This window comes from Hippoglossus stenolepis, chromosome 20 (assembly GCF_022539355.2).
Source record: "Hippoglossus stenolepis isolate QCI-W04-F060 chromosome 20, HSTE1.2, whole genome shotgun sequence".
In the NCBI taxonomy this organism is placed as follows: Eukaryota; Metazoa; Chordata; class Actinopteri; order Pleuronectiformes; family Pleuronectidae; genus Hippoglossus; species Hippoglossus stenolepis.
Genome location: NC_061502.1, coordinates 6,731,503 through 6,844,048, shown reverse-complemented (window position 1 = coordinate 6,844,048; position 112,546 = coordinate 6,731,503). Strand labels below are relative to the sequence as shown.

Below are 112,546 nucleotides of genomic sequence, written 5' to 3'. Positions count from 1 at the left end.
GCTCGTAGGTATCAGTACCTGACATCATCATCTCACATAATTAGCACAGTGTCCACATCCTTCTCCAGTGACCGTGGATTATTTCATGTGGTTCGCGACTGGAACCGAAACCCGAGCCAGTAAATCTAACCGAGAGCATAAATACCCCCGGGCTCTGCCGTCTGCAGACACGGTTGCTCGTTTCCAACCGACTCCTCTCCAAAAGGCCAATCAGATATGTTTATTGTTATCTTATGCTTAAATTTGGGCCTGATTATTTAAATACACCGAACAAAAATGTCTTGATCAACCATCCAAGCTCAAACCGTGGGGCCTGCAGGCTCTCAGGCCACGACAGGCCCGTCCCTGCAGCCGACACATGGCTCCTCCGCCGCCGCTCCGAGACACGGGTCCGCGGTGCCAAGAACCCTCCCTGGTGAGGTCGTCAGTCTTACGCCGAAACCGCAGGCGTGCGCCAGGCAGATCAATAATCCCCCATCAGGCCTCACCACAAGTCACTCAAGCCTCCGAGGGCAGGCGAGCAGAGGGGGCCTGGTTGGAGGGGGGGGGCTGCAGAGAAAGTGATACTCTCCGAGATGCTCTGTGTCTCCGAGTGGAAGAGACGAGGACTCGTCTTCTGCTCGGCCCTGTCTCCGCTTTGAAACCGATCTCCTGTTATGACACGGTCCCTGTGCTCTGATTAGACGCTTCCTTCATCGGGCCTGTCGGCCCTCAGCCGTCACCTCGCCATGTGGATGCCACACGTCAGTCAGTCCCGCAGCGGTTATGAGGATGGAAGGAGGATTTCTGCTCAAATTATTTGTGCCTCAGATGCAGTTAAATTTCTAAGCTCTCGTTATACCTGGCGAGCTTTAGAAACCCAGAGAGCTGTTGAACCGATTTGTCCTTAAAGACTTTTCCAACTTGAATACCCTCAGGTAGCCAGAGCTGACATATGTTCTTACTCATTTTCTACGACATGAGAAAAAAATACAGCAGCATTAATTTCAAAAGAAAATATAATATTATAGTTTTAGTAAAAGTAAATGGACTTTATTTATGGAGAGCTTTTCTAGACTTATCGACCATTTAAACAGTTTACAGAACAGGTCCCATTCACCCATTCACACACAATTATATGCAGCACCTCAGGGGCAATTTGACTTTCAGCATCTTGCTCAAGATAACTTCAACAAGCAGATCAGTGGAGCCAGGAATCGAACCGCCAACCCTTCTAGTTAGTGAACGACCAGTCGACACAGCCACCCGATAGTTATTATGATGGACATTTTTTAAAATAATCATACATGAGGCACAGACTGAGGTTTTATATATTTATATATATATATATATATATATATAGTCTACCCAAACTAAGAGTCGGGTCCCACTGGGGGGGTCGCAACATGCTTTCAAGAAATTAGATACACCTCCTGTGATATTATATCTATACATATATTTATACATTCATCTATATATAATTATACACCATATAATATACTGCCATTAAGTATACTACAGTGAATTTATTTTGTATACCATACATGCTTATATACTTATAACAATATATATATGTATACGTCTATTTCAACATTATATTTTCCCAAATACAGTCCTCGTGAAATCCTTCTGTGCCACTGCACTTTCCTCAAGTTCCTCTCTATACAGACACTTTTTACGTAGTGAGTGTTGATATGTACATAATCTCAGTATTTTTTTATTTAACTTGTTGGTTTTATTCTTTTCTATTCTCTTGTCTCATTCATTCTGACAATCTGCTGCTGTACCAAGTGAAATTCCCCAGAGAGGGATCAATGAATCTTCTCTTCTCCTCTTTCATCTCATCTCATCTCATCTCATCTCATCTCATCTCATCTCATCTCATCTCATCTCATCTCATCTCATTTTATCTCATCTTAAATCCAGAGTCTGTGGCACCTTTACTTTGGTGTTCAGGGGTTGAAAAGTTCAGGACGCCCTGGTTTCATTTATGATCAGAATCTGAAGAAAAGAAAGGGGATTATATGATGCTATAAGATGTGGATAAAAAAGTCTCTGCTAAAACACATTCAGCAGTGAAGAAACATCACCTCAGGCTGAACCGTGTGTGTGTGTGTGTGTGTGTGTGTGTGTGTGTGTGTGTGTGTGTGTGTGTGTGTGTGTGTGTGTGTGTGTGTGTGTGTGTGTGTGTGTGTGTGTGTGTGTCTCCTGGGTACAATATCTAAGGTAAGCAGCCGCTGAGTTTGACTTGTTCTTGCTGAGGGGCACCGGGGCCTAACATGGCAGTATATCTCAAACTATGGGTCTGGCCCCTAATTGGATCACAGGTCTGTTTCTGGTGGGTCCTCACACGTCAAACGCACCAGTTTGTTTTAATCAGCTTGGCTCTCAAAGCGAGACTCAATTAACACAATTTATGCCCGAGCTGAAAAGGTTTAGTAAACCTGGCTTTAAAAAGTGCGGCGAGTGTGAGTCCCTGTCAGCCTATACACAGACTCCCCGTGCTGCGGTGGCCGAGCCAAGGCCAGCGACTGCTAGCTCCACTGGGAGTGTAATAACAGATTAATGTGGCGTGCCAGACCCCGTGACCAGACGTGTTTGACGTTAATGCTCCACTGTATATTATCCAGCTCGCAGAAATGTTGGATGTGAGCGATGGGATCCAAGGACAGGGATGTTTAGGTACTAATTACCAAACAGCAAGGCACAAGTCTCGCTCCATATTTCCTTACTCCTGTGGAAACACTAGGCAGGCTCCATTTATTTTCTTTGACTGTTGTTTCTGGCAAGGCCGCGTCTCAGTAAACACCACTCGCCCACCATTGTAAATCCGACAGGCGCAGATCTTTCAAGTTAGACTCCTTTGAGGAAAAATGGAGACAGATCGGATGGCGGTGCTCGGGTTTTCCGTCTTAATGAGAGAGTGGAGAAGAGGGATGGCGTTTGATCCCTGGCATGGAAGCCTCTATTTAAGCCTGTCAACGGTCATCACTCTAACTCTCTCTCCTTCCCTCTCCCTCGCTCTCTGTCATGGATGGAGAAACAGACCTGCACCACTGGATTTGATCAACTCTAGTCAGACACACTTAACCCTTTTTCGGGACTTCCAGGCCACGGCAGCGCCATCGCTATCGCCGAGACGCGCCGCTCACCCCACCGTCCCTCCCTCCTTGACGGCCTATAAGTATCAGTGTTGATTGATCACCTCGCTGGAAAAGAAAAGAAAAGGCAGAAGCAGATCTGTGAAAATATTATTTTATTTGTGGAGCTTCGCAATGAGCAAGCCCCTCAGTCATCATGCTCCAATTTCATTTCATATGTTTGTCCAAACCACACAAGAGCCTTATGGTTCTTCAAGGAAGTCTCGCTGTAGTTGCAGCCTGACACCACGCCAAAGACGATAAGCCCCCGAAAAACAAATTTCCATCCTCCTCTGACAATCCGTCCTGCTCCTAATGAAACTTTTGAACTTGAACTCTTGGGCTGTGGAAGTTGATGGACTCCCCTACGAGCAGAGGAAACGTGTCTGTGTGATGAGGAGCTGGAGGGCAGGGCTCCTGACCACGGTGGACCTGGCCTGGGAGATGCTTTTCATCGCTGCGCTAATGGCTCTCCAGCTAATCAGGCCTGATTGGGGCTGCTGAATAAATACACTCTCCATTCATAATGTCATCTGTAACTGGAGACGGAATCAATACCTTAGACCCAACACTAACAGCTCGAGGCAAAACCAAACCTCTCGGCTCCGGCTGCGATACAGTTTTTCTTTTGTCAGAATGAGTCCATCAGTGACGTTGGCGTGGACTTTCGATACTTCCAAATAAAGGCACATAGTTGACGATTTTTCATATCTTATAAAGATCAGGTTAAAACTATTACAATTTAATAAAACAGATTCGCGCAAGCAATTCGGAAACAAGCTTTTTTTTTGTTACGGACGCTCTCATCAGCAAGTTCTTCTTCGATTGTACTAGTGTCATCGAGCATTTTTGTAAGTTAATTAACAAGAACATTTTCCATTTTCACAAGATTAAAATGGATTAACAAGATAATTTTCTGTTTTAATGAGGACAAAATTCTGCTCTGTTTTTGAGGAATTAACAAGACATCTCAAAAGACAGACAGCGTTGAAGAAGACTTTTGAAACTTGAAATCATGCGGCTCCATTTTCCTTCTTGAAAACAGAAAATGTTCTCCTTGATTCAGAAAAACAGAGCAGATTGGTTTTTTTCTATTTGCTCCCTTATTTTTCAAATCAATCCTTCTTAAAAAACCAACCTCTTGGAAGCAGGAGTGAATTTATGAGCATAAACACCCAGAGTGATGTGAGACAGTCAGAGAGAATCTGCAGATCGCAACAGTCATATTCAGCAAACGATTAAGAGCATGAATCATAACGTTAATTTAAAAGGTGTCTACACAGGAGCCAGAACGTGACAATAAACACTGACTAGTCGTCTGTGGGTTTAGGAATAAATAAAGCGAACGAGCCTGACATCAGCAGCTAGTAAAACGTTTGGCCGCGTGGACCAGCGACGGAGTACGTATGAAAGAGAGCCTTGTGTTATGAACGCGGACAGACATGATCACGTTATGTCAGAAGTTTCACGGCAGCAAAATCTCAATCCGGTTTGAAAACTTGTGAATTGAAGTCGTAGATTTAGATATTCTGCTCCATTTCCGATTTGTAGTGTCTGTTCCTGCGTTTGCATCCATCACATCCGGACCTGCTAAAGACATCTGTAACATCTGCTCACTATCACGGACAGAAAACACAGCTACTTAGATAAATGTCGCTGAAGTAAAGGACAGTCACGTGTATTTGAAAGTGGTATTTTTTGGTGTGTTGTGCTTGGTAGTTTGTTTTCGCTCGGGCTCGATTGGCGAGTTACTTGGCCAGTCTCCTCGCCACGTCTTTGTAGGCCGTCTCGATCTCAGCGTCAGCGGCGCAGGTGTTGGTGAACTCGTCGTGCGAGTAGGCGTTCTTCAGATACCGCCACACGCCCGTCATGTCTGAGGGGATGTCGTAGTTGCGGTACTTCTTAGCGACGACCTGCAGCGGGGAAAAGAAGGCAAAGCTGTAACTCTAACGTAAACCTGAATGAAAAACTTCCATTATAATATCCGACATTTTTAAATCCCCCCCTCTCTCAGTTGGGAGTCAACCTGTAGCTTCAATTTGTCATTTCCATTTGTTTCCTGCTTTCTGTCAACCGGCCTCATTTCCTGCTCCGTCAGTTAATAAATGTAAGAATATATGAGTTTAAACAACCTCCCGGGTGTTTTCTGTGAAAGTGAGTGAGCACTAACAGCATGAGGACGTCTTTCAGAGGAACAGGGAGGAGATGTCAGAGGAGAATAATGCTCTGAGTCGCTGCACTTATTCGAATGCTTTCAAATGATATATATATAATTGTTGGGATCTGCAGTTCTCCTCCCTCCTTTTTCTCTCGTTTCTTGTTTTCCCTTCCCCCTGTGTGTCTGTCTCTCCCCCTGTGTGTCCTGTCTGTCTCTCCCCCTGTCGTGTCTGTCTCTCCCCTTGTCTGTCTGTCTCTCCACCTGTGTGTCCTGTCTGTCTCTTTTCCTGTCTGTCTCTCCCCTGTCTGTCCTGTCTGTCTCTCCCCTGTCGTGTCTGTCTCTCCCCCTGTGTGTCCTGTTCTGTCTCTCCACTGTGTGTCTGTCTCTCCCCTGTCGTGTCTGTCTCTCCCCCTGTGTGTCCTGTCTGTCTCTCCCCCTGTGTGTCCTGTCTGTCTCTCCCCCTGTCTGTGAGTGTGTGTGCTGCTACAGGTCGTACTCGATCCCGCCTCCTCCTCACCTGATCACACCTATTGTCAATCATCATGCAGTCAAGACCCTCCATATTTAAGCCTGCACCCGGTATTTATCAAATTGTCTGTTTCACCCAGAGGTAACGACTGTCCTGCCTTTTCGATCACGTTATGCTGCTATCGTGAGTCTGTTGGATTCTTCTGTTGCACGTTCTAATATTCATTAAATCTCTGTTAAACTTTCACTGGACCTCTGTGTCTGAGTTTAGCGTCTGGGTCCAGTTCTTGAGTTAAACTTAACGATGCTAATATGCTAATGTGTAGGAGGTATAATCTTTAGTGTTAGTTAATATTTGCTAAATGGTACAAAGTTCAGCTGAGGCTGATGGGAATGTCATTTAGGTTTATAGGTGTTTGGTCAACGTGAATTTTTAACTGTCTTCTAATGTTGTGAGCTGAAAAGTAAATGGGAGAGTGACTAAGAGTTAGTGCAGTTAAATCACCAGGGAAACATGAACCTCTGCAATCTATGAAATAGTTACTGATATTTCAGTCTGGTCCAAAGAGTTGAAATGACAGGACGCAGGTATAGAGGGTGTTGTACATCATATAACTTGCAAATACTGCAAAGACCTGCAAGCTATGCCAGTACAGTAATATGTACAATCAGAGCTAGTGTCAATCAGTGGCAGGATGTCACAAAGTACATTTACTTTGTTTTCAGATACTTTTCACGTTTACTCCATTTCATAATATCTGTACTTTCTGCTCCACTACATTTTTACAGAGCATCGTGTTGAATGTTCATATTATTTTTTTATATCTTTAAAGGTCTTTAATAACCAGAGGGAAACGGGTCCACTGATCCAATCAGGGTGGACAGGTAACATTAGACCCCGCCTCCTGTAGCAGCAGCACTCACTGCTGAAGAAGAAACACCTGATATGGATTCAGAAGAGAACTCAGTCATAATGATGTAGTCGAGAGCTGCATTACTCGGCAAGTACCTTTACTTTTAATACTTAAAGTATATTTTAAAGCAAGTACTTTTACAGAAGTAGACAAGTTAATGTATTTAACTTCATTTACTTGAGTACATTTTTGTCTATTTTACTTGTGTAAAGTATTTGAGGACTTCCTCCACTCGTGTAAATTGTCAACTCAGTCATGCTTTTTTAAATTTTCCTCCTTCATGACCAAAGAAACAACTTCTCTTTGATTCTGTGGGACTGAGACCAAAATGTACTTTTACTGGTCACATAAATACTGGAACTATCTCACACTGCCACCATCAGGATGATGTTTAGCCATCATAGCTCAACAACAATCACTTTTGTGAGGAGGATGTTTATTTGATGATTCTTTTGAACTGTTTTATTATGAAATATAGCTTCATGTTGTTTCTATTGGTGGTTTTATTATGTCTGTGTTTACTTCCTGTGTTTTTGTGATCATGGGAGGCACTGTGGTGCGGTGGGTAGCACCTCACAGCAGGAAGGCTGTCGGTTTGGATCCCAGTTCAGCCGAGGTCTTTGTGTTTGCATTCTCTCCCTGTGCCAGCAATTGGAGAATTTAAATGGACAATAGGTGTGGAATGTGATTTAAGATGTGCCAGCGACCTGACCCGGGTGTACCACGCCTCTCGCCCAGTGTCAGCTGGCCCCAGGCCCCACATGACCCTGAAAGGATAAGCTGTATATAGATAATGGATGGATCTTTTAGCAATTGGCAGTGGTTTGTTGTCGATGAATAAATTGAATATTTGACCTTTGGAACAACAAAAAAACAATTTCAACTTCAATTGACTGTATTTGTAACACTGTGTTCACCTTGACTATGTGCAGTTTAGGCAGCAGGTTGCAATCTGCCAGAGTGAGCTCGTTCCCGTCCAGGAAGCACCGGCTGGAGCCCTTCTCCTCCTCCATGCTGTCTGCATCGATCTCATCTGGCAGGGGGCTGTTCAGGTAGTCGTCCAGCTTCTTCAGGGCCCTGGACAAACCCTTCTCTAGAACTAATCACACACACAAACACACACAGGAATAAATACAGTTTGACATAACCTGTGTGGTGATAACCTCACTAGGTGGCAGCAAAGCAAACGCTCTGAGTTCCAAACACTGGACTCTGCTACAGCCTAGTGGAGGAATGAGATCATGGCTGTCACATGTATTTTTTCCATCTTGTTCTGTGTGAGTGTGTAAAAGACAGAGTGAGCAGCCCACCAGCATTGGCCTCCAGTTTGGTGTTCTTGATGTAGGCTGAGAACTTGGCAAAGATGTCATTTCCAGCTGTGTTGGACTCTCTCTGCTTGGCGGCCAGTTTGGGATACCTGAGCAGACGGAGGGGGGGACGGAGACGCAGTCAGGAGAGAACATCTGGAGAGCATTAACACCTGGGCTGGAGCTCAGCTCAGACTAAAAACGTGTTACACACTCAAAACCATGTTGGCCGCCCGCCTCCTTGAGTTTCTCACAGTAAGGTCCATTTATAATGTAAAAAACTTTACAGGCCATAAAGAGAGATTTAGTTAATCTGACGTTTCGCTCCCACACACTGACTCAGACTTTTTTCTTTGTTAATTTACAATAACAAAACACAAGAAATAAAATATGTCTCGCTTTTGCTGAAATTACACAAAGGTTGTCAATGAGGCAAATATATTTGGATTTGTTACGTTTTGTATCTGGGACACACACACACACACACACACACACACACACACACACACACACACACACACACACACACAACATCATTCAGCAAGGATTTACAGCAGCCATAAACAACAAACAGTTGTATCAGTTAACATCAGTCCTCATCAAATGCAGCTCTCTTTTACTAGGCCAAAATGTTTCCTGTCCTTTCAACAGTGCTGCTGTAGTGAAATAAATCTAGCTCAAAGTAGTGTGTGTGTGTGTGTATGTTTGTGTTCAGTCTGTAATATAATCTTGATACTGTAAACTACATGTCGTAAAACCTTCCAGCGGAATTACTTTGGGGGACTGAGCATTTCCTCCAGAAACTCCTCGATCTTGTTGATATCGGTCTTGACCTCCCCGTTGAAGGTCAGGAAGGGAGGGTGCGTCCCCGGGGCCAGGTTGTGCAGATCTGCCGGCTTCCTGCAGAGCACACATTGGAGAGAAGTGTGTCGTCAAGAGGAAGCTGTGTAGGTGTGCTATCAGGTTGGGACTTTTCTGTGTAACTGACCTCTTGAGGTCGACGGTAGTGACGTTGAACACGACTCCTTTGAGCCAGAGGATCATGAAGAGGCGCTGGGAGAAGGGACAGTTTCCGATGCTCTCTCCATCATTGCCGGCCTGCACACGCACACAACGTGACAATACATGAGTCAGGGCGAGGAAATACGACACATAGTGGAAATGTTACATGCAAACACACGACTCATAATAAAACCTGTGACTGTGATGCTATGGTCACAAGGTTACAACCTTCCTGCTAATAATTAAATCCATATTTGTATTGGTGATCGTTATCTTGACTGTTATCTTGTTATCTTGTTATTTGACTAGTGAGGTTGTTAAGAGACGTGTCAGAGGTTGTGTAAATGTGATTCAACGCATAAACACATCACATCAGCTTACATGAGGACGAAGGAGTCAAACCAAAACTACACTCTGGGAATCTTCTCACTCGTACTGATCGTGGATACAGAGACTGACTGAGTGTTGCAACTTATAAATACTTATCTACAAGTAATGTGCTGCATACAAAATGTCACTTGTCACTCAAGTTGTATGCGTCCACCAGCCAGTGCAGTTTCTATGAACATATTCCTAGATAGTTTTTTTTCATATAAGTGTCACTGTAACCTTTACCTTTGACAACTGAAACACCATAACATGAGGTCATTGTGACCTTTACCTTTGACCTCCAGGCACCAGAATCCTATTTTCAAAGTTCATCTTTGAATTCAAAGGTTGGACCTCATTTGAAGACATTCCCTCAAGTTGATCTTAAGATATCATGTTGAAGAAAAAACATGAACATACTTTGTGAGGCCACCGTGACCTTGACCTCTGACCTTTGACAACCAAAGTCCATTCATCCTTGAGTACAAGTGAATATGAAGTTTATAATAATGCATCATATTTTTTAAACCGCTTCATATGTCTTGTACATCTCACTAAAGCTGTCAGATGAATGGAGTACAATATAATATTCATATAACAGCATGAAATAGAAAAACACAAATAAAGAAGTAGCTCAAATTAGTACAGAAGTTTACAGCAGAGGCTCCAAACTTTTCTGCCCACAACCCCCAAAATAACTGCGCCAGAGACCTGCGACCCACATAATCCCAAAGGACATTGATTGGATAAAAGAATTCACCTACGTGCACATGTAAAGAAAATCAGAGGGCAGATGATTATTTGCCTGGTTATATCTTCATTTTAATAGTACTTTTGGAATGATAATGGCTAAAATAAGATATCGAGAAATTGTTTTTGTTCCTAAAGATTTGGCAAATGGCAGCAGCACAATCTTGCTGTCAGGTAAAAGCATTCGACCAAACAGAACTTTTATATTTTTACAGATGGTTTAGCAATGAATTCATCAAGTTCTTTGGCATTTTAAATTTGAACCATCATCTGAAGATAGAAATAAATAAAAGAATAAGAGTTGTGACAGTGACGCTGCTAAAAGAATCACTTCCTCTCCACCGAATGGTTTCTTCCCCACGTGTTGATATCGTGTGTCAGCGAGTATAGATGCTCAGCAGAGCCCCAACACTGACAGCTGATCCACTGGCCCAGCTGAATTATACATAGCCATTCCATCAGCTGGTTCACTGGCCACTGGGCCACAGAACGCAGGGTCAGAGCTGTCGGCCTGCACACACAGCACATGTCAGAGCGAGAGCAATGACCTCGAGGTCAGCCAGGGGAGCAGGGATTTAACAAGTGGAGTAATTCTTCCCTCATTTCATGCATTCATGATTTGGAAATTCAAACTCTCTTTAGCCAATGAGTTTCATTATGTGCAATTTAATTATTAATCATTAAGGTAGATGCCATTAAAGTACCAGCAGTCACAAAAAGATATGTCAGTCAGTGCATGTTCCGACCAGCAGACTGCAGCTCCGAGCAAACACCAGAAAATACAGAGCTGCCAGCCTGAAAGTAGCTGAGCCGACTGTATGCACAGCAGCCACCGCTGTCATGCATGTGATGCTTCTGTCTGTGCATTGTTATGGCTGCGCTCAGCAGCACGGCCGTAACACAATACACAACCGCTTATAATAGCCAATCAACATCTAGAACATGGAGGACAAAAGCTGTCTCATACACAGACACACACACACTGGGCCCTGTGGGCACCAATAACGTGAGTGACTGGAGCCACTGAGTGATGTGATGATGAGCAGGGACCACTGGAGGCAGCGTCACTTCATATGATCCATCACATACATATTCATGTATATTACACTGTAACTGGAGTTTTGTTTCCTTAGTCTGTCACACATGTTAACCAGAAAGAAGAGAGCATTCCTCCTCCGAGACCCAACATTCTGCTTATGAAACCACATTTAAATTCACTGGATCTGCGCCTAATTGCACAAACTCACAAACCTCAGTCCCCTAAACATGCCTGATTTTTTCCATCAAGATCCATAAATTATTCTCTGGGAAATCAAGGAAAGTATTAAAAACTGTTAAAGAAAGGGAAAAGAAATTCCTGGATCCGTCCCCTGATCCGGATCCACACCAAAATGTAATGGGTTCTTATTTGGGCCGTTTCCCACTCATTCACAAAATAAATTCAAGTTGTTGTAATAAGAGATCAGAGTAATAATTTGAGGAAAAGATATTATATGTTGCAGTTGCAATTCCTGTATGTAGTTTTCTTTTCTCAGGTAGTTGGCAGTAAAACTTTATAGAGAATTATGCTTCTAAAGAGGAGAAGACGCACATCCTAACTTTTACTCTTTTATGAATTGGCCAAACCTCAAACACACTGCATCCTACTGCACCCATTCATTCTTGTACCCATGGGTGCCCAACACTGCCCAGTAAACACACAAATGTTTCAGACTCCACATCTAAGAATAGATCCTCACTCTCCTTAAGTAGAGTTCAAATAAGAAGATTAAACTGTGCAGTCAATCATATTGTGTTGTGCTGTGTTGAATAGAGTGTACAGTCTAAATGCAGAGCGGAGCTAAGGGGATAAAACGATGTGCAGCTATGCTGGATGGTCGTCAGTCCATGTAGGTCACATGTCAGACGGCAGCATGAGGGGAAAAGTAATCTCAGGGTTGCAGCTGCCATGGAAACCACTCGGTATACATGTACGTCCTGCTCTGTACGACAGTTTACACAGAGTCAACAGTGAGTTTCATTAACCACGACATGTAATGAGAAGGTGACGGCTTTGAAACTAAATGCGAGACGGAACACAAATAACACAGGTGGAAGGTGAATCTAAAGGCTGATGTCAGTGTGTGTGAACTTTACGTCACCTAGCTGACTGGTTTCCTAGGAGGTGGATGAGCTGAAGGGAACCAGGATGCTAATTGGGTCAATGCATGCAGGCACCAACATCAGCGTTCCCACCTGCTTCCACCTCACCTGCCTCAGGTACATTCATCTGCCTCTAACCTTCCTCTAGGGGCCCGATATGTGCATCTAAGAGCAAAACAACACTTGTACATCTGCTGAGTGAGACGCTTCCATGCTGGTATTCTTTTCTGTTTCGCTCTAGTTGAGGTGACACTTTTATTTTCATTTGAATTAGGCCAACGGTGCAGTGCAAAAGTCTAATGACAACATCTCAGTTGATTTTCTTTTAGTTTATCATCGTTATGATCTTATCAACAATCTAAATCATGTTCTAATCTTTTTTTACTCTTTTCTCATCTTTTCTCATATTTATATTGTATTTGTGCTGCTTTGCTGTGTGGTCTTCAATTAGCTTTTAATTGTGTTTTGAATGGTACAATATAAATTAAGTTTATTATAATTAGTAGTAGCAGTAGTATTGTTGTTGTTATTGTTATATCCTATCACCAACTTAACCAACAAATGAATTAAGTTTGTTCAATGTAAAGTTAACAAGTTATGTAAACACAATTGCAAACTTAAATTCGAAACAACCTGATCCATTGGTGTTTTACCAATTGCCGTTATTTTTTAAGTTGTTCCAACAACCATCAAGACGCAGCTTCAGTATCACTGTCGCAACAATCCCGGGTCAACATGGAGCACAGTGTGCCGCTGTAACTGAACCTGCACTATTGAGTTACATGAGCTTTCCACAGCACACACTGATGCTGCAGGTAAAAAACTCTCCTGACACACCGCTTTCATCTGCCATCTAAAACTTAGAAATACTGTAAATAACATCTCTGTCTCTGTCTTACCTTGACAAACAGTTCGATATCGGGATCTCTATCTTGACCTTTTGCGGACATGACGTCTAATTCTGGCTGTAACCTTCTTTCTTTAGTGTTTGTTTTATCTGCAGTCCTTTGTTTTTCCTTGGAGATCTACATCCTCCAGAAAATAAGGAAAAAACCCAGATATCCTCTCTGATGATGAGGGATCCTCTCTTGTGACACCTCTGTTTCTCTCTAGGTTTCAAAATGTCCACCTCTGTCTGGTCGCGTGAAGTCTTTTCCTCCCTGGTGTCTGTCCTGCAGGTGAGGCTGAGAGTCGGTCCAGGTGGCAGATGCAGCCCTGAGCTCTGATTTAGACACAGATGCAGAGCAGAGCTGCAGCTCTCACTGACACACAGTGGGAAACAGGTGTCGGTGTGTCATCTATACCAGGGGGTGGAGCCCCATCTCTCTTCCCACCACGGCAACCAAACAACCCATTCACACATATCACTACTCTATCTGTCCCTTCTTTCACAAACTGCTCACCTCACACTTTTATTTTTCATTATTTCCCATCATAACATGTGGTTTATTTGCTTCTTTTGGTCAGGCTAGGTTGTGGAAACTTTCTCAAGCACATCTTAAACTATCAAGATGTGTGTGGTCTGTATTTACATAGAACTTTTCTAGTCTTGATAGCCACTCAAAGTTTTTTACAGTACAGTTTGCCATTCTTCCATTTACACACAAATTCATACACTGCATCTATGTGCAGCACTTTCTCTATGACACGCATACACTGCCAGCACAGCCGTCAGGGGAAACTGGAATCAAAATGCTGACCCTCTGATTAGTGGACGACCCGCTCTACCTCCTGAGCCACAGCCACCCCTAATATATCAAACACTATCATAACATGGCCTGAGGAACATTAGTGTTGCTTTTTTGTTTCTGTGGTTGCCTCTCTGTCAGTATGCATGAACAGCAGCGTTCATAGTTAATGTGCGTTCACACAAGAGAACAGCACAGGTTATATTTGATCACCAGTTAGAGACCTGGAGAAGATTCCTATTTGAATCATTGATGCTTGGCTTTGGTTTTAAGGCAGGAATTGGCGTTCGTTTACAGCCCTATGTAGGGCAACACAAATAAAAAGGCAGGTCTGTCTGGAAAAGTCTTCATCTGGACTTAGTGAGTAAATTGGGTGGCGCTCACTGTTTGGCTTACTGTGTCAGGTACACCCAAGAAAAAAAGACTCATCAGCTGTCAATGTGACAGTTAGATAAAAGCACAGAGAGAAAAAAGAGGCTTTTCAAAGCTGGTTCTATTTATAGAGCAGCCCCCTCTCCTGGCAGACAGAGCAACATGCAGCAGGAACCAGTTACTGGGCCACTGTGCAGGGAAGAGCTCATTATCAGCGTTAATGAGGGAAAAGTTACGTTTCTAAATGTTTTATTTTAGGTTTGGCTTCTCAACACACACTAATGACTTTTTTTCAGATCTAGATCTCATTCCATTGTCTTTCAGCTACTAAATGTGGCATCAAAAAACAGGAACGCTCATGTAAATGTATATCATTTCCTTGCATTTTGAAGATACTACTCTCAAGTGTGTCCACATAGCTACATGACCTCCTGTACACGGCCCCTTGTAAAACTGCAACTCCTTTTGTCATGATTCTATGTGTTACGGCCTGTGTGTGTGTGTTGTGTTGTTGTTGTTGTGTGTATGTGTGTGTGTCCTGTCTTATGTTGCAGGCTCCTGTTTTGGTGGCAGTTGGAGGACATCAGTGAAGTGGAGGCAGCTGACCAATGCCTCTCAGAGAGAATATAAAAGACCAGTTCCTGCCAGTCCTACTAGATGAATTTGCCATTTTTGTTAAATAAAATCTCTTTGTTTTAGTCGAAGCATCATGTGTCTTCCATTATTGGCTGTGGTCTCAGAGCTGGGCCGTAACCTCTCTTCAACCTTTGAGGAGACTTGAAAACTTTGGACGTTCTTTGTTTGGAACTTTTTATGAACCTTTAGATTTAATCTTCTTTAGAACCAATGTTGTGTTTGTGAAATTGTTGTCATCCTTGCGTTCAGTATTTGGATTTGTGTCTCAAGTTATTTGTACCTTAAGATTATCACTACCTGTTGTATGTTGTACTTCCTGTTTGAGAGCACTTCACTTCCTGTCTTTGTTGAATACCTTCCTTGCTTTGATTAGTGTCACCTGTGTGTTTTCCTTGGTTCTCTGTCAGGTTTCTGTGAGCGTACCAGCATCTTCCCAGTGTTGTTTTTTCTCGGTACCTAGCTACGTTTATCGACTGTGCTTTTTGCGTTTTGGACACATCTGCCTGATCTGACTGCTCACCCAACTCGTAAGTCTGCCTAAACACAATGAATTGGAACTGTCCTTGTGGGAAGTCCTGCATTTGGTTCAACACATATTATCAGTCTTGACAACATATTTCAAAAATCCTCACATCGTTAGATAATAAACAAGATTTAACAACATAATTAATAATTTTTTCTACCCTTTGCTGGCTCTGTTGTGATACTGAGAATACAGAGCTAACTTTCTTACGGCTAGCTGCTAGCTCCAGCTCTGGTTGTCGGTGTGTGTGTGTGTGTGTGACGCTTTTTGTAAAGCATGTTGCTGCAGTTATGTGGTGCAATTCCAGATGTTCTGTGAGAGCTGTGGTGATTCTCCCTTTTGAAATTTGTGTCCCATCAAAACTTTATTAGAGCCGTTATTTTTTTATGTTAATAAATACATTGTGTTGCTTTAATTGTGAGCTGTAGAGATGCTTGCAGGCAGATTGTTGCTACCTTACACCAAGCTACCTTAGACAAGGCTCCTTCCTGTTGATGCTAGATTCCCCTTTTACCCTTCATTCATTCTTTACGCTAAGTTTTATTCTGTTATGTTGTCTCTTTATTTCACTGTTTTTCATATTCACTTTGATGATAAGTTATTATTCTTTATTCCGTGTGCTGTGGTTGTGAGTTCTGCACATTGAGTATGAGCTGTTTTTGGAATCCTGACATAAACCAGCAAGATTTGTTGATCAATGATCTTAAGAGGTTGAATTTTGTCACCTTCTCACTGAACCATGCTGCTTTTTCACCTTGGTTCCAGTCTTTGTGCTAATCCTTTGCTGACTATATCTTTATAATCACCATACAGAGGTAAGAGTGAGATTGTTTTTTTCTCTTTATCAAACCAGTGATTAATCATATCCCCAAATGTTCCTGTAAGATTTTCTTAATACTTAATGACTGTCAAAACAACAACGGTTTAGCGCTTCTCTTTTTTGTCCTCTTGGGACAAAGGGAAGCACAAATCACTGACTTGTTGGGTTTAATCATTCACTCGAACATTTTGTACCTTTTGTGCTAAGGTGGAGGGGAGTGTTTGAACTCTCCAACAATACACACTTCCAAAATGTGACAGTCTCATCAATATGTGCATTGTCTTGTGTTTTTTAAACTGACATGAACCATCAGTGACGTCATGTATATGATGTTATGTCCATCCTAACTTTGACTAAAGTTTTTCTACCGTACAGTATGAAAACTGGCTGCCCACTGTGAGAGTGTTTGTTATTGTTAATGGTGATAACCTATCCTGTGGTGGCCTGCTTCATCAAAGACAGCAGGGGAGGAGTCGTATAAACTTTTAGCTCAGATAGATGATCTCCTAACTGCCTTTCCTGCATTTATAGCACCGACTGGTCTGGTTTATGGTGAGCGTTGAAGATTAAACAGTTGGGAAATCCACCCACAAATGGGACTCGCTCAGATAGGAAGGCCAGATAGGGAGTAGAGGACGGCGTGGTATGTGGAGTAGGGGCCATGTGTGTCGTCACTTCCCTGGTGAATGACTGTTTTTATCATAATGGTGATATAACAGCGTGAAGATAAGCATATCTGCTGCATGTGCGGACTTGTCCTTTGTAATGTGTTAACATTAACATCTGCACTGAGGGAAACGTTACACCTGGGTTAACGCACCAACTTGGCAAGACAGCGAAGTGAGAGAGCGCCTTAGTTGCTGGTGCGTCTGTGACGTCCAGCATGACGCACCGGGGGGAAAACAGAGAGCCAAACTTCTCTACTATGGGAAAAAAGTCAATAAACTTTTTTGGTCTGTTTACCTGCATCTAATTCTGTTGTAATAGCTGTGAGAATCAGCAGCCAGGACAAATATGCAGTGATCAGCCGCCACATAAACTCATTGCCTGTTTTAATAGTACTTACTGCCTGGCTTGATTTGTTAAAGCTGATCGATGTATGATACGCGAGGAATAAAATGTCTGTACAACTCAACATAAGATTCTTATTCCGTATTCTTACTGAGAATGTTCAAACTCACAACATTGGGCATTCAATATGTTGTTCTTGGGATTCTTCTCAAAAACAACAGCTAAAAGACCATTACTCTTTCTGGAGTTCAGCCCAGAGTTTTGATCATTTCAAGAAAATCGCTTTCAGGTCACATTGTTGCAATTTGTACATATTTTATATAACCATGTTTTTTGCTGATACCATTCACAGACGATTTTAAAGCTCAGCATGAATTACTGCTGTCGTTTCCTTTGCCGAGCTCCTTGATTCCAGTCCACTGACTCAATCAGCAAAGTGACCCCTGCCTGCGTTGATAGTAAACCTCGCAGATCAGCTCTATCACAAAAGCAGCAAAACACACACAGTCAGATTTGCTCAGCCATGGAGTTCACCCCTGGTTTATATGGCCCTTGAGAAAACGAGTTAATTATTACATCAGGTTGCCACCAGATAAAGTCCCTGACAATGGCTGTGTCACACACAGATTCCTGCTTCGGACATTTCTTACTGAAATCACTGGTGTTGTCATAGATATTTCGGAATAAACTTCTCTTATGGTTAAACATTAGTCACTAGTCACTAATGTTAATTTTATTCAACTTAAAAGACCTCTAGTTAAGCCTCAATAGTGTACGCTCTGGCAATGTTTAATTGACAAATCTTTTCACACAGTATTTAAATATTATTATTGTTATTATTATTCAACATTACTAGTTCTGATGTGTTTTCATTTGATTTTAATAGAGTACGTTTTGCTTTTATCTAATAATTACCTTCACCAAAGAGGTTTTCATTGGCCTTTGTTTGTCTGTTTGTCAGCAGGATTACTCATAAACTACTGAACGGATTTCCGTGAAATGTGGTGGAAGGTTGTGTTGTGTGTCAGGGAAGAATCCAGTGAACGTTGGTGCTGATCAAAAACAGGGGGCTGATCCAGGATTTGACCAATTTCCCAATTCTTTGATCTTGATGAAAACAAATCAGGCATATTTAAGGGAATGACATAAGTGTGTAAAATTTGATGCAGCTTGATTGAATTATAAGAGACAGTTCGGCCTTGGGGAGGTGTGCACATGTTTTCCCTTTTTTAAAAAAAATGTTTTTAATATGACCTACAAAATTAAACCAGAGGGTCATATTTCTTCAGTGTGGACATAACAAATTAAATGTATTCAGATTTGCATCGTGACTGTGAAATACCGTTTATTCAATTACAGTGGCACTTCAGATTATTTGATATGATTATCGTATTGTGACCTCGTAGATTAATGTACTGTATATTTTTGGCTAGGTAGTTTCATGATTTCATAATTTCATAGTTATTACGCTGTTTGATGGTGTTTCTGAACATATATGCACCAATCTTATACATGCAACACATATGACAGGTAACCCAATACTGTGGAAATCAACTTCAGTTTCAAGCATGCATGTGTGCAGGAGAAAAGGATGTGAACTGTTTTATTGTCGTCTTATCCGCTCATTACGTTGTAATATAACACATAATCAATTTTCTTTATCTGCAAACACATAATGTGCCAATTGGCTGATAGGATGATAACTAAAGACTACACCTTACAGTGTCGGTGCTCCGTCAAGAACCAACACTAACGCCAGAGAGACATGAAAGTTCCCAGCACAGTGAGGACTAGACGGTACAAGACTTTAGACAAACGTTCCACAACACAAACATTAGTGAAAAGACGACTTCACTGCAGGTGCCTTCTTGTCTAATACCCAGAGCCGACCTTTCCTAAAAGCCAATTTAGCAGCTGCTTGAGGCCCCACAGCCACCTGTGAAAGTGAACTTAATCTACACAGTGTGTTCAACAATAAGTAAAAAATACATAGATTACATTGCATAAAAATGTTGACAAGATTGACTTTATGTATGATTTAACTGTAACATGTACATCTTTTAAGACCGGTGCTACGTCTGAGTGCTTCTCCCTTTAAAGTCGGATGAGACATGTACGTCTAATACACAATATCAGCGTTTTCAAGACATATGACCGATGAAATACACTGAGATTCACTGTCCTACTCTGAGAAAGGCAAAATGCATTGTGGGAAATGTAGTTCTTTTGTTCATACTCTCAGCCATTTCAGTCAGCTCTTCAGAAAGCCCTCAGGTTTTAGGGGATCGTTTTCAAACAGCACTTAGGTTTTCCAGTGTGTTCTTAGTGCCTTAGGTCTTCATAGGTTAATAAGGGTTGTAAGTGTATACTTTAGCTTGTTCTATAATTACTTTACTGTATCACAGCAAGGCAGGGCCTGATATCCTCCATCAGGGCCCTATGAACAGCTCCAATATCTCACTAAAGGTGACCTGGCCTTTGCTATCAGGTCCCACAACTTTGGAACTCCCTGCCTGGAGATCTCAGGCAGGCAACATCAGTATCTTCTTTTAAATCTCTTCTTAAGACTCACTTTTATCGTATGGCTTATGTTTAACTATTGCTATTCATCTTTAATTTCAAATGGTCTTATCTTGCTTGTTTTGTAAAAAAATATTTTGATTCTTACAATTCAGTTTTATTGTAAAGCACTTTGTAATTTTGTTTTTGAAAAGTGCTATATAAATAAAGGTATTATTCTGCTCATGGCCCCCAGATGAGACCTTGCCGGCCGAGCAGGTTTCTCATTGACACTTACAGAAGATGGACCTGGGTCACCACGCTTCACTATGTCCTGCTGACCTGTGTGTGGTTCTTACCCTGACGAACAGAGCGATGTCCGGCTGGCCGGGGTCAGCCGGGGCCGCGCTGCTCTCATCCAGGCTGACGCTCTCCAGGGTTTTCAGGCTGTAGTCGACGGACTCCTCCGGCTTGGTGTCGGTGTCGGGGTGGGTGTAGGCCATCAGCATCCCGTCCTCTGCGGTATCCTTCTCCTCAGTCTTCGGTTGGATCGGCGGGTCCTCGCACGGGTCTCCGGGGGAGGCGGAGGAGGCCGAGGAGGCCGAGGAAGAGGCCGATGAGCGCCTTGACGCGTCGTGCGCCTCGCCGTTCACCTGCTCCACCACCGTCACCTCCGGCTCCACCGCCACCGTCGGCCGGCCCATCGTCACCGCCACCTCCGGCTCCACTGCCGGCTCCATCGTCACCGCCACCTCCGGCTCCACTGCCGGCTCCATCGTCACCGCCACCTCCGGCTCCACCGTCGGCTCCATCGTCACCGCCACCTCCGGCTCCACCTTTGGCTCCACCGTCACCGCCACCTCCGGCTCCACCGTCGGCTCCACCGTCACCTCCACCACCTTTGGCTCTGCAGCTCCCTTGTCTTTCCCCTCATCCTCGTCGTCGCTGGATGAAGAGGACGAGCTGCTGTGTCTGTCCCCGTCCCTGATCTCCAGGTAGTCCGAGGAGCAGCTCTCTCCCTCGGCAGGGGCGTGGACCTGCACCGCGCTGAGCAGCTGCGCCTTCGCCTCACCTGAGCCCTCAGACTTGGTCTCCGAGTCAGGACTGTCTGCTCCATCCCGACGCTCCTCATGCACATGTCCCTCAGCCACTGTGTTCTCCATGATTGGGTTTGTTTAAATGTTGTTTCTAAGACCAGAGCGGAGGTTTTAGTGAGGAGGGGAAGAGCTGCAGTGGTGGTACACGGTCCGCCTGCCTCTGACTGACTGAGCACAGGAGCAAATTCCAGCGTTAACTCATAAAAGACCTTTGGTCCTGCGAGTTAACATGTGATCAGAGGCCTGTGCTTTCAAGGACATCTGAGCCTGACCTCAGGTAGAGTCTGATGCCTTGTTAGTGCAGCACAAATTCACTTTGTACTTGTATTTCAGTTTCATTTCAAAATCGAAAATGCCAGTGTTTGTCCAACTTTAATTTCAAGTTTTGGAAAGTTAGTGTCTTGTTTTGTAGTAAACACAAACTACAGATTTCAAGTCATCATGGACACTTTTGTTGAAGTAATAAATTAGCTTGATTTGTTGATACAACTAAAAATTTTACCTTAAATCCAAATAATCAATATTTTTGAAGGGACTGTGCAAAAATGATTAGGAGCAACTAAGGGGTGTTGTGTATTTATTCTTTTTTGCTGAGATCACATGAACACCTGTTTATTTAGAGGCCCTTTGCTCAGCTATGAAGTGGCGCCCTCTAATGTGCACACATGGGGATTATGATCTGTTTCTTATTTTGTTTGTCAGCAGGATTATGCAGAAAACTATCTCGGAGCCCATCGGCTATCATCTGGACAAATTGGCCTTTGGGGGCAACAACCAATATTTTATGGAACAGAAAATAACTGCCTTTCATTCGCCTTCCAAATATTTTTGGCTAATCTCATATTGATCTCCCCACGGACTGTTTACCTGCGTACAGCCAAATCCTGCTCAAACTAGAGAGGGAAACCAGAAGGCTTCCTCCCCCCGAATCTTGTCCCTCGCCCACAGATTCTGCGTATTCATATACTCAATGTGTTTATGATGCAAAATCATCATTTTGGTGCCAATCCAAATAGGGGGATCCAAGATTTTGTTTTCACTGTTGCCATCTTTTTGAAACAGGGCATTGTTTGACATTTTTACAGATTTCCCAGGGAGATTTTGATGAAAAAAAATCTGACATATTTAGGGGACTGATATCTTTGATTGTGTGCAATTTGTTGTGCATCCAATTTAAATGTGGTCATAGGGAGGTAAGCTTTAATGTTAATCTTATGCAGCGGAGATCCACCGGCCTCATACACAAACACATACACATGCATGAAATAAAGAGAAATGCAATCCATTCAGTTTCTCATAGACTGTTTAATTGCATTAACATGGCAAAGATAGTTAATTTGTAAATCATATTAAATATCCATATTTCAAATCCAAGGTAATAATAAAACATATATTAACTTGATCTAATATTGAATCTAACCATTTCAAATTAATCTTTTAAATATAGTATGGATATATTTCCTTTCTCTGTAGGGGAAAAATCATCAGACAACACTGCTTTCATAAAACCTCATCAGAAAATTTATATTTTCCATATAAATGCTTTCAATTTATTTAAATTTAGTAAAAAGTAATTTCTCACAGTGATGTCTGTCATCTTTTGGGCACAGTTATTAGTCAATGCATCTAAAAGCATGAGAAGAAAATTTAACCAATTCTTTCTTAAAATAGGCTGAAAAAAAAGTAATTTACTGACAGATTTGGATTCTACTCAACTTTCAATGCTTACACTGATCAAAGCTTTTTGGCAAGAGGCTCCTAATGTTTTCTATTGTTTCAAATAGCAACTACGAACAAGGAGTGCAAAGTTTACATGAGCTAAAAAAAAAAGCATCCGACCGCTGCCCCTTCGCTGTGTTTCAGTTCTGTACTGTAGTGCAAATCAGGGGCCAAAAGAAGTCTTCTCAACCCAGCAACACCGAAACCCTTATTATCCCAACGACAAAATACTGACCAATAGCAATTGCACTTCACATTTCACCAACAAATGGCCGTGGTTATGACAGTCGACACGTGAGGATGAGTGGAGTACACACTTGTCTATACAGAAAAATATCTTCCCAACAAAAACGCTACACACATACAAATAAGACCAACTTACACACAAATGATTGCACACCTAAAGAAAGATGTTCTCCACTTAAGTTAAAAGGCAAATGGTAGCTGACTACTAAAAGAGCAAGGTCGTGACATGGTCGGCTCGTGGAATGACCTACGCGTGTGAGCAGTAGCCTGGCACATTGGTCGAGCCTTCACTGGAACACGTGCGTCCAGCTAACATTCAGAAGTAACACTGAGCCCAGCCTGAGACGAGTTGAGTTTTTAATACTTCAGCTAAATCACAGCATTTATAATCACAAGGTAGCTTCTAATTCAGCACAAGCGGAGGAATTGGTGGAAAAAACTCTGACAAGGCCTCGAATTCTCCCTTCCTGTGTTCACACAAACAGGAAGCAAATTTCACCCCCAATTTGACTACATAAGTCAACGCAAAGATGTGAACGGACTCAAATTCGCGATGTGAATGGCACAAAAGAAAGCCAGTCAAACCCACCAGACTATGGTCCTTGCACCATCCTGAGCGAGCAGATGACCAAACCAGCCACTGGTCAGCCTCAGGAAGGGCGGCCAGTAGTCCTCCTGTCTTTTCCCGAGGAGAACGGGCGAATATTCGTGGGTTGTGTTACCTCGCGTAAACACAAATAGTCCCGCAGCCAAACTTGCGTGAGTAGTACAACGCGAAAGTTCTCTTCTCGTTTGGTGTGAATGCCCCAGTAGAATATACGAAAATACTTTCAGTAAACCATATCGACTGCCGGCCATTTCACTGTTACTACCTGAAGTTAAGGTGTCAGTATGCTTCAAAAGATAAAATACTTCACTTAAACTGACTCAGACACGCACTGAAGTCCGGACATTTTCTTGAGATTTTCCAGAGGGGCTGTATGTGAGAAATGTCAGTCAGTCGCTCAGGACATTTTCTGGGACTTGTTCCTGCCAGCCCCCTCGTAAAATGTCTGAGCCATGGAGTGAGCCCATGTGAGAATACAGAAGGAACATTGTTGGAAAAATCCCCACGAGAAAGTGGTTTCAAACAAGCGACGCGTAACTGGAAGAATACAATATCTCAGGATCAAAAAGATGTGTCATACACCTAGAACACGACGACAGAGATGTCAACATGGAAAGACGACAAGATTCCAGAGCTTTTGGCGAGAAGGGTCCACCGGTGTCGATGTGCTGTAAACAAAAACAGTGATTTCTACAGTGGAATTTACGCGTCATGTCCCGCCTTTTGAATATTCTACCCACACACACCACTCCTTGTCTGACTGTTCCACAAAATCTCCTGTTTTGTCTGACCTAAAAAATCTATAGCTTCCTTTCTTCTTTTGAAAGAAAAACTCCGGAAAACATCCCTTCATGTCTTCACGCATTTCCTGCAGCACACAAGAGTGCCGCACTATGAAAGCCATCAAGGAAAGATTGTCTAAAAGTGTGCGCAGTTATATTATTGCTTCCATCCCTTTCTATGATGGCAAGCTTTTCACCCTGCCTTTTGAGTGCAGCTGTTCCTAACAGCTGCTAATTCATTTCAAGCATACCGACACCGTAATCCTATCCAAGTCAAAGTTTTGGCCACCAAAGCTTCCTACTTGCCAGAATCACAGGTTAAAATCTCAGCTTTTAATTGATTTTTTTACTTTGTACGCGACAATGAAAACAATGAGATGATATTAGGTAAAATTCACAATCAAAGCAAAGCCACTATAAAGCCCATGTAAAGGTTTATTATTTAGATCCTACACCAGAAGCAAACCCTTCACATCCCCCTCACACTTTGGGCAAAGCTCTCGACATGATTGCGAGGTCACATTCAGTTCTCTTGCTCTCCATCTAATAAAGGAGCAGCACAATGGCAAATTACTCGTGTAGAGTAGGTGTTCAGGGGATGCTTCTGGGCAGAGCAGACTACCTTGGGGAGCGATACCTCCTCTTCTTTTTACGTCTGCTATCCTTTCTGTCTCGTCGGCTACAGGTGCAAGTCCTCTTGCAGCAAGGGCTGCGACATCTCCCTGCGTCTGTGCTTCAGCGAGGGTAGCTGCTTGAGCGTCAGTTGTCTGATGTAGAACATGAGAAAGCCCAGCACCATCACCACGCTGATGAAAGTGCCCACCACGGGGGCGTAGGAGTACTCGTCGACCCTGGGAGGGGCACTGGGCGTGGGGGGAGCCTCCTCAGGGTACAGCAGGTCCCGAACGTTCGAGAGGGAGCCGTTGTTCGGCAGAGGGCGCACAGAGAGGATGTGGCACATGAGAGGGTAGAGATCGACGGAGCGCATGGAGGGTTTCAGGTAATTCTGGCGAAAGGCTGGACCGCGAGCCACGAACACAGGCTGCATGCTGCGGAGGGTGTTGTCGTAGCCATGGTTTCCCACTGGAGAGAGGGAAAAGAAACAAGAAAAAGTGTGCATAAGGAAATGTAATGCTTTGATTTTCATTATTCCTTCATTCTTAATCTATACGTCTCCAGTTTCCACATCCCATGAGTCACACACAGCACTTTTCAGTTTAAAGATTTATGGGATCAGATGTGGTGATTCACGACGATCGCTGCTCGGCCCGGCCGACAGGTTCCTGCTTTATCAGTCACACGGCAGAACTGAAGATTGGATCAAAACACACAAGCACAAAGAGCTGATGGAGGCTAAGAGTGGCTAACTGCTGCTGCCAACATTTATCAGTGCCATTAGCTCCCTGACAGGATTCACTGTGAGTAAAATCAATACAGTTATTCAATGATGGCAGCAACCATCCAATCAGATACAGTATCTCAGACTTTCCTTAAAGGTACTCTGTGTATTTTTTGACCTGTAGTAACATTATATAGTAATGGCTTTTATGATTCTTACAAATTTTTCTATATATCTATATACACACGCAAAAGAAGGCAAATGTATGAGTATATGGGCGTCTGATATTTGGAGGTAACATAAACGTAAAAAAAAACAAAAAACATAGGCAGCGAAGAAGAAGAAGGTCAGAACATCATCAGCTTGCTCGCTGTGAATTTTCAGGAGATTTTTCTGATTCATTCTCACTGACATTTTCAGAGGGTGCTGGCAGGAAAGGTTAGGCAACTCAGACATTTGTGCTCTCACATATAGCCCCTTTGAAAAGTTTTGGGAAAATGTCTGGAATTCTTTCTGAAAGCAGTTTCAGAACCAAATAATGACACTTAAACCTCTTTTACACCAAAGGTATTAAACCCACAAAAAAAGGTGATATACTCCTTTCCCATTGCCAGAAGAGAAGTTTGCCTCTCCCTATTTTCCTTCGATGCATCATGTTCAACGTCACAAATGCACTGTTAAACTGAGAAGCTCTCACTTCGTTTTTTTTGCCAAATAGGCGAGTTCACTCAGTTTATCACTGCCATTTAGAGCCAGAACAGATCAAATCCAATGTCTACTGCAGAGTCATTTGACCCTGATGTGACTGATGATTGAATCCATTCATAGAAGATAAAAGCCAGATATTGATTAGTGTTGTTTTTTTGTGGAAAAGTGGCTTTTCAATAAAACATAAGGAAACATCACAAGCATTTGGTTAAAAGGAACTTGCCACATTCACAATCGTGACGTGTGTACTTAATAAACACTGAGTAGAGGCATCACAGTAGATGGCGCTAATGCACCCGCCAATAAACCGAACAGAAGAAGAAGAAGGCGTCACATAGTTTAAACAGACTGGGAGAATGATGCTGCAGATTGTATTTGTGTGGTGTAACGTGATGAAACAACAATAAGAATGTCTGCATTATCACTGTTAATTCAGCCAGCTGCTGAAACAACAGGACGGTACAAACATCTCCTGACATGCAGCAGCAGAGCATCACATTACACAAATGTAGCTGCACAGTCTCGCACACAGTCGTCACAGAACAGAGTCAGCAGGTTCTTCTTCCTGCCACAGGGTCATTTTACTGATTAACAGCCCTTCTGCTAAAGAGGAAGAAGGAAGTGGTGAAATTAGCTGCTGCTGTGCCCGCGATACGCGCTCTCCAATCTAAAGAGGAGAAATACTTGCTTGATTTGAATTGGATTAAGAGGAAAAGCATAATGGCACAAGGGAGAACATCCACACCCACTCACACATCCCTGCTGCTTCCAAGACACAAAAGTGGCTTCCTTTGTTAATTACAGCTAATAAAACATGAGTTTCAGTGAGTGAAGAAAAAAATACTGTGGAGCTATTAATAGGAGCTGAAAAACCTGTTTGATGTGTAAAGCAGAATATTGTGTCAGCACAGAGTTATCGGGCTTGTGAACGTACACATGAAGGACCCGGTCCGGTTCTGCAGGATGGTCCAGCCCTCTTTGGCCTCCAGGATGATGGGCATGATCCTCCTGTTGTGCTGGTAATGGAAGCGCTCGGGAATATCTTCTTTCTTGTAGACCGCCATGTTTGGGTTGGCGTCCACCAGCTTGTCATACACCTCGTCCAGTTTCCCTGGAAGAGAAGCAAATATACAAAAATGGAATTTCTGAATGAGTGGACACTAAATAAGAAATTCACCTAATATCTATGTTTAGCTAAAGAAAGGATCCTGGATTAAAAGTAAATGCACATACATAGGTTGTAAGAGATCAGCACAGTGTAACTAAATGGCAGATTAAATTTGGTTAAGACAACATTTTTCAGCATATTTGATCCTGCATTGAAAATGTATTCCTCCTAACTCTTTCACTTTGAATGGGGTGATGTCATGCATTGCTGAACTGCATTGTGGTAAACTTCACATAAAACCTAAACATTTTGAAGGAATTCAACTTATTTTATCAGTTACTACTTAGTTCTATTTTTCCCTCTTTAGTCTAACTTACTTTTATTTGTATATACAAAACAAAAAAGAAACAAATCAAAGTAAAATTTACAACTAACAGTTTATATTTTACGTTTTTTTGTGTATTTCAGGATTTCTATCCAATAATTGATATTGATAATGTTGTAAGACTGGAGTCCATTTCCTTAAGTGTCACTATTGATTGTTTGAAAGTGATACCTTCGTTGGGCAGTATCCCCACCACCGGACTCTTATCCACCCAGGTGTACAGGTCTCTGGTCACGTACTCATCCAGTTCAATGATGTTATCAGTGAAAAGCTGCGTCATCCCGTGATCACTGGTCACTATGAGATTCACTTTCTCAAACAGCCCGGCCTTCTTCAGCTCGTTGATGAGGAAGCCGAGTTTCTCGTCGATTCCGGCGATGATTGCGTCCATGAGGGGGCTCTGAGGCCCCAGTTGGTGCCCGCTCTCGTCTGGCTCCTCCCAGTACAGGACTCCAAAATCCACCGCGTCCTCTTTAGGCGCAGAGAACCACCCTATGATCCGCTCCACTCTGGCTTCAAAGGAGACTGAGGCGTTGTAGTGGAGGAACTGGGAGGGGAACATGCCGTGGATCTTCACGTCAGACCCAGGCCACATCGCAGCCCCGCTCCGCCCTCCGGCTTTCTGGATGGTTACCCAGAGGGGCACCGCCTCCTCCCACCACCTTGAATCATAAATACTGTCCGTCTCCATGGAGAAGGAGCGGTTGAGGACGGGGTCGTACATCTCGTTGGCCACGATGCCGTGCGTCTCCGTATACAGACCCGTCACCAGGCTGTAGTGGTTGGGGAAGGTCTTGGTGATGTAGGTGTTCTCCACCTTCTCCACCATCACGCCCTGGTCCATGATGCTGTGGAAGTTGGGCGTCGGGACCCGGTCGACGTAGTCCCAGCGAAAGCCATCAAAGGACACGAGCAGCAGCTTGGGCCGGTTGCTCGCACCGAGGCCCCTGCTCCCGCGCTGGTTCAGGCTGTGGAGGGAGGCCAGAGGCAGCAGCAGCAGCAGCAGGGCCCACAGGCGGAGCAGAGGACAGCAGCCTCCTCGCAGAAAGCGGCCTGGCATAGTGCAGTGTGTGGAGACACAACCTGAAAGTACACAGAAATACTGGTTGTGACAAAGCAATCAACCTCACATTTCGTGATTTACCCGCTTATAATGATGCTATGAGATTATTACTTAAAGGGATAGTTCACCCAAAAGTTTAAATTCACTCTATCTACTCGCCACTATGCCGATAGAGGGTTGGGTAAAGTGTTTAAGACATTTAGGCTAAAAACACGGTGTAAATGAACTTGGTTCCAGTCGAATTTGAACGCCGGGGCTTACGGACTCTTGGATGACACCACAGGAGCAGTATGGAGGCATTTTATGTTAGTTTCTGTTTTACATTTGAAGAATTGGTCACCATTTACTTCAATTGTACTAGATTTGGCTGCATTGCTTTTTACCCCTGAGACTCCTAAAGTGTTTTGTGGACTCAAACACTTGCAGTGGTGTGTTATAACTATAACAAAATTTAAATTAAATATATAAATATTTTAAGCTCCAGGGAAGGGATTGTGCAATACGTTGTAAATCATCACTAGAGAATGGATTGTGCAAAGTAAAATAAGTCCATTATTGTCCATGGGAAGTATAAGTCATTTATTTTCCAGCTCAATTACTACAGAAAATGAAATCATCTTGGTTTTATAAAATATTAGGTTTAGCACAACACAGTACCAATCCCTACTGTGGAGCCATTGTTCTAGTTGTCATTATGTCTAAATATGTTTTTCATTTCTTTTGGACTTTTCTATGTATTTTATTTAATGTTGTGTTGTATTACATCTGGAACCTGAGTCTGGATAATAAAAGTCGTCATCAACCCTGCCCACACACACTTTAGTTCTCGGATTGTGTTAGTGGTTTGGTTAAAGCCCATTAGCTCCAGCCGTAGGAAATCATAACACCACAGTGATATTTCATAGAAGACAATAAAGTGTCTTTAATAGATCTGAAGCTAATGATCATTTTCATGTGAAATGACTCTTCCGATTAGTTTCCCCATAAATCATAAAAAATATTTAAGGATTGTTTGCTTACAACACATTCCACACAAGTGAGAGAGGTTCATTTTCGTTGACTAGTAATAGGATAATACATAGATTAATATAAAGGTTAATTGACAACTATTGTGATAAACATAAGTCATGTACAAAGCAGAAATGGTGTACATTTCCGGATTCCAGTTTCTCAGATATACCGCACATTCACTTGTATACCATTATATTCTTGAACCATTTTGCACTATTTGTAAACATTATCAATCGATTAGAAAAACTAGTCGACAGATTAATAATTAACACAATCCTTCCTGGGTTGATATGATGACTAAGCAAATGGGAAGTTGGTTCAGAAAAGGCTCCATCGCATCACGATAACCTTTCTTAGCACTGACAGTAGTTTAATATATCCAGCTCCACATTAAGACTGTAACGTCACCAACAAACAAAGATGTCACAGGCCAGACACTGGCGGTGGGGGTACAGGATGCAGTGCACGTATAATTACACATGACCAGTTGTCTGATCATAGTCTGACACATGAATGTGGGAACAGGCTTTTGTGCTGCAGCGCTAACAGCGACAACACGCAGCTCTGAAACAATGACACACACACACACACACACGCAGCAGCAGCAAGTGCATGTCACCTGTGTGGAGCGGATGACTCTTAGGCAGGGGAGGAATAAACAAATGCCCAAATGCAAATGGTGTCAACAAGCTCACCTCGTTATCTGATCCTGCAGCGGCTCGCCTCGCTCCTCCCTGCGCGCACAGATAAACAGCCTCGGCCCCTGCTGACCTGCTGCGTGTCCACAAAGCCTTCTCTTAATACAAACGTCTTATTTACTGGGGGTAAAAACGACCTGAACACAGGCGGAAGACAACGGGCCGTCCAGCAAGGGCATGCTCCGGCGGCTGGAGAGCTGCATCACCAGAAATACACCGCGATCGACAAGTGCGCGGGTCCTTATGACGTAATGTAGGGTGAGGAAGGGGGGGGGGAGGAGGAAGAGGAGGATCCAGGAGGCCATTATAAATGAATACAAAATATGTATAGTTAAAATCCAATTACTTTTAGTGTCAGATCAATTCAATAATAATAGTAATAATAATAATAGTTAATTCCGGGGTATTGCAGATGTGAAAGCAGAACAAATGATGCTAAAAATATCACAGTTCAAAGACCTTGTTGTTTTAATTCTGTCAGTATCCTTTTTTTTTGTGGCATATGATAATGCAATATCCGCCCTGCAACAGCAATGACTAAAACTGTCCACAAGGTGTCGCTCGTGTGCTGTGTACACCTCACTCTGGCTCTTCTCATGCTGTGTTATAAAGAAACATTTCAGTTATGTATCTGCGTGTTCACACTGAGCCTATTTCTGATCCCCCCCCCCCTCCCAAACACACACACACACACACACACACACACACACACAGAGAGACACTCAGATCTCTTTACTGAACAAATCAGCTCCACTCTCTTCATGTGACACTGTTTATTTGCTGTTACAGTGTCTTTATTATTATTATTATTTTCATGACCTTGATTTGTGGTTATGATCCTACGCAAGAGGTCCTTCAAGTGACCACAAAAAAGGAGAATATGAATATCTATTGCACTAAATCTGGGCATGTCCGACTGCTGATGAAGATCATGTGGTATGATTGAAAGCTCTAGAAGAGCTGGAAAAAAAAGACCTAACCCTAACCCTAGTGGACCGGTTTGTTTTTTAACTGCTATCTCATGATAACTGTTTCAAACATGAAATATGTTGTTTGTTCTTTGATTTGATTTTACACTTGTTCAGGGACCGCAGATTAAAATTAACCTCTTGACTAATTCTGGCATATTTACAGTGTTATTAATATGCACTGTCCCAGAGAAATAAACTTAATATATAAGGTTATGGCTAAGGTTAGTTGTGGAGGTCAACATTTATCTCAAATGTCCGTTTGGTTTAGTGTGTAATAAAGTAGCTCTTTATATGTTGCATATTTACCACAGTGCGTATTATTATTATTATATTAATAATGATTTTGTTCTGCATTTTGTCATTTATTTATATCTTAATATAAACCTATGAAAAATTCAAACTAAGAGATAACAATAATTGACCAAAAAAACAGCTACAACAACAATGTTTTTTAAAGAATATTTATTTGTTTCAAAAATATTTTGGAGCCGATTCTTTCTTTTCATGGTGGATTCCTTTTGTGCTTTTTTCTGCATCTATGTGTTGTACTTGTCTTTGTGTTTTCACCCTCCATTTAGCTGACGGTGTGAATCTATGGGAACAGCGGAGCAGCCATCATGCTACCTGCTCCTGTGTGTTCTGGGTTGACTCCTGAAACAGTTGTGTATTCACATCCATGTGGGCATGAGGTTTTTTTTTGTGTGTTTGTTTGTTTGTTTGAACAGGAAAGCTCTGTCTCTTTGTGAGATTTGTGAGAGGTCTGATCTCTCTCTGTCTTTCGCTCTATCCATTGTGGTGTTGCTCAAGAATGTTGTGGTGGTTTTCTGGTGCTTGATTTCTTTGTAGAACGTGTTTTATGGTCATTGTGTTTTTAAAACGGTGTTCAACACTGTGGAATGTGGTGAAAGCCATTGTTGTGTAGGAAACAGTCTGGATGTTCTTTGTGGCAGATATCACCATTCTGCTGGAAGCACTGGGGCCCTTTTATCACTGACTTAGAAATGAGCCTCTCTGGCAGGGACTGAGTATGATTATCCCTCCAAAACAATAAAAAATTAAATATGAGTAGGTTGTGGCAGCATTCACCTTTGATAGTATACTATCCCTGTCTGAGGATGGTTCACACGTTTTTTAAAGTCAAACACCATTCATGAAAATAGAGAATTGAATATTCAAGCGCTATAGAAAGATTCTGCTCTCTACAACTGGTACAAATGTGTGCATTGACATGGCAGCCTGTGTCAATCAATATTCCAGCAAGACAATATAATGAAGAATAATTTGAAACAATCCGGATTTTAACTACAACAAATGAGTGTTAGTGATATTTTATTATCATATTTGGACAGTGGCTCGATTTTTTTTAAAAAAAGGAAGAAAATGAACCGTTGTGTATGGGGTTTGGGCTGAAGAGAAGAGAAATTGAGTAAATTCTGGGACTCTGGACCCAATCGCAGGGCCCATTTGGCTGACCAGCAGGACGCTTGGGCCAATGAGACAGGTTTACCAGAGTGGAACATGCTTCCTCTTTAGCCACAGGGACACTTGGGCTGTGTTAAGAGGCACTCAAGACCAAACCTCCTATGAGAACATACTTATCCTAGTTTTTAAAAATCCATGGATACTTTAAACACTGCTGGATCAGTATCTTTGCCAATAGTTAGCAGATTGATCATTTCACGGGATGTGACCTGTTTCCATTAAACATTAAGCACAGTTTCTTATATCATAATAAGATACAGTCTTTCCTACAGGTGTTACATCCATGTATTCTTCACACAGCGGGCTGCACACTCAAGCTTTAGTGCAACATCAGCATCTCTCTGGGCCTCATGTTATCTTCGATAAAAAAATTCCATTGAAATCCACAAAGTGACATGTGCAGATCTTAAAAGCACTGGTATAAATTGTAGTATCAGCCTTATGGTAAGTGGTTCATACACCTGTCTGACACTGTTTTACCCTCACATAAAAGAAACCACCCAAAAAGGATCAGGTACTGGTCTAATGTGAATATCCCTTGTACGTTTGAAGGTCTTACGCACAATTTAAGTTACCAACTACCAGTAGATGTTAGTCGCCACCAGCGGATGTTAGGGACATAACTTCAGTTGTGGACCTTAGCATCATCAAGTGTTTTGACTTTGTAATTAATTAAATTAATAATTAACGATACAGGCCGATCTTGAGGGTACGCTGAGGCTAAAGGTAAATCTGACTGGCTACTGGCTTGTATGGCAGTAGTAAGATGGTCGCTCAGTAGATCAGACATCATTACCTCTAGGCCTTTTTAAACTGAACACATTTTAGAACATAAGACAAGATGGAGAATATCCTTTGTATGTTTTACCGCACTCGTTAATGCCTACCACCAGTTGATTCTATCGGATGTTAGGGGCATATCTTCAGTTGTGTACCTTAGCATCATCACAAGACATCCTCTTCTAAGACAGGCCCACCACAGGTTGATCAGACCTGGGTGCATGTCCCTAGCATCTTGGGGCCCAGTTGGGATCTTTCCTCCTGATCCAGAGCCATTAGCTGCAGCCTTCTGCCCTGAGTGATGTTTCTTTTATGGTCTGGCGCAGGGCTTGTCCGTGGATCCCCCAGATCTTTGAGCAACCTGATGGTGGATGTTGCAATGAAACCCCTGCAGCCAACCTCCATAGGGCAAACTATTGCTTTCCAACCACGTTGCCCTGCCCCAAATGCCATGTCTGCACACAGCAGCCAAAGTAATAGTAATAATATCATTTTTATAATAAAATCTGATTATTATCCATGTATCATCCATGTAAAATTTTAACTAAATAAGTGGTTTAAATTGGGGAAAACATCATCAAACTTGCAGATATTCTACTTGTGTATAACAATTAACAGGACTTGCCTCCCACCTCTCCAATCACTGAGTGTATTATTTACTCATTTACCAAAGCTCCTTACAGAAGAGACAGTGAAATACCAAATAGAAAAAGTGCATTTTCGCCTTTTCTTATCAAGCAACATATACCTGGAACACCACACCTATATAAACTCCCTCTCCAGCTCTAACACACCGGTTAAAGGACATTCAAACATATCATGTGGAGAAGTGGTTTGGCCATTGTGCTGATTATGATTTTTTTTGTTTTGTGCATTTCATGTGCTATGTGCATGTACTGTCTGTTATTGACCATCAACCTGTCGGGGACTGCATGATGAAAACTGGCCTGTATGGCTAAATCTGGCACATTTACATGTTGGACTCAAGTATGCATATATAATAAATAAAATAAAAAAGAATAAATATAAACATAGTGAAGTGTATCGATTGTATTGTTTTATTTAGTATCATGTTAATGCTAGGACTGGTGCCATTGCTGCAGGCCTATGTGTATTCTGTGTAAATCAGTAGTGTGTCATTACTGTAGCTCTTTGTGACAGAGAAACTTTGCAGACACAATAGTTTTCTGGAGCTGCTCTCTGGCTGACATTGTGCCATTGTGCCTGCTTTTCTGGTTCTTTGTGTTTTATTTAACAACATTCCTTCTTTCTCTCTTTCTGTCCGTCACTGTCTCTTTCTTCCTACATTACCCAGATTCACCGAGAGTCGGCCCCGGCTTTCATTGGCCTGTCTCCGCTTTCCCTCTCAGCCATCGCAGTCTAGTGAGATCTGCGCACAAAGAGCGCGGAGCCAATCACGAGAAGCCTCTGTTAAATTCCAACCAATGGCCGCAAAGCTTTCATTTACATAGTCGCGGGGAGAGCCAATGGGGAGTCAGCGCAGGAAAGGATTTTGACTCCTCTACCCAATGGCTGTGGGAGGTATAGAGTTTTGGGGGAGTGCATATAATCAACATATTATCGAAGGTGCTTAGATATTGATCCTGTATTTCGAGGTAGTTCAAATTCACATCTCTTGGACCTTCCGGCATCACCTTAAAATTATTTCCCCCCGCGCCTTGTGGAGAATAATTCACGCGTAAAAATGCCGAAGAGAAAGGTGAGTGTGGTTTGTGCCATTTTCTACTTCACTGTAGTTTTTTCTGCTCTTGCATTTGAGGGGGAAATTTGCTGTGCGCGATTTTATGGCGACGTCGAGGCAGGTGAGGTGACGCCAAAGTTTGAGGAAGCGTCTCTCGGTGCGCGGCGATTCGGGTGTGTTTTACGCGTCGTTGCGCGTATGTGAGATGTTTTATCAGCAACATTTCACCCTTTTTACATTATACTCGTCCCCGCGCTCGTGTCAATGGCCGTTCTTGTTGTCGTTTTATCTGTCACTTCCCTATCCACCGTGCGCACTGGTGAAAGTCAGAGCGACCCGCCGGACGGATGGATGCGTAAACCCCGTAGGAGACGTGCGCAATGCTATTTCTGATGTGCGCCATCCACCCAGGCACATATGAGACTTACAGATTCCGAATAATCTGTAAACTAACAAGAAGACCAAAAAAATAAAAAAATAAAAAAAACGATCTCCACCTCCCTGTCTCGTTTAAATTCTCCAGTACTGATGAGTGGTGCAGGCGCCAATTGAGCAGAGCCACATCCCGATGGAGAGAAAGGACTAAAAGAAAGAGGGGATCAGGGACAATTGCCGCCGTGTTAACAGGGGCCGTGACACTGTCTAAACAGCGGCGCACGACGGGCTCCGGCGCATTGTGCCAGTGCATACACGGAAACGGGCTTTTCTGCCATCTAAAAAACCGCCTTTGTCTGCGCACATTCGCCTCTGAGGACAGAGAATGGGGGGCCTCTAGGGGCGGAGGTCGCCCACATGCAAATCATGCGATTGCCAACCTGCAGGCTGAAACAACATTGTGTGTGTGTGTGTGTGTGTGTGTGTGTGTGTGTGTGCGCGCGCGCGCCCGCCCGCCTGCATGCGCGCGCGCGCGTGTGCGCACCGTCCTTACCTGCCTGCAGCCTGAAAGTATGTTCATGATCCAAATGAAACCTGACACCTCTCACTGTTTATTAATATCCAACCACTGCGTCCGAATCAATCCATGTTTATATTCATCTTGCTTACATGTCCCCCATTTAAGCAAGATGTCTCCATTAAAATGGTAATCACACACCTTCATATACTTCAACACCATCAGGTAATATGAAATTACAACTGGTACATAAACGATTACAAACATGGAGGAAAAAATGTGATTATATATTTGTGAATGTAGTGAATAATGAGCTTTAACACCTAAGATTCTGAGAACTAAATATTTCATACAATTGGATTAATGAAATACTCTTACAGGCTGCTTGACAATATAAGAATAAGCGTTATTGTTTGCTATTAATATTAATTTTATTCCGTTTTTTTTGTTTGTTTGTTTTTATGATTTTACCATAGGCACACAACTTTGTTCGCTAAGTTTAGCAATACACAAAACAAGTGTCATGGAGAGAGCTGCAATCAATAATTATTTTTACTTTTAAAGAAATGCTTTGTGGATTTGGTGATTTATCCATTGGTCTATAGACTGTCACAGAACAGTTTCCCCCAACACAGGCTGATGGATATTCTGTTTATTATCATAAAAGACTCAGAAAACCACCACGTCTTAATAAAAGATTCAGGGAATTTTTGCTAAATACATAGATTGGATGGTTTATTGATTATTAAACAGTTGCAGATTAATTTGATGTTGGAAATTGATTGTTTAAGCTCAAGTCACACAAATATTATATCATCACTATATAGTGGGAATTAAAATACTCTTATTATTTTTTCATCTGTTTCTAAACTTTTGACCTTTTTCCAAAGCCACACTGCCGAATGATTTATTTTATTATTCCTCCTAGTTAATTACATAACTTCACAGAAATAATAAGTTACACATGCGCCACTTAACAGAATATACCCTAGTGAAGCAAATCCAATTTTCATAATCACCCATTTTGAACTGTAGAGGGGAAATATCATGCTCCAAGTGTGTGCGTGTTATGGTTGGTGGGCTTTTGTTTGTGTGGCCCTGCACACCCCGGTAACAGTCTCTCTATTTGTTGTTTTATTTACTGCAGAATGATGGTCTCGAGGGCAAGGATGCCTCCAAAGTCACAAAACAAGAGGTAAATGTTTTGGTGGTTTGTTTGCTGTGTGTGTGTTCCGACGTGTGTTTGTGTGCTATGGTTTTTTCCCCCCCTTTAGACTCAGAGTGTGTGTGTGTGTGTGTGTGTTTGTGTGAGTGTGTTTGTGTGTGTTAGACAATAGACACATGACAGGTTAATGATCAGGCTTGTAGCCGTCACCAAGAAGATCAGATCAGGTCGTAAAGGTACAACTGATATCTCTCTCTGCCACTCTCTGTCTCTCTCTCTCCTTGATCATCCCTTGCTCCTGCAGCCCAGCAGAAGGTCGGCTAGACTGGTGAGTTTCGTTCTCCCCGTCCTGTCTTCACCCCTGTCTCTGTCCTCTCCTTCCTCATCCCTGTGGGATAATAACTTGTCATATTACCAAAGCTCAGAGACAAGTCCTTAATCAGTTTATGGATTTGATCAGCGCAATTTACACATTACGACTTGTTTCTGACTTGGTATGTATGTCTTTTCAATGTTGTCCTTGTCCAATCTTTATGTTTAACACCTTGTAGCTACAGTAGGTGGGGCTGCATGGTTTATAAGGTAAAATCCTAAAAACAATAAAAAGCAGTATAAATCAGTTCTTCGCTATACTTAAAATACTCATAAGTAATCAAAACTGGCAACCTTGGTGAGATTATAAATATGTCACAAAGTCAGTTTTATGTAATGATGCAGCTCCATCGTACTGACCTTGTGTTTTTATCCATGTAGTACTTTGTGTGTTGACCTCATCCGTTCTGAATATTATTGCATGCGTTTGTTCAGTACATATGCATGTGTACTTAAAGAGTTTGACATTTTGGGAAATGCTCTTATTCTCTTCACTACTAGCTAGCAGCTAATTAGCTTAGCTTATCTGCCTGGATACAGGGGAAATTGTTCCGTGCCAAAGTATAAAAAAAAATACACATCCCAACACTCCTAAAGAATACCTATAAACACATTATATATCTGCTTTGTTCTATATTGACAAACGCAAGTGTAAAATCAACAAGTCACTGATTGGTCTTGTTTAAGTGACCTGCGGAGAACCCAGGAAGTTACTAATGTGTCCCCATATTTTAGTCTCATTGTAACAGATATACATGAGATGGGCAAGAAGAAAAGAAGAATAAGATTGTTTATTGTCCCAAAATGTCAATGTGTATCCTCTACTATTTAAATATGTAATCAATATATCTTTGCATGTTCCCTGATTTGATTTGATATTTCCTTCAGTGGTCAACTCACTTAATAATGTGACTTTCTTCTAGCAGTAAACAAGCACTGACAGTTTGTTTATAAGCTCCTATCGGCTCTTTATGACACAGTATAGTCTTCCATTTGTTTTCCAAATTCTGATTCAGCATAGATGATTTCCTACTTGTACAGTTTTTTAAATTATTGTTTCATGTGCAGAGGGTCAGGAATTTCTAGAGGAAAAAATACAGAGATATTCTGAGAACGGATCACATGATTTAATTTTTGTTACAGTAGCGTCAGTGTTAGCTCGTGGCTCCGGGGTAACGTGGTCCGCACTCAGCAGCCTGTAAAAAGCTCTGCAGCAAACTGGCCTCGCACCGAATGGTGACAAGTTAAACTCCTGTCTGATATAGTCATTGCACGGTGGTCTGAGGTCAGTGCGCTTTTAGCAGTGGCAGATATTTTAAACTACTTAGACCAATAATACTGTCGGATCTCAGTGCTTTAAAGTACTGTATTCATCATTATTAACATTTACAGTGGGATCCAGTGCAGATATCCCCATCCTCTATCTGCCACGTGTAATGAATTAATAAGCAGATATTATTGTATAATGGCACTGTGAGTGTAGAGAGGAGAGGGAACAAAAGATTAATTAAATACTTTAATACTAAATTACTTTTCATAATGTGAGTTTGGTCAGTCCTAACTGGCTTGTGTAATTTTGTAGAAAGTTGTCCCACCCAAGCCTGAGCCCAAGCCCAAGAAGGCCATCGTCAAGGTAAAGCACTCACACACACACACCATAACTGAGCACCCTTCTTAAGGTCTTAATGTCTGCTTGCACACAAACACAATCAGGTGCAAACCTACTTTACAGCCAGCGTTATAAAACTATAATTTGCAGCACCAACTTTCTAATTCCGACTCTTATTTATATGATTAGATTTATTTTAATGACTTTGACTCCCTGCTGAAGCATAATCAACATTTGGTCTTCCCAGTTCTGTAATGAGAGGCAGCACTGTCATTCTGCAACAAGGAACAGAACAAATACTTTCTTATACTCATTAGAATTTGGGATGGAATTAGTTTTGGTTTGAAAAGTCTTTTAACAAATTATACAGTTAGAATCCAAATCCAAATGAGGAGATCAAACATAAGACACAGTTTCTGACAATGTGTGTCATCATCGAGTGTATATGAAGTGTTTGTTCTTCCTCTTTTTTACATGCAGAAGGTGGTAGAGGAGAAGGTGGTCAAGGCAAAGAAAACCACCAAGGGAAAGAAGGACGACAGCCCCGCCCATAATGGAGAGACCAAGACCAATGAGGTACATGGAAAATTAGATTGGCAGTCAGAAGAGCACATACCTCCGCCAAGGCACCTAGTTGCACAAACTGATAGATGTCAGTCCTCTAAATGGGCCAGATTTTTTTCATCAAGATTGCTGCATAATTTCTCGATAAATTCACAAAAATGTCTCACAAGAAAGTGAAAAAAAACTATTCTGGATCAAATTCGCTCCAAAATAGTAAATTGGTGAGTAGTTTTTGCGTAATTTCGCTTACAAAGAGACAAACTTCTTGGCGGAGGTGATAAAAAATGATCCTAAAGACTTAATGGCTTAATCAATCAGAGACGAAGAAAATAACGATCTTTACTCCCTTCTTTTGTCCATTTGTGTATAAACATGAACACACGTGTATGCACCACACCTATATGTCTCCATCACCCACTGCATATCCACATCTGTTCCATATCACTAATAATCTCTTTGCATTCACACCTTTGAACGCTGACACACACACACACGCACACACAGATCTATGTGTCTCGTCCGTCTGTCAGCGTCTCGTCCATCAGAAGCACGGCTCCCTCCTTGATGTCAGTGAGAGGGCAGAGTGAGACAGTCAGAGTTAAGGGTATGGTCGAGTGCCTCTAATCCATCTTTGGTGTGTGTGTGTGTGTTTTGGACACTAACATACAGTATAACTCATACTGACGTTGCACAACAATCGAGCAAACGTTTACCCAGTGTGCTTTGCAGTGCTGTGTGTATGGACAGAGAGAGAGAGTGAAGGAGAAGATGTCTGGCGTTTTCCGTGCTGTGTGCAGTGAAGTGGGCCAAGGACAACTTTTCACACACGAACACAGAGTTGTGACGTGGAAGGTGATTGGCTCACTGTGTTCATAGACAGCCGGCTCCACCAGTGGCCAGGCAGAGAAAACAGGCAGAACATGTTCACTCTAGTGAGATTGTGCACACACACACACACGCACACAAGCAGGATTTTGCTTGCCTCGTTGCAATGCTGTTGAATCCCGCTGATACCAGAGGATTTATGGGATTCAGTGAGTAGACTTTCAGAGCAATGAGAGACTGCACTTATGTGGTGTGCAAGTGTGTATCTGTCAAACAAGCCAATCTTGTGAACATATGATTTTAGCCTGAAAAATATTCACTGAGGATCATTTCATCTGGCAACTTGAAGCTGGTCTCAGTCTCACATTTAGGTGTCAGTTCAGTCTAATCACAGACATATTTTTATTGGTGTGCATTCTGTCAGCTTTGGATTTGTTTTGCTCAGGTTTTGAAATATCTATATCAGACACTAACACCAAACACTGGGGATGAAAGGACCTCAACTGCTCAAACCATTGAAAAAGGACACTTCCCAGAAGCGAGGTTGCAGACATTGTTAATAATCCACAGGCCTCATTGTGTTACCATAACAGACCTTTTGTTGTCCATTCCATACCAATTTACACAACTTTCTTAGACCATGTCGGCTGAACTAAAATAAGACCGTTCTAACACTAACACTGAAAACCCACATCATTTGACCACTCACGTACACTGGGCGTGCATGTGCCAGAGTAAAGTATGCATATGCAGGTGTACACAGGAATTGTTTGAATAATACACAAAAAAAAGATTTATAAGCCTAAAACGTTGACTTTATGTATTTCAATTGCATATTAAATGTCCATGTAACACCAAGTTCAATGTGAATGGTCACATTTAATGAAGTGTTTTCTATCATGTTGAGTTAGTGTGAAGAAATCAAATAACTTGATAGTGATTTGAGTAAATGAAGTTAAACTTATACATATATATTTTTGTATAATTTTATGAATAAGTTTATGTTTAACTTTATGTATTAAGTTAAACTTATGGATAGAGTTGATTTGACAGAGAAAGATATATAGCTGTTCCACCCTATCTCCAGTCGTTATGCTAAGCTAACAGGCTGCTGGCTCCAGCTTTCTCTCATACAAACACGAGACCTTCACATGTGACTAAAAACACCTCCCAAAATGCCAGTCTATTTCTTCAATTGTGCTCCAGAAACTCCCCTGACCTATTTCTTTCCCTGAATCATTTCACAGAAGAGTTGAGGTCAGATTTTAACTTGAATAGGTCAGTTGCTGTGTTTTGCTGTTTCGAAAACATCTGTCTTATTCCAAGAAGCTGGCTTCGTAACCGAGTTATTTAATCACTTGTCAACTCTGAAGAGGAGGCTGGTGTAACGTTATTCAGACAAATCTGTGAAGAAGCTTCCAGCAACAGACCCATCAAACTAAAACCAAGTGCAGCCAAGTGGGTGGCAAGGTTATTGAGAGAGAGATCACCTTTCATCTTCCAGCTGATTTAGTTACATGCAGAATGAACCCACTGGGGATCTTGGCAGACCAAACCAAGCCACGTTGTGGGTTGGCTTTTTGAGGCTGTTCTCAGTGGTGTCTTCCTGTGGAGAGAACAAGGTGAAACACTTCCTACCTTAACCTTCCTTTCCCTTCCTCCAGGAAACTGAAGCGGCAGAGGAGGCTAATGAGGAGAAGGCGTAAAGACATGGACGCGTCCACCGACCCGTCCCCTCTGACTCCATGGCAGCAAAGCATCTTTTTTTACTGACGATTTTTGTACCATGCAGACATTTTTTTTAGACTTGTGATAGTAGAGACGGACAACCAGCAGCCCCCCGTCCCCCACATGTTCACACTCCTTTTTCAGCTCCTCCAACTACAGTATGTTTTTGCTCGATTCTCCTCCCTCCGTTCCGTATATCGCTAAACAGTTTTCCTCTCAGAAACTTGCAGACCGAATGAAATGGCTTTGTCCGACGTCTGGGTATGTTCTCCATTGTGCCTGAAGGTGGGCCGTAAACGCGACTGTTATGATCTTTAAACAAGCTCTGTCTGTATTTGTAGTTTTTCTACTCTACAATAGATTATCATTTAATTTGGGATAAATTCGGAAGATGCCCCCTGATATGTAAAGGTGAGGATTAGGGGATTAGTTTGTTGGCAGAGCTTTAGAAACAAGGTCCATAGTCACCGTGGAGAACATCTGCAGCTTTTATTTTTCTTAAGAATCACCACCACTGTGTTTCACATAGCTCCTTTTGTATGTGTGTGCCGGCGTGAATGTGTCTGTGGGTCTCTGTGTTTGACTTTGTTCACTTTGCCCCCCCACCCCGGAACGCCTTGTCCCGCAGCAGAGTGACATAGCAATAATGAGTGGTGCTTCTGTTCTAGACGGCTTTATTGGCTTTGGACCCTCTAGTTTCAACCTGTTGGGAAAATATTTTGAAATTAAAGAAAAAGTTGATGTCTCATTGGAGTTTTTTGCTGTTTTTCTGTGTCTCTCCTCTTATTGGTGAAAAAAAATGTTTGTATGTGCTGTGTGTTAAATTCTCCAGTTAGATAACAATGCTATGTACGTTTTTGTTCTAACCCCTACTATACTGTAATTGTATACCTTCACCCATGCTGGTTTTTGTAGTATGGAAAACTCAGGTAATCTGTGCAAAGGTCCACGCACGTGTGCACATAGCATGTGTTCGCCCTGAGTTCGAGAGTTCCCTTTCCACGTGTTCATGTTCAGAGTTTTTAAACCGACACAAAGCCACCGCTGTGTGTCTGTGTATATCTTTGTGCGTGTGTGTGAGCTCGCCAGGGGCACCAAGCTGTGTTAAATACAACTGCTGTGTCAGGAAGTGAAAGGTCAGCAATTGCCAGAGTGGCGGGACCCGATGAAACCATGTTGTCTGCTCATTGCGTGAAAAGCTGTCACTCAGACACAGGCCAATGACAAGTTCCTCTTTAAAACGTGGAGTTGTAGACTCATGTCTGAGTACCACAGATACAGTAGAGTCCAATTAAAACGTACAACAGTACTATACCCATTTTAATCGGATTTTATAGCGCTATGGAAATGTTGAATACATATATAAACGTGTGTGTGTGTGTGTGTTCTAGTAAAAAAAATCCCACTACTATGATCTCACCTTTTAACTCATACATCATATCACTGACAGTCATGCAGAGGTACATTGATGATTAAAATCTTCGTATACTAAAGAGGTAATAAGATGGTAACAGTGATAAAGGAAAGGCAGGGTTGTTAAAACAAACTTAAACGTAAAAGCACAGCAGGTACATAAAAAATATCAGCTTCTTATATCAATGTCGTTCAATTCTTGTGGCTTTTTTAGATCTTTAACACAGAGTAAATGGATTATTGTATCGAAACCAAATATCCAAAGCTTTCAGCTATTCTCATATTTAGGGGCAGAAATATGTTCCAGGGTGTGCATTTATTTTGGTCAATACTAATAAAATTTGAAAATTTTGAAAATAGCAGATAATGCAGATGTCCTGGTGGACGATGCGTTTGCTTAGACAAGCTCTATATAATTTTATCTGGTATATAATAATTAGTACATTTCTATCGTGGTTACAGAAGGCAAAGGTGTGGTGGACTGCACTTCTCCTGAGTGCTCATAACCTTTGACTCCTCCATGCCCCCCCTGCTACGCTGAGTGCTACAGAGTGAGATTGCCTCCCTGTGGCCACGTCCGTCAGCACAATAACAACTATACCGACAATGAGTCAGGATGAAAGGTAAAATGGAAGAGATTGACTGGGCACTAACAAAGATATCAGCCCTGGATCTATTTCACATAAGTGTTTATTTTTTCTTCAAGCCATAAAGTGTGTGAAGTATGTATTGCAGATTGAAGATGGACTAAAGGTAAGAGAATCTGTCACGTCTACAGCTACAGGTGGTGAACTCCCCATCGCCTGGAGGGCTGCTGCAAGTGTTGAACTTTCACAGAGCGTTAACGATATATCAATACGAACAAATGATTTCATTATTATTACATTTTTGTCCGTCAATTACATATATGATTACACTTCAACTTAACTCCATTGAAGAAAGTGGCAAATTCAGCTCTACATGATATCACATTCAGCATTGTTAACCTGTGGAAGGTCAGTAAACTTAAGTGAACGTGAAAAAAATCAGAATATGCTTTCTGCTTCCTCCCAAAAAAAACAACATATTTGACATGATAATTGTAATTGGTGTTGCTACTGCATGATCCACATCATCTGTAGAGTTTCTGCCTTTCTGTTATAATATCTGTGTTATTAATGGGTGTAACTGACAAACATAATCCATAAATACAAAGCAAAACAATCAATGGTAAATAGCAACAACAAAAATGAAGTCAGACACAGCACCGGTAATGATTTTTGCTATGATGCATGGATCAACTGTCACCTAATCAAAACAAGAGACATGGTATGACATGTATGATGCGTAAATTGAAAAGCCATTTTTAACATCTTGTTGCTCTTTCAAAAAAAACTGAATTAAAGAGGAGCAGTAAGCACGTGCTTACTGATTTCCTAAGTGTGTCAGAATTGCACAGGAAAAAAGCTTAAAGCTGTATTAAAGTCAACATATAGTTACTTATTTTTGTGCAGAGCTCATTAACAAAAATGACAGAGGCCGAGAATTGACCTGTCATCTGCCCATTTTCTTTTTTTTTTCATCTTTACCATCTTTTCAGCCTCAAACTGGCCTGTTTCCAGTGTGTGTGTTTTTACCAGTGTCTTATTAAAATCACACTATTACTCCATGCATATTAATGCAGATGCTGCAGAAGTGATCAGTCATATTGTTAATATAACTTATCAGTCAGGTAGAATTCCAGGATAACTACAAATGGAAAAAAGTAGTTTCACTCCATGATAAAGGAGGCAAATGTGCTTCAAGCCAAAATATAAATAATTCTACTGAAACATGCTTACTGTTTATCCATCAGACTTATTGGAAGAGAAGTGGATGGAGGGAAGTTTTGGTATGGTCATGATGGATGCCATGGGTTTCAGTGGACTTAACCTGAATTAGGGCCTAAATGGTAAATCATTTGACTATCATGGGATGGGTTACTGCATGGTAGTATATTGGGCCCTTTATGTTTTCAATTAAATCATACTATAAATTATTTTGTTATATATTTTATTTTGTATAAACTGACAATTCAGTAATAATCTGTTAAGGGTAGAGGCAGAACAGATGTTAAGGACACTCCGCCTGATGATAATGTCCACTTATGGTAAAAACAGAATATTATTTTTGATTCTAAAATACATACAGGAAGGTCACCAGATTGATCAAAGTTGGAGAGGTCCACATAAATTCTAAAGACAATATCAATTATTTAACAGGTGAATATATGACGACAAGTGTAAACTGTCACCAACATAAATCCAAGAATTACACCCAGGAAAGCCACCTTTCTCGACAGCTCAATCTACTGGTGCTCAAGCGCAAAGTCATTTTGATTACCCGGCCATGCCTGTACTTAACACAACACGGGAAAAGCACAGTATGAAAAGCTCAAAATTAATTTATAAGGGGTTTATTAAAGGTCCATCCACACGAACACATCCTGATCGTGCACATTTCAAAAAGCTTGTTTGATGGTGCAAAAAATAAGAGTAACATGTTGCTCACTTAAAATCTGTTTAAAAAGATGGTACCAAAATATTTATTTGTCACCGCTAAAAGACTATTTAGCCAGAGGTACCTTGACAATAGCCTAATGGGCAGATACATTCCTCTACAGTGTAGCTGTATTGTGGAATAATCTGCTCACGATTTTGAAAGCGAGTGTTTCACAGAGCAAATTTAACATGGTTATGATCAAATTGTTACACACTACTATGTCTCTTCCAACTGTATTTTTTTGTTTAAATTTTCGTAACAAAGACAACATGACAATTATTTGCTATTTATATGTTGATTGTTTTTTTCCCCCCTGCTTGTGGTGTGTTGAGTGTTATTCTAGAGGACCACAGATGAAATAAGCTTCTGAGCTGTTTTTGATTTTCAATCTATGTAATAACTGAAGTGAAGTGTTACAGGTCTCCTTATTTAGATGTGAGGTGGAGAATCTAATTTTAGAATTCAACAGATTGTGCTAATATTGTAATAGCAATAATTCATTAGAATATTAATAGTTATGTCTTCCCTGATGTCTTCTTTTAAAAAAGAAAAGCAGTCTGGGTCAGTAAGAGATTATAAGCTTGTTTTAAGTTGGTTAAATTCTTTGTGAAATAGTTGTTTAAATACATACACCTCCCTCCCATTATTAATAATATCATAATATGATTTGATTGTCCAAAATAACCTTTGATTGAAATGTGTCTCGTGGACCTCAGAGGAAGTGTGCTGCCATGCCACCATTTCCTCTTTCACGATCCTTGATAGACCATCTCGCTTATTATCTCTCGTTGCCATAAAATTCCTGTAACTCACGAGGTTTCATTCATTAAGCTGCATTCCCCTTCTTCCTCTCCTTCTCCTTCTCCAACCCTTCCCCCATTTTACTGCCTGGCAGTATTTGGAGGAGAAATGGACGACTTCCCCACCGAACGGCTCCCTGAGCGAGAGGAGTGGGTGTGTTAGCGATAAAGACATCTTGTTACACAATAATAACAAACAGAGTAAAGCGAGGACACGGAGATAAAAGCACAGATTGGCGTGTTATTGAATCACAAAAAACACACAGAGCTGAGACGGTGAGGTCGCTTATGGATCCCTCTCAGAACAGGAGCCATGTTTGACATCCGCGTTAAAAAAAAACACAGGAAATGGAGGCCGGCGGAATAAGCCTCGCGTCAACCCGCGGCCAAATGAAGTGTGTGCAGATATAGGTGTAATTAATAAACGTGTTAAATGTCCAGATGTGAAGCAGCGGCCATTCTGCAGCAGCAGCAGCAGCGTGTGCGCTCCTTTAGCAGGCTGCCATTTCTACCTCCCCTCCACACGCGGAGCACTCACGCACACACAACGCGTGTTCCTCCGCAGAGGGCTTGCGCTTTTTTTCGTTGGAGGGGGAGGGGGGATTTAGGTGAATATGGCTCCAGCGAGGCACTGACCGCCGCTAAAATTCACAAAGAGGCGCAGTGAACGCGTGGATGCGACGGCGCCGGGTTATTTGCGAGAAGAAACGCGGGGTCGTCTCGCTGGGTCGGCTCGCACGGACGCGCACTAGTTGCCGCTCGGCGGAGGCACAGCTCGACGCACAGCCGGGACTCGGTGAGAGCGCAGCTGAATGGAGGCAGCCTCTTCCTGGTGGATAAACAGTGACAGCTACAGGGCAGCCACCGAGACCCAGCGCACAGGCTCCGGCGCTGCCCTGGCAAACAACACCAAAATGGCTTCAGACAGTACACACACCGCGCAGTTGACTTCTGGTGAGTAGAGGAGATCGCAAACAACGTGTCACGGTTGGTTTTTAATTCCCCCTCCTCCTCCAATTTCCTCGGCGCCCTCTTCTAACGCAGCTCCCCCGTCCTCTTCTTCTCCCTCCACACCAGAGCTGTACTTCCTAATAGCCCGGTTTCTAGAGGCTGGACCGTGTCAGAAAGCGGCCGAGGTTGGTGTTTTCGCATTTTGGGGATCATTTATAACGTGTCCGACATTGTCACGGGGGTGTGATTTGTGTGTTTGTGTGCTGTTTTCAGACCCTGATCAGGGAGGTGGAGGAGAAGGAGGTAAGCAGCCAGCAGCGCGGGGAGAGATGCGTCCTCCCCTGCACTGTACTTTGTCATGTTGCTGTTCCTCTTCATTTCTCGTTTATTCCTCGCAAAAATACCACACGACACATTTACGAACTGGACGATCGCGCTCACGACTGTGTTTCCACCCCAGCTGCTGCCCAAAAGACTGGACTGGACGGGGCAGGAGCACCCCGGGACCTACGAAAATTTGGTAAGGCTGCTCTATAACTGAGGAAAAAGTTTTTAGAGAGCAAAATAGAAATTGAATTTCCCGCAATTTTTAAATCAGGTGGTGGAGGAAGAAGAAGAAGAAGGGTAGGTCTTTGCAGGGCGAGCTGGCTGCAAGTGTAAGGGGGAGGCTGCACAGAGGGGTCCCAGCCTCATGTGCACGAAGTTTTTTGCCATGCATACCCCCAAAGGTTGTGGTAGTTGTGCGTGTGCAAAAGTGTGTTGTGTGAAATGTGTGGTACGTCATGAGTGTTGTGGTGTAAGGAGCGCCAGGATCCGGAGGAGGGACTCCCTGCGCCACAAGCCAGAGAGAGGAGAAGAGATGGAGGCGCGCTTGTCCTGCAAGAGCCATCATTTGCGTGCACGGGCTGAAAGCACACAGGGGGGGCAAAGAGTTAGAAAACAGCACTTTGTGTGTGTTGTTTTCTTCTTTTTTTTTCTTGGAGGAGAATATGGGCAGCATGTGCAGGGAGGCTGCAGCTGCTGTTTGCATGAGGATGATCCGCCGTGGAGTCCCCCCTGTTTTTGGAGAAGCTGCTGCTGCTGCTGCTGCTGTGTTTCTTTGGCGATGGGGTGTTTTGAGGTGTTTAGATCGGATGGGAGAGCTCAGGGAGAGCCGCTGATGTGAGGAGGTAACGTGGAGCTGGTGTGTTTTAATTGACGCTGCTAACTGTCATGTAAACAAACGGGGCTCGCCTCAAAGCGCCCTTTTTACGCATGGGGGCGTGGAGAGAATTAATCATGGCATATATATTTATCCCTCAGCCTGTGTGAAAGTATAGTTTCCCATGTTTGTTTAGATATTTAATAAGTTTAATTATAGCAGTTGTATAAAGAGAACCACATAGGGCCTATTTAATCCGCACAGACCTACGTTTTCATGGATTTTTCCTCCCACATCCCAAAAGGCAGACGGATGAACATTGCTTGCAGTGTGTGTTGATGTAAATCTATATTTTAAGAAATGATCGACAGTGTCGTTATGCTTGTGTGCGTGTGTGTTTGTTCTCTCTCTCTCTCTTCCTGCTTGGCTCCCTCCTCCTCCTCCTCCCATCCCCAGCCGTTCAGCCGGCCTCCTGTCCATTGTGCGTAATTCCCTCTATTAGGAAAAAATACTGCGGTGGATTTTTTGTTTTAATTATTAGAAGACATTTTAAGAACATAAGAATAGAAAGGGAGTGTTTGGAGGCTGCAGTGGTTGCGTGTGAGCTCGTGTGGGGGTTATATATCTGGGCTGGCTCAGAAGGGGGCTGGGCAGGCAGGAGGAATCAGTGCTATTGTAATAATTAACAGTATTAATTGTGGCTAATTAATTAAGGCGGATTAATTAGATATATCATTATTTGCATTTTGCATGTAAAGTCGAGCAGGAGCACAACACACACGCAAACGTAGGCCTATTTCTGAATGACACAAAAACCTGTCATCATTATGACAATACATATATTAATATTAATCAATTAATTTGAATATTAATTATTAGCAAAAGTCAACATTTTTGTGATTTTATTTTGTGTGATAAATCTATATAACTGAAAATAAGGTTTTAGGTGAAATATATGGATTTTTAAAACGGTGTATAGAAATGTGAGGTGATAGTTGTACGGTGTGTGTAGGGCCATGTGCGTTCTGGTGCTGCTGTTGTGGCTTGAGAGGGGGTTGGGGGAGGTTGGATTGGATGGGTGTTATCTATTACCCCTCTGAAGCAAGTAAAATGGAGCAAATTGTTGTTGCACATTACTCTGGTGATGTGTGTGTGTGTGTGTGTGTGTGTGTGTGTGTGTGTGTGTGTGTGTGTGTGTGTGTGTGTGTGTCATGGCTGTGTGTGTCATGGCTGTGTGTGAAGCTGAGAGAGGTGGGTGCGCTGATATGTGATTAGAAACACTGATCACGTCTCTGAACCAGCAAGGATGTTGAAAGCAATTAAGGGGTCATTAATTGTGTGTGATTGTGTGTGTGTGTGTGTGTGTGTGTGTGTGTGTGTGTGTGTGTGTGTCAGTGCTCAGATAAAGGGATGGAGAAAGTGTGTGTGTGTGTGTGTGTGTGTGTGTGTGTGTGTGTGTGTGTGTGTGTGTGTGTGTGTGTGTGTGTGTGTGTGTGTGTGTGTGTGTGTGTGTAAGAGAAGACTAATTGTTTAATTTCAAGCTATTTGACCCAGTTCAGATATTTAAATCAGATATGTCTGAAACAAAGCGGATTGCCACGTGTTTAATTTAAGTTATTACATTTAAATAGTAATATTAGTATTAATATAATAATAGTAATAGTAATAGTAATAAAGTATTACTGCATGTTGCATGTCTGGCTCTCTCATCCTGTGCCACCCAAGTCACTCAGGCAGTGTGTTTCTTCAGAAGTAAGCCATGCAGGAGGGTCCCCGAGCTTCACACACACACACACACACACACACACACACACACTGTGTTTCATTCTGCTTCATGCTTATGTTGCATGCCACGCCCCCCTCCTCTGCTGCTGTACTGCACTGTTATTAAACCGTGTCCATGTACATTTAAAAGACAAACTATACAGCTGAATCGTGGCGTCAGCTTTTATTTGGTTCCAGATGCAGTTTACATTTTGAATTGAATGAAAAAGTGTGCAATTTCGATTTTTCTAAATTGTTCTTACTCAGTTTATTTGTGTTGGAAAAAGGTTGTGACCTCGCTTCTTTTCTTTTTGCTTCTTTTAATAATGCTGGGGAAAAAAAGGCAATTTAGTATTTAATACTAAATGTTATCCTTAACTATAGAGGGAGATATGATTTGTTTTTACTATTGATTACTATTGCTCAGGAGTCAATGCATGTGTACAAAATAACACCCCCACACACTCTCAGGGGAGCATTTGAATGCATCTGCACACTCATCCCATACACACATCTTTTGCTTTATATTGTGTTGTTGTTTTTACTAGGCTATACATATTATTGTTGATTTGACTCTCATAGGTAGTCATATTATTATCTGCATGTTAATTATGTGTTTTCTAATTTCATGACATTTTAACAATATTAAGGTGGAGGTTGAAAACAAGCCCACTGGGTTCTCTGCCTCCCTCTGCACTGTATATTATTATTTGTAATGTTTCTATGTTTTTTTAATCCGTGCTAAAGAAAATCCACTCTAATCTTGTCTAACTGTTCTTTTTTTATTTTATTTTATTTTAAGTTAACACCTACTGAAATTGTGTTAGATAGTTAATTCGATTTTTAGAGTTAGTGTATTTATGTGGCACCATATTAATTATCATTGGGAGCTTTTCTATTCCTTGCCACTGTCTGTCAGAGTCACTGCTGAGCAACACAAAACGTATAGAGCTGTAAGTGTCAGGCTCCAAATAGCTTGTACACATTTTTTTTCAGTTTCCCTTATAAAACACTGTCTTGCTCACCACTGACTGGTGATTTTGCTCCAAACGATGACACGTGTGTGTGTTTTTCGCTTAGGTGAAGCTCAACCGACACATCAGTCCAGAGCACCTGCTGCAGGTCTGCTCTAGAGTTTGTCCGCTGCTGGAGGGGGAGGTCCCTGCCAGCGTGCCCGGACTCATCAGCCTTCTGGGAGCCGGCAGGCAGAATCTGCTCCGCACCAGCAAGAGTAAGCGTCTTTTCAGTGCATGTGCACCTGAGAGGCTTTCACAAACACACATGTAAATCCCCCCCTCTCAGGCAGATATTATCTTACCACATATTTGAATAGACTAACGGATACAATCTTTCATGTGCGGCGGAAAATATAAGTGGAGCTGCATACAGAAAAGATCCCACAGGCTATGAGACATATAAGAATCGGTATAATGTGTGTGTGTTTGATGTATATAATTAGTTTATTTTTTACTTTTCCTCTCTCCAGGTTGCAAGCATGTTGTGTGGAAGGGCTCAGCACTGGCTGCCCTTCACTGCGGACGACCACCGGAGCCGCCAATTATCTATGGAAGCCCACCTAATATTGGTAAATAAGAAAAACCTTTAATTTAGTAAAAGAAAAATTAACATTCATCCATTGTCTTCAATCTTTGTTTGTTTTAACTCCTGTTTAACAGATCTTTACATACTATGTTGTATCTTTTCTTGCCAAGGTCTCGTCTGACGGCAGCATTTGCCTCCTAATTGTTTTCACAGTGTGTTTTTGCTCATTCTCTTTTTCTTCTATTAAACAAACAAGCCTTTCATTGGGCACTCTCCTTTTCTAATGTATAATTGTCACTGATGTTCATATCTTCTCTCGGCGTCCAGTGGAGACAAGCTTCGGCCGTCGACTAAACGGATCCTACCGTCTCCGGCAGCTGTTGCCCACTGCCGTGTACCAGCACATGAAGATGCACAAGAGGATCCTGGGACATCTGTCGTCCGTGTACTGTGTCACCTTCGACAGGACGGGACGACGCATCTTCACGGTAAGGCTGCAGGTTTTTTTTGCCTGTGTGTGTGTGTGTGTGTGTGTGTGTGTGTGTGTGTGTGTGTGTGTGTGTGTGTGTGTGTGTGTGTGTGTGTGTGTGTGTGTGTGTGTGTGTGTGTGTGTGTGTGTGTGTGTGTGTGTGTGTGTGTGTGTGTGTGTGTGCTGGTGGGACGCCTCTTACACACCAAAATTAGCAGGTCTACACAGGATTTTAAATGCAGGTAAAAAAGGAAGTTGACTGTTTTCTTATTGCCAGTAGAGGAATTTCCCTTTCTATTTCAAAACATTTTTTGAGTCATGTTTGACGTCACCAATCCAACAGAAATCTCACTTTCTTGTCAGTGTTGCATATTGTACGATAATAAGAACAAATTTGGTTACACGTTGTTCCCAAGATGTAAAAAACAATTTCAGTCCGGAGAGACATCATTTGAGAATGAACAAATTCATTGCCATGTATGCACAACAACAAATGAAAATTCTGTGATATAAATGAGAGTCAACACCCCTTGTGATGTCATCAAGTAGTACAGGAAACCTCCCAGGGCCTAAACACTGGTGCTGGTTGGTGGGATCTAGAAAATGTTAAGGATCTGATGAGATTAGTGGTCTCAGTTGGACTTGACCAGGGCTCTGGATATGGAGACTGGGGGGGAGTGGGGAAGAGGGGGTTCGCACTGAAATGACAGCTGACAGCGACAGAGAGGAGACCAGATTTAAAGTTTGACAGCAACGCCACGATTGGCTGATGGAGATCGTGGCAAGATCTGATTTGATTACAGTAAACATCCAACAGTCAGCTGATGAGAACGAGTGAAAGAGAGTTGTGAATGAATGAGACATAGAGAAAGTCTTCCGTCTTCAAGGTTCATGGCCTTTTATGCGCCGACGCACAGAAGTTCAGTGTGCGTCACAATGTTGCGCCTAGACTCTCAAAATATAGAAGGAGAAGAAGTGTTTACCCAGGTGTCTTGTTTCCATCACTGCCGGTCGGAGCCGATAAAAACCTGTTTCTACTGCAGAGTCATTTGATCCGGGAGTGAATGCTGGTTGTATCCATTCCCATCGCAGACAAAAGCCAGATGTTAGTGGGTTCTTGGACCAGTGGAAAAGGGGCTTCTGTGTGTTCTACCTGTTCAAAGGGACTTCCCTGACACTGCTGTGCGATCGTCTCTGTGCTTGTTTAGACTCACCTCTTGTGCGTTATGTGTACGCGCCTGATTGTTACAAGCTGTCTTTTGCTTACCGAGATGACCAAGCACCTGTGGTCCCTGTTGTAACAGCTCTGGCAGCACGTAATTACTGTTTACCTCACAGGGGTGGAGACACTTTTACTCAGTGACTCACAGCTTTAACTGAACGCAGCCTGCAGGAGAAAGTTCAAATAACTTTATGATAATGATCGTGTTTTAAGGAACTGAAAGTGGGGGAAGCTAACCTTTGCCCTCTGGATGCCTCTGGTAGACGCTGTGTTTGTGGTCGTGTTTGTGAAACGGAACGGTCAACGTATTAAATATCCAACAAACAATGAGATAATCTTGATTTAATGTCTCCCTCCTTCTGTTTGGGTTCTCGAGTCAAACACTGCCTGCTGCTATACACCATTTCCAGCTTTCACTTCTTAAATCTCTAAAAATGGCTGTCTGCTGAGAGGGAGCGTGGTGGGGGGTCGATTGACTCTCCCTGTCTCTCTTTTCTCTTTATCTCTCTTTCTTTTTTCTCTCCCCCTTGCCTTTTTCTGCACTGCCTTTCCTTTGTTCCTCTCTCTCTCTCTCTCTCTCCCCTCCTCCTCTTCTTCTCTTTGCTATTTCTCATCATAACTGGAGAAAATGTTTCCTCTGAGGCGCTGGCTAAGTGCCAGAATTAAAATTCGTTCTTAGTCTCCCTCACTTTCTCCTTCTCCCTTTTCTTTTTCTCCTCTCAGCTCGTTTTTTCTCTCTCTCTCTCTCTCTTTCCCGCTGTCTCCTTTCATCACAAGATCATTTTTATTTATATATTTTCTTTATTTTTGGATCTCTTCCATCAGGCTTTGCTGCAGTGGCCATGGTTGGTAATTGATTATGTAGTTTAGCTGAAACATTCTCTGTGATCATGTGTGATCAATGCATATAGGTTTGTTTAAACAATTGATTGGCAAATAGCCATATTGATTTGAGTAATATAGCTTTAGAAATGGCTCGGAGCTCATTATCACGGCCATAATGAAAGGACATATGAGACGAGCTGTTGTGGATTTTTTTTGTCCCAGTGACACAACTAACACAACTTCACACCCAAAGCAACAAGGAAAGTTGCTGTGAAGTCTTTATCTTTTCCATATCATGCACCTCTCATGCCTGGCTCTCATTTGACCACGTCAGGTTTCGTCCATCTTGGCACAGCTTTACTTTGTCCTTGGGATTTCTCTGAATTGCTTGTTGTTGTAATCAGTCCACAAAACAACAGCTCCAGTCACAATCTGCTCTTTAAAAAGAAAATCTGACATGATTTAGCTTTGTAATCCACGAGGATGCTGCTGAAAGCATGGCCTGTCGTTTAAAATGTTTTTCAGATATAAAAGGATGCATGTGTCAGCATGTTCTGTAACCAAATAACTGTAACCTAAGCTGATGTTCTCATTAGAGCCTGATCCTTTGATTTGTCAGAAACTATTGATTTTGATGGAAAGTTTTTGCACATGTATGGATTTAAAAAAAAGCTGTGAGGCTCCTTTTTGTTTCTAGAGTTTTAAGGGTTGCAGCAGCACTCTGGTTACTTTGGGTAGTCCAAAAAACTACATGGGGTTTGTCTTCGATGACAGATATCCAGTTTAAAAAAAAAGTGGATGCAAAGCGGCTGCCAAAGGAGGAAACAAGTCAAACTTGTTTGCTAAAAAGACGTCCCTCTGTACAGGGTTACACGTCACTGACGAAAAAATTGTGTGAACGGTTAAACTTCAATCATACTATGCTGTTAAGAAATTATTTTCCACATACCGGCGCCTGGCTACAAACTGAGTGTGTGTGTGTGTGTGTGTGTGTGTGTGTGTGTGTGTGTGTGTTCTGGCTCTGCTGTAGTGCACACACAGTAAAGTGGCGACTCCTTTGTAAATTTTACTGAGCAGTTATGATGGTATTTCTCACCATTTTCAGAATTTTTACAAACCACACAATCAATGTTCAATGGAGAAAATAATCAGCAGATTAATCCATGATGAAAACAATCAGTCCTATACAAAATCCTGCTTTTACATTTAATTAAGGAGTAATAATAATCCAATGATAGTCACAGGGGACATATCAATTTTACATTCATTATACATTCATTAATTTCATAATTTGATATATATATATACTATATTATACTTGTACTTAATATTTTCCATGCAGGACTTTTGCTTGTAATTGAGTACTCTTCCAGTTCGGTATTAGTATTTCTATTTTAGTAGATGATGTGAATAATTAATTCATTAATTATTAGATGATAATAATAAATAATATTTTAATCATGATAAAATAACACTCTGTGGGGCCCTCACTTGATACTTGTTACCTGTTGGTTTGAGAAGTTATTTTGAGCTATTAATCAAGACACTGATGGTTCTGTAGAATCACAAACACTTTAACTCCTGGTGAACTGGATCACAGCCAGAAATACTTGAGTGTCGGCTCTACTCTGAGTCCCTGATGGCTGTTTTCTATTTATATTTATTTGATCTTGGGCAAAAATCTTCCATCTAGATTAAAGAATATTTCAGGAGCTGCCCAAACACAACATTTCTTTTAAGTTTTACTCAATGTTTTATCATTTATTTGTCGCCTTGATTTTTGAATGCGTTGCTTTTGTTCTCCCTTCTGTTCCTGCATTGCTTTTCGTGACATATTACTACATATAAATATTCTACTGAGATGACTTCCCCCTCTAAAAGTTCCTTATTGCTAGAAACCCACAACAGCTTTTGTGGAAAATGAGACATCTTGTGAGTTCTCTCCTGAAGCCTCCGCCAATACACATTAGTCTTTCTCTACAGTTTGAGATGACTCTTATCTTCTTCAGTGTAGCTCTGCGCGTGCCTGTCTGTCTCACAGCGGTGTGAAAAATATCCGTTTCTCGGTAGTGAGTCAGGCGGTTTGCTTTTTCTGATGTTTGCGTTTGTGTGTGTGTGTGTGTGTGTGTGTGTGTTTAAGTGGTGAAAGACATTCAGTGTGCTTACCTGCACAGTGTAACTTCGTCATTGTTAAAAAAACGAAATGAAAGGTCAGAGGTTGATGAAACATTTACGTGGTTGGAAGGATTTGATTCCCTGTTAAACCAAATTTATGTAAATTGTATCCTGTATTCAAGCCAATTTTGAATTTTGAGAATTTTGAAATCAAATATAAAACAGGTATGTGGTGTTAGTTTAATTAGTTAATGTATTTAATTTAACTTTCCACCACAGATGAGCTGAGCTGCTCATTTTGTGTTGAAATGTGACTTTGTGTCTGAACTTTGAATCCTTGTAAATGCATGCACGGAATTAAACACAGTATACTCACACCAAGGTAGTGATTTGCCTGTTAATTACCTCTGCCATGGAGGTTATGTTTTCATTAGTATTATATCGTTTGCTTGTTTATTACTTGGCAGGATTATGCAAAAACTGCTGGATCGAAAACAAGGAAACTGAAATTGATTTTATCACTATCTTTACAATGCGGAATTGCAAGAGGTTTTTCAAGGGAATAATTCATTGATCTTGATAAAAGAAATCAGGCTAGTGCATTGTAAACCTGCCTTGTTTGGAATGGGCTGTTTTCCTGGCCTGTGGTGAGGCTGGTTGCATCTTTCTTTCTAACACTGTAAAAGTGACCTGCAGTAATTGAGCTGTGGCAGGTAAAGATCCTGAAGCTGCGCCACCGCTGCTGCACAAACAGCTGTTAACTTGTATATCTGAAGTTTGGTGAAGCTCAAGTGCGGAACCCAGTTGCTGTTATCGTGAAAGCGCTGCTGTCATGATCGACAACAGCACTTTCTTTGATGGCTCCCAGTTGCCGCTGTTGCGGAGCACTGGTGTTTATTAATAGTGAACGCATCATGTGTACAAATTGCACCACATTCCACAATGCACTTCCTTGGTCCCTAAACAACACATATGTTAAGTGTGAAGCTGATACGATGAATGGTTCTTGATATATGCGTTGCACAGAGGGACAGAGAGAGATTTCTGGAATTATTAGATCGATAGAAGATATCTAGGAGTGTGTGAAATTTGGTGGAGCTTGATAGAATTTAAGGAGGACCGTTGGGCCTGAGTGGAGGTATGTGCTCTACTGAGTGCCATTCTAGTGTTACTTATTAGATTATGCATTGAAGGTGTTTACATGACAGTTGCAGTGTAACTCCCTTTACTGGTGTTAATCAAATCAGTCTAATGGTTTGATAATCTGGTGCCCTCATGTCTATTGTCCTTTGTTGTCGCACCATAGATACACGCTATTTATTTATAATTATTTCTCTATTTGTGTATCTGAAAAGTCTTATTCTCTCTTGTGTTTGTGTTCGGGTTCCTAATCTGCAGCCTCGAGCGGCCGCGTGCTCCGATTCATTTTAAAAGTCTTTTTGAACTCAACATGCTTTCATCTGTCTTAGACATTCTGTCTCAGAAGCAGACACACCACATCTCAAACTATTAAAAATACTAATAGATATTGTTAATAATCTTTCCCAGGGCTCAGACGACTGCCTTGTGAAGATCTGGGGGACAGACAGCGGACGTCTGCTGGCGACGCTGCGTGGCCACGCCGCCGAGATCTCCGACATGGCCGTGAGCTACGAGAACACCATGATCGCCGCAGGTTCCTGTGACAAGACCATCAGAGTGTGGTGCTTACAGACCTGTGCCCCTTTGGCCGTCCTGGAGGGACATGCAGCATCTATCACCTCACTACAGGTATGACGATTGACAGAGGATACGATTTTGCATGTGTGCTTATCTGTGTGTGTGTTTGCTTTGTACAAAAAGAGAATCTGAAAGCTACTGACGACATTTTTTTATGATTGCCCTCATGCTCTCATCCCTCCAGTTTGGATCGACATTTAATGAAACTTCTTTTTGTCAGCATTTTGCATGTTGGTTGATTTTTTGCTGCCAAAAGATCTTTGTATAATAGAGAGCCACTAAAACTAATTTTAGATTATGAGCATATGAAACCTTACTGCAGTCCACGGTCGCTTTTGAATATTACGTAGATGAGGTGAAGAACAAAACTCCAACATATGGGCGATTGATGAAATGACTGATGGCTGATATCCAGTGTTATTTCTGGGAGCAGACTACTGTGCCATATGGGAACATAATGGTGTTAAAAGATTGTGTATGTTGTTAATGGATACGGCAGGTGTTGTTTATTGTCAAAATTCCTGTTACAACGCAACCAGACATTGGTTCAGTGTATTAATCAGCAGCCGTCTTTTGAAGGTTAAGCCATTTCCTGAAATACATGGGTAATGTAGTTTTTAGTTTATGTCCTGGTTCAGGTTCATTTTTGCTAACCCGCACCCACCAAGCTCCATACCAGACCCGACCCATTACCTCTTTTCTGTCCAAGTCAAGTCCGGACCGGTTAACCGTGACCCGACCGGTCACCCATGATCAAACACATATGCTACAGACACAGGCTACAGTTATGGTGGATTTGTTGTGGTCTTGGAAAATAATCTGTGAATTTTCGCAGCACCTGCAGCTGTTTCTCACCGACGACGTGCCTAGCTTGTGGCTATCAAAAGCTAAAACAGTTTACATGCTGTAAAGGCACTGAGAACGTATTCACCACTGGCTATATTTGTCTTTATGGCACCCACGTTGATGTACTAGTTTGTTCGCTGTCAGTAGTGAGCAGAGAGTTGAGCAGAGGTCAGAGGTGGTGTCATAGGCTTTCACAATAAAAACAAATCCTTGTGGCTGACTAGGCTTCATATAAGCCGATTTAGATGTTAAAAATACTGCATCATTTTTTTTCAACATACTTAAGTCCTCACCTGCTGCCTGAGCATGTTCATTTAATTTGCATCTGTGCCCGTACCTGTTCATTTATATGAAAATATGTGATACCTGTTACACAGTTTTTTTTAACCCTACCCAGAGCCGGACTCTAACTCTAACTCAACAGTAAATAGAGTATTTTTTTAAGGCTGTTTCCACCCTTGAATTAATACATGCTAATATGTCACATTTTGGCTGCCGATGGAAATCTATGGTACATAGTAAAAAGCTACGTTAGTCTTTGGATACACAGTGAGTACTTCCCATTAGGATTGGTTGTTAGTTTTAGTCTTTTTATGGATATTGTCAAAACATAGTCAGCCTGTCCTGTGAATTTATGCTGTTTTATCACTCACAGAGTTTGGGATGGCCTCTCTTTCTTCGCTCTCTCACTCTCTCTCCCGACATTGTTAAAATGCTTTTTAAGTTCATGTGGGTTAGTTGTCCTTTTTTCGTTTTTCTGCTGTAGTGTTTGGAGCATGATTAGAGTGTCGACAATGATCGACTGTAACCTCTCATTGGTTGTGTTTGCAGTTTTCTCCTCTCTGTTGTGGCTCCAAGCGTTACCTGTCCTCCAGCGGAGCTGACGGAACCATCTGTTTCTGGCAGTGGGACGCACGCACGCTCAAGTTTGGGTGAGAAATGCAAACGTTGTTTCACAAAGTCTCACCTGTACAAGTGCTATTCACACCTTTTAAAATGACAGCATGTTTGTTACTTGGTGAAAAACATACTATTACTTACTTACCTTATTATCCTGTGTATTCAGTACATTATTTAGTTTGTATTAATCTCAACTGTGAATGGATTTTAGATGTTTTTGCACTTTGCCACATGACTACTTTCACTTTCAACTTTCTGTTTATGTTGGATTTGACTCCGACATCTTGTCATAACATCTAGTGTGTAAATTAACTTAGTATGCCAAGTAATAACAGTGACTACGTCTACATGGACACTGATATTCCAATATTAACCTGATTAAAACAAAAGTCTGAATGAGACACTGCAATGTAAACAGCATTTTCTGATTACAAGAACAAGGATTTTCTGATTATTAACCCTTTTCACTGTTTCTGTTCTTGTGTGCACGTGCAGCCAGAGACCCAGTAAATTCACGGAGCGTTCCAGGCCTGGTGTCCAGATGATCTGCTCCTCCTTCAGTGCAGGTGAACACGACACGCTCTGATCTTCACCGCACATGCCTCCACACCACAGCAGCACAGGGGGAAAGCAGAAGTGAAACAAAAGTGCACAATTATGACATTAAATGAAGAGCTGCCACGGCACACAGCCACACCCGAGTGATGTGTGCTGCTTGTCAGTAAATGTGGAATAAGTGTCCTTCACAGTTGTTGAGAGTGTATTTATGTCTTGAGATGTTATCAACCTTGAACGCCTGATAAATGGCCTCCAGGTTTGCAGAGTTTGCCCTTGAAAATACATGAAGCATTGCTGTTACTCATCCTTGAAGTGTATAATAACTATTGTGTTTTCTTTTATTAATCATAAATCCATTAAATATAATAAAATGCTGGAATGTATGGCCTCTTTGATGCTCCTGAGCCACAGGCATTAAACAGAAAAGAAGCGAAGATACAGAAATAATGAGTGAAAGGATTTTTTTTTTTACAGAATTGTAAATTAATGCATGTGTGCATTAGCCTAACAAAACTCCTGTATGTGTATCCAGGTGGGATGTTCCTCGCCACAGGAAGCACGGATCACATCATCAGGGTGTACTACTTTGGCTCAGGCCAGCCAGAGAAGATCTCTGAACTTGAGTCGCACACAGTAAGTCAACAGAGACTGTATTTACAATAAGTTTAATTTAAAGCTTATGTTTAAAGCTTCGTTCTATCAATTGGTCTTGTACACAACCTGTTTTTGTTTTAAAAATTGTGGTGTACAAAAATTATAAAAACTTGATTTTCAGTCATCAGATAGTTTGTCAAAATACCTGATATTTTCTCTTTTTAAGTGACCTAATTTGTATTAATTCATGTCTTTCCCCTTTTACATTTATTATGAAGGAGGTTACAGAAATCCATTTTATAGATATACAAACAAACAAAAAAAGACGGAACAAAATGATCTGAACATAATTATATATATATTTGTATATGTACACAAAAGTCATGATACATTCTAATTGTGCAAATAAATTCGAATGAAAAAACACTGTAGGTGTAGGTACAGTACTTTGAACTGTATCTCATGATCAAAAAGCTTGTTAAAAGACATTTATATGTAATATACAATCGAATACAAATTTCTTGTTTTGACTTTTTTCTTGTTTTTTTTCTCACCTAGGACAAAGTTGACAGCATCCAGTTTTCACATTGCAGTGACAGGTAGGTTTGCACAAGTTGTGCGTTAGCGTGAGCCATTTTTGTGTGTTTGTTTTAATGGAACCTACGGGTGTAAGAATGTAACTTGATTGATCAGCAGAAATACCACTTACTATTCACTACATGCTCTAATACATGTTCTCTCTCTCACACTTACACACAAATACGCTTGAATATATCATGCAGTCACTGGGTGTAAATCTGTGTGCCTGTGTGGAGTTTGCAGAAAAACAAGCTCAGCTTTAATTCCCATGGGCTGCTGTAATCTCAGCAGTGAGGGAGGTAGACTGTCTATGCAGAGGGGAGCAGTGGAGGGGAGGGAGCGTACAATTAGTGTACACTGATGTGTGCACATGAAAGCAGCCATTGTACAGCAGAAAGCTAAAATAGAACCAAGTGTTATTTTTACAGTTTATTTGCTGCATGATTATGTTTTCACAAATCTGTGTGTGTGTGTGTGTGTGTTGTAGGTTTGTGAGCGGCAGCAGGGATGGTACAGCACGAATCTGGCAGCTGCAGCCTCAGGGCTGGAGGAGCATTCTGCTGGACATGCAGACCAAATTACCCGGGTACGTGTGTGTGTGTGTGTGTGTGTGTGTGTGTGTGTGGCTGTCAGAGTGTGGCTCTTCTACCAGTGCTGTTGTGCTTGGAGCTCAGAGCCGTGGGCTGGGATGGTCCTGCGGGTTACAACGTCAGACCAAATTTTTACAAAAATCAATCAAAAAGTCCCAGACCTATTGTATTCGAGGGATCCCAGCTGAACGCACTGCTTTGAAGTAAAAACATTCATTTAGCAATAGTTAGACGAGACTTAAATCCCTTTGTGCCACCAGCCAAACCTTTTTCATTCAATTACATCTGAATGTATTTATTCAGAAGTGGGTGAGATGCTTTATAATTTACAGAGCATAAATAATCGAGTTATAAAAACAGTATATTCACACCTGTGGCACGTGGTGTGAAAGTGATTGATAACTCGATAGCTTCCAGACAGACTATAGATTTATTGAAGGCATCACTGACTGAAAAAATGGAGACGACACCAACATGCTATTTAAATCTTTTAGTGCGTGAATGAACTCAATGAACGTGAGACTATGATAATAAATGCAGATAACCTGGTTTTTTATGGTATATGAATCTGTAGCTGGGCTGTGATCGTTGTAATCAAGGTGAGATCATTTAATAAAAAGTGAAAAATACATTCAGGCACAGTCTCATCTGGAAAGACTTAGAAATATTTTGGATATTACCTTGGAGTATGAGGGCCACTTAAAGGCGAAACAAAATCAGAGATTTCGAAAGAAAAGTTATATTATGAGAATAAAGTGTATAAAATAATATGCTGATGTTCACAGTTTATAGCTTTATGTAGCAGCTGATGTTATGAATTTATCTTGTAGAAAAGGTTTAGCTGTCATGATTGGCTTGCTCCGAATGAATTATGTTAAAAAAGGAATGAACAGGTGAATCCCTCATGTCAGCTTAACCGTTTGACAAATATCTTTGATTTGCTCTTATTTAATTTCTGCGTGTAGCGTAAGCAAAACTGATCTCAACTTGCAAAACACATGCCATCAACATCCAACCCTCAGGAAGTACAACCCTCCTCCACTGGAAGACAAGGTGACCAAGCTGAAGGTTACCATGGTAGCGTGGGATCGCCACGACAGCACGGTGATCACAGCAGCCAACAATCTGACGCTGAAGGTGTGGAACTCCACAACGGGAAACCTGGTCCATGTCCTGATGGTATGCAGCGACTAAACACATTCAAACACAAACAGAGACACACAAGTAAACACAAGCATGAATTTAAGATTAACTGCATAACCGCAGGGTTATTTGTCAATCTTACAAGTTTTACTTCCTTCTAACAGTTCACTAATGATTTCCATGTGGTGCTGCTGAAATTAGATTTGACAGATTTTTAGTTTGAGTAATAGTTCACTTTTATGTCTCTCAGCAGCAAACATGCTCGCTAGTCTGCAGTGTCATCACTGATGTCATCACATAATCTTTTGCACGTGCTGCCCTCCAACCACCCATGTAACAGCGTTTTATGATTATCGCTGATCTTTTAGAAATATACAGTGGATTTTTAAACTGATTTCTTACCTTGATAATCAAAATGCATTACCCTAAATATTTTCCCACTTTTATTTGTCAAGTTAATAATTTATCTTATTATTGGATGGTAATGCAGTTATTAGCAGGGAGTGTTGGAAACTCTACCCAGTGCTGCTTTCAAAGACATGGGACATGGGACGATTGTTACCCAGAAAACATTGCATATTCATCCAGAAGGAATAAGAAAAAGCAGTAGTGGACATTGGTAAAAAATCATATGGATTCTGTTCTTTCTTACATTAAAAGACTTGTGTTTTAGTAGCTGACTGTGAATTATTGGATGTCAAAATGCACTTAAACAGAAAGAGTAACAAATTATGCTGAAGTGTTGCTCTAGTGTTAATGGGCTAAAACATATTAAATCACAGTTACAGTCCTTTATTATAAAAACGCTATTGATTCCTCTTGAATCATCTTTATTTTGTACAATTGTCTTAATCCAGACGTTCTTGTTCTTTATTGACAGGGTCACGAGGATGAGGTGTTCGTTCTGGAGCCACACCCCTTTGATCCGAGAATCCTGTTCTCAGCAGGGCATGATGGGAACTGTATTGTGTGGGACCTGGCCAAAGGGGCCAAGATCCGGTCCTACTTCAACATGGTAAGATTCTCACTGTCACTGTCTTTATCACTTCTCCTTGGCTATTCACACTGAAGGTAAAAAGTACTTTTTACACTAAAGGTAGAGCATATAAACACAATTTTGCATATTTTTCTCATAGACGGGAAAAACAACAACAATGAATATTTCTGCTTTGACATGCGTCAAAGCATCATGTCTGAAGAGGTTGAATATAACTGTTTCTCCACAAGGTTTCATGTTTCCATCACTGATGACTTAGATCCGGAGCTGTAAAATATCCATGATTTTCAAAAGTTATTTAACCTGGGAATGAATTTCGATTGCACCCTTTCCTGCTAAAGACAGAAGCCAGATGTTAGAGGGTTTTCTGTCCAGGTCCTTATACATTTCCCCTCTCTTGTGTGAAATGTTATCATGTTTTCTTATGCAGTGAATTAGCAAAAAGGCACTCAGGTTATCCTTGTTTGATTTTATGTTCTCTGGACTGCAGAGATATGTGGTTTTAATCAAAAATATTCCTTCCGTATTTGCTTCTTTCCCACCACACATTCTTTTCCGTTTGTTTCCCAGCGTCACTCTTTGTCTCACATTCCTTCCTTCTCACCCCCCCGCCCCTCTGTGCTTTCTCTTTCTCTCTCTGCCGTCTCACATTCTCACCTTCGTTATGGCATTTTCTTCGTCATTTAATTCATTATGCGTGGCCATGGGCATGAGTGAAATCATCACACCACACTCATATATGCCGCTGTGCATATTTATCTAGTGTGTTAATTATCAAAGCCACCACTGTATTTCCTGCTTGTGTCTCTATGGTAACCAAGGCCGGCATTAATCACAGTCTCAAAAAAAGTGAGTCACTCAGAGCTGGTCAGTCTCCCAAATCCTGGTGACGATCACAGACAGCGAACGGCCTCTTCCCGTGTGATTTCTTAAACTTAAAGAAATAGTGTTGCATTTTAGGAAATAACCTTACTTACTTACTTACTTTCTACTTTAGAAAATATATAGTGCGCTCGAGGTGGGCAACGGATCATAAAACTCATGGTTCGGATGAGATCATGGTCGTTAGTCACGGCTCGGATCATTTGTTTTGGCAAAGAAAGGGAGACAAATATAACTTTGCTCTCTATTTACTAAAGAATTTGAAGAACAACTAAGCAAGTGACCGTTGCAACATTTCAGATGTTCAATGTTCAAATAAAGTTCTAAACGAAAATAATTGATATTTACTGGTTAAATTGACGCGCAATATGAACATTAGTGAATAAAAAATAGCCTTTGTGTGTGTATTTCTCTGCCAGTCCCTCCACAGACAAATTAGGGTGATGTTGCTTAAAAAGTGTGGCCATGCTGGATGTATTTCTCGTGGCCACATACCCCAACAGTTTTGTCCTCCACCCTCCTTCCGTCATCAGTATATTTAACCAGGAAGCCAAAAAGCTCCCATACATGTGACTTAAGTGTAAGTGATACATCCTGCCTCCTCCCATCAGCCCTCTCTTCATAGCCATGCCTTGAAAAAAACACATGAGCGTGCACGGTCTCACAACTTTATTTATTGATGGCAATCGGGAAGTGAAGAGGGTTTTAAAAAATAAGATAAAAAGTATTTCAGGAACGTACCAATCCCACATTTAAGTGATGGGGGTGGGGCTTGTCCAATTCTTCCTCTGTTCACATTAGTTCCAAACAGTGGGGGTAGATCCGTATGGATCCACCTTAAAAAATGAATCCACCAGCCCCTCTCAGCTGTAAGAATGAGAAAATATGTTTTTGGTTTTAGTGGCTCTATGTGCCAAAGTATTGCGTACATAGTGAGCTATGGACTGCAAGACTTTATTTGTCATGTGCACAACAATTACATACAGCAGTTGCTGTTCTTGGGTCACAGGCTCCCTCTAACCATGCTCAAAAATATTTACACAGAAAACCACACAAGCAAAAAAAAAAGAAAGTATTTAAAAACTAAAATAAATATATAAAATAAAACTAAAGTAATAAAATACTGTTGGTGGTAGTGCAGTAAGTGCTAGTAGGTTGTATATTACACTGACAGTGAGAGTGGTATTTGTCTTCTTTTCTAATACCCAGCAAGTAAGTGCCTTTCCAAAAATGCAGAACTATTCCTTTATTGGAGCATAGCCTGCTCACTGCATCCTGTATTCAACACACATCCTGCAATAAGGAAGTCTGTTTAAGCGAGCATACACTGCTTATTCTTTTAAACATTGCTGTATCTGTTCAGCTGCGGTAGAAGGGGATTGAGAGTTCAGTCTTTCAGGTTTGGCACATGCAGAGTCTGTTTCATGAATATGAGACAAAGATGTTTTCATCTTGTGTTTGAATGAAGCTGTTGAATATAAGACAATGAAAAACCCACAGTTACATTAAAAGCATCAGGCAGTTCATGGTCTGAACAGTTGGTTTCAGTTTCTACAGGTGGTTCACCTGATTTCTTTGTATGAATGGATCTTACTTCTCTTTCTGCACATCACATGCTGACTATTTCATGATTGTTGCTAGACATGTGAAATATTACTAATGTGAAATGGAGTTAATCCCCCAAAATACCTGAAATTTATTTGAAAATCTTGTAAAGCCACACTTGTAGGTGACATTCATGTGGCTCATTGAAAAGTGCATGTGATAGTGTGTATCAGACATTTGGATTTGACTGTGTCCATCTTATACAACTACTACAGATGCCAGGAAGTGTAATACTGTGATTTACAATGAGCACGATATCTTCTTCTCCTCTTCCCGCTGTCTCTCTGTGGATAGATTGAGGGCCAAGGACACGGGGCATTGTTTGACTGTAAATGTAGTCCAGATGGGCAGCATTTTGCAGCCACAGACTCCCATGGACACCTACTCATCTTTGGCTTTGGCTCCAGCAGCAAGTACGACAAAGTAAGGCGACAGGATCACATACATAAAGATGAACCTATACCTGATCTATTACAACAACTCAAGCACTGACAGATGCCCTCAGATCAGACATGGACAGATCGTCAGTGACGTGATTCGCTATAAAATGTGCCGCCTAAATGTACGTTTTACTCTTCACCTCTGCTTCAGATCGCGGACCAGATGTTCTTCCATACCGACTATCGGCCGCTGATCCGAGACGCCAACAATTACGTCCTGGATGAGCAGACACAGCAGGCGCCACACTTAATGCCCCCTCCTTTCCTGGTGGATGTAGATGGAAACCCCCACCCCCCTAGATACCAGCGGCTGGTGCCAGGCAGGGAGGGCTGCAGGGACGAGCAGCTGATCCCACAGATGGGTGTCACTTCCTCAGGTACGGAGGCTGAAATCTGACCCTCAGGAATATCGTGTCTTCATGTTCTAGGGGTCATGAAATGGGATTTGGCATTTGCTTTCCTCTACGCTTGAGATCAGATCCTTTCATAGACGGCTTATCACAGCCCGCCTGCCAGCTCGTCCAAGTCTCCGTTCAGACCTGATATTAACATCTGTCTTGAGAGATCGAATCCCCTGAGAGTGATCAGCCCTGAGTTTGTCTTTTCATACCTCAATGTTTCCCCTGTGGCCACTTGTGATCAGATCTTATTTCCCAGCTCTATTTGCAAAAAAAATCATGTAATCGTTCATGTTCACAAAGTGCTGTTGTTACTACCCATTCTAAGTTAGAGAGAGATAGATAGATACAGTAGATAGTGGGTCAGAGTAGGTGATCCTTTATATCTGGCCCAGGATGCATTTGTGTTCCCACAGCTAAAAATGTGGCCATGTGAGTCCCAGACCACCAACTAATGTGGTTTGATCAGATCTCAGGACACATTCAGGACACATTTGGGTGCGTTCACACCTGTACTTAGTGCTGCCCACTTGTGGTAGGACCACCCAGGACGAATCTGGTGGAATACCAGACGTGAACGAGGTCAGAGACACTTCATAGCAGATCATACTGCTTGCTTGTAGCTCAGAATGTTATCAGTTCTTAATGAGACACTAGAGTCAACAATTCAAACCAGAATTAATGTTAGGTGAAATATTGGCAGGGATATAAACAAAAAGGAAAGGACTTAATGAAATGCAGTTATATTAAAAGAAAAAGGTGACAGTGGTGATGAGAAAACAGGAATCTTTACAGGCTCTCTGAAGCTTTTGCCTTTCAGTAACTTTGTGCTGCTGTCGGCTAATAAAAGTCTCTCTGGATATTGAAGGGACTCTACAGGATTTGGGGAAAACCCTATTTCCCTTTTCTTTTGTCAAGTGGATGGTAGCATACTGAGATGTGCCAAGTGTAGGAGAACGATCGCTGGCAGTGGCAATCTCTCTGACTGTAATACCTGTTCGATTTCAAACTTATCTGATTTGACCAGATTCCTCTCTCTCTCTGTTTCTCTTTCACCTTTTAACTCTCTGTCTCTTCCTCCATTCCTGTCTGTCAGGCCTGAACCAGGTGGTGAGCGAGCAGGCGGTGGATGGTTCCAGTCCTCTGGACACGATGATTCAGAGGCTGCAGCAGGAACAAGACCAAAGACGGGGAACAAATGATGCCCCTGCTCCGGGTGCTGTGAACAGCATGGCCAGTAGAGGTGGGAGCTATGGTCATGATGGGAAGGTCATGTTGTTTGTAGTGTGAGCAGGGTTTTAATGCGATTTACGTGCAATACAAACGAGAATATTTCACCTCTTTGGAATAGCGAAGATATAATATAAGGCAATTCATTGTCTTAGTTGAGGTAAAACTGTTGTAGCTGTATACACACAGTTTAATATCAAGCAAGTACTATATACATCCAGATATGATTAATTTGTACAATTAACTGCATAATAATAACACGACTTAAAACATTTATAATATCTGCTTATTTATCATAGTCATAATTATAATTGCTTTCCAAACCTTTCTTTGTAATTAGTGTGTTGTCATATTAAAATGTTTTTTCCTATGAAATATGCAAAAGCCAATTTTGCAAAACAAGCACTGTGATTAACACAGGAAACCTGAAAAGTTCAGTGAGACACATTTGAACAGAGTTAGTGAACACAGAGAACTGAGTGTTTGGGATTTGCTCCAATGTTGGCTAACCCACATACAAACATACTGTTCATTAAAGTCACCCATGTGTCTGTGGCTCTGTTCATCCATTCTCACACTCTCACAAGACACAATGTGAAGTAAATACATTTAGCTGACTTCATTTAAAAGAGAGAGACTGTCTTATTAGTGATAAAATCACAAGTATCTTTATTGACTCTGTGCTTTGTTTAGAATCATTATTTTTCTCATCTTTCTTTGTGTCTCTCTCTCAGTCTCTGTTAGTGCTGAAAGAGAGAATCTATTACTGACAAGTCAATCAACAGAAGAGTGATCAATATCTATTTGGTTTAATGGTTAATGGTTTTTGGGCATTTTCACACCTGAACCAAGGTTCATGTCTTGGTTTCATCGTTTACATTTGATCCAGTTAGTTTTGGTTTTACATTGTAATGAATTAACTAAAAAAGTGTTTTCACACTGCAAACAAACGAAGACATAGTTCCATTTAATTTGGGCTGAGATCACCTTTTTTGGTACGTTGGTCTGGAAAAAAGTCAGACGGTCCAGACCAAACCAGGTATGAGTGAAAGTGCCCTCTGTCTTTGTCCAGCAACTACAAAATAGTTCCTGGTCCCACCTTCTCAAATGCAAGGATTTAATGCTTTTCTCAGTTTTACGGGATTGTAACCTGAATATCATAGGGTTACTATTTTGCTTTCAACGGTTGGTCTGACAAAACAAAAACTTGAGCTTGAGGAAAAGCTGATATTTTTCACTATTGTCGGACATTTTATAGACATATGATTAATTGAAAATGATAAATCATTTGTTTCAGGCCAAGAAGACTCCCAATAAAATGTAGAGCTACAAATTTCCATTTACACAATTTTGAGATGATTTGAGTTCTCTATTATTATTTATTACAATGAAGTTCTATCAAATGCTGCACTTACTCGAAACATCATCCAAAAACTAATACTTTCTAATGATGGAAACATGGCAGAAAACAAGGCCTCTCCTTTTAATACTTTTTCCAGATGAACAAACTAAATCGGTGCTTTTCTCTTTCTTTGACATGACTTTTCCACAGGATCGGTGGGTTCGCCGATGGAGGTGCACTCCCCACCCAACGTGGGTCTACGTCGCAGCGGCCAGATCGAGGGTGTACGCCAGATGCACAGCAACGCCCCGCGCAGCCAGATGGCCACAGAGGGAGACCTGGTGGCCTGGAGCCGCAGGGTGCTGGTACCTGAGCTGGAGGACGCCTCTGTCGGGTAAAACGCACACAGATGCATACAATACTCATACTATGTCAGACTATGGAGGGCTGAACGCCTCATGAGTTTCCTGGTGGTGGTAGCTTTCATGCCCATCAAACATATGTGTGTGTGATTATGCAGGAGGCAGATGACCTGGCGTGAGGCTAAAGGGGAGGAGGAAATCAATATTTATCAGTCAGAGAGGAGGAGACGCACCATCCACTCTCTCCCCAAGGAGAGCAGGGTAAGTGAATTACCACATTCTCACACACACACACACACACACACACACACACACACACACACACACACACACACACACACACACACACACACACACAGACGTTATTGTTTTACAAATCATATTTTAATCAAATTTTAATTTTTCTCCTTAAAACATTTTATTGATGGCTTCACTTCTCTGAAACACAGAATTTCAGCAAAGTCAGTTTCAGTCCAGACTATGGTCCAGGTCAAGTACTGGACCATTAGCACATTTGCATACAGCCAAATATTTATTTTAAAAATATATCTATGCAAATACATAACCTCAATATAGTTTTAATCAAGTTGTATTATTTGTGTCACAGAAGAATTATTCTACTATGGGCTGTATAATATCAACTGAGTTATTCTTTTTTCTGTCTTCCCTGTTCTCCGTTGTGCAGGTTCATCCCACATCTGAGTGTGTCGTAGACGAGGGGAGGAAGAGTCAGGGTAACCATGGTTATCAAACTCGTGCTGCCATGGAGGAGACGAGTCGGCAGAGCGCTGAGGGTGCAGATGACGATGACAGCACCTCAGAGGTAGATTCACTGCTGCGACAGCCTTGTTTTGGATCTGTGGTTAAACTGTCTCAAAATCTAACTGTTTATTTACCACAAAACTGATCATTTTATTATGTGTTAAGTTTTTTATTAGATCTATTAAAGTTAAATGATTGTGTGTTTTTCCAGGGAGAGGTTGAGGTACGTCAAATCAACGGCCATTCCTCAGAGGAGGAGAAGGAGGAGGAGCAAAAAGAGCCCTGGCCAGATGACCACAGTAGTTCAAGGTAAGATACATACAGATTATCACATATATATTTATCATATCATCTATCTCCTACATACATGCATACATGCACGTTCCATATGTAAATGATAAAAACACAAGCATTTACATCTGGTTGTTTTATCTCTGTCCTGTGATGTATTTGCAGCGACTACTCCAGCGATTACTCGGACTGGACGGCAGATGCGGGCATCAACCTTGAACCGCCCAAGAAGAGCGTTAAAGTAAAAAAGAAGAGCAGCAGCTCTGAGGAGGACGTAGAGAAGAAGAGGGATGGGAAGAAGGAGAGGAAGAAAGACAAACCAGACAAAGACGACGCGTTACCAAAGAAGAAGCAGCCAAAGGAAAAGAGGAAGGTTCGAACAAAATGTTATTTTCCTCCTTCTGGCAACAGGAAGAATACGTGTGTGATACAATAATGAGCCGTCAGCTTTGAGCCATCACAAGTAACTGTTTTAACTAAAACTTATTTTTAAGATATTTGTTGACTACGATCAGATCATTCAGTGTTACTCTACTAGGTTACTATACTATATAACATATATACTATATGCTATATACATACATACAAAATACTCACTACAATGTATCGCAAAACTATATTAACTACAAGGTTCAATTCAAGAAGAAAGTTGTTGGAAAGGGGTTATTCACAATAGTTTATGGTATGTGTCGTTTCTTCACTCGTACACAGTCTTGTACCTTTACCTTTTTTCCCCTTTCCAACTTTTTTGCTCTGAATCAAATGGTTTATTGTCACGATTCATCGCGTAACTGTAGAGTTCCAGACCAAACTCTACAGTTTTAGTTTCATTATTTATTTATTTATTATTATCATTTTGGTGTGTGTGTGTGTTTGAGAGACTTCTCTATTTCCTTTTTTGTCCACATTTGTATATGTATTATGGTAAGATTTATGTTTGTAAATTAGGGATGTCTTGTATCCAGAATGTATTGGCAAGACACAGAAATTAAAAAAGTATTTAGTATTTATGTATGTATAACAGAAAGTATTTAGTTATGTATAGAAAAAATGAATCTCATTTTTTGAATGATCTGTTATTGAGTATTTATCACATATGTGGGTCTTTCAGAGGACTGAGTCCGAGGAGCAGGGCCTGACTCTGGAGGAGTGGCTTCCCTCTGCTTGGATCACAGACACGGTCCCCCGGAGATGTCCTTACATACCCCAGATGGGAGACGAGGTACAGGCAGCCAGTCTCTGTTACAATGTCCTCGACTCATGTTTGCTCACACCAAAAACACAGGCTCATGTTTTACATAACAACAAGATTAGAAGTGTACAGCAAAGACAGTGCCCCCATGAGGCTAGGATGGTCATGACATGTTGGGGGCCTGACATTGCCATGCCCAGGAGCTAAAACATCTCAAATATGTTGCCATTTGTTTTATATTATGAATAGACTTTCATACTCTACAGTCAAGAAATGTACCAGAAAGATAAATTGTAGTGTTGTTGGAACATTTCTGAAACATTCAGAGGATGCAGGTTGTGACATATGAACCACATGTTTTTGTTTACAGCACAGCGACATTAGCGTGAGACCCTTTTTGCCAAAATTGATTAAATCTGTCTGGCGTCTCCTACATGTGCGTCACCTCTTTTTAACCCGGATATATATATATATATATATATATATATATATATTCTGTACCATGTAAGAAATGTCATGGAGATTCCAACTCACTCGCTGTGTTTTATTATATTTTATTATATCTTTATTATATGGAAATGTTTTTGCTGGATTCTTACATGGGCTCACTCAAACCTTTTACCAGGGACTTGTCAGGAAAAGTTCCGTAAAGTGTCCGGAGCACCTGACTCTGACATTTGTGTTCTCACATACAGCCCCTCTGCAGAAATTCAGGAAAATGTCTGGGCGTCGTTGCATGTCTAAAGGCAGCTTGTGTGTGTGTGCGCAGGTATACTACTTCCGACAGGGACATGAAGCCTATGTGGAGATGGCCAAACAGAAGAAGATTTACAGCATCAATCCTAAGAAGCAGCCGTGGCACAAGATGGAGCTTCGGGTAAGAAGCAGTTTGACAGAGACAGATATAAGAGTCTCTGAAGAGAGACGCCGCTCTTACATCTTATGTATCTGTAGATTTATAGTGTCTCTTTACTCGTCTACCCACAACCACTGAGGAGGAGCTTATAATAAACATCACAGTGCAAAAATCACTCCAGGCTTCACACAGAGCAACTATACTTGGACAGTTAAGACGATAACAATGTCACTCATTAAGAACACAAAAGTAAAGATCACAGGGAAAAACTTGAAACTGAATCTTGAAAACCTGTCTGATAGATATGCAGCAAATATTTGATGTTGGATCCTGTTGTCTTGATGTGACATTCAGGTTCTGTAGTATTGTCGGTGACATTCCTTTTGTAGGGCTGCTGAATTTCCAAAATAATGGATAGAAAGACCAGTGGTAATACGCAGCTGCAACCTTCTTGCCCCTACCTCAATCATAACCATCACAACTGCATAAACCCAATTCTTAACCTAATCTTAACCTAGTTCAAACCCATACAATAAAAATGTCCTCACTGTGTTAGGTCTAATCATAGCCTGTATATAAAGATGGCCGACGGGTCTCCACCTCCCCCCACCATCCAGATATGAAGCAAAAATATCCTGGATACAAACTCTGCCTTCTTGCGCATTTGGGAGGCAGAGTCGGCGCACTACTGTTTTAGGGATGGAGGTTCAGTCGACAGGTCTCATCGATACAAACGCTTGACCAGTCATGGGTCAGTCTTAGCTGTCTACAGTATAATGACATTTCATCCCGTTTTTATAGCATTTAAAATATAATAATAAAATACTATACCAGAAATATAACCACTTGAACCAACACAGTGTGTTAGGCACTACCTTAAATGATAGAAACCGTATTTGGGAAAAAATAATTTTACATATACTTTGACTTCTCAGTTTGGCTCATGTCCCATCTACTAACATGGAGGTGACTAGACGTATACTGCAGCCAGCCACCAGGTGGCGACCAAGATGCCTTGTCTTTACTTTACGGGAGCTTTTATATTGTCCATCTTTATATACAGTCAATGTGTTTAATAGTAAAAACCGTCCTCACACTCGTCTAGTTTCACTCTCACATGGACTTGAATCCTTTTCTCTGTCCTAAAAATGTGTTTCCACTAAAAGAGAAATGTCTGCTGAGTACAGACAGTTTCATCCCTGAAACTGTCTCTGAAACACCATCGAACACTTGTCTTAAAAGCAACAACTTATCAGATTGTTTTATACTTGTTGTATTTTTCATTTCTTTCCCACGAGGAAGGAGAAATAGCAATTTCAGTGCAGATGGCAGACCTTAATGCATCGCCGGCACAGTGTGCATCTTCAGGATTGTGTTGCCTGTAGCGTGTGAAATGCAGCATCCTCTTCTATATCATTCTTTTTTTGGTGGTTTTAACAACACGGCAAATCACCTGTCTCTTGTATCACTTTTCTCAGCTGGGAAAACCTGGTAAAATGTAGCATTGCCAACACCCTCTCTTAACCAACAGAAATGACACTAATAAGACAATCTATCAATAATAATGATAACTAGAGAATTGTTATTATTCCCAAATGTGCTCTAATCTCGTGCGTTGGCATCACGACTTGCAGACAGTGATTAGACATGATGTGCACTGATGATGTTTGTCTTCGACTGATGTTATTTGTTCTTTTTACCTGTGGTTTTCAGGAGCAGGAGTTGATGAAGATAGTTGGCATCAAGTACGAGGTTGGCTTGCCCACGCTGTGCTGTCTTAAACTTTCCTTCCTGGACCCTGACACCGGCAAACTCACCGGAGGATCCTTCTCCATGAAGTAAGCATCTCTACTTTGTCTCCACACAAGAGCCTCAGCCTCAGTTGTTTAATGACACTGCAAATCAAACAGGAGACACATCTCAACTTTTAACACTTGTTAGACAGTACATATGCTGGTTCACTGTGTGCCATACCCAGTATTAATATTAACTTCTTAATTCACACATTCATTTTGACAATTTGTCTAAAACTCAGATTTTCAAAGCTAAACTCTTAAGTGTTCTGTTTTGTTTAAATAGGACAATCATTTCCTAAATTGATTATCATCTTGACTACAGCCCAATCTGATACGGATATTAGTTTTTAAATATAAAAGAGTTCCTGATACCGATATATCAGCTGATGTATATTTATTAAGAAATAGTTTGGGAATGATTCCGAAGATGTCATTATCAAAACCTTATAACAAAGAAATATAATAACAACATTCACATTTTCCTGCATTGTTTATTTTTTAGAATAAAAGTTGTCATATCAGCGCATATTGGCAAACATAAACGCTGATACCCATATGTCAGTGAAAGGCTGATATCGGCTGATATTATCGTTTAACCAATATATAGGTCAGGCTCTACTCTTGATTCAAGAAAAGACAGGTCTCATTAAACATTAAAGCATTGAATTTGACATTGTTAAATACAGAATGTTTGAGAATGTTAAACTATTCTTCTATAAACTCTGTGTTCCTGATCTCTTGTACCCTGTTAATATGGATGTTGTCACTGCTTTCTTGTAGTAATTTGTGAACATTTCTCTTTAGATACCACGACATGCCTGATGTAATCGACTTCCTGGTGTTGCGGCAGCAGTATGACAATGCCAGAAATAGACAGTGGAGTATAGGTAAGCAGCTTTTGTCTCTGCGCCCCCTGACAAACCAGAAACATGTGCATTATTTAAAGCACAAAGACACAATCGTTTTCTAGCTCAATTCATGAACTCACCTTCTTTTTTGCAAACAGCTAAACATCCCTGTGATGTCTGTGTAGGTGACAGGTTTCGGTCAGTGATAGATGATGCCTGGTGGTTTGGGACCATTGAGAGCCAGGAGCCCTACCAGACCCAGTATCCTGACAGCCTGTTCCAGTGCTACAATGTCTGGTATGAACACATCTTGGGATTGATTCACTCTATTTGTAGTGGGGTTTCAGGTCAAATCCCATTAAAAGTACAGAACACAACCTTTTTCCCATTTCAATAACATCAAACCAAGCATCTGTTTGACTGCATTACCCCCACATGACAAACACAGGCAGAAGGGGTAAGACAAATATTGTACAGTGTCACATTGTGTTTTGCTTTTAATAGAGATACTAATAGTGATAGTGACACATATTTTTGCGATAGTTGCAGCGCTGCAAATTATTGCCAAAAAATGTTTTCAGCCACTGGAAACAACACAATAAAATGTGATGTGTTGAAAATGTAAATTCACTCATAGACCCTGTTCAGATCTGGTATTAACATCCGTCCTGATCGGATCACAAGTGGTCAGCGCTAAGCACACAATGAACCAAACGACACACACTGACACACATGCAAACACATTGGACACATCTGTAAACTCACTGGGTAAAACCAACATCATTCTGGTCCAAGCAAACCAAAATAAAATGAGATCCGATCACAAGTGGACACAGGAGACACATTCAGGACTCATGTTATAACCAGGTGTGGACACAAACTTAACACTGTCTCCTAGTGGTCGGATGTCTCAGGACGGACGTTAATACCAGGTGTGAACAGGGAAATACAGAACATAAATATGGATAGAAATCTTGAATTTTAATCTTTTAGTGATACATTCATTATTCTTGTTTTATGCACACTGATGCAGCATTAATTTGCTAAATTAGAAACCTAATGATATAATTATTCCGAGGTCCCATGACTCTAAAATCCTTTGAAAATGCTGCTAAAATTTGGTGAGATTATTTTTCAGGAATCATTTTGTCTCAGCTCCACCTTTGCCTAGTGTACAGGTGGTTTCTGGGTACAAGGAGTGTCTTGATTTCAAGGCCTGACTTTTCTCAGAGGACTAATGCAATAAGACATCTCATTAAAAGGTTTTACATTTAACAGGAGTTAGTCTGCTTGAACAAATCCATTAGAATGCAGACAAATAGCTGCCTGTGATGTTGCCGTCATTACCTCCTCATTATCTGTATAAACACTTTGTAGCTCGAATCTGTCAAGAAACTCCATCAAACTATCCTGGACGACACTTCTGAATTGTTGATATTTACAATGACGCCAACTAACGCTGCCCTTTGCTTTGTATTGATCGACTTTCACTGAAAGTTGCAAGACGTTCCAAATTGAAACATTTATCGCCATGTTATCTGTTGAGAGTTGTTTTGCTTCTCTCTCAACACTGATCACAGATTATTTGAAAAACCTTGTCAATGAAATCCACTTTAGGTTGTGGGAAAGGAACGTCTATGCTTTAAAACACAGCACGTCGAGTAAGATATGTAAAATGGTTAAGAAATGACAAGACGAAGATGTGAATGTCGATGATTCATATCAAAACTATTTCTCATCCAGCTGGGACAATGGAGACACGGAGAAGATGAGTCCTTGGGATATGGAGATGATCCCTGATGACGGTGGGTCATCTAAAACACACCCACACAGACTCAGACATACACACAATACAAACTAAGCTGAACAATTTCTTTCCTAAAAAAATAAAATTCTGAAAGTTTTACAATCTTCTTTTTGTAGCCACGTTCCCTGACGAGTTGGGCCTGAGCGTCCCCCTGGTAGAAGACGAGCAGAAGGAGCTGCTTTACGTCCCTATGGACGGAGAATGGGGCTCCGAAACACGCATAGACGAGTGTGAACGCATCATCAAAGCCATCGACCAGATCTGCACGCTCGGTATGACGTCACCGAGCGCCCTGCAATTTAAACAGTCTGCTTATAGGGATGTGAAGTGAGGCCACAGGGCCCATTTCTCGTTAAGAGGTGACTCCTCACAACATGAGTCACGGCTCTGAGCCCATCAACAGAGCCTCAGATCACCATATGTTAAAAGGAATAAGCTGCTAGCACATTGAGCCAGGTATTGAGGCGCTTGCTCAAACCTGTTAAGTGATGTAATGTTATATTAGACACAGACAAAAGTGTGGCAAACCTCCCAATTGAAGAAAGCTGGTCTGAGGGCTCCCTCTAGTGACAGTTTGTGGAAAAGACACAATTGCGAACATTTGGCACAAGTAATCCTTCTAGATCTCTCTCTGTTACCCATGCGCCTCATGCTGCAGCTGGCACAGACAGGATAATAATTTAGATGCATTTTGAACATCAAAATTTAAGGTAGGAATATTTAAAAAAGGTAGGAAAATGGATAAAAGTTAATATTGCTATTGTAATGTCTGAGAGTAATTCATAGATCTAGAGGAAGATCTGGCATATTTAGGGGACTGATATTTATGAGTGTGGGCAATTACTTACTGATCCAGATAAGAATCTGGACCTCGTGAATTTAAATGTAGTTTTACAAGGGGAATGTTGGGCCTTGGTGGAGGTATGAGCTCTCTTAACACCCCTCTAGTCTTGAAACTGGTTTGTACTGTAAACTCAGCTGTTACAGCTGATGTGTCCCAGGATTAATCCTCTCTTCACCTGTGTTTTCTCCACGTATCCCACTTGCCAACCCTCAGATGTAGCGGCGCCATTTGCCTTTCCAGTGGACCACCAGGCTTACCCCACATACTGCACAGTAGTGGCCTATGTCACTGACCTCAGCACTATGCGCGAAAGGCTGGTGAACCGCTTCTACAGGTAACATCCATTAACTTGTGCTTTAATAAAAGAGACGGCAGAAGATACGGACTTTGAGTATGGTAGAAAGAAAATTGTAAACACGCTCTGCAAATGTGTGTTTTCCTCTCAGACGACTGTCCTCACTGATGTGGGAGGTTCGTTACATTGAACACAACGCGCAAACGTTCAACGAGCCTGGATCCTTCATCGTCACTACCGCCAAGTTCGTCTCTGACCTCATGCTGCAATTTATTAAGTGAGTGTGTTAAATGTGTATCTTTCACTCACAAGCCTGCATTTTGTTTCAGAAGAAAATTTTATCGACAAAAAAGGGGGAAACGTTCTCTGCCCAGAGTCGATCAACAAAATGTCTATCTGTTATAAAGAAAAACAAAAATGCTATTTGACATAATTTCTTTTGTGAACAATTTTTCATGTCTCACAACATTTGATCTGTCAGATGTGAATTTATTCCTGCTCATTCTTCTCTTTTTTTCTCTTGTTCAGGGACCCAAGTCTGACCGACCTCATGCCCCTGTACAAAACTATGAAGAAGGCAACTTTCTCTGACTCTGAAGATGAGGTGTGTTTTCGTATGAACATAGTTTTTTTTATCCTGATTAAATAAAAGGTTGGTATTGATTACGTGATTTGTCACCAGGACTGCCCCCATTAGTTGTGTAAAAAAACAAACAAATAATTGTGCCACTCTGTGCCACAGAGAGTTTAATCAAACAACGTTTAGATGCAGAGAGGGATCTTCATCAGGGTTTGTGTGCAGGCTTTTCCTTTGTTTTTGTTGAACCACCTGCACCTTGTGATAAGCGTTTAGTATTTTCTCCTTAAAAAAAACAATTATCAAGATTTGTATCATTAAATGTATTGTTTGTGGTTTGATGCCGAAATAGCTCAGTTGGGAGAGCGTTAGACTGAAGATCTAAAGGTCCTTGGTTCGATCCCGGGTTTCGGCAGCTGATGAGCTGTCACTCCTTCAGCCTTTATGTCCCTAAGAGTCTTGGACGATGTTTATCTAAAATGGATATCTTTAGACCCTACGTGTTATCGAGACCATATCAAAACAAAGTCCTGCTCATCACTCAACGTCACCCCCGCGCATACAACTTCTGCTCCTACTTTTAGGCGCTACATGTAGTAAATCAATACTTTTGATATGACTATTTCTTCACTAATGGATTGTTTTGTTTTTTTCTCTGGTTGGCTTTGACTTGAGCTGCTTTCAGACATGCAGTAAACTCCAGATATTCTCCTGAAATTATCAGGAGGGGCTGTATGTGAGAACCTAAATCACAGCATCAGAGGCTCTGGAGATTTTCCTGCCAGCCTCCGTATAAAAAGTCCAGATAATGTCGGAGTTGAGCAGAATACAGCAGGATTATGTCCACAGAATTCCCCACGAGGGCATGGGCACGTTGATGATGTTTCTGAAAAGCGACAGAGGCAAAACTGAACCAGGGATTTGCCTGTTGTTGTGAACTCTGAACTGGACAATCTCACACTTTTTTATTTGTGAATGAGCTCTTATTTTAGCAGACAAGTTGTGCTGCCATTTTGTGCCAGGACAGGTTGTGCTTTCACTGGCTGGAATTGTATATTTGAACAGAACAGAAGTCAAGCAGTCAGATTCTGGTCTTAAATCAGTTTTGACCAAATATTAGTAACTGGTTTTTGGCTTCATTGAAGAGGACAGAACACATAATGTGATTTGTGCTTTCAGTAGATTTACTTTGGCAGTTCCAAGTCTTCTGGCTGGTTTATGAAATAATGTTATGCTGCTTTTTGTTCCAGAGCAGCCTATAATAAAATTAAATTGGTCACATGGTCATTTACCCTTTTTCTTATGTAGGATGAGGAGGAGGAGGATGAAGATACTAATACTCCTGGAACGTCCACACGAAACCATAAGGTAGAATATCTCACAGCATCTGCACGATCCTAGACATTCCACCCTGCTTTCTGAAAACCAACTCTGACCTTTCACTTTTCACATGGGGCGTTAGTGCACTGTCACATAATCCAGAGGCTTGTTTTTTTTTTAATCAGCTACTTCATTGTGTTTTGTCATTCTCTCTGTAGAGACGTCCACCGATGCAGCGCCGACTGCGAACCCGACCTCCTTCCTACGACCCTCATGCATGGAGGGGGCGCTGTAAGGAGCTGCTGGACCTGCTCTTTCAGTGCGAAGACTCCGAGCCCTTCAGAGAACCCGTGGACCTACAGGAATACCCGGTACATAACGCAACAGTAGTCCTTTAAATTACTTTATTATGGCGCACACGTGTGAACTCAACAAACAAAACGAAACCCTTTTGGCTATGATCACAGTTTAGCTGAATTTGCATTTTCACTCCCATATGCTGGTCCTTGAGTCTTTCTGAAATGTCCGATGCATAAGTGGCTGCAATTCAATCACACGAGTGGTGGTATTTGAGGTGAAATGAGAGTTTGGTGTAAAGAAGAAAAAAGCCTCTCCTTTCTGTAACTGAAATGAAAACCCATTGAAAGTGAATGACACACGGCTTGAGTGGAATAGTTTTCTCTTATTCACAGAAGAAGGGTGCAATTCCTTTGCTGGTCGTTTTTTTTCTCATTACTGTCTATCCTGTTCACATCACTGCTTCTCTCAGGATTACCTGCAAATAGTTGAGTCTCCAATGGACTTTGGAACCGTTCTCAACACGCTAAAAGAAGGAAAGTACCAGTCTCCCATCCAGCTCAGCAAAGACGTGCGGCTCATTTTCAGCAATTCCAAAGCGTACACGCCCAGTAAGAAGTCTCGGGTGAGACATGCACACACACACACACACACACACACACACACACACACACACACACACACACACACACACACACACACACACACACACACACACACACACACACTCACATACAATTCACGCATTTCTGCTTTACAAGTTCAACAATTGATTCATCCTTTACCGCCTCTTCAGATCTACAGTATGAGTCTGAGGCTTTCTGCTCTATTTGAGGAGCATGTCAGCCCCATCTTGGCCGATTACAAGGCTATCCACGGCCTGACAGGAAAACTGACCAGACAGGGCACGGACAGACAGACGCGACACACGACAGACAGACAGACGAGGCACGCCATGAAGAGGAGGAGGAGGAGGAGCGAGTCTCCCCAAAGCAGCACTGCATCCAGGTAGAAGGAAGGACATTTATCTCTTTGATTGTAGCTCTTTCGGTGCATTGGATTTGATAGTTTGTCTTCTCTCCTCCCTTGCTGCGTTTAGCCCAGAAAGGAAGAGACGTGTATCATCTAGGGTGACGGCAAAAAGGGAGCCGTCACCAGCTCCACCACGAAGTTCCTCCCTGAGACAGAGCGTTCCACAGAAGCAGCCGCCCCAGCTTGTCAACGGGAAGGCGGATACACCGGCTGGCGGGCGAACACGCAGCGCAGCACGCCATTCTGCACATTCTCCGCCTGCCGCCTCCTCATCGCATAATTCCACGAGCAACACAACAGGTGAGAGCGTGCTGTAATAGCACAGCGCTTGGAGTAGCATCACATGATAAACCTGGGGGCTGCTGAGAAATGTCGTTTGTGAAGGATAACAGGGAATTTTCTACAAATATCTAATCAAGAATTTATCACAACTCATAATGAAATTTACTTAAAATATTATATATCTCTCTTCCACCTTCAGAGTCGACTCGTTCGCTGAGGACTCACACCTCCGTGTCAGCTTCAACGCCACCGGTCTCTGAAAAGGGGACTCCCACTCCAGCTGCAGAAAGTAGCATTGGAGGAAGCACCCGGCGGAAACTCAGGACACCTGTACGACACACGCCTGGTAAGAGATGGTACCTCTTAGGTGTGATGCTTTATGATTAATGTTAAAAATGTAATATTTAGTGTCACCTGCCTATTACTAATTCCTTTGTTCTGTGACTGAATGTCCTTCCCTCAGGCTCTCTTGTCAGCCCTTCATCTCAGAACACAGCCCACCTGAATGGCCACAGTAGTCATGTGACCCTCGGCATGGGGAAGAGGGGGCGGAAGTCCAGAATAGACCCACCGGTGAGTCCTCCAGAGGTCACGACGCCGGCGAGCCCCTCTAGACCTCAAGATCGCCCCCCTGGCAAGAAGAGAGGCCGGAAGAGCAAGCAGGAGCTGGAGGAGATGAGAAGGAGCAGTAACCGCAGGAGCTCCACCCCCGATGAGGAGCTCGACCACTCCACAGGAGACGAAGGCGGGGCATCTTCTGCACAGGAAACATCTGTGCTGTCAGACTCTGGCGTGCCATCGACGCCTAGACGGCGCGGCCGGCCCCGATTGGTACGAACTGATGAATCAACTCCTCCCGCGGAGTCACCGGAGCCCTCACCGCTGAGGAGGAGCAGCAGAAGAGCCAATGAGGAGGTGACCGCTCCTCCACAGACCGCCCCTCAGCGATCCAATCGCAGGGAGTCTCCAAAGGAGGAGGAAGGTGAGGGTGAAGGGGGGTCCATGCGCACACGTAACCAGGGGCGACGGTCAGCCTGGTACATGGAGGAGGACTCTGAGGAGGAGCAGAGGCAGCTGCTGTTTGAGGACTCATCGATCACCTTCGGCACCTCCTCGAAGGGACGCGTCCGCAAGCTGACAGAGAAGGCCAAAGCCAACCTGATTGGCTGGTAACAGAACACACATGCAGGATGTGAGGAGGAGGCCGACTGCCCTGACGTCTTTGCAGTTGATGAGTAGGGGGCTATCTAGGAAGTCATGTTGCTGTTGTATGCATTTCTGTGCACGTACGTGTGTGTATATGTCTGAACGGCCACTGGCTCAGCTGCTGCTATTTGAAGCTGTGACTACGGAGAGACAACAGCGCAGTGGTCTGTCCAATTCTACTTCCTCTCAGCCCAGTGAGCCCATCACTATGGCAACCAGTGGCTTTCAGCATGTTCTTCTGTTCGAGCTCCTCTGACGTTACTGGTCCATGTTGGATCTGATAAGACGCTCGTCGACTCCCGTGTCGGTGGTGTTGTGACCTGCCTCTGTCCAGTGATCGACTCTTTGCCCCGGTCTCACCTGAAACACTTCTGGGTGTCACAGACTGGACGGAGTTTTAGTACTTGAAAAAGTCCTCGAAGAGATGGATGCATCTCGTCTCTTTACTATTTCAGAGAAACTTTTCAAGTGTCTCAGCTAGGAGGAAAAAAGTCGCCCGCTGAATTTAAATTGTTCGGTCTGTGATGGACGACAGACCGAGCACTGGCTGACAACATCTTTCGCCCCTGTCATCATTGTTCCTGTTCTTTTTTTTCTTTTATACAACCCTTTCTTGGCTTTTTCTAAGATTTGTACGTAACGATCGGCTCTCTGTTTTGGAAGTCTTACACATTGGCTGACCTGAGCGTGTCTGTCTGTGCTAAAATACCAAATGGTGTACCTGTATAGGTACTGTAGATCTGCAGGCTCTGTTTACTATTGGGGTGTGTGTGTGTGTGTGTGAGTTTTGTTTTGCATGTTAGAAAGAGGAAGCATCACTTTTTTTCCCAGAAGCTGTTTTTACTGTGAGGAGGTGAAAAAGGATGCATGGGTGAAAGGGTTCATTTTAGATCACGTTTCAATGCGTCCTCAACATTAGCAATACCTTGTGCCTTTATGTCTTTGGAGTGTGTGCGTGCGTGTGTGTGTGTGTATGAGCGTGCTTGGCCTCTGCCCTGCAAAGTACATGTGCCTGTATGTGTGTGAACTTATGTTGTGTGCGCAACTGAAGGAGTGTGTGTGTTTTATAACACAACTGAGTGTGTCACTTCCACTTTCAGTGTACAAACAGTGGCATACAGTTTGATCGTTTCTGAAACCTCTCAAAGAAAATGTATTTATAGCAGTTTGAAAAAAAGAAGACTTTACTCTTGTTGTGAACATACCATTATTCATGTCAGTATATTATCCTATAACCAACCTATTGTCAGTTTATACCTAAGGTACAGCGAGCGGAGCTTTGGGCGACTAGCTTTGAGATGCACTTATCACAGAGCGGTTATCAATGCAGTCGTAGGGAGCGAGTAACCCTGTGTATTTTAAAACTGTTAACATATAAAAGGAACTTTTTTAAAAGGTTGATGTTTCTATGGTCACCACACACGTGCGTGCGCACACACACACACACACACACACACACACACACACACACACACACACACACACACACACACACACACACACACACACACAAGTATGTCTTGCATGTTTTAGCACTTTCTCATCAACAGGATGGAGCCAGATCAAACCGATGTGGACTGAGTTTGGATGGAGAGAGAGAGAGAGAGAGAGAGAGAGAGAGAGAGAGAGAGAGAGAGAGAGAGAGAGAGAGAGAGAGAGAGAGAGAGAGAGAGAGAGAGAGAGAGAGACATACATCTTTCTGATGGTGTGCCTTCGCTACTCTGGCATAATATCCTCGCTTTCTCCATTTTGGGGCCTTTTGTCTTTGCTTTCTTCATTTTTCCCCGGACTTCCTGGTTCCGCTCGTCGCCGGGTTCAGTGAATCACACTGGACCTGACGAGCTGGTGTGGGAGGCAGAGGAAAGACAGAAAAATGAACAGTCAGACAGGAGACAAACATATTATGTCACTCTCTCTCTCTGTGGACACCGAATGGACTGCATTTCTACAGATGGCGTCATCTGCTCCACTTGTAACATAATTTCTGTTTCCTCCCCAGCACAGAGCAAGTGAATGCTGAAATGTGACACTTGTGGGGGTTGACTGGGGAAAACTTGGTGGTAGCATCTCCACACATCTGATTAATTTCACGTCTTCCTTGTCACATATTACTCAACGTATATCTCATCTGTTTATCATTGTTTTTGTTGATGCCAAATTCTGTGTTTGGGCACTGAACTTTTAGAACAAGGCTTTTGAATGTTTTTAGTTTAACTGTCTCTACTGTGAGTGTGTCGAGCTCGTGTGTCAAAGGTTTGTCCGACTGTGTCCTCGCCATAGCGGACAATGTTGAAGTGGCTGGATCTGTGGAGTGATACCGCTGGACTGGTTGTTCTACACTCTGCCGCAATTATCTGACGTTCAAAACTTACATTTCATTATTTTCCGGTCACGTTTCACTGACACTTTGTTTATATTGTGTATATGAAGAGCTTTATTCCATGACCTACAACGGAGACATTGTCTCCCATGACTCTTTACATCAAAGTTAATGTTATTATTGTTTTGTTTTGTTTTTTTTAATTAGGAAGCTAATCATTTTGCCCAGAAATGTATTTCCTTTGTGGGCAGCAATTCTGTTGATTTTAAGTGTTCGTTAATGACTGTCATCATAAAATCGATCTATTGTCTCCTCATAGGTAAATTACATATATGCAGAATATATCATGATGATTAGAGTTTGGAACAAAATTTTCTACCCAGGCTTTTCAAAGCTGAAATATGAGCTCACTTGTAAAAATGTTTACATGCGCAGGTCTGCAGCTTATAAACACGGCTCATGAGAATCCCAGGTGTTTGAGGATATTGACAAGTATCTAGACATTTTGAATTAGCCATGATTTCTTTTTGGCTTTCTTTGGCCTGCTTGGTAAGAGCATTGTATCCCATGTTAATAATGAGATAAGGAGGGGTGTGCAGTATTTATCTGTTAAACTCCCACTGAAATTCAGTCAAATTATGAAAGAGTTCATCATATGAAAATGGACATTGAACTTTTTTAGTCTACTACCGTCTGCTCCTTTGAATCAAAGCACCCACATTGCCTGTATTTTTTGAAAAGTAAAAGTAAAAGAGCTGATTTAGTGTTGCTGATCAGGTGACCTGAACCATGATAGTGATTATGTAAAACCTCTAATCATTACAAAGGGGCCTTAAAATCAAGTTCCTGGTTATTAGCCAGACATTTTTTATTAATTTATTCTTATGCTCTCAGACACACATGTAGTCTGTAGTTCTTCACAGAGTGGACCTCATTAGGTTTTGGTGTCAGTGTTTTCCACCATGACTCAGCTCCTCAGGTCAGCCCTCTTACTTTTACCAGACCCCCCAACTGTGTTTTGATGCTAATGTACACATGCATCCATTCACCTCGGGCCTGTGCTAAATGTGTGGCAGAGTTGTGCAGTTTGTGGCCTCTGATCAGGCACCACAGTCTTAGGTCAGAGGTTAAAGGTCATAGTGTGTGCATATGTGTGTGTGTGTGTGTGCGTGTATGAAGTGGCTGCATGTGAGCCACTGGGAAGCATTTTTGGGACGTTTTTTTAAGTTTTAAAGGGACGTGGGCTGGAAAAGAAGAGAACAGGAGGGGAAGGGGTCTGTTTCACATGAACTGAGTGACCAGGATGTCTTTGTCAGTTTGGATACTTTTTATATATAAAAGAATTCATGCAAAAAAGAAGCATAAAGCTAGAATGTATGTGTAGGGGAGTACTGCTGTCCTGTTAGTTAATACCAATATTTTAAGTAAATAAAAAGTTGTGTTTCCATATCTACTTTTACTTCCTGTTTATTTTTTGAGATCATTTCAAAAATATATTTTTTTAAAGATATAAATTCATTTTATTTAGATAAGCAAGCGCTAAAGTTTTGCTCTGACGATAGTGAGTGGTGTGAGGCATTGTGTTTTCAGGTTGTCTGTCCGAGAACATGATATCTTGAGAATGCCTTCAGGGATTTTTTAAAAACTTGGAACGAACGTCTATTTGGACTCATGGATGAACTAATCAGATTTTGGTGGGAAAGGACAAAGTCGCTGTGACCATGACATCATGACATCTCAGGAAAACCTCCAGGAAATCCTTAAAGGTTTGGTACGGATGCTCACTTGGATCCATGGATAAACTGGTGGTCAAAGGTCAAAAGTTACAGTGATCTTATAAACACACTTTTGCTCTTGTGAATGCAACATCATTGGAACACCTGGAGGGAACGTTTTTTTTTCAAATTTTGCACAACTATTAACTTATTTTTGGCCTCTTAAATATGATTTCTCAAGTTTGCCTTGAGGGAATTTCTTCATATTTTCTCAATTTGACTAACTGATTACATTTCAGAGGCCAAAGGAAGAGGTCATGGTGACCTCATATTGATGTGGGGAAAACAATATGTAAACTGAAACTGCATTGGTCAGAGGAGGCAAACAATTCTAGGAATAAAAGTTAAAATTGGGATCTGGAAAGAAAAGCAGATTTTCTTCAACATAAAATAAAGTCAAATGTAGCAGTGCTATAAAGTAACTTATTTTAAAAAATCAACAGACTTCATTAACTACAAACTCTGCCATCTAGTGTTATGAAAGCGTCACTGGGTCACAAACAATCGCGGGTTCGACTCCGTCCTGACGTGTCGAGCCGCTAAAGGTCCGCACGTGGGTCCGTGGCCTGCTGTGATTGGACAGAAATCACCGGCTCGTGATGTGGACAGAAATGTAGATAAACAGGTGGAGGGTTTATGTAAATAACAAGAGGAGTGAAAGTGTTTGTTCTGCTTCCTGTGCCACAATGTGTGGAGGGTAGCAGGAGGAAACACTGTGGATTTAACACGAGGTAAGAGACACGATTGCGGATGTTTCCTGGTTTATTTCCTCTAAGTTCGTGCAGCAGCACGTGTTGTTCGTCTACTTTGAAACCACCATGTTGATCCATGTTGAACATCAGCAGACGAGTTGCCCCTTCACGCCGGAAGCTGTCCATCACAGGAGGGTCTCAGCTCATACACAGCTCGGCCCCGCAGCCTCCTGACGCGCGTGGCCGTCTCCGGGTGTCGGGAGCGCGCTCACCATGCCCCAGATGTCGACCGCCACGGTGCTGCAGATCGCGCTCCTGTTTTCCGCCGTGCCCGCGCAGTACCTCATCTCCCGGTGGAGCGGCTCGTCCGCGGTGCAGCGCTACCACGCCACTACGCGGTAGGTGTGATCCCGCCGCAGAGAGAAACAGGTCCCCTCTGTGCGTCAGTCAGCTGCACTGTGATGTCACGGGACCACTGTGAAGTAAGGAAATGTGAAGGAAGCATCAAACTGTTGTGTCCTGATTCTGTGGTTTCACTTTTCAGGTTGCTTAGGATTTGGAAAGAGTGGAGAGGCTCCTACCTCAATGGCACTGCGTGGATGGACTGGGCAAACCAACACATGTCTAATGTCATGTGAGTGTAGCAACTGTGACCCATGCTCAGACATGTGCTGTTTGTTTATTTTTTATACTCTGTTTGTTTCATACTGACGTAGGAGCCCTTAGCATTCTGAATTACATTGGTGAGCAGGATGCAATGTTATCTTGTTGTGTGTGGCCTGAATGATATTAAAGTAAATATTGATCTTTATTCTCTGTTTTCATTTTCATTCAAGCAGGAAGTGAACTCTAATGTTTCCAGTTCTTGTAGGAGTCAAACAGGGAAACCAACACTCAACTTGTTTTCATGCTGAGACTGACAATATTTCTGCTTTTCCTAAAGGTCTCTGGTTGGTTTGGAACAGGAGGAAACAAGTGCCCCGCCTCCAGTAGAGACTCTGCTTTATGGCAACGACCAGGGCTTCTTTGGAGGTTTGTCTGTAGATGTTTATACAGTATTCAGCAAGTTGGGGTTTGTAGACATATTCAGAGTCTACGATGAATCACTTGTCATCTTAAATCTTGCTAGCATCAATAAACACAAGACAATTTGGAATGGTGCTATGTGGATGCAATGATAAAAAAAAAAAATCCTGAAACTGCATATGCAAAGTGGTCTTTCCTTGCCCGAGCCACATTCCTTCACCAAGTTTAGTGTGAATCAGTTCAGTACTTTTACACAATCTTACACAAACAAACCAACAAACAGTAAAACGAACCTCAGTAGCAGAAGTTTGTGTGTATTTGTATTTAAAAATAGGCTTTATTAAGTCTTATTGCTCATACAAAACTCTGAATTGTGCAAAACCTAACTTAGTTGGTAACACACAACGAAAAATATATAATAAACATACAAAAATCTAAAACATATCTGATGCAATGCTACCCTGACTATCTTCAAGAATTGTTTTTAATAAGCACCTATGTTCAAGTGAAAATTCCTCTCAAGTAAAATGTGTCTCACACCATTCTCTCTATTTATTTTTTTCTTCATTTCTTCAGCATCCACAGAAGTGCGCAGCCCCCGGCCTCCGTTTGTGTTTCTACGAGTGGGCGAGGTGGTGATGGAGAGGAAGGGTCACATGGTCGGGGTGGTGGTGAGCTGGGACCCTGAGCTGCGAGCCCCTCTTGAGTGGATCAAGAGGATGTATTCTGGCCCTGAGGTTAGCAGCTGGAACTTTTACTCCCCACCTCTCCACGATGTTCTGTTTGACACACACTTTGTTGAGAACCTAAAACTCAGCCAGTTCAAGGAGTTCTGTGAATGTGTGTGTGTGTGTGTGTGTGTGTGTGTGCAGGGCACCACAGCAGAGAAGACACCCCATTACAAGGTATTGTTCAGCGGACCTGGAGCCACCTCACTGCTAGTTGCATATTTGCCACAGACACAACTGGAGCGCATCACTGGGATGAAGGTAAGTACTGGAAACGCAGTACTGGAATTGACAACACATACACACACAATCAGACACACCAAACTTTGTCCTGGACTCACTGTTGGATGTTTCCAGCCGGACGTCCCCACCTTGGAGAATTACTTCACACATTTTGATGGCGAGCGGTTCATCATGCAGCCCTGGCTCAGAGAGATCTTCCCTGAAGACGAGGTCAGCGATGCCTGACTGCTTGCTCTCAGATCCATCCAGCTGAGGCTTTCATTTCCTTCCTTCTGAGGCCGATCACAGAGCTTGTGTTCAGGTGTTATGATCAAATGTAGAATTTAAATCTCTTTCATTGGTTTTGAAAAGATATACTTGAATGTTGGGCGTGTTAAAGGTGACCAATTATTTTGAAAATCAGCTGTATATATATTTTCAATGTACATGACAGTGTTGGCTACTGCACTTTGAATCTACTGCAACTATGCAATAAAAGGTGTTAAAGTGTGACAGTGAGCTCTTTGGTTTCATGAGTGAATGACAAGTGTCTTTTAGAATTTTTTCCTGCTTCTGTCTTTGAGGCTGAAGTAGACGGACACCCGCGAGGACGCTGTGATTGTGGGTAGAGCGCTGTGTCCTCTGCCTCCATTCTCCACATCCTCATTCCTCCACTCCCTTGTCTCGTCCTCTCTGACCAGCACAGGGTTTCCCAGACTTTGTCCCAGCAGCTGACTGATTTCCCTGGCCTTCTGCTGAGCATTTTCAACTGCGGATACACACACTCGCTTCCTGAAACACAGACCAATTCACACTTCTGATTCAACAAGCTAATGTGATGCATTCAAGAAGTCTTAGATGTGCTGAGGAGACGTGTGCTGTGTTCTTTCCTACCTCAGTTGACCCAGGCACTCTGCACTGTGGTAGAACTGTGGCGTTCCCACACAGACACTCTTGTCCAGCTTCTCCAGCAGGACACTGCAAAGCTGCTCCATCTTCTCAAAGTCTGAGAAGGTGACCACGACCTATGGGAACATTTTATTACACTGTCAGATACAACGTAACAAACAAACAACATATGCTGTTGGGTCAATTATAAATGAACAGTATCATAAAACATTTTTAATCATTAGTGTCCAATACTAATACAAATACTAAATACTCCACCTCTGCATCCATGCGATACAGGTCCTCCTCTCTGGAGAGAAACCTCCTCACTGAAGCATCTGTCTCACTGATGCCATGTTGTCTGAGCAGAATTAATAAATATAAATATATTATATAATACACTGATTGTACTAATAAACCTGTACGCTAAGACGTAAGTGAAATGAGCTGCTGCACTTCAAAATCTGAAAAACTTGAGTTCAACTACTTTTCCTAGAAATAAGAGCAGGGCAATAAAACATAACAATACAGTACATAACAATAGTAATTGCAATATAATTTTCACCAATATCAATATAACAAAAGTATATAAATATACTGCTTATGCATTGTGTAAGCACAGTGAGGAGGTACAACACATAATTGATCTACCTCAGATTTGTGTTTGTCATTCTCTGCTCATAAAGAATAGTTTTTAAACACACAAGTTCAATAACTCATAATAAATATGAATGTGACATTTATTGTGATTAATCTATATTGACTGAAATGAGAGTAGAGTACTACTGAGTACTGGCACTACCTGTGGTGGAAAGTACTTCTACTCAACTGCAGTACTCTTGCAATTTGTTATTAACTTCTACCACCACTGGCTACGACTTCAATAGTCTACATTCAATAAATAGAGCAACACAACAGCTCAATCAACTTTAAAGCTGGATGTATTAGCTCTTACTGGGATTCTGCTGCTACCACAGCTAACACATCTCCATCGGTCAGCCCTGTAGCCTCTGTGTATACTACACGTAGCAGCTAGCTAGCATTAGCCTCGTGTGACTCATTACTTGTACTGGTACTACAGTGTTTTTACCTGAGAGACTGTAAAATGTACTCGAGTCTCCGTGACACGCTGCTGGTCACCTCGGTCACTGACTCCTTGATGCTGCCCACACTCACCCGGACAGAGGCTCTGTCCGCCGGGCAGCACACCTCCGCTGTGCCGGTCACCTGGAGCTCCCTCACACGGTTACCGGGACTCTGTCGGTTCACTGTTCGTACATCCGGCCCCTGCTCCTTCTCGTTACCGCCGAAATCACGACCTGTAGCCGGTTGCACCGCTGCGAAGCCTCGGTTCAGACTGTCCATGGTTGGAGACGGGACAACCAACTTCCCGCTGCTATGGCAATGGACGCAATGCCCGTTGGGATATGTAGGCCACTTCCGCCAAAGAACTACAGAGGGTTTTTAGTCAGTTTTGAGCAAAAAGAAAGAATATTTAACATGTATTTCACCTAATGGAAAAACACCACCACCACCACCAACAATAATAATAATAATGATACTAATATTTTTATAAGGAATTATTTTTTGGGTACAGCACGTCCTATTTAATTGTGAGTGATTGAGACTCTTTTGAAAGTGTCAAACTTATTTTGTCATTTTTTTCTAAATGTTTTTGATGTCTATACTTTCATATTCCTGTGTTATGTTCATGGACATCACCAATAAATAAACTAAAGTTAAACAAAATAAATACAAACATTTAAAATATTTTTAAACATGTTTGTGAGTTTAAATTTGTACAGGATTATTATTATTAATTTATTCAGTTTCATTTTACTAAACGTGCATATATATTTATTTCTCTGATGAACCCTGAATGTGGCGCTCGTGATCACGTGGTTAGTCTCACCTGTGTCACGTTGGCCTGACTACTGCGTCATCACGCTCGCGCTAAGTGAATCTCTGTGTTGCTCAAGTTTTACAGAGAAAATCAAAGCTAAGCTGCTTTTCTAACACAGTTCCGCCATTTCCTCGTGGCATTTAAATTGCAATCACAGGTAAAGTTGCCCTTTTCAAATAAGAAATTATTTGACTTCGTAGGTTGACGTCAGTATCTCAGCACCTCGCCTTTGTTTGTAGCTTTTCTCCAGCTGCTAGCTTAATTCGGCATGCTAATGCAGGAGCTAAGTAGCTAATTACACCTGCTCAAGACACACAATGCTAACCACACACAGCTGCAACAACACATAAGAGCTGCATCACTAGTTAACCAGTAATACTAGTTATACAGGTTTACTCATTGGTATGACTCAGTGGGCGTTAAATCCGAGTCCTCACTTATGTTATTCATTATTTACTCGGACAAGTCAAAGTTATGGTTAGAAATACGTTTTGTATACTGCTTATTCACAAAGTAGATTTCTCTAAATGAGTTGAATCCTGCCAGTTTAATGGCTTGTGTCAACTTTATTAAGACTTGAATTTCAATTGTTTTGTTTGTGGTGTGGGCTTCAAGGACCAGATTATGTCGTATAGTGACACTAAACTTCATGTGTATACCTAACTGAACGTACTGCATCTCCACCTCGCAGTAAACATGTAGCCTTCCTATACATACTGTCAATTTGAATTCAAATATGGACTTTAGGTGAGTATTCAGAGGATGTATGGTGGTAGCAGTTGCCTTTAGTTTAATTTAATTGAGTCCTGCTCTTTGTCAGAACTGTAACCTGTCTTAATAGACTCCCAGCCCTTCATAATACCTTTCTGCACTTCCATACGGTGGCCGAGAGAGATCAACGCTCTGCAAATAGAAAAGACACGTGCCGATTAAGAAACAACTTCATCAACACATGCGCTGCACAAATTCACAACACAAGCAAACTCAGAAAACATCTTTCAATTTTAAGCACAGTTGTGTGAATTGGGTATTTTTCAAGTATAAGTAAGTAGCGTCAGTCAGTTTCTCTGTTTGGTCAGCAGGTGGCGACAAAGTATAACAGTGATCAAACTGGCAGCACATAAGGGACAGGGCCTTCAGAGACGGTACATACTCCCAATTAACAGATGTAAATATGTTTGACATAATCAATCAAGACTTTCTAGAATTTTAACTATAATTATCAAAGTTTTTTATTTAAATATTTCTTGCTGCAAGAAGAGGAGACTATGATTAGTCTGGTAATAACTCTTGTATTTGGCTTATGGCTTATCAATTACTTAAAGTGTATATGAGGTAACTACAATATCAGTTTGCACAATTTTTATATATATATATATATTTTAAGGTAATATTTCATAATTAGTGAGCATACTTTTTAAGAGCTTTAGCAATGGATAAATAAAAGTAGCATAGTAGTCAAATGAAATACCAAAGATACAAAAGAAAAATACTTTTAAGTGTATAACGTTTATCTTGAAAATATTTTTTTTCCGTGTGGGAAAGACTAAATGAATTATTGCATTGCATCATTAGATGGTGTATCTCTTTTGAATCTATTAAGGCAGTGTGTAGGCCAGTCTGTCTCTGTACCGTGAACCTCGCATGTGTACCATTCTTTCATTTTTCAAGGACATTTGGGAACAGCAGAGATTTGATCCAATTCTGGACGCTGGTTTCTTCAAACGCTAAAGTTTGTTTGGTCTCCCTGGAGTCTTAAACTGTGAAATGTGCTTTATAATCACAACCTAAAAATACAAGGCAGTATTTGTTGTTATTGTCTCTGGTTTCGCCGGTCCCCCGGTATGCTCTGTGAAACCCTAGATCTGATGCGCCGCTTCGGCCAAGAAAGATGCAGCGCCCTACAATAGACTATTTTCATACGGGGGAGAGTGAGGACGATAAGGACCTTTAGTGTTCTAATCTCCGAGGAAGTCCAGACCATTTTCCTTCAGTGGCCTACAAACCATCAGGCCAATTTCACCCATCTTCCAGCGATCTGTTGCTTTAATCACCGTTTCTACGGCTGCATCTCTCCAACTTCTCACACTCAAAACTATTTCAGATCCTTACAGAAACATAGCTGCTCGCTGTGATGTGGTTAAATGAAAATGGCAGTATATTATTTGCTCAGTTTTTTTGATCCTCACAAGGTTAGTGACCACTTACATAAACAGAAATTCATTTAAGTATTAAAAGCGTTAATTCTTCTTTTTCACCCAGTGTTTATATAATACTGACTGTGATGTCTGCCATGAAATAATGTTATAAAGATTTATGCAAACCCCCAAAAAACTGTTGGTTGTGTAAATAAAAAGATGGGTAATCTGAATTTAGGAGCATTTGGCCACGGTTGTGTCCCTGGTTGTTGGGTGAAAAGGGTCTGGGGCCCCACAGATGGAGACTGTGGCCACTTAGGGGAAAAAGATTTGACTGTAATGGTCTCCAAATCTGTTGATGTGTCTCTCCCTCTCTCTTGCTCTCTCAGATGAAGTAATAAAGTTAGCCGTGTTGGAGGCCCTCCATGTCTCTCCATAGACCACAATCAAGGCCCGTGCAGTTTTATTGCAGTTTTATTTTCATATTGTCCAAGAAATCTCCAGACTCCCTCCTGCGCCCGTTGCCATAAATCGTATATCTTGACTGTATTTCTTCCACTCTGCGTTTTTTATTTATGGGTGAAGGCGATAAAACATGCAGCATGCACTCTGTGTGTCCGCAGCTGTCATCTGTCTTAGACTTTATTGTGAAAGGGAAAAAAGTCAAGTTTCATTTTTTTCCTTAATTTCCCTTCACAATTCTCCCTCCATGTTTAAAAACAGATGCTGATAGAAATGAGAGAGAACTTAAAATGTAGATTGTCATTGTTTATGTCTCCAGACTTTTCTGATGAACAGTTTTATAGGTTATAAAAGCAACAGTGTTCAGCTGTGTTTAACAATGAGCTCAGGTGGTGATCATTGCTTCATCAGCAGGAGGTAATCTGAATTTATGAGCTCGGTCAACTCACAACTTCAGACAGAACATTTTATTCATATTCTCCTGTATTAATCTTTTACATTGTCATCATCTTATGTTGACGTTGCCTTTAAGGTTTGAAGAGAAGTTGGAACAACTGTAAAATAAGTCGTGGGAAGGGTCATACCAAATCCTGCACAACCAGCACACTAGTGTTTAAAAAGGACGAATTACACAGAACATGATGGTGTCATAGTTGTATGTGTTTGTCCCTTTGTGCAGGGAGGGAGTGTGGATGAATAAGCCTGTCCAGGTGATGTTGAGCATGGCCCATGACTGCATCTCTAGTCCTGACTGCAGAGTTTTATAAATCCTGGGGTTTCAAGTTCACCTCTCAATGCTCTCAGGTAAGTCTGACTTCATCCAAAAAAGTCTAACATTTTAGGTTAATTAGTGTTGAACCAGAATGGCCCAACGGTCCCCTTAAATTCAATCAAGCCACACCAAATGGCACAAATATGCCAGATTTTTTAAAATTTGGTTTGATCTAGATCCATGAATTTTTTCTCTGGGAGACCAGTGAAAATATCAAAAGGCGTCTGATCTCACAATGTTAAAGTGAATAAGAATTCCCTCTGTTAGGATCCATACCAAGATTTAATGGGTTCTTTCTTGGCCCATGTCCCACGTCCCATCCCTTTTCATGGAAATGTGTTCAGTAGTTTCCGCGTAATCCTGCTGACAAACAAACAAATAAACCAGGGGAAGCCCAGACAGGGGCGAAAATAACCTATATTTCGCTCTATTGTTTTACCCATATGATGGTCTTAGGATGTGTTTCAAGCTGTTTTAGTAGCCAAACAAAACATAATCAGTCCAAGGTCATAACGTCACAGTGTAGTTTTTGAGTATTCCCTCAAATTGTGTACTTGATTTGAAAATTACCTTTAGTTAGATAACATCTCACTCAGATAATTACACGATGACGCTGAGGGCCATATGAGCAAATTAACTTAAATAGATTAATGTCGAGATATTATTGGATGGGATTGTATGATTCATAAAACCCTGCATTACAAATAAGTGACTAATAAGTATACAGAGTAGATGCTCATAGGTCCTGAGAGATGAGCGATGAGGCCAGTTCGCTGCTGACTTCTCTGCATGTCAGTATATTATCAGAGGTATTTTCTCATGCTGTCACTCAGCTCCACAGCGTCCATCTCTGTAAACAGCTCGTACTCAAATAAACAGTCGTGTCCACAGTCCCCCTCTACTCCCATCAGTGAACACTTTGTACCAGCCCACATTCTGACATGTCATGTGTGTAGATTAGAATAGTTCTTTAACAACAGCAACTGGCAACGTTATAACAGCATTAATGAAATGATTACATTTCTCAGCATTTATGATGAATGCCGCACCTTTCCTGTTTAAATCCATTTGTGGTCTCTTTTATGGTTCACTGATGAGAGGTTTCTATGTTAGGCCTACATATATGTGCATATACATCCACACACACGCTGCACAGAACCACTTGGGGCTGAACCTGTTGTAAAGACCTCATAAAGACTCAACATCTGTTTATTGCAATGCATGCCAGAAGATTGTGCAGCTCAGACACCCACCCAGATAAATACCCACCCACTTAAACACATGCATAGAGAGGTCTGCCTGTTTTAATTACTGTGTCCAGGCATACACACAGGTGCCAACGCTAGGAAGTGCCCCAAACAATAATAATGAGATGTGTATGTGAGTTGCAGAAACAAGGGATTTTGAGATCCTTGATGTATTGGTGATGGTTTTGCATGTTTCTGATTTCAGCCAGGTCAACAGGTGTGTGTTGAACTGTTGATTGTTGATTCATTAGCTCTGTTCGTATTACAGTTGCGTTGTTGTGGCTGATAATTAAAAAAACAACCTCTTATGCTTCTCTCCATCTTACTTTATCTTTTCGTTTACCTCGTTTAAATACATTTTATGCATCCTAATCTCGACCATTTCCACCTCTTTCTCTCCCAGTTTGTCTTTTCCTGGAGATCTGTGTTTTTTAAGGCCTGGTTGAGTTTCAGGGCTCCATTAAAAGTTCAAAGGCAGCGTTTACTACTGTAACTGGAGCTAGTCTGCACTGAGGCTTTTCACTAATGAGTGCACAGCATACACACACAGAAAATACTTAGACCCACACTCACACACACAACAACACATGTTCCCCTCATGGAGGCCGCAGCGACATTCCCCACACAGTCCGTTGTTACTGCAGGATCCGTGTCCTTTTGAGTGCCAAAGATCTATCACAGATTTAACAATCCTTTCAGCACCCTGTCCCCGTTTGTTCCCCTCTTTTCACTTCTCCTCTCTCCTCTCTTCCAAACAACACATCAGACTGCCTTCCTGACAGATGAACTGGGAAATGTGATTTTATAATACCATCAACATCAGCTCTCTCTGACAGCCAGTTATATTTCGTGAGAAAACGTTTTTTATGTTTTTCTTTGTGTGTAGAGGTTGGGGAGCATGTCACAAATACATACATACATACACATAACATCCCTGATTACAAAAAAACCCTCAGTTCAGTTAATGTGGCCTTTGACAAATACATTTAATTAAATTATTTTTCTTATGTATGGTTTGTTCACACTTTGTCACACTGTGACTGTCGCAGTAACACTCTTTTATACCTTTAAGCCCTCACTTCCTCACTCGCGTCTTAGTTTCATGTCCCACTCTTTATGGCACCACAGCACTTGCCGTTATCAAGTTTCTTACACATACTGTGTGCCTGCGATCATATATGATGTGCCGACCGTCTGTTCTTGTCTACGTGTCTTAGTTGTCAAGTGTATGTATACTCTAGCTTTAACGTGGACATGCTCCCACAGTGCATAAAGACCTTTACAGACAAGAAAATAACCAGAGAATTCGTTAATGGTTTCACGACACCACTTTCCACAAACCTTTTATAACAAATTAGAATTTAATAATGTTTGTTGAGTCTTTGGAGTTCTGCCGGGTTTGACCTTCCTCTCCGCCGTGTCCGCGGATGTCTGACATTCCAGAGTAAACACAAAAACAAACAGCCCAGACTGCAAGGCCTGGGATTAGACTGGTGGTATAGACATATTTCCACATGCCAAGCTCTCTGTGTGTGTGTGTGTGTGTGTGTGTGTGTGTGTGTGTGTGTGTGTGTGTGTGTGTGTGTGTGTGTGTGTGTGTGTGTGTGTGTGTGTGTGTGTGTGTGTGTGTGTGTGTGTGTGTTAGATTTATTTGACTTACTCTTAGGTTTAGTTTTTATGATTTAAATTACTGAGTTGGGACTTTGCTGTTATTTTTTTTTTTTTGAAAATATACTTTGCGATGTATTCTCTTACTCAATTTTATTTGCTTTTGATAGTAAGTATAGTATAATATAATTACATTCAGAAAGCAGATGTTAGATGCTGCTCATTGCAAATCAAGATTGTTGTAAAATTGACAGACATCAATTTTGTTTTCAGCGTATCCTTAACTCATTCAATGTTACGATTATTTGGTTTAAAGCTGCAAAAATAAAGTGGACTAGATTCCACAGAATTTAGCAAAATTACTGCAGCTCCAGATGACCCCAAATAAGACATTTTCTCATGACTGTTTTTGAACCGAGCTTGGCAATAACAATGCTGGTCCTTCCTGCACGCTCACGAGGCCGAACAAATCTACAACATAATGACCCAATTATTAAAACTACATATACCCCTCATGGTTATTTTTAATGTGTTTAAAATCCGGAAAAGAGAATTTGTGTTAAGCGTTTTACAATTCACAGCAATTTCAAGATTTCATTACTAATTCAGATGTGTGTAAGTGTGTGTTTGGAACAGAAGCTGAAGCTGATGGACTCAGGCCAGAGGGGCAGGGTAATGGGGTTCAGAAACTCAAAACGCCAAACGTTTATTATTTACCCGTTTGCAGCGGACCTGCCTTCAGGGGAGAATCTCCATCAGTGACCCTTGGCCCCCAACTCACAGCTCCCTCCATTCTCCAACTCCCCCCTTCCCGATACCTTCTCTCTTCTCCCGTCTCTCGTCTGTGGTCCGAAATGTTGAAAGGAGAATAAAAGAATACAATGGAACAATATCTGAGGTCATCTGAGCTGAGGCTGCCTTTCCGGGAACAGCGGAGGTTTCTCAGGCAATATTCTTTTTATTCTTTCATTATGGCAGAGAATCAGGGACGAGTGAACAACATACTTCACAGCTTCTTTTTATCCAAGAACAGATCCAGGGTGATAAAAGTGGATGCTTCAAAACTTTACGGCTTACCACTCTCACTCCTTCCTTTTCTCCATTCAGACCGATCGTCCCTCACTCTCCCCCTCTCTTCCTTCCCCTCCATCATTCTTCTTACCTCTTGGGAGCGGCAGGAGTCTGCTGCCTGTTGGCACTGCGGATAATAAACACCCCAACCCACGGCCGTCCTGCACCTTGGGGCAGGAAACTCCATACAGACGCACCTGCATGGGCTACCATGACAACAAGGACCATCTGTCCGTCAAACCAGTGACTGAAAGAACCTGTCCTAAGTAAATGCGAGAGGATAAACACACATACGCACTCACAGTTGCCTGGTGGACCTGGGTCAAGGGTTAAAGAACCCCATTTCCTGTCCAGACAGACGAGGGCCAAACACCCCTCCTCTCACTTCCACTCCTTTCCTTTCTTCCTTGTTTCTCCTGCTCCCCCCTTCTCTCGTGGTTTCTCTCTATCTGAGCTTGATATTCATTGTACTGCATTTTTGTGTGTGTTTTTGATTGTGATTGATGCAGTGTGTGTAATGGCAGCCTCGGCTTAGCTGCCTTAGCTCATCCTAGCGATTATTAGCCAAGCAGCCCTTTTCTCACAGGAGCTCTCAACTGCCGACTGAAAGGCTGATTTAATAACGCGATGGAGTAAGCTAATCTCTGAAACGTTACCATGTTTTTTTTTTTTTACAGACTACTCTCAAGAGCTTCATTAAAAGGGCATGATCTTATGTTACACAGATCTGAAAAGGCTTTGGCCAAAGATTCCTGTTAGTCACTATTGAAACCAGCTTCTCTAAAATAATTTGTGCTCTGTATTAAATCATCACACTACAGAAAAACCCTTAAGTCCTTTTGAGGGCTTTTCAGAGCACACATGGCCAAATATATCTCGATATGCTTTCATGCAATTGAACAACTCTATGTATACGTAAATTATCTTATTACTAGGACCCATCCCTCGCGAGGGAGACAAACCGAAGCACGCCTTGTATGTCTTTCAAGCATTAAGAATATATTTGACTACTATTCTGCCCATGACTGCATCGGAGCGAGCCTCTGTGGTGCAGCGGTGCTCTGGTAATAGCCTGTGTGCTGTGCTGAGATTAATGTGAGGACTTATTGATGTAATGATGGAGCCATGAAAGAGCACTCTGGGCCGTGGTTTGGGCCCAACACATGAGCCTAATGGACTCTGTGTGTATGTTTGTGTGCATGCGTTACATCTGTGTGTGTGTGTGTGTGTGTGTGTGTGTGTGTGTGTGTGTGTGTGTATGTGTGTATGTGTGTGTGTGTGTGTGTGTGTGTGTGTGTGGTTTTGGGCTGAAACAGATGAGATTAATTGAGGCTTTGCATTCACAAGAAGGGACCTCCACAATTGAGTCTGTGTATTTCTTCGAGATTGTGTTGCATGTATAAAATACCTGACTTCAGGTGTGTGTTGAAATGTTGGTGTGTCTTTACATGTGTGTTTGACAAACCGTATGACCTCAGACTTCTCTCTGTACTTGCGACGTGGTTCTCAGCTGCCAAGTGCTTTCAGGGCAGAGCAGCTCATACTGACCCTGCGGGACAGCGTGGTTGGAGGCAGCATAGAGGGAGGCTGAGTAAATACGATGTGGTACCCTCACAACTAGTGCCCTGCGGTGTGTGTCTGTGTGGGGGGGTGTATCTATGTCCTCACAGATTCTCCGGTAAGGCCCAGCAGGTGCTGACAGGACCCCCTTCATCTCTCCACTCCCCCTACAAACCCTGTTTTTTCTGTATATGTGTATAAATGAATATATATGTGTGTGTGCGTGTCATTGCCAACAGGCTTGATCTACTCAGTGTGGGTCTGATGTTGAAGTGATTGACAGCAGAACAGTCACAGGGGCGATTGAGAGCAGTTGTGGGAAGAGAGGGACCTTACAGCCTCGCTGCTTTCAGCCCTGAGGGTGAGAGCGAGACAAATGGAGAGGGAGAGGGAGAGGGAGAGAGGGGGATCAGAGAGTCTAAACAGATACAAAACAGAGCTGAGGAACAAATGAATGAATGACGTCCTGCATATTTGAGTCTTACAGGAGCCCGTTTGTTGGTTTAAGAAACACAGACAAGATAAAAATTAACTGAATTAATAGTGGTCTTTGTAATCACCCTGACTATTCACTGATCTCATGGGTGGGAAACCATGGGGACCACAGAGGTTTATGGGAAACGGTTCATACACTGGGAGTGATGTCATACATAGGAGACAGACCAAGCTCTCCCGGACTGATACGGTGAAGGGAGGACAAATATGAGCCGCAAGATCAAAAATGCTAAAGACTCCTCATCTAAGCTGAACTGTGATTTCTCTCAGGCCCTTCATATTCCCCTGAGTTCTTGTTAGTTCATGCTCAAAGAACTCAACGTAGGCATCGCCATATTTCTAAAACATTTCATAGATTAAAATATTATTTGGCGCGTGGTTCATCGGTTTAAGTTGTGTGCCATTAATCATCGTGTTAATCAACAATCACTGTCAACAACTGTCTTGCAATCACTCTGGTCTCTGCAATATTTTCATTTTATTATATAGTGCCTAATAAAACAGAAAAATCTCCAGAAACAGTCATTTAAAAATCAAACCAGTTATTTATTTGAAAAAACACTCTTTATATGCTACAGTTGAAGCTCCAAGGACTCTGAAGTAAACCAGGCATGAACTCACAGGCACTCACGCTTCACTACAGCCCTCGAGAGATGTATCCATCCAGGTAAGTGAATAAAATACCCTTTTTTTCTGAGGCACTTCTGCTGACTTTATTTGAGCATGTGTGCAGGAGTGACAGCCACAGTGTCTGTGCCAGGGCAGCACAGGAGAGAGTGGGCCACTGGCCATCTGGGTTTAAAAGGTGTCTTTAAATGGCGGAGGTGTAAATCTACTGCCCATGTGCCGAAGGGGATGTCCGTTCCTCTCTGGCCCGCAGACCCACTCACAGATCAATAAAGTTAACTCAAAACATTCACACTCTGCCATCTGAAATCAACCATTTAATGAGTTGCTGTTCCTGTAAAAGTGGAAAAGGCCCCTTCAGATTTATTAGAAAAGAGAGAGTAGAATTCCAGAGAGGAGGAAGAAGAGGAAAAGGAGGAGGAGGAAAGAAAGAGGCCGAACTATAAGGTTTCTGTTTGGATTCATTTCAGGACATTTAAGAACCACTGACTGCATCTTTATGAAACACACAAATAATGAAAATAGTTTCTTGATCCACTTTTTATGAGCAAGCATGTTTAAATGGATGTGATTGGATGCTTTATACGGTGGTAAGCATGGACCAGACAATAAAAGCAACGTGAAGTAATGTAATTTCAGTATTAAATGTAATCCAAACGTGGGCCTGCTTTTAGAAATCATTTCACCAGCAGCAAAATGGTTCTTCAGCATGTTTCAGCAAACGACTATAAACTTTTTTTTACAAACGAGAACAAATGCTGAAGCGGTCGCACGAGTTACCTCTATTTCCACAGGCCCTCTGAAATAACTCATACGCCTGGTGATGTGTGAAAGAAGTTCTGGCAAACCAGTCATCCATTTACAAAGAGCTCGAGATGTATCAGTTTAATAAGAGGGAAGTGTGGAAAACATATTTCTGATGCGTTTTCTATAATGTTTAAGTTGGTAACTTTATGTCATTGAGCTACATACTCTCAGCTCAGACACATTCACAGCAACACAAACCTATGGAGTGTTGAGGTGAGGGGTAGCACAGGAGGCAGAGGCAGGACGTAACATATTAATTCCACTGTGGAGATCACAGGTTTTTGTTTACAGCACGTCAATACTGGCATTGGCCCTTATCACCAAAAACTTTCATCACATGTTCTTTATGTATAGCTTCTCCTTTTCATCCTTATATATTTGTTTTCCTTTCTTTTCTTTTTATTTCTTTTACTTTTTGCATCTGTCACATGTCAGAAACGTCATCAAATTGCCCTCTTGTTTGTGGTGAATCCTCCAGAGGATCTACTGCTGTTTTCACACATGGGCTCTTTCGGACATCATCCAGAGTTTTTACTAGAGGGCTGGCAGGAGAAAGTCTGGAGCCTCTCACGCTGACATTTTTGTTCTCACAGCCTCTCTGCAGAATATCTGCAGATTATCTGGAGTTCAGTGCACGTATGAAAGCAGCTTCATAGATATCAGTCCCCTAAATTTGCCTGATTTCTTTCCCGAACAAGATCCGTGCATTATTGGGAATTCATTATCGGGAAATTAGTAAAATTTTTTTTGCCGTATTCCATAATAAACTAAAAAAGTGGGAAGAAATTCCTATATCCATCTAATTGTCTGGATCCCTCATAAATAAAGAGTTATTTCTTTGCTCATGTCCCATCATTCCAGGTTTTGTGGATATCCATTCATAAGGTAAAATCATAACCTCATCATAACTGTAGACTGTAGTCTTTTCTGGAGCTAACGCTGGATTATTTCTGCCTCTCCTCTGTTTCATGTACATTCTTAGTTTGGGTCTTGGTTGCCAACACTGAAACATCTCTGCACTCTGCCAGGCTTTCCACCTTTGTCCGTTCCGAGGTCACGGCCCATATACGCACGTTGTCATGTTCATCTAAACGCCACTGTCTAGCTGAGAATCATCCGATGATTGGTTTATGCTGATGGAGTGCATATTTAGTGTTCCATTTAGTCTCCACTTCCCAGAATATCTCGCTCTCTGCTACCGGCCAGCCGTCCCCAGGGGGCCACACAGGAAGAGGAAGGAAGATGGATGAAATTGTCCTTTTTATGGCGATGTCTTACTTTTAGGGTTTACATTACTACATTTTGAGGTAAATCCCTCTAGCAGCTGCCACCCGGTGTGAAGTTGCACGAGGCTGTGTTACCTGCACACACTGCGTTTATGGTTGTTGCAAAGAAAATCCTACATGTTAACAAGCGCGCATGGAAAGAATTACACTGTGGACCGGGTGCCGTGTCCCATCAGGCGTGAACCGGCACATGCCTCGAGACACGTAGAGTGACAGCCGCTGACAGTTGACGTCACAGGTCAGGAGCGGTGAGCACAAACTGTTCGGGGCAGTTCATGACATGCAGAGCCGTTCAGCTGGGTGTGGAGACGTGTCTAGTTGTGTGTCCGGGCTTAAGGGGCTGTGACACACTCGGTGCAGGAAGGGTAGCTAAACATGTGTGAGGCTGTGTGTTTATGCTGCTAATGGGGGTTTAATTTGATAAGCGGTTGGCGGATTTGTCACCGCTGAGCTTGGAAGAAGGGAATTGGGCTCTGTATATTTTGAGTAAACATGAAGAAATTTGCTCCAGGTTTCCTCTTTCTATAACCTATATCCTCTTAGTTTGACATGATCATGTCAGATCAAGATGTTCTTTTGCATTGAAAAAGCTTTTGTTCCTCTATGAAAATGGCTCCAACATTCTGGGAAATGCACTTATTTACTTTTCTAGATGAGTAGATGAATTCTACTCGTATATGAAGAACAGAACTATTGCTAATTTGAGTTATATACTGAAATCCTTTGCCAATCAGGCACTGCTACCGGACCAAATCACAATGCAGATTTCAGTGCCTGATCTCTGTACTGAAATACTTCCAGGCAACATAAACATCACTGCACGTGCTTCGATGACATTACTCCTTTTTGTTAACATTACAACTCTGGTGGCAACACACTCTTTACATGGCTCTGGCAGCGGGTAACGTTAGCTTACCGTTAGTAGATACCTCAACCTTGAGTCAACACTACAACAGAATGCCTAAAGCTAAACGGTCAGAAGTGTGGCTGTATTTAATGTGAAAGGATTCTGACACTGGGATGCGCTGGAAATGTTTGAAATCCCACACGGCAAACGTAATGGATCACCTGGTGAGGCAGGGGATACATTTGACAGCAGAGGGATGCTGTGTGTTTGGCTGCTTGCGTCACCCCAAGTCGAGCACATCAGCCGTGAGTGTGGGCGTCCCTGGCCCCAGCGGTGGGGAGACAATTGATGATGAGTTTGGAGCTGGAGTATTTTGTTCTATTAAGGCCTGAAACTGTTATTTTGTGTTAAATTATAGAAGTTGGGTTTAATACAATTTATACGGGAAATCTTTGCCTCACCAATAAAAATGCTGTTCTTAATATCGATCGTCGTTTTGTGCTTTAAAATGTATTCTGTCATCGATTAGGCACCAGTATTGATTTAGCAGCGGTATTAGAAAAAACCCAAACGACCCTTGTGATTAATTCTGCCTCAGTCTTTACGCTGAAATAAACTAAACAGCTTGTCATCAGCACTTGTAAACCGTACTATCTACAGAGTCCCCTGATCTGTTCGAGTTATATAATCACAGCAAAGCATCACTATATTTACCATGTGTTTCCCCAAACTGTAAAGTAACTAATTAAAAGCTACAGAGGTGACTGTTAACAGCCCCTGGTTTAACTCTGCTCATGTGCACTCTAGTTTTGGGCCTATATATACGAAACCCTCTTGGTCTAGTATGGCCGACATATGTAGCTGGGGGTGGAAATGGAGGGGCTGTAATATAGTCACAACAGAGCGTTCAGAGCCAAAGGAAACAGTGGTCCCTCTCCTTCCTAAACAGGACGAGACCACACGCATGCCGCACTGTATTTCGGTTTCTATCTGCATATAGATCAAGTTGCTTTTTTTGACATATTTGATTCTTGCACCTATTCTACCATTTTCGGGTGATCCTTTCTCAAACACACACTTTTCCTTTCTGTACAAAGACCCACACTCACTGAGGAACCTCCTCTATGAATGGCTCCACTGTTCTTCTCTTATCTTTTTATTCCTCCAGCTCCTCTTCCTCCTCCTCCTCCTAACCGGGAAGTGAACTGAGTCAGACTGTATCATCATAGATAGAAGTCTCCACTCACTCTCCAGTTTACATATGCATAGACACACAGAGAGCACACGTTTAGATATAAATGTGCTTGTGAGACACATTTCTTCACAACCTTGAACACCCACACTCTGTTTATTTCTCTACGTCTCTCGCATTCTCTCTCTTTCTTGTGCTGGCTTGGTTCAGACCATTTGTTCCCTTGCGTCCCCCAGCTCAGCCTTCCCCTCTGAAGCATTGTGTCTGCCATTTGGCAGAGAGAACAGTCGAGCAAGTTAAACTAAGGTCAGATGAATAATGTAAGTTTATAAAAACAATTGAAATAATTTTCTGCGACAGTAAAGTTGCTGACGTGATATAATCTACAAACTCAAAGCTACAGCATAATGGGAGTTTATTTGGTGATGGCCCTGCTTGGATCCTTGGTAGAAATGTAAAAATGTAAAAAGACAGTGCTGCACTATAAAGTGTACGTATCTTTTTCAATTATTAGAATAATGATACCACAGTCATGTGTAACGTAGCAGTTCAGTTGTGTGATTTTTGCTTCTTGGTTGTCTTGGCTCAGCAGCAGTGCAGTGAATTCAGCCACTGTGTATGTGCATGTGTGTTTGTGGTGTTATTCCAGGTGTTTTGGAAGGAATGGTGTATGTACATCAGCTGGAGACCGGAGAGAGGAGAGGTAACATCCTTCATCACCACACATGGTGTGTGCCTGTATGTGTGTATGTGTGTGAGGGAGAGAGAGAGACGGCATGAGAGAGAGGTAAAGAGAGTATGTCGGCTGAGGAAGTCAGGGCGGATTTTCTAAGAGCCATAGACACCCAAAGATGCTTTGATATATTATATGGAGAAGAGGGGGACGGGATCCAGCAATGTGTGTGTGTGTGGTGGTAAAAGTGTGTAAACACTCTCCTAATCCCTGCTGAGTTGTCCAGCCATAGCACTGTGCCATAAGGTACCCACACATGCACACGGCCACACTGAGCAAGTGAAAATCCTCAGATCTTGGTTTGAGTGTGTGTGTGTGCATGCCTGTCAACATGTCATGTCCAGGACTTGGTGGCAGTAGTGGAGAAACTGGGACTTCAGAATTTTTTTCAAAATATCAGTGACATCTATGATTTCACAAATGATCCTCAGATTATTGTCTTGAGATATGTTATCCGACCATATCAGAAATCAGATGTGGTCGTTCTGAATGACCTCAAAGCAAGCTGTGATGGAGAAGGGGGAGTGTCTGCCCTCAGTGTGTAGCGCCTACGTATTGTTTGCTCAGACTCTGTCGAGCAAAGTTACGTAAAAAAGACATCATGAGTAATAAGAATTTCGAGTAAACATCATACATTTTGTTCATATTTTAAAGGGGATCAGTCATTAGCGTGTCCCCAGCTTTAGAGACACACCCATATGTTAAGTGTGTACAGTATGTATTTGGTTAAGGGTGTGTCATTTAGTGGGTTTAGGGTATAAAAGAAAGCCTCTAATAAGGGAAGACATTGAAAACTTCTTTAAAAATGTTTTTTTCTCATTTACTTTCGTTACCAGCCAAAAAGGAAAAAAAATAATGGCGAGGGAACATTATGAATTACAAGGTGAGTGTAAATGGCTCGCTGTGGTAACTGAAATAGATTAATCGTGTGCATCAGTTGATATTTAGTCTTTAAAATATTTAAATAAAAGTTAAAAAGTGAAAGTAGAAAAGATATATCAAGTGTCCTAAAAAGTATATCAACCATTTTATGATTATCAGTCCAAAAAATGTTTGTCTCATCATGTGATTAAATATAAAACGCTAAATTAAGCATATATTTAACATTAAATAATTAGATAATGATTAAATAAATATGAGCAGATGTTTTTCAGTCCATTCAGTCTTATCTATCTATAAATGACCAGAGTTTTAGTGAGAAAGAACCTGAAATCTGTTCTTTAGATAAGTGACAAACTACCATGTCTTCTCATACCAGTACAGTGTGCTGTAGGTATGCTGTCACACTATCTGTCCAGTGTGTCTCCCCTTTGACCTCTAACCTGGCATAAAGGGAAGTGACACATCTTGCTGCTCATTCCTTAGCCTCCAGTGACCTTCCAGGACCTCAGCCGCCACCACCACACATGGAGGCCCAAAGATGTCCTCTTTAAAGTCCCTGCATTTGTTGGCCTGTACTTCAGAGGAACAAGGATATGCAGCAGTGCATGTACAGTATAGCAAAGTAAATCGGAAAAACCTCTGCCTGGTCAATTACCTCACTTCTGCAGAGTCGCTTTATTAAGGGTGCAATATGCGCTAATGCAATAATTTCAACCGTTGATGTGTTTTACATATAGCATGAGAGACCACACACTGATAAATGACCTCAATACTCTGCACTCTGAGCCTTTTGAACTACGTGAACACACACACACACACACACACACACACACACACACACACACACACACACTGGCAGCAGGCAATAGTTTTGCGTAGGATATGGAGAGTGTTGAATCTCGCTGTGACTCCAGGAAACCCTGTGCTCACTTCCACCTTCAGAAGGATGAAAGAGGTTCAGTTCCACTCCCTACAGTGTGTGAGTGTGTGGGAGTGTAGCACCGCTTTAGAGCCCCTATCTCCTGTCTTTGCGGTTCCAGCATAAGCACATTACAAATTCACACATCCCCCTACCAAACACCCCCATACTCCTAACCTCTATCGCTCCACATCCGATACAATCACAACATGGCTACAAAGAGGCTGCCAGGTAGGGGGTACTGGTGCCTATGTGTGTGTGTCTGTGTGTGTCTCCAGCTCTATTCATGGGGCAGGATGCGGGTTTTTGGCGCTTGCAGGAAAATAGTGAGAAATTCCCTCAACCTCAAAGACTGTAGACATCAGTTGCCCTTGTTTTCCTTCATCTCCCTATTTTAGGCTATTTTAAACACAGAAACCCCAAACCCTCCAACAGGGGAAAGGGGGCATTTTATTATTGCAATCTGCTTTTCTTACTTCTACTACTCCTCCTCTTCCTCTTCCTCTTTTCCAAGCTAAATCGTGTCAAAGGGCGTCTGGCTACAGTAGAAGAATTTGTTCTTTGTATTAATAAATTGCTTAATAATATAAAATAATCATGATTTAGACCTGTGTAAAGGTAAGCCAGAATTCTTACATCCTGATTATTACTGGGTTTAACCTAACAAGAAACCTAATCGAAAGTTTGAGTTGAATGTTCACGAGTCTCTTTAGACTATATAAGTGGAATTGGTTTAGGTATTGTTTGCTTAGCCTGATAAATTGGCTGGGTCAGTGTATTGCAAGGAATTAGCCTATTGCAGCTACACTGGTGACAGTATATATGTCGGCTAATAAGTGACAGGAAATTGCAGTTCACTGTAGAAATGATAAAATAGGTTTTAGGTAAAAAACCTAAAGACTACTGGCCGATATGCAGTTATTTAATCTCTATCAGTATTGACTAAAAAATGTTGTTGCACTGTATTAAAACAACAAGAACCCCACCGATGATAAAACCAGTGCTGTACTTCATTGTGTTTTTGATGTAGAAAGAAGTTAAACAATGGCAGCAGGGAACATCTGCACAATGCTACACCACACGACCGCAAAATATGTGTACGTAATGATTCTAGTATCAATGCAAATTTCCCATTAACTAGAGAAGCGTACCTGTTGCTGAGCCACTGTACTGAGCCACTGTATCATTCACTAAATTAATTTACCAGCTCACTTTTTGTGTGCAGCTCTCACCAAATTTGCACTTCACACAAATATCCCTTTTCTTTCTTTTGGAACGTGTCTTTAGTGCAATGAAACACTGCCTGCTTGTTTTAAAAGTTTCATAATACAAAGTAAAGATGTTAAAATTAAGTCAAAAACAA

The 112,546-nt window shown here is 41.8% G+C and overlaps 6 protein-coding genes, 1 long non-coding RNA gene and 1 other non-coding gene across 15 annotated transcripts; 5 read left to right on the top strand and 3 right to left on the bottom strand.

Annotated features, from left to right (window-relative positions):
* Positions 1-3,220: 3,220 nt before the first annotated feature.
* On the bottom strand, positions 3,221-22,011 carry clic5b (chloride intracellular channel 5b). 2 transcript variants are annotated; one of them, XM_035143529.2, is made up of 6 exons: positions 20,138-22,011; positions 8,955-9,064; positions 8,741-8,866; positions 7,970-8,076; positions 7,577-7,758; positions 3,221-5,032 (listed from the first exon to the last, which is right to left on the bottom strand). In XM_035143529.2, the coding sequence occupies exons 1-6, from the start codon at positions 20,939-20,941 to the stop codon at positions 4,868-4,870; spliced, it is 1,494 nt and encodes a 497-aa protein (XP_034999420.2). In that variant the 5' UTR covers positions 20,942-22,011; the 3' UTR covers positions 3,221-4,867. The 2 variants fall into 2 exon arrangements, with proteins under 2 accessions (XP_034999420.2, XP_034999421.1); XM_035143530.2 differs by lacking the exon at positions 20,138-22,011 and adding an exon at positions 13,129-13,777.
* Positions 22,012-22,160: 149 nt separating this feature from the next.
* enpp5 (ectonucleotide pyrophosphatase/phosphodiesterase 5) lies at positions 22,161-30,799 on the bottom strand. The gene is made up of 4 exons (XM_035143531.2): positions 30,539-30,799; positions 27,941-28,852; positions 27,211-27,387; positions 22,161-25,312 (listed from the first exon to the last, which is right to left on the bottom strand). Exons 2-4 carry the CDS (start codon positions 28,827-28,829, stop codon positions 24,909-24,911), a joined length of 1,470 nt encoding a protein of 489 aa, XP_034999422.2. The 5' UTR covers positions 28,830-28,852; positions 30,539-30,799; the 3' UTR covers positions 22,161-24,908.
* A 4,502-nt stretch (positions 30,800-35,301) lies between these two features.
* On the top strand, positions 35,302-43,379 carry hmgn3 (high mobility group nucleosomal binding domain 3). Of its 5 annotated transcripts, none has more exons than XM_047338081.1 (7): positions 35,313-35,494; positions 37,516-37,563; positions 37,838-37,861; positions 39,488-39,538; positions 39,995-40,090; positions 40,583-40,682; positions 42,568-43,379. In XM_047338081.1, the coding sequence occupies exons 1-7, from the start codon at positions 35,480-35,482 to the stop codon at positions 42,573-42,575; spliced, it is 342 nt and encodes a 113-aa protein (XP_047194037.1). In that variant the 5' UTR covers positions 35,313-35,479; the 3' UTR covers positions 42,576-43,379. The 5 variants fall into 5 exon arrangements, with proteins under 5 accessions (XP_047194039.1, XP_047194037.1, XP_047194036.1 ...); XM_047338080.1 differs by lacking the exon at positions 35,313-35,494 and adding an exon at positions 35,539-35,597; XM_047338083.1 differs by lacking the exon at positions 37,838-37,861 and having other exon boundaries at positions 35,302-35,494.
* Positions 43,380-47,910: 4,531 nt separating this feature from the next.
* On the top strand, positions 47,911-88,756 carry LOC118099791 (pleckstrin homology domain interacting protein). 2 transcript variants are annotated; one of them, XM_035144567.2, is made up of 40 exons: positions 47,911-48,318; positions 48,442-48,500; positions 48,589-48,618; positions 48,776-48,835; positions 52,301-52,451; positions 52,707-52,805; positions 53,090-53,250; positions 58,942-59,163; positions 60,790-60,890; positions 61,354-61,424; positions 61,949-62,049; positions 62,569-62,609; positions 63,077-63,175; positions 64,202-64,358; positions 65,203-65,337; positions 68,101-68,229; positions 68,398-68,623; positions 69,741-69,887; positions 71,427-71,610; positions 71,737-71,839; positions 72,264-72,401; positions 72,552-72,649; positions 72,797-73,004; positions 73,743-73,853; positions 74,593-74,700; positions 76,393-76,517; positions 77,280-77,362; positions 77,509-77,620; positions 79,067-79,128; positions 79,247-79,402; positions 80,188-80,308; positions 80,421-80,546; positions 80,798-80,873; positions 82,155-82,214; positions 82,385-82,537; positions 82,936-83,088; positions 83,260-83,471; positions 83,563-83,795; positions 83,977-84,123; positions 84,241-88,756. In XM_035144567.2, the coding sequence occupies exons 1-40, from the start codon at positions 48,177-48,179 to the stop codon at positions 84,948-84,950; spliced, it is 5,610 nt and encodes a 1,869-aa protein (XP_035000458.1). In that variant the 5' UTR covers positions 47,911-48,176; the 3' UTR covers positions 84,951-88,756. The 2 variants fall into 2 exon arrangements, with proteins under 2 accessions (XP_035000458.1, XP_047193923.1); XM_047337967.1 differs by having other exon boundaries at positions 64,145-64,358.
* On the top strand, positions 81,189-81,261 carry trnaf-gaa. Its single transcript has one exon. It is a non-coding gene; the product is annotated as a tRNA-Phe (tRNA).
* Positions 88,757-89,580: 824 nt separating the features above from the next.
* Positions 89,581-92,259, top strand: si:dkey-261l7.2 (uncharacterized protein LOC569751 homolog). 2 transcript variants are annotated; one of them, XM_035144572.2, is made up of 7 exons: positions 89,581-89,809; positions 89,924-90,168; positions 90,315-90,404; positions 90,714-90,802; positions 91,373-91,533; positions 91,669-91,785; positions 91,882-92,259. In XM_035144572.2, the coding sequence occupies exons 2-7, from the start codon at positions 90,044-90,046 to the stop codon at positions 91,990-91,992; spliced, it is 693 nt and encodes a 230-aa protein (XP_035000463.2). In that variant the 5' UTR covers positions 89,581-89,809; positions 89,924-90,043; the 3' UTR covers positions 91,993-92,259. The 2 variants fall into 2 exon arrangements, with proteins under 2 accessions (XP_035000463.2, XP_035000462.2); XM_035144571.2 differs by having other exon boundaries at positions 89,582-89,809; positions 89,921-90,168.
* Positions 91,114-94,062, bottom strand: irak1bp1 (interleukin-1 receptor-associated kinase 1 binding protein 1). Its single transcript, XM_035144570.2, has 4 exons — positions 93,725-94,062; positions 92,914-92,995; positions 92,641-92,771; positions 91,114-92,538 (listed from the first exon to the last, which is right to left on the bottom strand). The coding sequence occupies exons 1-4, from the start codon at positions 93,997-93,999 to the stop codon at positions 92,301-92,303; spliced, it is 726 nt and encodes a 241-aa protein (XP_035000461.2). The 5' UTR covers positions 94,000-94,062; the 3' UTR covers positions 91,114-92,300.
* Positions 94,063-94,575: 513 nt separating this feature from the next.
* On the top strand, positions 94,576-104,551 carry LOC118099796. The gene is made up of 3 exons (XR_004694370.2): positions 94,576-94,694; positions 97,817-97,941; positions 104,469-104,551. It is a non-coding gene; the product is annotated as an uncharacterized LOC118099796 (long non-coding RNA).
* Positions 104,552-112,546: the final 7,995 nt, after the last annotated feature.

Coding starts and splice junctions, on each gene's coding strand:
- clic5b (XM_035143529.2), bottom strand. CDS start 20,941: ATGGAGAACACAGTGGCTGAGGGACATGTGCATGAGGAGCGTCGGGAT. Junction 8,867..8,954: donor ACTACCGTCGACCTCAAGAG/GTCAGTTACACA, acceptor TGTGCTCTGCAG/GAAGCCGGCAGATCTGCACA. Junction 5,033..7,576: donor CTAAACTGCACATAGTCAAG/GTGAACACAGTG, acceptor TCCCCGCTGCAG/GTCGTCGCTAAGAAGTACCG.
- enpp5 (XM_035143531.2), bottom strand. CDS start 28,829: ATGCCAGGCCGCTTTCTGCGAGGAGGCTGCTGTCCTCTGCTCCGCCTG. Junction 27,388..27,940: donor GGGGATACTGCCCAACGAAG/GTATCACTTTCA, acceptor CTTCTCTTCCAG/GGAAACTGGACGAGGTGTAT. Junction 25,313..27,210: donor CCGGACCGGGTCCTTCATGT/GTACGTTCACAA, acceptor CCCTCTCTCCAG/TGGGAAACCATGGCTACGAC.
- hmgn3 (XM_047338080.1), top strand. Junction 37,564..37,837: donor CCAAAGTCACAAAACAAGAG/GTAAATGTTTTG, acceptor TTGCTCCTGCAG/CCCAGCAGAAGGTCGGCTAG. Junction 37,862..39,487: donor GCAGAAGGTCGGCTAGACTG/GTGAGTTTCGTT, acceptor GTAATTTTGTAG/AAAGTTGTCCCACCCAAGCC.
- LOC118099791 (XM_047337967.1), top strand. CDS start 48,177: ATGGAGGCAGCCTCTTCCTGGTGGATAAACAGTGACAGCTACAGGGCA. Junction 48,319..48,441: donor CACCGCGCAGTTGACTTCTG/GTGAGTAGAGGA, acceptor CCTCCACACCAG/AGCTGTACTTCCTAATAGCC. Junction 79,403..80,187: donor CGACCAGATCTGCACGCTCG/GTATGACGTCAC, acceptor GCCAACCCTCAG/ATGTAGCGGCGCCATTTGCC.
- si:dkey-261l7.2 (XM_035144572.2), top strand. CDS start 90,044: ATGCCCCAGATGTCGACCGCCACGGTGCTGCAGATCGCGCTCCTGTTT. Junction 90,405..90,713: donor CAACACATGTCTAATGTCAT/GTGAGTGTAGCA, acceptor CTTTTCCTAAAG/GTCTCTGGTTGGTTTGGAAC. Junction 91,786..91,881: donor AGCGCATCACTGGGATGAAG/GTAAGTACTGGA, acceptor GGATGTTTCCAG/CCGGACGTCCCCACCTTGGA.
- irak1bp1 (XM_035144570.2), bottom strand. CDS start 93,999: ATGGACAGTCTGAACCGAGGCTTCGCAGCGGTGCAACCGGCTACAGGT. Junction 92,996..93,724: donor TACATTTTACAGTCTCTCAG/GTAAAAACACTG, acceptor AATTCTGCTCAG/ACAACATGGCATCAGTGAGA. Junction 92,539..92,640: donor GAGTGCCTGGGTCAACTGAG/GTAGGAAAGAAC, acceptor TCTGTGTTTCAG/GAAGCGAGTGTGTGTATCCG.